Source organism: Astatotilapia calliptera, chromosome 15, assembly GCF_900246225.1.
Source record: "Astatotilapia calliptera chromosome 15, fAstCal1.2, whole genome shotgun sequence".
Lineage (NCBI taxonomy): Eukaryota > Metazoa > Chordata > Actinopteri > Cichliformes > Cichlidae > Astatotilapia > Astatotilapia calliptera.
In genome coordinates, this window is record NC_039316.1 from 37,509,663 (window position 1) to 37,653,841 (window position 144,179).

At 42.2% G+C, this 144,179-nt stretch overlaps 1 protein-coding gene and 1 long non-coding RNA gene across 33 annotated transcripts; one reads left to right on the forward strand and one right to left on the reverse strand.

Moving 5' to 3' along the window:
* The first annotated feature begins 3,972 nt into the window (after nucleotides 1-3,972).
* On the forward strand, nucleotides 3,973-95,761 carry adgrl2a (adhesion G protein-coupled receptor L2a). 32 transcript variants are annotated; one of them, XM_026194670.1, is made up of 28 exons: nucleotides 3,974-5,411; nucleotides 23,908-24,092; nucleotides 39,424-39,637; nucleotides 51,516-51,625; nucleotides 53,152-53,211; nucleotides 57,895-57,909; nucleotides 59,232-60,032; nucleotides 71,074-71,367; nucleotides 71,922-72,025; nucleotides 72,893-73,078; nucleotides 73,529-73,567; nucleotides 75,406-75,589; nucleotides 76,271-76,393; nucleotides 76,792-76,997; nucleotides 77,648-77,821; nucleotides 78,359-78,568; nucleotides 79,223-79,443; nucleotides 80,075-80,141; nucleotides 83,988-84,079; nucleotides 85,334-85,378; nucleotides 85,667-85,693; nucleotides 86,414-86,582; nucleotides 86,781-86,909; nucleotides 87,669-87,765; nucleotides 89,333-89,461; nucleotides 90,160-90,177; nucleotides 91,302-91,354; nucleotides 91,941-92,002. In XM_026194670.1, the coding sequence occupies exons 2-27, from the start codon at nucleotides 24,017-24,019 to the stop codon at nucleotides 91,337-91,339; spliced, it is 3,828 nt and encodes a 1,275-aa protein (XP_026050455.1). In that variant the 5' UTR covers nucleotides 3,974-5,411; nucleotides 23,908-24,016; the 3' UTR covers nucleotides 91,340-91,354; nucleotides 91,941-92,002. The 32 variants fall into 32 exon arrangements, with proteins under 32 accessions (XP_026050459.1, XP_026050455.1, XP_026050456.1 ...); XM_026194671.1 differs by having other exon boundaries at nucleotides 91,302-91,340; XM_026194674.1 differs by lacking the exon at nucleotides 89,333-89,461 and having other exon boundaries at nucleotides 3,973-5,411.
* A 7,174-nt stretch (nucleotides 95,762-102,935) lies between these two features.
* Nucleotides 102,936-121,336, reverse strand: LOC113007047 (uncharacterized). Its single transcript, XR_003269842.1, has 3 exons — nucleotides 121,306-121,336; nucleotides 105,505-105,663; nucleotides 102,936-102,971 (listed from the first exon to the last, which is right to left on the reverse strand). It is a non-coding gene; the product is annotated as an uncharacterized LOC113007047 (long non-coding RNA).
* Nucleotides 121,337-144,179: the final 22,843 nt, after the last annotated feature.

Below are 144,179 nucleotides of genomic sequence, written 5' to 3' on the forward strand. Positions count from 1 at the left end.
CAACCTCGGTTGCCAGTTGACCTTGCATTCAACCTGCCAGTGCAAGAGGAACAACACTCATCTCACTCTGAATATGTGCAAAAACTCAAGTCACGTCTCAAAGAAAGCTACAAGTTAGCTATGGACAAGGCTGCAAAGATGGCTCACAAGAACAAAATGAGGTTTGACAGACATGTAACTGCATCAGACTTGGAAGCTGGAGATCGGGTATTGGTCAGGAATGTCCGTATCCGGGGCAAACATAAGATTTCAGACAAGTGGGAACACACTGTGCATGTAGTGGTGAGAAGGGCAGGCAACCTCCCAGTATATACAGTTAAGCCTGAAAACAAAGATGGTCCCCTAAGGACACTACACCGGGATCTGTTGCTACCATGTGGCTACCTACCTGTGGAGGAAAGCAGTGAGCATGTACAGAAGCCAGTGTCACGCAGGCCAAGAACCCGTGCAAATCCAGCGCTAGAGGAAGAGAACTCCTCAGACGAAGAAGATGATTTGCTCATTCCTGTTTGGTTGAGTTCCCCTGTCCACACAGTGAGTGAGAGTCCTGTAAATGTTCCTGATATTGACAACCCACCTGTTTTTGACAGCCAATCTGATTTTGGCAACATACCTGATATGCCTAACAGTACTACAGATGATACTGAGTACTTATCTACCAATGGAGTCACACCGACCGAACAAGTGGATGAAATAACCTTAACTGAAACTGACTCACCTGTTGATGACCCAGACGTCCAAGAAAGGCAACTTCCATTTCAGGAGGCTGGCACCAGAGGTGCGAATTCTGAGGAGAGAGTGGAGGAGATAGTCCCAGTGGATACAAGGGAAAACATGGATACAAATGATTCTGTAAGGAGATCTGAGAGAAACCGTCGTCCGCCACGACGGCTTGACTATATGGAGCTAGGCAATCCTCTGATCACTGCAGCAAAATCATTCTTGCAAGGACTGTCTTCAGCTTGGGCCGATGTCATCAGTGATGGTGAAGAGCCTGCTTCGCCCTCTTCCTTGACCCGTCAAATAATCATCATTTAACTGTCTACCATGCACAGGGACGTGCATGAGTTCAGGAGGGGAGGGTGTAGCCCAGATGAAAAATATCATACTTATTCTCTTTATATTAACTGTCCACATCAACAAGCGTCGTATTTCCTATGACCATTGAATGCACCTCTCAGTTCACCCCACGTGAGGGCACCTAGCTCAGCAACCAATCAGAGCCTACCCAGGCCGCATTGACCCTGTCAGCCAGGAAGTGAAGTGGAGGTGCATGGTGTCCCGGGTTTTTCTTATCTCAGCAAGAGGAGTGGAGGCATCTGCTACTCAAACCGAGAAATCCACGGACAAAAGAGAGGAAAACTCAGGATTGAGAGGAAGGAAAGCCAGCCTACTTACCTGCTGGAAGTCCGGAGTCGAGTGGCTGGATGAAGGAGAGAGGCAACGTCGGTAAGACGAGTGTTGTTCTGATGGAAAAAACTTGTAGAGACTTACCGTCGCGATCATGCTAATGCTAGCTCGGTGTCTCACAGGCTAACCACTCACCTTTCATCCGGAGAGCTGCTGCAATTCCAACGCCAGTGTGTGTTGGGCTTTTGTGAAACAGAGCAACGGTGAGCAACATGTTCTTAGCTGCTCTAAAGCTAAATTTTGTCAGTTCACTGTGAGTTTAAAGTAATCTAGAGGGTAATTTTTAGTGCATTTCTCTCTCACGAATAGGCCTATAGTGTGGAGAAATTAAGCACACTGCTTTAATGCCTCTGAACTGAACTCACATGTATATTTTGTTGCTTATTTGCACATAGTTCTGAATTTGTTATGGTGTATTGTATTTTGAGTGTCAATGGTTACTTACCATAAGTATTGTTTAATTAATGTTTACATGAATGGAGAAATATTTGAGCAACTTAGATGTTTAGTTCTCATATTTGATATGCTTGAAAATTGAATGTTGTACAACAGAACTGTGAGATTTGATAAGATTTAAGATGTTGATGCAATGAATATGAGGTGATGCAATATTTTGATTTTGTATTTTAACCTTAAACAATGCATCTGAAACAGACTGATTAGAATGTACATTTTATGACCTGGATTATAGGTCAGGTTTTTTGGAGAGGACGGAAAAGTCCAAGGACCAGGACGATATTCTGGTTGTGATAGATGGCGAGCCAACCACTTTGAGGACGATCTACCCCAAAGAAGATACACACCACACACTCATACATTCCAGTTACACTCACAAGGACCTTTGAAGTTGGCTATCGCCAGCTTAACTCTAAATTCTTAAAGGGCCCCAACGAGTACTTTTATTTTGTTGAGTGTGCACACTATTTATTTTATTTTATACTTTATCTGTACAAATTGGACAAATACCTGTTATACTTTGTAACAATACAAGAGTGGCTACTCAAAAGTTAACATTGTGTCCAGGTCATTATTGCTGCTCAATACTTTGGCTCCACACGAATTTGGTGTCTTCTGATTCTGGCCAGGGTCTTATTACGAGCCCAAGTAATTATTGTGCTGTAATTCACCTTTATACCTTAAAGTTGGTTACACTTGCTTCTTCTTTGTTTTGGAGAGGTTATTAATAAAGCTGTTGTTTATGAAAAGATTCCCATGTGGAAGTCAGTCGGTGTCAAACAAATAGATTTCCATTAGGGATTTCTCAGGTATTTCAAACAAGTGTCCCAGCGACCGACTTAACCTGTTGCCTTATTTGATCGGGGAATACTTTAAATGCTTACATTTTGTGCTGTTATTTAGTATATAATTCAATATTAATATCTTCCCTAATCCCACTTTACATTCAGCAAAAGGACTAAAAACATGAGGACTGACATTACGAGTTGCCCTGTTTTCAAACCCAGGAGGGAATGAAATTCCTGCCACGTGCCAAAGGGACTCCAAAGGTTTTTCCATTATCTCAGAAAGTTTATTCCTCCAGGCCAGGAAAAGAACCGGTAGTTACTTATTTACTATGCTGCAAACACACATTAACATTTTCAGTTTTGGTTGATTAACAGTATATACTTGATATTTGAAAAGGCTTTGATAATTATGATGTTGTTTTTCACCTCGGCGTGTCTGGGTTGAGTAAGAGCCAGCAGGTATCATGCGCCATTTGGTGAGTGATTACGTGCAATAGTCTGCTACCTTTGCAGGATATGATTACATCACAGTTATTCATTAACAATTGCACATGAACAGTTTATGCGCTGGTCAAGAAACTGACTGGGGATCATACGCCAGCAAGACTGTCATTAACAAACAAACAGAAAAATCCTATCTTTGCCTGTTTGTAATCTATAGTGCTGTGCATTTTACAATTCAGTGAACTGAGTACATTCATAATAATAATAATACAAGTCTAATGCCCTCTGTTGACAATCCGAGGAAACATATTCAAATGACTCCAAATGCAAAATGGCAGTTTAAGCTGTTGCAGCCAGAGAGACCACATGTGTTTTTAGTCCCAGCTTATGAATAAACATCTCTCCCAGATATGGATGCCTGTCACTGGATGACCTTTTATTACATCTGTTTTCTCTTTTTTTGTCCCTTGCAAAAACGGCCTGTATTATTATGTAAAATTATGCTTATGAAAACATAAGTCTGCCCCTCTCCTGCGTTCACCTTCACCTGGCAAGCATGACTCAACTTCACATTTCCCCATAGTGGGTGAAAGACAGCGGGCTTTTTTTTATATTGAAGCCAGGTGTGTGCCTGCGCTCTACCTGATGTTTAACGGCATTCCTTAACCAGATTACAGCACGCTCCAAGTATTAGCAAGACTCAAATATAAACATAAAACAGCTGTGTTTATTTTTAGATATTGTGAAACCAAAAAGTGGCCCTAATAAAAAACACCAAATAACAGCTGTGCCGATAATTAGATTTTCAAACTTTCATAAATATATATATTTGTTTGTTTTAATAGGAAAAAAAACATATATCAGAGCTCAGCTTCATTACAGAAAGAAATGCTGTGCACGATGAAGTATAATAATCTGCATTTCACCCACAGTGGAGTATAATGTAGAAAACCAATATAACATACTGCATGCAGTAAGGAGTGCCAGGGTCAAAGTCCCAGAAGCCTGAAAAGAAATCCATTGACTGCTGAATGGTGTCATGAATCATGTAAAGGAAAAGAGGAGCGATGAAAAAAAAGAAGGGGGGAAAAATACATTCACGACTCTGAAGAGGTTCTTGATTTGAAAAACTGCTTGGCTCCGCACACGCTTGGCTCTACACACCAGCGGCAGCTTGACCACTGCTGCATGGGCCAGAGTGCTGTCCAAATGGGGCTGGTTTGAGCGAGGGAGAAAAAGGTCTGTGTGCACGTCCGTGTTCTTTTGATGCTTGGTAGTATTACAGTAGAATGACTCCACTGTCATTGGTTGAATAGGCCGGACTGCCTACTGTGACAGAATATGGGCCTCTCATACCCAAAAGGAAGGCAGTGTCGCTTCTTTAAGCAGAAAAAAAGTGGGGCCAAAAATGAAGGCGCTGCACTCGTAATAAAGCTTTACTTTCTGTATGATGCAGTGGAATAGCCCCTCTGTAGGAAAATAAGCTGAGCACAGTCCTGCCGGGCATGATGATAAGTTGATGAGGACAGTCTGTGATGCGTCTAGACTCCGAGCCGTGGTGGATCTAGAATCCATGTCAGGTTTTAGTGTAGACCTGCGCTCAGACAGCTCCTGCAGTCGGCAGCCTGGTATCAACTGCACTGGCGCTGTTCACTGGAAGCCCGCTCAGCGCTGCTTCCTCCAAGTGTCTCAACACTGTGAGCGGGATCTTTACCAGAGGCTAGCCGCTGAAACTTGCCCAGTCCCCACACAGTATCATTCAGGGGAGCCAGGAGAGCAGCACCGGCGGCGGCTACAGTAGCGGAGAGAGATCTTCGTCTTCTCCCCTCCACCAGACACTGAAAAGCCCCACTCTTGTCTGTCCCTCTCAGTCACTCAAGTCCTTGTTTTTTTGGTCCCCGAGCTTCGCTTCTCTTTGACTCTTGTTGTTACCGCTGCTGCTGCGTCGGGGAGTGAGGGCGCACGCACAGGGAGAGCCGAGACTGTATGAGCCGCTCAGAGGTGTGCATGAGGTGGCTGATGAGTTAGGACTGAGCTCAGAGCAACACCTTGCGTGCCATGGAAGTGTGCGCTCGGTGCAGGGGAATGTACGGGCAGAAAAGGAGACCTGCCGCTTGAAAGCCAGCCTCTGTCCCAGACAAGGCGAGCATGCCTGAGACCTGCAGACTCACTCTCTTCGCTGCAGAGGAGTTCACATCAGACTGCCTTTCCACAATCTGACATTTTTTAAACGAATCTTTTTTATACAGCTCACAGTTTCCTACTCACTGTCTTCAATCAAGCCCCGCGTGGCTACACTGCTTTTCGAGAAAGGTAAGAGTAGATTTTATTTTACCCCCCTCCTTCTGCGCATTAATACCATCAAAACTTATGAAACATCCAAACTGCAAACTAAGGTATAGTAACTTTTACCTTCTGCCTCGGTCACTTCTGAACCTCGCGTTTCGAAACTTGTTTAGAAAACGACAGATGGCGAGTCAGATTTTGTGTCTGAGTCAGTTGTTTTAGGAAATTCGCATTATAATAGAGGCGCCATAAGTTTAACGAGACTAAAATAATAATAATGATGAATTTAAAAAAAAAAACAGAGCAACACAGTCTGCAGTGGAGTACCGACGGGTGCCGTGGTTAATTGAAAAGTGCTTAATCAAAACATAAGCAGATGTGGATTGATTTGTTCGGCTGCCGAGTCTGAACGTCTGAATTGAAACAAATTTAAAGTGCGTGTGTGTGTTTGTGAACGTGTGTGTGTGGTAGGGGGGCTCGGCAGCGCAATTTCTATGAACCAGAACACGTAAAGCGTCATTTAATTGGGATTTATGCCTCCAAAGTTGAGGTGGAGTTTTGCTGGTGGTATTGGCCACTGAGGGTTTTTTAAATCCACTGATGGGTCTTGTTGCTTTGAATGGGGATTTACGCTGGAAGCTGTGACCTGAGAAGTGTTGTCTGCCTGTTTCTGGAGAGCATTCACGGGCTAATCCATTATAATTGGGGTTAGGCTATTTGTCCCAAAAAAAAAAAAACGAAAGAAAGAAAGAAACAGACAGACAGAAAATAATTCGAGCCTCAACTAGAGATGTAATAATTAGTTTTGCCTCAGAGCTAGCCTGTGAGGCAGTTGGCTCCGAGGGTGGAAGGTGACGTTGGAATGAAATGGTGAAATAAAAATAAAAAGACGGGAGCATAAAAAATAGGAACTGATTTGGCTTGCTTACACTTAACTCAAACCCAGTGGGCGCAGAGTGGCAGTAAAAATTAGATCCTTTTACTGCGCATTTATTATTTAGGCCCACCGATTCCGAACGTGTCTTGTCAACCATGTGTTAAAGAGGAGGCGGGAGACGCGCACATGCGGTGCGGTGCGTGCCTCTCCTTTTGCTGGAGAAACACACAGCGGTCACCGCTGATGCATGGCTGCCTGGAGCGGAGCAGCAATCTTCAGTGATCGATCAGAGGATTGGGTTAAATTTAGCTCCAGCAGACTTCACATGCCCACAGTTTTTTTTCTTCTTCATCTTCTTCTCTTTTGGGGGGTTCAGGACTAACCTTAGGAAGGCGAGAGACTGACCTTCGAATTCCTGCCTGGAGTACTGTCCATAGATGTCCCTCATGTCTGTCTTTAATATATCTGCACAACACATTCTCACGTATACGTACTTGTCCATAGCGGGTTATAGAGTTAGAGTAAAAGAGGATTTTTTCCCCCCTTTTGCCTCATATATTCTTAGATAATTTTTCAAATGAGAAACAAAATAAACCTAATTGCAAAGTTATTGTTCATCTTCTCATATTCTCCACAAATCCATACTCTCAATAAAAAAGTGTTGAAATTTAAGGAATTTATAAGAAGCATGGCTGCTGCTCCCTGAATACTTTGTTTTTTAGTATTGTGATGATGATTCCATTGCCTTGTACTTGTATTAAAAAAAGGTAAAATTAGGCTAATGTGAGTGCAAATTCCAGCTGTTTGGAAGGAACATATTAGCATATCAAAGTGGTCCTTGCACAATTGAAGGAGTCATATATTCTGCCACTGGTTTTGGCTGATCCTGAAAGGCTTCAGAATGAGTGTGTGAGCTAGTAAAACTCAAGTTTCTTTCTCCATTCTTCTTGTGCACACGTCCCTCTGACATCTTGCATATAACATACGTGCCATGGCATCCTCACAGTGAGTCAGTTATAGTAAACAATGGGGGATGAAAATGACACGAAATTCAAAATGTATAAATGCTGGCGATGTTTGATTCTTGGTTAAAGTAGTAATAAAATTGTGTGATTTTGTGTGGGAGTCTGAAAAGAAATACAGGTCTATCTACACTCAGTGGAAATAATGTAATCTACCTGTGAATGCGTCCTAAAGAAGGAGACTGTCTTCTCAGATGTCGTTGCTTGATATCTTAAGCCCGGCTATTATGAGTAGTTTACCAGTATGAGAGCACCTTTTTCAGTCTGTAGCCTCGTTTGAATGGAAGTGCGTCCGGTTTCAAAGAACTGAAGCTGCTCTTGATGTGCCAGAGCCCCACATTGCCTCTATTCGCTTGCATGTTCGTCTCCACTGGCGGATCAATAGAGCCCGGCACACTCCTGTATGGGTCTGAGGGAGACATATCACTCCTTAGTAAACTTTGGTATACCACGCTGTCATAGAACGCAAGGCTCTCGAGCGAGTGTGAAAGGGCGAGTGGGTGTGAACACATCCAAATTTGCCACATTATGGACTCTAGCTCCATTTTCTGCTGGGATGGTCCCCTCCTCAGAACAGCAGCTGAGCTTTTTGGATATTTGACGTGTGGATTAAACAGAAATGACGCAGCCTTCATTGCCTGTCCAGATTTTTTCTAATATCCCAACAAGCCAGACTTGTTCCACTCTGGTTTTATTAAGGTAATTTGTTATCGATTTTATTCACTGTGAGCTTGCACATGCTGACCGGTGGTGGCATTTGCTCACTTTGCTTTGTGTCTCTCTGTCATGAGTGTGGATGTGAGCCTGCGATTGGCGAGCCACTACGACTGATTTAAAGGTTGCTTTGTGGCTGCATGGATAGCTTGTGCCAGCCTCGCACTGTCAGGATGCTCTTCGTTCGTGTGAGCCCATCTTTGCTGTCCTTCCTGCGCATCAGAGTCTTTAGCTAAGGAACAATGACCAATTTAAAAGTGTAGTTGTTGTTGCAAATGATGTGCTAGCTGCTCCACAGCATAATCCACCCCCCAAATAATAAAAGAAATGATGGAGGCTTTGAGTGTGTCAGCAGAAGAGGATTGCAGGGAGTTAGATTTACATCCCATTGCTTATTTGGCGTGTGAATTGTGGGTTTGTGTTTTCAGATGCAATCTTTTCTTTTGCCTTAACCACCTACATGGAGTCATACTGTGCGGATAACTGCTTGCCATTAAAGGGAATAAACAAGGCTGTAAAAGAAAGCTATGGCAAATTTGATGTAATGTGCAGGGCTTTGGTGGGCCAGTGTACCTCCCCTTTCATGACTGATTTTATTTTACGATTGGCAATCAGTAAAACGCTAGTGCGCTAGTGTGTTCCCCTCCCTGCCATTTTGTGAAACATTTGTTTCCACTTGCCAAAGGCCTCTGGTGCAGCGGGGGGATTCGGTGCCCCTGAAATGGCAGGTGAAACTTTCTGCTTGCCTAAATAATTTCCTAGCAGAACATTACTCTGGGAGTGGAAAGTAGGGCTCCATTCAAAGTCTGATGACAAGAAACAGCATGAGCGTTAGCCGATAGATGTCACGATGGTTTGTCTGCACTGGCTAAGTGGCAGTCTCCCTTAGCTTATCTGGCATCTCTTTTTATGAAAGGTATTTGGAGATAAGGCCGTGCAAAGTGCAAAACTGGGTCATAAAATCTCCTTTTTTGTGTGTCCTCTGGTCACAAGATGACTGGGCGTAGCACGCCGTTCTGTTTGCCTTTTTTTACAATGTGTTCAAAACACTGCTCGTATTAGCAACGTGTGTTTAGGTCACTCAGAGAAGTGAAAGAAAATTCTGCCAAGAGATCACTGGGTGGAAATTTGATCAACAAATTGTGATTAAAAAAAAAAACATTTTTATATTAATCTCTAGAGGTATAAAAAGCGAGATTGCAAATAAATTATGTTTTTTTTTATTATTTAAAAATATTTTTTCTTAATTTTCAGACCTGACATTGTGGTTATTTTTGATGCTTTTATATATAAGTTGTTACATTTATTCCTATTGTAATTTGAAGAAGGTTGAAACACACACACACACTCACACACACTCACACACACACACACACTCACACACACACTCACACACAGTCTCATTTTTGTGCTATGTGAACAGGACTTGTCCTTATCTGTGCACAGCTGCAACACTATTTGGGAAAATATTCAATTTCAGTGTGACAGAGGAGAACTTGGGAGGCAAGGCTCTAAGCAAACAGCAGTTATTGCGGCTCTGCCATAGCAGCGGAGAGCAAGGCCTGGCTGGGAGAGAGGGGGGATCTGCGGACGTCTGCCAGGGGAAGGAGTAATGTCTCGGCTGGATTATAGGCGAGCGAAGCACATCCACATTTAAAAGCCCCTTTTCCAACAAGACAGGGCTCTTATTTAGGGATGGTGTGGGTAAACACAGCAGAGCAATATATTTCCTCCATATAGGCTGCTGTCCTTGACAATTGTGACTCATTGCAAGTAAGAAAAGTTGCTTCTTTATTTTTTTAACAATGGGATATGGATGTTCTCCAGTATATTCAAGCCGACATTCTTGCAGCGAACAAAAATGGTAAGTCGAGTTTGACATTTCAATATAATTTTACTCGTTTGAGTGGCAGCGCTTTTATTTGCGTTTGCTTCTGGGGCTGTATTTTAAATATACCAAATTATTTACGTACCTGTTTGTTGTTGACTGTTTAGCAGTCTAGTGAACCGGGACCCTCTTAAAGAAATCTGTAGGGAACAGAAACACTGAACTAAAACTAATACATATATATGTATATCTAAAAAAGCAGTAGTTGTTTCTCCAGTGGATGAAAAATGAGCGAAAAAGATGTGAGAATATTTGGTTTTAGAGTTCTTCTTAAGTGTTTGGATATTGATCTACTGGGAGATGATTCAGAAAACGATACACTGAAGCATTTTGGAATCCATCAAAAACACACAGCAGTGTTTCCAGTGTTAAAATACTCTAAAAAGTCAAAGTGACCTGCAGGTAGATCCACTCCCATAAACGGTGCACTTCCTTATTTGCAGCTAAAGTCCTGCCAAATACATGTTTTGTTCTGCTTTTTTTTTTACCGCCCCCATCGTTGCATATTTTATTCTATACGTTTATTTGTTTAGGCGGTGGTTTTCTTTCATGATATTTTATTTTACAGTATGTAGTTAGGGAGTGCAGAAGCTTTGTTCTTGTAACGTAGCTGCCAAGTCAGATGGAGTTGAGCGTCTGGTCTGGGAGTTTCAGAGGAATATCACAGGCATGGTAAGTTGCTAAAAACTAAGCTAATCAACAAAATAATTGTCTGCTCAATTGCTACCATGCCAGAGACATCAAACACAGCCGAGGTTGAAAAAACAATCAAATTATCTCTTAATGATTGCTCACGCTGACAGATGAGTGCTCGTGAGTCGGTTTTTGTTTGTAGGCGACATATGCGAGGAAGAAGGAAATTCTGCGGTCTCTCTCGCGCTCATAAATTCTGTGTACATTTTAATAATCTACATAGATATCCATCATCACCTGTAATGAAAACAATTTTATCTTATTATGTGGTTTTTGGCAGTGAAACAGAGAACTGTATTAGTCTATTAATTTCCTGCAGTGAATCATGAATCCTGCTGCTTTTATCCTCGCAGCACCCTCCATGTGTGGTCCACAAAAATGTTTCTATTTCCTCTCCAAACTAAAGTTTGGCCCCTATGCCGGCTCTCCCCTCCTCCTCACCCCCCCTCCCCGCCACACACCCTCCCTCTCTTTCTCTGTCTTTCTCTCTCTGCGTAGATAATGTCTCTGCAAATGATTTAACCGCCCTCGTTGAGGCTCCTTCCAGTAATTGAACAAGCAGAGACTGGGTGCTTTACAGGAAAACAATAGTCATATTATCTCAGATCTCTACTACTCTCAGATTCAACAAAACACAAGGTTGGACTGGACTTTGTGGACTGCTTCACATCTGAATTGAAGAAAAGAATCAGGTTTGCTTTCTCTTGTCCAACGGGAGAAAAAAAAAATGAAAAGGGCCGCGGGAAAATGGGTGCCATTACTTTACTCAGTGCATGTGGGCTAAAGTGCAGCCTCAGGTAGCGCTGCTAATAATTAGTCACAAATATGCTTTGATAAATGGTGATAATAAATCTCAAGGTGCCACTGGAATTATTATTGATATTTTTATTGTTATATTTATTATTATGCACATGGCTGAATATGAAAATGTGGCTGAAACCTCCACGTTTGAGCGTGATTGCTCCGGGTTGGTATTTGTTTTGCTTTTTGGCACAGCGAGGGGAGCTTTGATTGTGTTGCTGTGGAGCTGAATTGACCTTGTGTGTCAGAATGAGCTTTTTCTACGCCTTGTTTCATACGCAGCACTGTTAGGCTGAAATGGCCTTAGGAGGAGTTGTTCTTGACAGAGATGCATTGTTTCAGGCAGCCAATAAACCACTGCACTGAGTGGCTACATCTGTGAACCTCATCTTGACTACAGTGTGGGGCTAGCAACAACACGGCAACTGTCACGGCTGCACCTGCTGCTGTCTCAGTACAGAGCCTCCCTCTCTGTTACCCATAGAACCGCATCACTCTTTTCCCTGTGACAAGCCAGAGGCAATGGTCTCTGCGTAGGTCAACTGAGGAGAAGCTTCTTGGGAAAACATTTTGAAGGCAGAGGACAAAATGTCAGTCCTCCCCCCCAAAAAAGAGAGATGTTAAAATAAAGTTTCTGCCCCGAAGGCCGGGATTTGGTTCCGCTGGAGCTCGGCTATAAAATTCTGTAAGTCTATAAAACATAGAGGGGCTTGTTTAGTAAAACGTGCCCAACACTTGAGGGTCCATTTTTCAGCGCATTTGTCCAGCCACAGGAACGGTCTGGGATATGACAGCAAGCTGTCCCTCCATGATAATGTGAAGGATGAATGCAGATAAATGGAGCCGACTCTTCTGTACACACACGCCGCATGTTTGTGTATCAAGGCCATTCAGAAGATGATCTGATCAGCTACGAAGAGATTCAGGGGCATTAAAGGCTTTTAAATCTCATATGTACACATATTTGCCGCGCCGCTGTTAAAAGTCACAAAGCCGGGCTCTGGTGTGGAAATGCACGAGTAAAACTCAGGTTTGTGCGTTCACATTGCACGCTTCAGTGAGTACCTGAAAGAGAACGCAAGAAGCAAGAAAATATTTTGCAGAAAATGACTAGCGAATCGATTGTACATGATAACACAGCCATCATGCTGTCTCAGAAACAAGATTATTGGAGGGGAACAATGCCGAGAGAATTTTCAGCCAGGAGAAGTGATGCAACGTGTCCACTTTCCTGCCAAATTGAACTTAGGGGTGTGAAAAGCAATGCAAGGATGTGTGGAATGGGTCTGACGTGCATGCAGACAGTGTGGGATTAACACAGGGAAAGATTGAGCGACAGTGGCCGGTGACTTCTCTTTACAGCTTTGCTTGTACAGCTGTGCCAGGCCTGGCATTCACTGCTGCCTGTTGGATCCAACTCCTCCTCTACTGCCGTGGGGGTGAGGTAATGAACATCTTAAATACTGCAGAGAAGTTGCTCCTGAATGTGTGTGTGTGTCGATGGAGACGTCAAATTATTCATGTATTTATAATGAAATTTGGAGTGCTTAATATTGACACCTCACTGCGTCTCTGTACTGATTTGATCTTTTTGGCATTTGCACAGGAAAAAGACATATACAGGCTGCCCTAATAATTCATCGTGCCTCCTTCTAAATGAGGTGTGAGGCAGCTCTGCTGGTGTGAATTCTGTTATAAATCACACATACCCTGACTGCTTTATCCATTAGAGCCACCGGTTTGTCTAATTCAGTCCACAGCAAACCGGTTTAAGTAATTAAGATGAGTGTGAGAACTGCAGCTTATACTTCACATCTGTTATGTTGTGACTGAGCAGGACGTGCAGAAGCAGAAGAAATGCTATTAGTTGCACAACTGCAATAAAACTGAGGATGCTCACCGTATAGATTCCTTGCAATAAGCGCAAACAATAACAGCATGTAATAAATATTTAAGGCTAAAATTTCATTACTGGCCAAATGTCCAGTATCTCCGTAGGTGGCAAAAATGTTCTTCTTTGTTGTGTTATAATGCATTTTTTTAAGCTGCTACATTTTTACATATATTATTTTTGATTATTTCAGAAATTAAAATTGAACGATATTTGGATTTCTCTTTGTAGTTTAAGAGTTTTATCGCTTTGCTTATTTCTTAAATAACTTTAAAAATTAACAATAATTTGAGGTGTGTAAAAAGCAGCCTCGCAATGCTGTAACATATTTATTGCTCGATAAACAAAAAATTTTAAAGGTGTAATTTTAGTTTGTTCAAGAAAAAAAAAATAGGTCAGGTTTTGTGTTTGGTGGATATTTCGTGTGTGTGTGTGTGTGTGTGTGTGTGTGTGTGTGGCATGAAAAGAGATAAATGAGGCCAAAAAATGCCATGACCTGCTAAGAAATAAACAGATAAGCCAAAGCAGGGAAAAAAGTAGTTTTATCTACTTTATAGCTGTGTCTTTGTACTGGGACCATTAAAGCGAACATGTGTTCACGTCCTTATAAATCACCCAGTGATAAAATGAAAGCAAGGTTAAATGATGACCAGACAGAAAGCTCTGAGCAAGCTCTACAAATTCTCAAGTACTGCATCTGTGCCCGGCAACACATGTTTCATTTTTAGCTTCAGCATCAGCAGCTGAACCAATGTGATGAGTGCTATTTTGTAGTAGTTGATGGAAATGGGGAAAAAAAGCTGTGTAAAGAGGACAGTCAAATGGGTGGGTGGGGGGGCAGAAACTGGTGCTTTTTTTTTTTTTTTTTTTTTTTTGTCGTTGCAAAAAGTGGAGCCAGTGGCATTTCTGTCATTCATCAGCTCGAGCTGATTACTAGTGAGTCTGGAGTGAGCTGACAGGAAGTGGCTCCTGCAGCCATTACCATCAGCCCGGCCCGGGGGTAGGCAAGAAGCTTCAACTCCAAGGAGGCAGAGACGTGTCTAAAGAATGGAAAAGTTTCTCTGTGCTCCCTGAAAACATCTCTCTGGGTATCAGGGTGAGGTAGTAAATTTTGCCTAAATGTTTAGCTTGTTTTTATTTATGTTTTAAAGGTCTACCTAAGACGAACATTTGCTCTGTAAACGGTGGTGTTGAAATGTGGGTTCCAGACACCAAAGCTGAGCCTTAACAATCAGCGAGAGATGGTGAATGTTGCAGACGCTGCAACGCCTACTCGTTTTACAGTTTACTGCAAGGGCCAAAAAATAGAGACGAAAAAAAGGGATCTTTTATTCTCTCACCTGAAAAGGCTCGAGGCTCCCGTGGAAGCAGCGTGGAAAAAGCAGGATTGTGCAAGCATTACTTGGAGACGTTTTCTGAAAGTCACTGCCCATAAGACTTTCTCAGGTGCATGCTTGATATTTAAATGATAAGTGAATTCAGACACAATTCATACAACTGGAGCAGCAGCAGGCTCAAAAAATGCCAAATGTTGCTGCAGATGTTTTGGTGTAAAAAAACCCAGGAGGATGACATGTTAAATGTATTGATTTTATTCTGTAGTTACCTTTCATAACATTAAGTCCTCCATATACCCATTTGTTTTCAGTGTTAAAAAACATATACGAGTTACCCACAGTCAGTATTAGGTTGCACCTTCCAGTCTTTTCAAGCTTCCTGGATTTTCATGTTTTTGCAAAGAGCGATATTTAAAGAAAACACACAGAGCAAAAGGTTGCAAGCAGCATCTCTTATATTTAATGTGGAAATTCCAGAAAGTTTGCATGCTACACATTCGGCTGCATTTTAATTAATTTCATAAATACGTAACTGTTTCCTCTTTTGTAAATTCACCTCTTTCTCACCTCTCTTTCACATCCTTGGTATCCATGAAGATGAATTGCTGTTGCTAACAGGAACGGGTTCATCTTAGCTAGCCGCTTTAGTCGCATAAATCCTAACATTTCATCTGCGCGGCTCGCTTCATTATGTTTCTCCGAATGGTGCGTCTTGTTAAAAAAAAAAAAGAAAAAAGAAAAACAGCGTCCATATTGGCGCTTGTTGTTCTTCAGAGGATAGTTTTCCTCCCCAGCAAGAGTCCTTGTCAAAGTGTTTTGCTCCTCTGCCACTGTGGGGACTTTGTGTTCTCACTCACTTCATATTCATAGTGAGTCTCATTCTTCTGTCATTATTCTGTATAACTTAGAACTGTAGCAATTACACTTCAATGGATTACCTATGCAGACATGCAGAGATTAAAATCTTGGCTTCCTGCTACCTCAAACCGCGGTGGTTCAAAGCTACAACCTGCCCTGCAATCCGCTATCGTTTAGCAGAGCACAAAATTGGTCAACCTCTCATAGTTTGTTTGGGAATTTGAATCCCTTTGGTATTCAAAACAGGAGGACCTTATGACAGGGAGATAATTTCACAGTGAATGTTTTATCGCAGTCTGCTTGACAGTCTCCTGTATTTGTCTGCTCTCTCTCTCCTTGTGTCTTTGGATTCCCTGACTTTGGTCCAGTTATTCGAAGGAGAAAAAAAACAACAACAAAAGAAAGCCCTGTTTATCCCCCCCCCCTTTTTTTTTTTTGTTATCACAAAGGAGCAAACACATATTAAACATACACAAGGTGCAGAAGCAGTGATTGCTGTATCTGCTGTCCTACTGTGGGTGGCAGGGGACGATAACATAAGCCACCGATTCATTTACATATTTTTTCTTTATTCATGTCAAGCCCAAATCATGGTCAGTTGGGAAATGAGGAACATTGGTGAAAAGAGATGTTTTCGCCCATAATGAAGATTTTTTTATCCTCCTGTGGCCTGCCACGTGTTTAAATTCGGGCAAAGTGCAACAGCAGCAGCGCCGCTCTTACGTCAACTGCACGCAAGTTTTCTTTAATCATCCAAACTGCAGTTGAAACTTTTCCACCTATTTTTAAAAAAATCGAATCTCTCTCTCAGTCTCAAAGAAGGCTGATCCATTGTACAGTGAGCAGGCGGGAGCGAGAACCTATAACACCTTAGTTATTAAAATTGGGGGAGATGGAACGAGCCAATCTTGGCTTGTTTGCATCACAATCCCCCTCGCGCTGCTGATGTTATGCAAATGAGGACGGTAGAGAAAGCTCAGCCCCAAAACTGTCCTCTCCCTTTCACAGCTGAAGGTGGGCAGAGGGCAAGGAGTAGTGACACTGGAACGGCACGAGGAAATCTAATGAAGCAGCCTCCCCAAAAATTCAAAGCAACCCAAATTACTCGCTTATGTCGTGCTGCTGTGTATAAATGCCATATTAGATGCTTTTTTTCTTTAAAAAAACTAACTATGTAGTCTCACCCCTTTTTCACTCTTTTAATGAAAATATGTTTCATGTTATTGTGCAGCAGAGTGTGTAAAACATTCATTTGTGAGCGGCAGCAAAATGCCTTTTAGACATTTTCTGTATCTTTAAAAAAAAGGCCAATATACATTCATCGGTTTAAAAAGCACCGTTACCTGTCACGGCAGTACTGAGTGAAGATTTAGGGCTGACAAGTGATTGCATTCAGGAAAGACTACACCCACTTCTTTTGTCTAAGCTTCCTGACGAGACACAGCGCTATACCTTGTTTAGCTTGACATACGCCGCTCCCCCTGTCTGACAAAGGCATTCATGCCATCTTTTAGATTGGAAATAGATTCGGCAGTAGTGGGATAGAAATGCGCTCGGATGAAGTACGCTACTGTACATCCACTGCTGAAATCATTCGTACAGTATTGCTTCTCTTCCTGTTTAGCTGATGACTGAGATGATGCAGTGGCCCTTTTGGCTTTGGCTTTGTCCTTCCCCTGAGCCACAGAAAGGTTAAAAGCATTAATTAGACATTAAGCATAGTGCCTCTAATCTGAAAGAATTAACATTCTTCAAAAATATATACATTTCCACAGTAACACAATAACTCGTTTTACAGGATTTGATGCAATTTTTGCCAATTTTTGCCTCTGATGCATCAACAAATACAGAGAAATTGTATTAGGGGCACTGCAGTGAGCTGAGTCTAGGTAAAAGCTCCTATTAAGACATTGTTAAACATAAAAGCCACAAAGGAGAAGATGATGCAGACTGTCCGGAATGTAAATTCAGCGTATGCCAAGTATTTACTTAATGACATATCTGTCAGTCGAGGTGCACTGAAAACATTCCTTCGTTTTTCAGTTTCTCTGCTTCTCGTCGCCTAGACGAAAAAAAGTCGCAAATAAGTGTCTTATTTTCACGCTCACGCTGCTCCATTGAAAACGCGTCTCTCACAAGTCGTCGTCTCTGTTACTTTCTTCGTGTTTTGTGTTGCTGCCCACTGCCTTAAAAATTAATCATCCTGCTTAATAACGCCTCACGATCACAGTGCATTATTGATGGTGAGTCCTTAGTAGAAGGATGAAGCGAAGGTTTTACCCATTCAGCTGCTCCGTTTGGAGGGGGGCAGCGGATCACAAAAGCTGCTTACTGGTGCATATCCGTGTAAATACGGCGCATTATTATCATAGACTAAAAACCAGGCCTTGCGCTTCCAAAAGGTCTTGGTCCCTCTTTTGCAAACAGCCATGTTGTTTTAGATGAGAGGTGACTCATATGTAGAAAAAAAGGTTGTGTGTAGCGGACGTTAACCCAACTTTTATGCTGTCCTGATGTGCTCCCGGGGCGTCAACCCTGCAAAGTATTTATGCGCACACACTAATTGGATCGGGTTTCTCAACAGGGGACTATATACTACATATTGCATGCATTCTCTGTATTTCAAGGTGAATCACACCTTGTCAAGGACTTATTGGACTTGATTGGCAGGTACTATCACCATGAGATGCCCATATAATGGCAGGGCTCACTTACCTGACCTGCCTATTTATCTTGCTGTATTAATGTCAGCCTATTAATTCCTAAGCGGAGGAACATTTGGCAAAGACACCGTTTAACAGCCCTGGCTGAATCATTCTTATCTCTGCAGACCTGAAAGGAATAGTTTTGTGCTATCAGCAAGTGGAAATGACATTTTGAAATTTCATTCGAGATAATCCACTTCACTTCCCAGTAAAACATCAAAATTAGAACAAAAAAAATGTATGGGACCCGTATTAAAACTTTGTTACCGTGGCAAATCACCTGCCTATAATCCATGTGGACAGACAGGTGTAGGTATCTTTCAGCGCTAATAGGATTTTTCTTGCATTGCTAAAGTGATTATGAGGCTATGGATTTAATATATATTCAAGCAGAGGGGGCGATAACACTAAGTGCCTAGAAATGCAGAGGAAAAGTGCCACGTTGAAACATATCGTATGTTGACATTCTTAAATCAGGAAATCTTTCCTGATAAACGCGGCGCTTCTCGACATGTAAAACTACGGCAGACCAGAAATACTTTTTTGTTTTGTTTTTCATATTGTCAAGTAAAACATCGAAGGAGGGAAATGAAAATAAAACAATGCTGTCTTTTCTTTCTCCTAGACAATCCATTTATTTTTGAATGTATTGAAGTGCTGGAGTGTTTCAGGGCTTAGCTCATGATTGCTTTATTTAGTAGCCATATGTCCTAACCAGTGGGGAGTACCCTAATCGATTAATTGAGTGGCTCATAAAAATGATGAATGGTGCAAACACTAAGAGCAGTGAGCATGACAAGTGCCACGCTTATGTCACGCTCTGCTCCTCTTGCATGCTGCTGCCTTTTCCGTGCAGTGTGGCTTGCATCAGAGCCGGCTAATGATTCGTTTAATCCAAATGTTGTGATCAACAAATTCAAAAAACAGTTGGTTTTATGTGCTCTCAGATGATGAAATGCACAAGATAATACATGAAAGTTTCAAGTAAGCTAGCCTCCCACAGACAGTGTGACTAAAAGTCCTAGCAGTCCTAATCACGACATCTCCAGCTATGTTACTATGCAGAGTAATAATAAAATGAAAATAATCTTCCATGCAATTTTTCTCCGCCCTTATCCTTTGCGCTCCCTGCTCCATTAACCATCTCTGCTGCTGAGGAGTCCTGTCGCGCAGCATGCGTGTTTGACCCGGTATTTCACTGGCTCGGCTCGTGTCAGGGTCGGGTCTCGTGTTCGTGGCACCAGCAGTCGCACGGCGTTTGGTCGGGTGTCGCTCGGCTCCTCTGGTCCTGTTCTGCTCTCAATCATTCCCTCAGCAGAGAGGTCAGCCTTGATTCCTTCCTGGCCTATATCCGACTCAGTGGGGGGCTCCAGACTCATCTGCTCACCAGCCCAATCTCTACGCTTGCAAAATGTACATTTCAGCAGTGTCAAAGCAGGGACACAGTCACTTTTGAGAAGACATTTCTTCCAGATTTGAGACTTGAGTATTTTCTGACTGAGCCCCATGTTTCAGGTTTTTTGGAGAAACAGATAACAGGGTTCTTATAGTGCGTATGAATTAATGTATGAGGATAGTTTTGGGAAAGCCCAATAGAAACCAAATGTGTTTCCCTGCATTCAACATGTGGTGGTCTGTTGATTCTGATTTCCATTTCAGTGAATATCTGGCCCTGCGTTTCCCTTCTTTTGCATCCCTGTGATGTTCGGTGACAATTAACATCCCAACTCTTTCTCGAGGTTTGTTGAAAGCTCAGGGGCTAATTCAAGGGTCAAGCAAGACTTGCAAGCTGTCAGTCTCTCATTGTAACTCGTGTCCCACTCCCCCACTCAGGTTCTTTATTCCGGCTCCCCCTCCATTCTCCCAGACCTCGTTTTGTAGAATGGCCCAACTCTTCTTCTATTCTCCTGTGGCCCTCTAACAGCTATAGAGGGACAACCAGGAGCTTTGTCTAAGAAGCCCAGCATTCTTTCACATCTGCCTCTTGTTTTCAGACCCCCACTGCATTTAAATTTCAAACTGTCCTTTTCAATCAATCCTCTCTCCCTCCCTTCTAATAACCCCCTTCCTCCCAGTCACTAAGCCCTTTTATTTCTTTTTTTCCTAAGAGGACCAACTGCTCCTGCAATTTCTAATTTTGTCACACAGTTGTTGATTATAAAGCATTCTGTTGTATTGCCCGTATATCAAGCACACATATGTTTAAAGCCTCTGGGCTCACGCCCCTGTGGCTTCTACATTTTTCAGAGTACTTAAACATCTGTCTGCAGTGGCTTCACGTTTAGCCCAAGCACTGCGATGCTTGTTGACATTTTAGCAATCTGTGCTTAAAAATCACAGAAGACCGCTACGGTCATGCGTTTCGTGAAGTCGAAGGACCCGCGTCGACAGCGGCGCTCGTCATCTGTGCATCTCTGCGTATCGAGTCCAAACTTCAAGCACGACGCAGCGGCGGCGTTATAGAGATGCTCAAACCTGCTCTGAGATCACACCGGAGTCGAGGGCTATTTGAGAAAATGGTCAAAATGAGATCACCGGCAGTTTCCGTTACAAGGCGAAGAGAGGGAAAAGAAACCCCCAGCTGAGAGGGGAGACCTCAGCCTGTTTAATGAGGAGAACGGCAGTCTGCAGTCTTCCTGCAGCCTGCGCCTTTGGTGTCTCAGCATGTTAAGCACTCACAGCATGATACAAAATATATTAAAGTATAGGACTGTTATCGTCGATTTACAGAACATCCGTCCCCGTGTACCGCGGATCTACAGTCGTCCTTTTTTTTCTTTTCCTTTTGTGGCAGGGGGTCTACGCTGCCTTCAAGGCAAAGTGTTTAAAGGCATCCCGTCTTTGTCTTAGCATTCTGACACAGGGCGTGTGAGCGCGCTGCCTCCCTTTTTTTACACTAAGCAATGATGACAAGGAAGGAAGAATAAATCATATTGAGACCAGCCTGTTTACATACACAAACAGCCTCAGCCATGAAGAAGACACGCATCCACCAGCATGTTTTAACCTATTTTGACCATAACGTTTGGCATAAAGTGTCGACTCGAGCTATAACAGTTTAGTTAGACCTGATTTGGCTTAAACGATCACTCGATACGTTTGTTGGTGCATCAGCTAATAAAGCAACTGTAAAGGGGAAAAATGACTACTTCACCATGGGAAGCCAATAGACCGGTTATCGAAACGAACACGTTAAGTAGGTCACAGCGTCTTGTCAAGGATGTAAGCTGAGCAGGACTAGTGCACATACATCCAGTAGCTTCTGTTTCCCCAGTCTGGTGCGCACACAGAGTGAACCTGGTGCAAAGTGAGGCTACATTTGTTGACAATGGCATGTGATGACAAGAGCGGAAGCTAATTTTTAATAGATTTCGTTTTTTCCAGCTAACGCCTCCAGGGTTAGAGCCTGAATGAATGCCGCCTTCTCCATGTGCAGATATTCCTCTTGAACTATATTTTGCTGTTAAACGCTAAAACACAAGAGTAAATAATGAATGATCCTGTTAAGGAGCCTAATTTTGTTAAACTGTTCATTTCATCTGAGTGTTCATACTGTATTAGTTTTAAGGACTGATTACCATCATCCACCGCTCAACACACGTAGATGTCTTTTGGCAAAAGTGGACAAACCAGTAGCCGATGAGGCTAAGATGAAGCTAATATGGTCACTATCCACCAGCTTTATTGTTAGACGATCAGCTCAAGAGCTGATTACGCCGTACGTTTGGACCTTGACTTTACAGGCTGATTATGTGTCGCCACTCACCTGATAAATTGAATTGGTGCCACGTGGACTGAAGAAAAAAAAGGGTCAGAGTTTTATTGGAATCCAACATGTTTGATCAACTTTCATTTGTTAAGCCTCATGACTGCATATTATTCCATTGAAACTAAATACCCGGTGGCTGTGTGTGTTCTGCTCCTGTTAACCTCTTTTAAATGGCTCTAAAATTAGAGGTCTCAGGTGAGGCACAATGTCATACTAGATGAGCTGATTATGGCAGGTTTAATTATAACTTTGTTGGCTAATGTGTGTGCTCTGCATGTTTTCTCGGTGATAAATTATTACACTGTCTGAGAACTCAGACAAAATAGATCAAAGACCTTTCGGGCCGCGGATATTCTCCAGTGTGGAGGAGGCAGCTGAAGACGAGTTTTGCAGCTCTGACTGTACATGACAAACAAAATTCCTCACGGTCTTTTCTTGTTAGCTGCAAGTATAACGGATAACATCCAGTCCTTTGAATCTTAACTAACAATTGCAGGCTGAAGACTCGGAAAGAAAAAAATGGAACTGTGTTTTTGAATGTGCTAAAAAAGAAAAAAACTGTTTCTAATGGGGTCCTATGAGCCTTGTTGCCAGAGTGATGCCATATCCCATGGTGAATGTGCTAATGGTCCATGGGAGTGAGAGGATTGAGCTTAGCCCAGCAGTGTAAACACACAGACAAAAGGGAGCCGTTAGTTCTGTGAAACGCATGCCTGGGCGCGCAGGTAGGCATTAGGTTTCACCCTACACAGCTTCAACGCTGTATCTGTGGCGGGGAGGAGGCCATTTGCTTTTGTAGCGAAAGAGAGCAAAACAAACATTCAGACTCGTACAACAGAGACAGGTATGGATGGGCTGGGGAGACAGGAATTTTGGTTTGGAGAGATGTAAGGGACTGGGGGGGGGACTGGAGAGATAAGGTGGTTTGTGGTCAGTCACAACACAGAGAAGTGACCATTTGCTTGGTAGTGTTTGTTTGTTTGTCTGGGGGTCATAAAATATCACTCAAACAGAAGTAGAGCTCCGCTTGGATACAAGTGAGATTCCAGTAGTGCATCCCCGGCCAAAAGTAGCTTCATTACTGCTACATTTTTACGTAAAATGCGTGTTGCTGATCGTTTCGTTACGTGTGCAACCTTCCTAAAAATAACCGGATGTGAAAACAGCTCCCATATGTAAGAAAACCACCTCTGAAATGGACAATAACAACAATGACAATGCAAAGCAAGCTGCACGGAAAGCTTTTTGGCTGATGCTATCCGGGCTATTATCATTAATATTTCTAGCACTAAATGTTACTGTCATTTACTTTAGCATTTCCACCACGTGGCTGTAGCGTTTTACTCCGTGTCAGGACGCGCTGCAGCTCTTACAACAGAGCTTTTACTCGGTCGGCGAGATGCTTTTGGTGTTATAAAGGTGCTACGTTTTAGCACATCAAAGTGATGTCACGTGAGACAGTGGCCCAAAAAAAAGGGATTTTAAAGGGGTTTAAACAATGTTCAAAAGGCATAAATGTGTTCTGTGGAACAGGAACAGAAAATACAAGTTGACACAGTTTTGATAAGGTTAGCATCGCTAAAGGTCTTGAGAAGGTAGAAGGTGGACAGGGCGGGATCCGTCTTTTTGATCACGGTGCTGATCCCACTCAGCCCCCCCTCGGCTTACACACACACAACGATTCACCCCCACCCCTCCCTGCTGGGGAAATAGTTAGCATTGAGCTGCCATCAAGGGATTTCCCTTTGCAGGATTATTGAACTTCTGGGCTTATTTTAGTGGCTTGCATGGGGTTTGTGGCATTTCACAGTTGTCACATTTCTGCAGCGGGATGTATATGCAGCATCAAGTGCCTTGTGACATGAGTGTTACAGGATGAATTCCACTGTGAAATCACACAAGGACAGAGCTCGCACGTTGAATTATTATCACTGCTGAAGGGAATGTCTTTTTTTGTGTTCTCTGCAGGTTAGAGGATCAATGATGAGCATCTCTGAGACCACTTGGCTTGGACTTTTCTAATCAGAACCTGTTAGTCACAACACAAATCTGCCACACAACATCAACACCTGGCACCATGTCTTGCTCCCTGTGGAAACTACCCACTTTCTGCTGGTTTCTCATCACTCTAGCCCAAGTACACTCCACAGAGGGTAAGTAGCTCCTCTTGCTTTCGTCAAAAACATACTGCTAGTTTTTTTTTTGATAGCGTCTTTTGAAAAAGTGTGTTGTTGTTTTTTTTCAGGCTCACATAAAAAACTTATTTTTTTAATGCTATTGTTTTCTACTGCATATAGCATAAGCAGTTACATTGTGGCTGAAGCCAAATCTGCTCTCTGGGTGCAGCCACTGCTTATGTAAGTAATGCAGCTTGGAGGACAGTGGGCACAGGCGGATGGGGGATAATCTTGAGTGGTTTCATTAGTTGGTAAATTGTGATTTGTCTGAGATTTTCTGCTTGAAAGCGTCAGTTGTTCCCAGTGGCATCAGAGCTGGATCCATTTTTAAATTCCTCACTAAAATGTTCTGTCTCATGGCAGGCAGGCACACAGATTTCACACCTCAAAAAATATAAAGCTTGAATGTGTTTTAATCATACTGCATTAAGTTTTGATTAAATCACTCTCAGCTGTATCGTAATTACAAGATTTATGCGTCCAAGCCTTATCTCATAAACTGTATCCTCTACTTATTAGTGTTTAATCGCAAGACTAGAGGTGCTTTACTTTAGACGTTTGATTATTGGATTTAAAATAAAGCGAGGTTGGCATCTTTTTCGTGCAGTATAAGATGAGTCTTTACAGATTTTGCTTCACTGCTGCCAACTGTTTTAAGATCTCGCCAACTGTTCGCTATACCTGCTTTATTACTTCTTAAAAAACTTAATAATGTAGGATTACTCATTCAAGTTTTCAAGGTAATGATTTCTCAAGATTCATTTACACTGTAGCAGGTCACACTGGCACGATGTGCTTTACCATATGGTCTTCTCATGTATCACCTGGGTTCAATTTGATCTTTCATGTAAGAAATGTGAAACCGTATGGGAAACAGTCGGGGAAACGATTGCACTGTCTTTACATGCACGCACATACAAATCTATATGTTTTCCACAAATATTGGCACTTTACTAAACCCCAATTCTGAACCTCGGGCAAAGAGCAATTACGAGACTCGTGTATATACACGTTAATCTATTTAGGAAAACCTCAGAGGTTTTCCTATCCATGTTGCGTTGCCTCTGGTGTTTACCGGGTGCTCCACAAAATTCAGTCAGCAGGGTTTGCAATAAATCTTGTCGATAGACTAATGGTTTTTTAAGACACATCTGCTGCAACAGTGCGAAGGAGTGAACTGCATGTGCTGCGTGAGTCCACTCTGGCAGAAGAGACAGACATGACGATGTGTCCAGAATCGGGGAGGAGAACGGGTTCAAAAACACATAAATAGCCCCGTTTATTAATAACATGGCACTTGTCATTCACCTTTTTCCTCTTGCTGGATAGCCTCCTCCCCGAGCCCCCCACCCACCTTCTCCTTTTTCCCATCTCAGCCCAGAAACAGTTCATTACAAACAATATCCTCAAGTAAACATGCTTCATTAAACTGCGTCTACCCCTAATATCTTTTTAATGCATTTTTATAATTGAATTAAATGGGTTAGTGCAGTGCTGTAAATAGTTTAAAGTTAGTTTTCCAGTTTTTCTTTTTTGTTGTATCTAAAGAAAGACTCATACACACAGCCAATACCGATACTGACCATCTGTCTCATGCCTTCACTTTTTCTTCATGAATATCTGTATTTGCTGGGCTCATTTCTTCCCCGTATTTTCTTTTCCCTTCACATCCTCATCTCTCAAAATTGCACCCTCCTCAGCCTATTCTGCAGCATTAATTTCCAAAATTGATTTGTTACATACGTTTCAGACAGTACTGCACAAAAGGCCACACGGGCGTCGTTACGACATAGATACTACGATCACTCACGATGATATGAGACCAGTGCTGGTTACAGTATAGACTTACTTTTTTATTTTCTGCTCTCCGTCTATAATTTAGCTTCACCTTTGTTAAAGAGACATCAGGTGAAAATAATTTAGCATAAGAACTACTCAATCCATTAAGACAGTTCTAAAGGAGAGCGACTGGAAAAAGTGGGAAAAGAATTAAGAAGGAAAGACTTGACAAAAATATCTTGGCCTCTGGTGAATCAATTTTGACCTTTTGAATTCCCCCTAAATTCATGGAAGTGAAATACTGAAGTGTGGGAATGCCCTTTTAAAACAGAAAGAGCCCACAGACACCAGCAGCACCGGTTTCAGCTTGTAGGTGAGCGTCAGGCTTCACACATTAATATTCACAATGCTCTACGCATGTTTTGCCTTCCACTAATTAATTATGTTTACAGTCTTTAATTTACCTTGTGAAACAGAGCGAGGGCGATCTAAACACAGTGATTAATAGCGTTCATTTCATCTGTCTACCTATGTTTCTGTCTGTCTGTGCATCAGCACAACAATCACGCTCACAGTGGTCTTCTGTAAAGTAGTGGGTTTATTTCCTTTTGTCCCATTGGCTTTCCCTGTGGATATCACCATGACAACCAACCTAAAATGAGGCGAAGGTGTAATTTACAAAGTAATAATATTTTTTTGCAAAAACAGTCGTGATTTACCCCTGCAATACATGATTAAATTGGCTCACATATCTTTCAAAATAATTTAGTGAATTCTGGTGGGGTTGAAAGGATTTGTATGTATCAGCGACAGAATAACAATTCCCACCCAGCTCAGCCACACGCTCTCGTCGAAGTTTTCCCGATGATTGTTGGAATTAAGCGGGGCCGAACCGAAGAGCAGGGATTCAGTTTTAGAAATGCGATATTAGGGTGAAAGTTGCGACACACTCGCCTGTCCCTACGCTGCTCTTCCTGCACCATTGTTAGTTTGAAATTATTATCAACACTTAATCAGGAAATTCCCTATCCTGGGAGCTTTTTGGGAAGTTTGTTTAATTTAATTGTCACAGTTTCACAGTGTACGGATGTTACTGTGTGAGTGATCATGTTTTGCAGATGTATAAGCAAACATAAGAAAAACTATCCCGAGTAGGTCATGTCGACCTTATGCAACAAAAATTAAACTTCAGTTATTTTCTCTTCCATTGCACTATAATAAAAGCTGCTTGTTCAGTGGCAAAAGTGGCAAACAAGCTTGAGAATTCCCGTTTCTGTCACAGACCCTGAAACCACACTAGTTTCTCCTCGATGCTTAAAATGTTCAAAGTACTTGAGATTTCTCAAGGGCAGCAAGAAAGGGCCTGTTATTGTACCACGTGAAATGAAAAGAGAAGGGTTTTAAAAGCTGTCACACCAAAGTCTGTGGAGAGAAATAATCAAGGTGTTTTGAAAATATAAAGGCTAGAAGTAAAAGCCTGCAGCATAATGTGAACCAGGACCTGCAAGGGCAGGACCCGGCTCCTCCCAGTGCTCTGGCACCACCTATTTGACCCATTTAGCCTTTTCTTGTAACCATAAAAGCCTGTTTTATAACTTCATTAAGATGGCAGGCTGCTATCTTGTTATTTTCCACGTTGTTCTCTTTTTTTGTTCTCTATTTTCTGCTCCAGTGTCTTACTGACCAGCATTAGGGCAAGAAGATAAGAAGATAACTATCTAACAGGTAAATCCAATCAGGTAAACTATAAATCCTGTTATCATAAGCCCGGTCTTTAAAGGCACACACACTGTATCTCAGACTAATCGTTAGCCGTTCATTCTGCCCAGCGCCAGGTGCCTCTTTCTTAGTTGTCTTAAAAATAAAAAGAGAACACTGTTAGATGAGTAAACCATTTTTTTCCCTTTTTGAATACTCGTTTGTGTCGGTTGTGTCCGTGGAAAAAGAATAGCACCCCGCTGCGTCGCCATGCTCCAGTCCCCTGATCACTTAATTTGGCATTTAGCTATGAGCCAGCCTTTGAAAACATTGGCCCATACCTAATTTGTTAACAGAGACAAATCAGTTGTTGCATAATTACTTTCTGAAATGCTAAGTTTTCATACTTTCCAATTTGCTTATTGTTGAAGCAAAACAGTAAAGGCTAAAGGGCTGGATTTTTAAAATTCCCTTTTATCTCGTGTGTCTAAACCAACCTCTGTTGGTTTTGTCTTTCTACCTCCTGTGTGATGTCATCCTGGTTGTTTGTGGAATCTGGCTCCCCGCGGAGCCAGGCAGGCGTGGGGCCTGTGTACGAAGGCCCACCATGCTGTCATGTCTCTTTCATCGCCAGCCAGGCTTGGCCAATAAGGAGATAAGGAGACAATGACTGGGAGAGCAAGCAGTGGCAAGGTGTAACCTCAGCCCCCGGGTCTCCTCCCTGCCGAGTACTTCAAATCCTCATTAGGATTTTCAGCAAAGGAAGGAGGGATTTTCTGGATTAGGGCTTTGTCACAGCTGGCTCCAGGTTGGTGTTTGTCATGCACAAGCATGGTGAAGCGCTGACATCTTGGCACTCTCCTTTCTCCCACCCAAACACTGATATTCCCTTCACCTGGCTACTGAGGCAGTTTAAGGATGTTCCACTAACCCAAAATCTATGACTGCTAACTCGTTGCCCTTGCTAAAGGTTTTTAACAGCTTCCTAGTAGCCTGCGCTCGTGGATTTGGACTGCCGCGTCAGCATTCTTCTTAATGGCTATTTATGTGGAGATAACCTTGGAAAGCATCATTAGTTTGTTGTTTGCTGTCACCATCCATAAGTCGTGCCCAGATCTGGGGCCGCGACACAGATGCGGCAGCTCAAACAGCAGATACGATACCGTGTCAGTCATGGCGGAGATGCTAAAGTGTCTTTCATAAAGCATTTTGCCCCCAGATTTCTCACGCATTTCCACAAGGTTTCTATGGTCATTTTTTCTTTCTTTCTAAACCGAAGCAAAGAGTTTCCTGTTGCAAATACGGTTACTGCTTTAATTAAGCCACGAGTGTTCCAGTCCTGTGCTACAAAACAACAAGACTGTGTTTCCTCATGTGTTGCTCAACCTCTAACATGGTCTTTAATTGGGTTTCAGGCCTGTCTGAGAGAGTGGTTCAGCATGACAGAGCCTCAGACTTAGTGTGAAACCTACCTTGTCCCATCATTCTCCAGGCTGATCTGTCTGGATAACGGGAATTCACACGGGTCCCACGAGCCCTCTGCTCGGTCGTATCTCAGGCACCCTTAGATTAGTCATTTACCCACATGTCCCTGTCTGTCTTCAGTTTTACCGTCATGCTTTGTCTCGCTTTGTTCTTGCCCTGCTAGAATCATACGGGTATATCCCAAACAATCTACAAAACATGTTCTGATAACCTTATCAAGTCTTTTCTCTAAATCCCAAATATGGGAAAACAAATCTATCTTATCACTCTCCAGTGCAGTGGTCTATAACCAGAGACTGTTGTTCATGGAAAATTTATTGTTTTGTGCTTTTGTTGGTAGTCTCTAATGTGACCGTGGCAGATGTGAGCATCTTGGTATAAGCAGGCTTCAATTTGTCACAGATATGCTTCCGTTTTAAAAGTTGTGTCTGTGTTTGCCCTCGTGTTCCATATTTGCTACTTGCTGTGCCTGAAACCCGGGTTAGCTGCAAGATTTGATGTTAAAGGTTTCGGTATATCCAGCAGATACAAAAGTGTTCAGAAAAGACCTGAACCTCCTCGCATGATGGCAGAAATAGCACAGGCTCTAAGAGCCTGTGTAGTGGACATCAAGGACTACAGACAGACCTCATGCAAGGACTACTGCTGAAGTGTTGTCTGCAAGGGGAGGATGAGTCGAATGTTTTTGATTATCCGGTGTCGACAGTATTTCAAACAAGAACCAGCGTGAACACCTTGTGCCGCACAAATGAACTAGCTCAGCTGGTCAAAAGGCAAATGTCGGTTTTTTTTCTTTTGCTGTAATGATGTGGAATATTAAGGTGATTAAACTGCAGAGTTTAGGTCACATGGGTCGCAGCGTGTCCATGTTCGCTTTTCAGCTCCTTCTGCAAAATCAGAGATGGAGGAAATCCTCATGAATGGATTTAACTGTGTGCTCTTTGCCGTTTTCCTTCGTAGGGTGAATTACACGTATTTATCAGCGCGAGCAGTTTAGCTCTGCCGCACCTTCTGATTTCAACAACAAGAGCAACTAAGGCAGTGAAGTGGTCCTGAACTGCTGTTTATGAAACCATCGACTCGTTTCAACAGCTGAAATACGTAAACAGCAACAATCTGCAGGTGTTTAAAGAGGACGTAATCACATTTTCATTGTGAGGGCCACTGCCGAAAGACGCGCTCGCAGAAAAGCGCAGGTACGGTTTGAATGTCATGCAAAGGAAAACTGATTGCAGGACATGTAATGACAGCTTCTGTTAAGAGAGCGTAATATATCTAGAGCCTTATGATTTCACAGATTTTACAGTTCGCTCTCAAGAGTCACATGTAATATATCCCTGCTTGCCCTTACTGGAGTCCTGTTCTTCATTGCTGATTTAGAGCAGCTATAAATCCTGAAGAGGCTCCTGTATTTGAGGGGTGGTGAAACTACACCCATAAATATACTGAATTTAGAGCCACGACCTTTTGAAGTCAGTCTGAATGCCCTTTCATGAAGCTTTGTTAACTTACAGCTTTCCTCTCTAGTTAGTATTTGTACTTTCTTCTGTGTTTTTGTGCTTCTTGGCTACGTGACCAAATGGTGCCAAAGCAGGTTGCAGTAAATAAAGAAGCTGTTTAGTTAGAAGGAAGATGTCACGACCTGCTGGTTTAGTTGCTGGCAGGCTTCACACATGCTAGCTCAGGGCGTTTATGCGCTTGTAAAAACGCTATGACTTGACCTCGTGTGACTTTGTGAGCCAGAATGACCCCTGAGTGTGATTGCACGTCAGGGGCTTTGGCTCCTGCTTTTAAGCCCCACTCTTGGGTAAATGATGGGCGGAAGGAAAACTGTAATAAAAGACATCTTATAAAGGACTATAAAATTAAATTAGTGATATCAACTCAACCCCAACCCCCTTCTTGGTGCATTTATATATTACTTACCCATGCCTTATATTCGGTTTGTACCTTAATTTCAAGACAACCCCCTCCAAACACGCCAGTACCACCACCATTATTTAAAATAGCCAGCATGCAGTAAATAAGGTTGATAACCATGAGCGACATCTGAAACTCTTAAATGAGAACTTCCTGCTGTGACATGTGTGAGGGCTGCAGACAGATGGAGGAGTGAGAATTTTGGGCATCAGACGTGATTCAGACGAGGTTATTCCAGAAGTCAAAGTTTCAAACAGACACACACATACAAATGTTGGTGCGGACCTTCTTTTTAAAGGTAAGATGATTCACTGGGGGGAAAAACACATGTAACATGGAAGGCCATCAAGGTAAGCCTTAGCCTGTGGATTATAATGAATAACGCCAAATAAATCCCTGATAAACTGAGTTAAATTCAATTTCAACTTTCTATTCAAGAATCATGAGCTGGAATCCTTGAACCAAAGGGAATCTTAAGATAAGTGTCCCATGATTTAAAAAAAGAAGAAGAAAAAAGTAAAAAAAATCAAATCAAACCAAACAACTGTTGCTCTGTCTTTGTCAGATAAGTACTCTGGAGTTGTGCATAACCTTGGATGAGGCCATTGTATCAGAGTAAAACGGTGTTTTGTCACATAACAATCTGCCGAACCTAGAAGGCAGCAAGTCTGCAGTCTAGTCTGAGCAAGAGCTGCATAAAGAATTCAGTTGGAGCAGTAGTCGTGTCATCAGGGCATGACTAGCGTGTTGGTCAGGGAATTTAAATGCCAGGTGGGGGTCAGTTGAAGCACTAGCTGAATAATGTGGCACAAATGCATACACATGAGGGCTGAGTCTCGGGGAAAGGAACCACTGCTGTGGCCTGCTTGAAGAAGTGCACTTTGGGAAGGCAAACATGCAGCAGATGGATCCTTCTCATTTGTGTGTACTGCCACTGCTGGTGACCCATTGGGAAATGCTTCTTTACTGAATTGAGGAGCATCAAACGCTTCATTGGAGCAGAGAAGGAAGTCTGTGCTACCCAATGCATCTCAGTCCAATTTTTACATTCTTTGTAATGGAAACTGTGAAAATGGTATCGATGTGACGAACACAAACTAATTCAAGTCTGACTGGTGTTCTGCAAAAAACTCATCGCATTTAAAAACATGCTAAATATTTTCAGTGTTCTGACAGACCTGCTGTCACTAAGATGCTTTCCTCTTGTTTGGAGGGGCTGGTAATCAGATTTTTACTTAACATTTATTGGAACTAGATAGTCTAGACAAAGCAAATATTGTGTTGCTGTGAGCCTCACGCTCACGTTCTGGGTTTGTGCACTTTTAAAAAATTCAGCTCCCTCTTTTCCTTTACACCGATACTCTTTGCTCCCACCTTTAAACGTGCTTGGTGGCTACTGGAGGTTTATTTCTGGTGTATTCAGCTGTTTGGATTCAGAGAGTTAGCAGAGTTTGAGCAAATGCCACAGAAGTCAGTGAGCCGTCACGTTAAATACTCATGATCACAGAATTATGACTGTGCCACGCAGCCCTAACAGGGACTGCCCCACATCAAGCTCTTTAGGACGACTCGTGGGATCAGGACACTGCTAATCAAACAAAGCATGCAGCATGTTCACTTTAAAGTTAAATAATAATCAGTTTACTTTGCTAAAACAACTGAAGCTGTGTCACGATTTGGAATATTTTACCTTTTGGATCCTTGCAGTAAAGCCTCCACACTGTGCCGGGTATCACACCGTGATAACACGAGGCGAGAAGCCTTGACCTCTCGTTGATAATCTCTAAATGTATAGCAATTTAAAATTCAAGTCTGGCAGTGACCATTTGTTAGGGACCATGAAACAAAATTTACTATTTGATGGTCATCGCAGCCATTTCATTACCGGAAGATGTCCTTGCTTTTTTGTGTGTGACCTAAAAAGCACTCCCCATTTCTCTCTCCCACAAATACAAACACACACAGCAACGCACACACACTGCCTGGCCTCAGGGCTATCCGATATTAGACAGTGAGATGACACTGTGTGCTTGTGCGAGTGCAGTCAGCCGACATGTGCAGATAATGTGAAGTCAATAATGCTTTATGAAAAAATGGGATTTATGACCTTGATGAGCCCCATAGAGCTTAATTAGGCCTAAAGGTTGATTTACATACAAGTGCACATGGAACTTGATGAGGTTGTGTTTTCCTGCCGTTGTTGTGCATTCTGATTCTGTCTGGCATTAAGACTCGATGCATTTGTTCAAACTCTTACGGATCAGAAAGAAAATACAATAAATACTCGGACCCTGCTCGGGTGCTTGGTTTCCACAGGATTATATTTCCTTCCTATGCAATGATGGTATTTCTAGTGCAGACATATGTCTACAGGTGCTGGTTGGAGGAAAAAACTAAACGGGGGGGGGGGGGGAGTCTGTGACAGGTTAAAATCCTGTTTAAGGAGGCCCACCCAAACCAAAAGGATGGAAAATGAGTTTTTTTCTCACAGTACCTATTCAGAGGAAAATGACAAGATCTTTTTCAGAGTCATGTACCTATATCAAAGATGCTCCTGATAGCCCCCCTGCTGTTGCTATGGAAGTAGCAGAGATGTAAATGAACTGGAGTGAACTGGATGGTGGAGAATACAAATGAGGTTGGAATGCTCATTCTCCTGCTGCTCTTTGCCTCTTGTTCTTCTCCCAATATCTTTCTCTGATCCTGTCTCCCTCTCTATGTGCGAGTAGGTTTTAAAGACTAAATTATATTCTGCATATATATAGAATTTCAAACACCTTAATTATATACAGATGTTTTGGGCTGAATTACAGATGAAACGTCTGCACGTGTAACTGCTGTTTGCTGTTAGCTACAAAATAAGCTAAAGTTAATATGAAGGAATTCCAAAGAACGTTAATATCTGTCGAGCCCGTGCAATTCTTCTTTACAATGGCCACACAGAGTCTGCAGTCGACCATATCCTGCTGTTTGCAGGATATATGCAATATTTTCTTTCTTCTCCTCCCCTGCATGGACCTGACTTCTTAAGAATACATGCTGTTGTAAAGGATATCTCTGGATTATAGAATCAGCACTGTGGGAAGAGTTTTGACTTAAAGGTTTCTTTTCCTTCGCAGACTCGAAGGAAAAAGGGAGGGGGCTCGGGGGTGCCGGAACCTGGGGGACTCAAGCTGTGGTTCCTGTGGCTCCAAGCTAATGCTATAGGCCACACTTTCCTTTCACCCAAAATCCCCCCAGCAAGCGACCTTGTCGGCTCAGGAGTGCAGAATAATGGCTGGCCGAGCAGCGAAGCTAGCTCATTTACAAGCAGCTGTTTAGCTCTCATCAGAGCAGCGAGGAAAATCAAAGGGCTGCGTTAACGGCAGACGACAAGCATCGGGAGCGTCCCCGTCACACTTCTCATTGGCTCTCGACAGAAAAATTATCTGGTGTGACATCAAAATAATCTCGAGTCCTCTTTTGTGCTCGGAGCACAATGATGACTGAATAGACCTTTTGATCAGCCTCTGCCTAGCCCCTGGACTAACTCTGGAAAAAGTATAACTGGAGTTGCAGAGAGTCATTTTGATTTAAAAACCATTTGCTGGATGCAATATAGCTGTGATGAAAAGCAGACTACTCTCAATTATGCATTACGGTTGGAGCAAAGAAATACTGAAAAAAAACTATTTCATAGAAAGATAGTAAGTTTGGTGTTCTGATTAAATGCAGCCGTTTTGACTGCATGTTCTTTATGTCTGTTATCCGGCTTGATGAGACTACACAGTCTCTACATGGCTGAAAAAGACCCTAATGTCTCCTCATTTCTGTGAAATAGGAAGACATTTTCGTCATTACCTCTGCTTCAATGACACTCATATCCTAACAGATGGTCACTTTCCGATTGATTTGGCTCATCTGTGAGAAAAATGAATTAAAACATTACGGCAACGAGACGGCGCTTAATCGGCCGCCCTTACATATGGGAGGTTTCTCACAGTTCTTCAGCCTCAGCTTTTGTACGTGCTTAAAGTCATCGCAAAGGTTAGTCTGGGTAATAAAAGCCAGAGTGGAAAGCCTTAAATAGAGGCTTGTCACTGGCTTAATAAAGTGCTATAACCCATGGAAATAGAGGTGCTATGCACCAATCAGAGTCAATTACTAGCATGTTCCAACACCATTTACAGCGTTTACAAGCACATGTCAAAAGGTTAAGTGCTCAGATTTCTTTTAAAGCAAACAGATGTTTTATAATGTTCACTTGTTGACTGGGAAATGCACGACATTTTTAAGGTTTACTGTCGAATTGCATCACATTAAAGACAGAGCCCTGACTGAATGCTTTACGGGAGGATGATGTCAGTAATCCTCGCTCTGCTCCGTGACAGCCGATGGCGATGAGCCGGACTGGTCTTCTTGTGGTCGTGGTGGTGGGGCTGACGGCTGACCAGAATTTCTGATTAGAAAGTGTCAACAGGGCCACGATAAGGGCCTGGCCAATAATGTCTCTGCTCCCATCATGTTGCCATGGTGACAGGACTGAGCTTTCCATATTATATATTTTATTTTGTCTATGTCTTAAACTTTCACCCCCTGCTGTTTAATTAATGGCGAGAATGCTTCAAAAATTCTCCTTCTTCGTGTTTGATTGATATAAATCTATATTTTAAGAGCTTGTATACATCGTGCACTATCTTAAAGTGAAAGCACATCAAAGCGAGTAAAATAGCATCTCGTATTTTAAGATCTCTGAAGTGCGTGCTATCAGTGACGATGGGGCAGCCGGGCTTCTTTTATGAGCACGTGGCCGCATAGCTCGGAAAAGACACGAGAAAACGAGCACGTCTAAAAACTCTTTCCAGGCGCAGACTTGTGATTATGTTTTTCTGTCCGTGAACCATCAGCGTACACTTGGGTGGCGCCATTTTGTCTGCTCAGCAGCCTCTTTGTAGAAAGCTCCGAGGTAAAGAGGTTCCTGAAACATAATATAGCAACAAGTGCCCTCAGCTCCCCCAATTAACTGCTGAGCTCTGTTTGGATGGGTTTTTAGAACATCAGCAAGAGTGCGCAGGAAAACCAAAATAGATGGTTTACGTCGTCAATATTTTAGCATCCGCCGCGTATTGATATTCTTGACATGTTTTACTGTCACCGTATGGAAAGTAAATAATTTTCATATCATGCATTCGCTGAATAGTTATGCTAATGGCCCCATGAGCAAAATAATGATTACTTTTCTGGCTCATTTGAATAATGAAATCATTTAGTTAAGTGAGACAGTAAGCATTGGATTTGTTTATGTTAGATTCAGTGTGATCATATTATTCTCGTGTAATTGCGACGTGTGATCGATGGTGTTTTGGTTCCTTCATACTATCTATATGAAAACAGACAAAGAGGATTTATTTTCAGGAGTGGCACAAAGCCTCTATTATACAGTAGAAAAGAACCTAAGAAAACATTATTTAAAGTGCACATTTTAGTCTCCCAGCATAGCAGAGAAATGATTTTTTGTGGGGCTGATCTTGGTCAATACTTATTTAAGTGAAACAGTGACAAATGCGTATGTGAGGAGGACAGATTTTCTGAGGATCTCATCCAAAACTGAATAAATGAAATGAAATACTTGTACAAACAGTACAACATTACTAACTTAATTGAGAAATAAGGACACCCATCTATTCCATTGGCATTTGTTTACAGAACTATTGTTTGTCCCCCCATATTGATTTATCTTTGTCACCCATCTCCCCATGAACTAAAAATACCATCTGACACCAGAGCGAGGGAAAAAAATCAGCCTCAGGCCTAATCAATTGAGAGGCTTTTTGAGGTTGTTTACGATGCTGCTTTTGGTTCATGATGCACAAGCCCAGCTGGTGAATGAAATGAGTTTAGAGGACAGCAATTTTGTCTGAGAACCAGTAATATGAACAAGAAAATAATTTCACAGCGTGTTTTTGTAGAAGTCGTACGGTACTCTTGAGCCTACATTTATCTCCTCGTTGCTCCGGCCGCTGTTTTCCTACTTAAGCGCAGAGACTGCATCAGCTCTAAATCATAAAAAACCAGAAGATTGTAAAGGCAGAGTGATTTAAGTGTTTTAACAGTGATCCAGAAACGCAGAGCATCAGTGGGTTTGGCTGTGGATTTGGAGATCAAACTCAGAGGTCTTACACATGGCCAAAAAAGCAGAACACTTGGCCAAGTTTACCGTCTCCCACCCAGTCACGCTGATCTGCTGCCCGGTCACCTTTATATTAAGGCAGGGTAGCAAAAATGTGTTAGCTTCAGTTATTGAAATCACGTTTTAAAATGATTTTTATTCCTCATATGCAGAAAAAAGTGAAAGCTGTCAATTCTTCATTTGATGTGACAACAGCTGACGGAAAAGCAATAGATGAGTTTCCATTACACATCCACCACTTTTGTGACATGATTTAAGCGTAAAATTGCGATACGGGTTTGAGTGATGTTTTACATAGGCTCTTGTAGTTACTACACATCATATTTCAGTCTTTTGACAAAGCTGGAGTACATTGACACGAACTCAAGATTGGCTGTCAAGTCCTGTTCTTAACATGCTGTGTTTCAGGGGTTTTTTCTCTCAAGCCAACATCTCTGATATATTGTTTATCACCTTAAGCGTTCTTTTTGACTCGAGAGAGAAAGGGGCTGCAAAAATGAAATACGGCCGCAACCTATCATATTTGAAAGCCTTTACTTTTTCATGTCTATTGGTCACATGAGAAAGTTTGCTGTCAAAAAGTGCAAGTGGAGGAAAAAAGATCCTTCCCTGATGATTTTATGCTCCCAAACAAATAAAAGTCTTTTAGTGATAGGCCAGGGCAGCTGCCCTCATCCATACAGATATATCCTTTGTTTACCCCGAGCTCCTCACCGAGCACCTTCAGAAACAGGCCTTTCACCTGATTGGCTCACAAACGGTGGATCTGGCAATACAAGCTGACATTTATCTTACTTTGTAAAATACCACAGGAGCATTACGAGGCAAAGCAGAAAAAGCAGAATGCTAATCCCCTGCCACTGTAGCTTTGCCTTTAAATCACACTAAGATAATTGTTTTGGTAATTAATTGATGAATCATTCAGCAGGGTACAATGAACTTAGCCTTTCTTGACCAATTTACTCGGTGGCTTTAAGTAAACAGCTGCCACAATGCCATGTCACACAATGCCTCATGAAGTAATAAAGTGCTTCATAATTCCAAACAACTGCACATATGGATCGCCCGGACTTGTCCAGGAGCCAAACGAATTAGTGCATTAGAAGTGGCGGCGGCGGCGTGCTTTATTTTCTTTTGCAACTGTGAATAAAGCTCATTAAGGAAACGCGTTCTTCGGAAACAAAGCCATCAACCAAGTTGCATTAACAGCGATGTTTAAAGCACTATAAAGGTGACTGAAACTGTAGTTTTTATTCAGCCGTGATTCAGAGTCTGCAGAGAAGCATCTGAAAATCATTTTTAGCTCCGCGCCAGGTTTCTTTGATATCTGACATGACATAGCTGCAGGAAGCTGCTCTCGCCAAAAAGACACGCAGTATGTAGAGCGCTATAGTTTATGCAGGTAGTTCACTTTTAGTTTAAATATGGCTTTTGGCATTGTTCGTATTCGCCGAGCCACAATATTGATTTCTTTTCTATTTTTCCTCCCCCCTCCCCCTCCCCGACACACACACACACACACACACACTGAACACACTCACATTCATAAACCTTTTTTTCAGCCTCCCAATAGCCTTGCCTTCGATTGTCAGCACTGGAAAGTGGATTAAATTACACTCATGTTGTCATGCTTGTTGTTCTTTTTCATTTTGGATAGAAAAATGAGCATTGCAAGTAAACCGCAAGTCTCCAGTGATAGACTCTGCAGTGTCAGTCAGGCCCTGTATTGAAGTGAAACACGCGACAACAGCAGAGAAGAAAACAGATGGTTAAAAATGTATTTATTTAATTGTTTATGTTAACGTGACATCAGCCTCTAAAGGTTGTTCTTGTGTCGGCATGCTTATGTAGATGGTCACAGGGGGAAACAAGGCTCCAGACATTTAAGCTGACAAACTAGACTTTAATGACAAATATTGATTTCTCTTTTTTTTAGTAGCAGTTAAGGCACGTGGATGACATACTAACACTATTAGCTCCCTGGTGCGGTTTAGATCTGAAATGGTCACTCGGCATACAGATGTATGTCAGAGTTGCAGTCTAGTCTGGGCTTTTACTCTTTAGATTTCTTATTTATATTGATGAAAAGTTACATCTTCTGAATAAAATAAGAGAAAGCGATGTTTGAAGATGCTTCCTTTGTGTATATCCACCTCTGATCTCTTTTGTCTCCTGCCTCCCTCTTCCTCTAAGTCGCTGTAGTTCCATGCTTCGATCCGCACTGATAGAGCTCCTTCTCCTTCTCTTCTCCCTCAGGGTTTAGTCGAGCTGCCCTGCCATTTGGTTTAGTGCGGCGAGAGCTGTCTTGTGAGGGTTACCCCATTGATTTGCGGTGTCCAGGAAGTGATGTCATTATGATCGAAAGTGCCAACTATGGCCGAACGGACGACAAGATCTGCGATGCCGACCCTTTCCAGATGGAGAACATAAACTGCTATCTTCCAGACGCCTACAAGATCATGTCACAAAGGTAACACTGCAGACACCTCCAAATAATAACAGTAATAATAACTAATAAATCTAAAGGTATTTTCCGCTGTCACAGAAGTGAAATGATTGATAAGCATGATAACATTTTCTTTGTCGTGGTCCGCTGTTGTTCATTTTGCATGGTTGCCCCTGTTGGCATCCTGTGTTGAGAACAAAAACCCTCCGTATCCCTCGGCTTTGGAGTAAAAGTCACCCAGAACAATAACAGTGTTGCTGTCAGTTGCATAAAAACAGAAAAACGGAATATGAGTGTGTAATAAGATTGCACTACTGAGACAGCCGAAACCGAGCAGAAAAGAATTAGAAATTTCATCAGAACTTGGAATTTTAAATCAATTTGGGCAAACAGCCCAGAGAGAGCAGATTAAAACAGAAACACAGCCAAAGTCACAGAGTGCAGTAACAAAGCTTCCCATCCAAACTGCTGCCCATTGTCATTTCTGCTCTTATATACATACATTTAATATCTGCATTTATGTGATAAAATAAATAAATATTTAAAAATAAATAAAAATGAAAAAAATGTACATGATAAATATTGATTATGATGAAGAGTATTTCTACAGTATAATGTGTATTACTTTTCTAAATGTTCTACTTCTACTGTCTGAATTTCCTAAACTTCCTAAATCATACTGATCTCATGTGTAAATTCCTTCTGGTAAGTTTAAGAGCAGGCTGTTAGCACGATTCAAAGATGCTCCATAGCTGATATTCGCACTCTGGTTGATAGTGTTAACTTTGGCACCCAGTATTGCTTTAGATTGGCACCAAAAAATTGTGTCAGAATTGAATAAATGCACTCAATGAAAAGTGCATGGATACAGTTATTTTTCTGCAGCTGACCCTATTGCACATGTATCTGAATTGAGTTTTCCATTCAGACCACAAAATTTGGGGTTGACACTTTTAAGATGAAATATACAACTCAACTCACTAAGTTTTGCATTTGTCAATTCACCACCAACTGCCAAAGTCTAATGGCATAAAGTCATGTGTTAACTATTTTGCAGTTCCAAGAACAACAGCGCTGTGGTATGAGGGAGAGAAGTTTCTCCACTCCTGTTCATTTATCTGCAATACTAGAAGAACACGAGAACATCTGAGGGCAGTCGTTAATGTTTCTAAGGAAACGAAAGGCAACACGCACCAAAGCTGTTTTGAGCCGGGGCTTTAAAAAGTCAACGTGAAACACATAACATATGCATTTTAATGATATGCACTTTTTTCATATTGCAGGTTTGCTGAGGTGCTATAACAAACACTAACACACCAACAATACAGTGAGACGAGTTCATTACCAGTCTGACTTCAGCCTTTAGTCCAATCTGAATTTTAGGCTTTTATGAGACAACAAACACTAAAAAGATTTAATTCCAATTTTGCAGATTATTCATTATTTGCAGTGTCACAATGCTAACACTGCAGACCAAGTCAGTAATTCCAGTTCATCTTATTATTACGTAACTCTGACCGCGTTATGTCACCAGGGATAAAAGGACATTTCTCAAGGAATTTAGCTCATAAATGTATTTCTGTCCAAGAAGTCAGATAAAATGAGATGATGCTACTCATCACAGACTGTAAGCAAATGAATACAACTTTACATTGAAAAAATAAGCATGTTTTTGTGAGCCTTGCACATTTTCATTTAGTTATTATTTGCATTTATAGAAAAATGTTCAGTTTCCTTCACAACGCTCTCATGGAAACAAAGGTTGCTAATGGACAGTTGAATAAATGAATACCACAATGCAAGCTTGAAACCATCTCTGTAGCTGTCATTAGATGCAAAGCTATCGACACGTTCGCTGACGCGCACACACACTTGCAAACTTGGCTCAAGCAGGAACGCTGCATACATGAGACCTAATACACGAGGCCAGTTGTCACACAGGGATGCCATCGGAGCCAAAGTGCACAGGATGGAATGACATATGACTGCCACAGAGAGAGATATTGGACGGTATGAGAGCGTCAGCAACTCTGGCACGCCGCCTTGGGAAATAAAAAAAATAATGAAATAAAAAAGTAGAGCCCTTGTATTCAGGGGGGTTATTGTCAAGTCCTATTTGATGAAGTCAGATAGCTGACTCACATTGTCTGTCCTGAAAGGCTGCAGGCTGCCTTCTCTCCGCTTGTGGCCATATGTATTACGCTGGCCTCAGCCTCGCTCGTACACAACAGTAAACAGTAAACTGAAGCACAAATACCGACCCAGCAGGAGGCTGACAACAAATCCCAAAAACGCTCTCTACCAGTGTCTCCAGTTCAGACACTGATGTCTGTAGGACTGGGGTTCATTCCTCACATCCTGAGAGTGCCAGAGGCTGAACTTCAGATGTTGTTTTAAATGTGTTTTTAGCACCGTGATGTCGATGCTGTAGTGTTCAAAGAGAGCGAGAGAGAACTGTCATAAAAGAGGTCTCTGCGAGGGACACAAGTTCAAAATGCACAAAACAGGTACTTTACAAGAACAACGTCTGACAAAACACATAAAGTTCTTTTGAGATCACCATGGAAATGTGAGAACAGATGAGTGAGTCATTATTTATACGAGTGGAAAGCGTGGATTGGAGTTTTTATGTAGTCAGTATCATAAAAAGCAAAAGGAGTTCACCGACATGAAAATAGATTCAAGGACAGCTTGACAAATGTCCAAGACTGCATATGGGACTAATTACACATTCTTTTTCTCTTGCCCGTTTATTTACAGCAATAGACTGAAATAGGAAGCAAATGTCATGAAAGATTGCCCCTGCTGCCAAAAATAATTATCTTCAAATGGGGAAAAAGGAACGTGGTGATTGTTTTGCCTGTTTGGAATGCAGTGTTTGTTTCATTGGCATGAGGTCTGAGCCCTCGGTTCCTCCCCGAGTCTAAACTCCGAGGCTAGCTCAGCTGAAAACGGTCCCTTTGTTGAACACTCCCCTGCACACACACTGTATGTGGAAAAAAAACAGGAAAATAGTATTTCCTACTGTACAGCCTACATCAATAAAGGGATTCGAGAATCAAAAATATTTGTTGCCATAATTACTCTGGTCTACTAATTTAAGTGTGTGGGGGGAAATCACATTAGTACTCGTGTGTGGAAAACTGTGTTCACTTTTAAACATCCGAAATTGATGTGGCCCCGAAGTGTGGAGAATTGGATTGAGGCTTCACTGAGTTTGATAGATCCTGTTGGCACTCCAAGTTGTTTTTATATCTAGCTGGCATATTATATTCATGAGCACAATGATTTTATGAAAATAGCCTTAGGACTGTTGTGGCTCAATTAGAACATTCAGCTGCAAGCAATTAGTCGACTCAAGTGGGTGATAATCTGTACAGGAATTTTTCATGTGGACACCTCCCCAGCAGATGTGAAACTGCATGGCAGTACAGTTTGAAATAATTAATTCATTGGTAATAATATTCAGTGATGTGTTTTTTTTTCTTTCTTTTCAGGATTTTAGTTGTTAATGATTACATTTCCTCATCTACGCTGATGATAATGATAATGACTACAAACACATTCTCGCCACACAGATAACATCTACTAAATTAAAACTGTAATTTAGGTGCATTTGAATATTATTTTGTAGTGCGTTTACTTGTGCATGCAACAACCATCTGGTGCTTAGATGTTACTGATCTAAATCTGTCCATCAGTCTCCATCACAGTTCAAGGAATAAGAAAACATGACAGTGAAGCACCTCGACTGATCATCTCAAAAAAAAAAGGATATACAATATGAGCAGCTTACATCTATTGATTTCTCTTTGACTAATGAGGTTCACTGTAAGTATTAGATAACAAGGTCATTGATTGCTGTAACATAACATGATTGGTGTCTGTGCATCATGGTTTTTTTTTTAAAGAGCGTATCATTGATGAAAATGATCAGTGCAGATACGTCTCTAACAGAGAAGATTAAATTCATCAGCAGGATTAGGGGACAGCATGAGTTGATTATTAATTAATAATTATCGTGACAATTATTATTATTACCAGTCAACAACCGTGTATTTGAAATGTTATATTTCATAATGACATATTAAGTGCAGCAGGTTTTTACAAATATAACATGTTGTAAAAACATTAACATGCAATTAGCTGCATCTTTGAAGTTGTTGTCAATGAATGTGAAGCAGTTCTGGAGAACAAATGATGCCGCTTACACTATTTATATCAATGTCAGGGGCGGCTCGCGAGGCTCTCCGAGGAGCTCCATTGTTGCCGCCTGACAGCACAGCGCCTTGTTCTTCCTCTCTGTATGTACGACGTTAGTGTTTATTTAAAGCGCAGCCGATTAAGATTTCATAAAGATCCAGATTCCGCTTGGACGTTTCACAGGGATGTTCAAAAGTTCATGAGGCATGAAACTGCTCTCCACTCGAAAAATTAAGGGTAGGAACAGTCACCTCATTAGGCTAACAACTGCTAATACCAGTGTTGAATTACATGAAATGTAAGTAGAGAAATAGATTTACCAACACACGTGTCACATCATGTTAGACGGGTGGGGCAGCACGCTGGTTTCCCACGTATGAAGTCTGGAGTATGTATTGGAGAATCTGGGCAATGCAGCAAGTGAGGCCTACTACTGTTGATATTAATAGTACTAAAGTACATATGATATGCACTTAGATTCACCAGAGTTTTTAAATTGATATATTTTCTTACAGTTTGGAAATGTTTCCAGTTTTTCAGATAAATTTGATCATTAACACAATAACACTTCTGTAAAAAAACAAAAAAAACAATTAACACAGAAACACTGAACTACTCTCTAGGAGGAATTTTAAGCAGTCAGGAAAGCTCCGAAGTATTAAACAGTTATGACCTGCACACACATTAAAAACAGCCACACTAGCGGTCTGTGAAGTTATCATCAAGGTGGTGGATCGTAACTATGGCTAATATTAAAATGATAACATTAGTGTTGGGAGTGGGTAGCAAATTATATCAGTATGACGGGATGACACAATTATTTGTGTGTAAAAAGTACAATCATCCTTCTGAAGGTTGGAGCTGAAAAAAGTCTATTAAAACTAGACAGAAACAGAAGCAGCCTACCTTACCGACTGCATTCGATCAATAACAGAAGTCACCAGAAGCCCAACGCTACCTCAGAAAATCTAAAAATGTTGAAGTTTTTTTGTGATTTTGCTCTGCAAACAAAATCTTAAAGTATTGGTCACACAGTCATACTTCCAGTTATATTAACTGGATTTTTTTTTTTTTTTTGCACGATGTCAGAGAACTTAAAAACAGTTTTGTCACAGAAATATTCTTTTATATTGTTTGTAATTTTTATATATATAAAATATGATCCCCTGTTATATTAAAAATGTATTATTTTCCTGGGTATCAGTTTGAAATTCAACGACAAAAGAAGCAGCAGCTTTTCCTTTTTAGTAAAGCTTTGAGTTCCCATCTCTTCTTTACAAAACTGATCAAGCTTGAGAATGAACACAGTTAAATTCCTTTCATTTACTAGAAGTCAGAGCTGCACTGAGATCTCATATTTGGCCAAAGGAGAACATTCATATTGTTGTTTCTGAAGCTTTCCTGAATTGTTGTCTTTGTACTTGGGTGTTCTAGCTTCGCGTCGTGTCATCTTGTAAAGGTCACATTTTGACCAGCAGAATGTCACCGTAGTATTTCTATTGACTTGAGTGGCATGGCGATATACCTTTTCTGGTTTAAAAATCAATAGATGGATGGATGTGAGTCAGACAGCCTTCCCCCTGACTCTTTAAGAGCCTGGAATCTCCCGGGTGAGCTCCATAAATATGGCACAAGCATATGACAGTAATTATAAGTTTCTGGGATGTCTCACCCGGATATTGGGCTGGATTGTGAGTTGAAAGCGATGCTAATGGTTAATTTCTAACAACCTATTTCCTGCAGCATTATTGGGCCACCCCCTTATAAACTGGTCTATATATACTGATACTGGAGCTGGTTATACTTATAAAGACTATACTGTACACACGTGTGTGTGTGTGTGTGTGTGTGTTGTGTCCTGTTCGCACCAGATTTTTTTCCCTTTGCTGCTATTCTCTGGCCTTGGAAATGATTTAATTTTTCAATGGCCTGTCTGCTATCAACAGGCTTGCCTCTTGAGAGAGATGTCTGCCTTGATAATTGTGCCATGAACCTCATCAGCATTTCAGATGAAATGGAGCTAGACGGGTCACTTTGAGTTTAAGAGATGCTAATTTGATTGAAATTCAAACTGGGAGCACCAGGAAGTAGATTGTGCCTTTTTCTGTAATGTGCTCCCCTCACTCATGTCGCTTTTCTCCTCCAGTTACACAGCGATTGTTTTGCTACTGCTGCTGGTGCTACTGTATTTTTTTATTTTTTTTATTATGAATTACAAATAGCTGCTTTGGCTTTCAGTGAGTTGAAGGATAGAAAATCGAGAAGTGGGTGCAAAATGATCTGAGATTAAGCAATTAAGGGACATCTTACCGGTAGTCTAAAATAAACCAGTCACGTGACCGGCACTTGATGTGACACATGCAAAAATGGTAATAAAAGATTTACTTTCTACACTGCTTTAAAAGTTTTTAATTTAGTTTCGTTTTCCTTTAAATCAGTTTGCAATTGTTCTGATTCAAAATTGAATATAATTAAAATATTTCAACATTTCAGGGCTTTTTCTCCGGTCATCTATTTTTCTCTCTTTTAAAGCAAATTTCTTCACTCACACACAGTCTAAATACACATTTTTTGTAGTTTCTTTTATTATTATTAAATATTTAAAGGTTTATCTTCGGTATTACCTCGTGGTTTCACCCCCATGTCATACTGTGTATGGTTGTGTGTGTGTGACAAATAAAATTTGAATTTGAATTTGAATTTGAATTTTGTGGTTGTGATTAATCTGATGATGAAATGTGTGACGACCAAATCCCCAAATTTCTAATTATGCAGTATATTTCCACATATTTGTCATAAAAGTAAAACTGGAATATAAACGTATAAACTGAAAGCTTGACATGATACAAAGCATAGTTTATTAAAATAACACAGTTATAAAAAACAGGCATGTTAGGATTTCAGAAGGCTGTAGACCTCCCACTATGTTTGTTTTTGTATGTTATCATGATTTATTATTAAATGAACATATTATCCTCAAGGCCCATCATTCCTCTGACATGCTTTATGATGTCATAGCAAAAGGTTAAATATGGTGGATACATGGTATCAGCGAGTACTAGCAGTTCACCTTGTTGGTATCTTATTGCGTTCTTTCCCACTGCCCTGAGACGGAGCTCATATTTAAAAGAGATTTACATGAAATCCAAGCAGCACACTCTAATTGTACTGATGTCTGCCTCTCCCAAAAGGTCAGAGATGTGATGGGATTACATTTGGAACACTTCAGTGTGATTAAAAGGCCGGTGGGAGAAATGGAGGCAATCAAAGCAGAATCATGCTCTCTCCTGCAGTCGCTTTAGTTTTACGTCAAGAAAATTGGTGATCTGATTTTACATTCTGAGACTAATTTAAATACATATTTTCGAGACATTTTCAAATTCAAATTATTTGTAAGAAAATACCACAAATAAGTAGAGAAAGATATAACCTTTTGATTTAAGCTTCTGACCTCTACTTCTTTTATCTCTTCAGACTTGGCTTTGCTTTGAAATGTATTCATTCATTCATTCTGGAACAAATTTAGATATATGTGTATATATTCTAGATATTTTCCCATTCAAAGTATCTGTGAGCAACACCCTGAAGAGGAAGAGAAAGAGCTAGTTTTTATTGGAGTCTGTGACCTCTAAGACTTTTTATCTCTTCAGTCTTTTATACACTTTGAAATGTATTATTTACTAATTACTTCCTTACTAATTTAATTATGTACTTACTTATTCTCAGCCAACCTATGTTTGATGTAAAAGTTTCCTAAAATATGACTGCATCACATACACTCGTCTGTATAGGCACAGCAGGAACAAACAACCCCCAAAAATGAGTAATAATAATAATTATAATTTTGCCTCCGAAATAGTATATTTACTATTAACTTCTTTAAGTCTTTTTAAAAGCTAAAACATAAATTGGTAGTCTCTTCACTTTTGCTTCAGTGAAATCCTGCTGAGCAATCAAGATAGTCATAGAAAGTTTCAAAATCTCAAAGAAAGCGGAGGAATGCTTCCTTTGACTTAATAATCATTATGTACATGATTAATTACTATATAGCCTAAGAGTAGTAAAAGATCATACTGTACATGCATTTAATTAGTGTGCACTTTGAGACCTGCGCCCTACCAAATCCAAAATGCTGAACTTTTTTATGGGAGGAATTTCTATTACGTGCTCTCTCTCAAAATGAGGGTTAGAACTACGCACAGCACAAGTCATTAGGGTTTTTTTTTTTTCTCAATTGGTCTCAGGGGATGCCTGAGGTTTCACTGAGGAGACAGGCATCACAGTCACACAATCCCACAGACGAGGGAGCCCCCTGCTCCGCTGCTCTAAAATTAGGGCAATATATCAGAAAGAGCCATCAACACTTATGTCAACATTGTTTCATGAGAAATATGAGAATTTTTTGTGTTTATGTCCTGTCGTTTCACGCATTTGCCTGAGTGATGATGGCAGGCCGGTGTCTCATTAGTGTCACAAATTTTATTTTTGAATTAATTCTTTTTCATACCCGTAACATAAAGTATGCATTCATTTCCCAGTCTCGTTGGTATCTGATAGATAAAGCACGGTGATTTATATTGCTCCTGCATGAGATGCTTATGCATGAGCAAAGGAAAAACAATCATCAAAGTGACCATATAATATATGGAAACTGCTACAGACTCGAGAAATATTAGCCACAAAAACAAGCAGCGTATTATGGTCCCAGCATGAAGTGCATGTTTTAATTTCAAAACAGTCATTCATTTCCATAAATACAACTATAATATGCTGATATTTTCATCTGTTATCACTCACGGAGGTCATTAATAAAGTGAAATGCCCCTTGAAATCTGCACTAAACACAGATGCACACAGATGTGGAAACAAATGTGTGTTTATGCTGATTTGCTCTGTAATAAAATGTGCTGTATTAAAATTGCCAAAAGGAAAAAGAAGGAAAAAAAAACCCATTTGTGCTTCTCAGTCAAAATAAGAAGGTGTTCTCTATCAAAAACATTTATGAACATTTATGAACTCTTTCAGTCAGCATGATTTGTAGAAATGCAGAGGAACATGAATGAGCGATGTCTAATTATGTTCCCTTCTGTTGTTCCGACTTTGTTCTGGACACAGTTGTGTGTTGTAAATCTCAGTCCCAGCGCCCTGCATGCATTCCTGATACTCAGCTAAAACTCTGTAGGTTTGTTTTTAAGCAAAAACTAAAGCGGCACCAGTGTCCAGCCCCTACGTCAATTCATCACTGTGCCCCTCAACAGGAACCAACTCTGTTCCACTGAGATACCTAATAATATATTAATAACATTTGGACACAGAGCAGCGATTACGTCTCCAGCCCAAAACAAAAGCAAAACCCAAAGCACAATACAGTGCAACCAGTAATACATTTTCCAATGATCTGCTGTAAATGGGCGCACTGGTCTGTGATAAGAAGAAACAAATATTATCTCTGGTCTCTGCTAAATCAGCAGAACAGGGTTATCGATCCGGCTCCTCACATTGCCAATAGAATTTCAAGTCCCCTTGGAAGCAAAGACGGCTAGCTCAGGGTATTGATGTCATTATCATGATTTCAGTGTAGCGAGATGGTGGTCTCCTACAACTCCCTGAACCTCAGAAGATCCTCTCCAGATGTTAAAGGCAGTGACTGAAATGTACTTCTGACACTACTGTAAGGGCTGTTGAAATTATAAACAAGATATCTAATATTATTATTCTTATTTTTAAGAAATGACACATTTCATATTGTCTGGTCTTGTGGGATCTGCAATTTCAGATGCTCCAGTTATTATTAATGAGACCTTTGATGGCATTTTGGGTGCCTCATAAAGCTACTCAGCATGTAGGCCCATTCAGAGGAAGCTCAATCAATAAGTCAGGACATTTGAGTGAAACACACAGAGACTGTTTATCCTGTGCAAAACTCACCCCACCAAAGACCAGTGTGGGGGGTAAAGATCACATGAGGTTCCTGTGCAGTAGTCCAGTACTGCATTTACAGTGAGCCACAGTCAGCTGCAACATTAAAACTAGTGCCACATAATGTGCGGTTCCCTCTTCTGCTAACAAAACAAAATGGAATCACAGGGCTACCCTGCGGGATCCGGGTCTTAGGATCCCGGGGGTTCTAGAATGGGACGTCCTTGGATTGGGCTTGTTGTGGTGCACTGGATTGGGGTCTGGAGGATATGAAGGCAGTGCTGCTCCCATGGGTCATGTTCCCAGAGCCATTACTGAGCATTCAAGGTGACTTTATTTATACCCATAGGTAAATATGCTTTACAGCAAAATGATAGCATTTGGCATCCGTTCACAAAACACCCACAGCTATTTAAACCTGACAGACACATATTAGGTAATTAGACAAGATGAATCCAATCAAAAAACAGTTGTTATTAAGTAAGCATGTTCCCCGTTACCGGGGACTTCTGTGGTCCAATGATCCCCGAGGGTCGTTGTCATGTTCCTCGAGCTGCGACGGAGCAATTTTACGGTGTGATTTAGCACATTTTTTCTAAGGGAGTTCTGTTGCTATGGTGACATCCTAACAACGTCTTATGTCTGGTACGTGTCAAAGTCAGTCCGTGCATTGCATTGCTGGTGTGTGTCATGGATATTGACTTTGACACATACCAGCGATGCAATGCAAGGACTGTAAAGTTGATCATTGTATTGTTAATTTTATTTACCCACCGTTTAGTTTTTACATTTTTTTTGGCTGCATCTGACAGTGTTAGAATAATTTGTTGCTTTTTTTTTTCCTCCCACAAAGTTTCAACTGCATGCAAGCAGCTTGACATTTAACAAACCACAACACATGCAGAAGTTAGTTTGAATTTAAGCATGATGACAACTCCCTCCAAACTGCACTCTATTAACAACAACAGAGGAGTTCAGATGACTTCAAGTTGGCAGACAGCACGGCTAACAAGCTGTCGCTAGCTAGAGGTGTTTATAAAAAGGTGTGCATGTGCAGACGGGGCCTCGCGTGTGTTATCATAGGTCATCTGCCTTAAAGCTGCAAAGAGAGATGTCTTCAACCAGGACATGTGATGCGGGGCATGATATCTCACACTGTATGTGTTGTACTGAGTCCGAAGGGGAACTCTGTATTTAGTTCAGTGCTGACCAGCTTTTTACCAGACAGGTGATGCTGTGTTATGTTAAGGGACTAAAAATATAAGAGAGGCTTCTGGATTTTTCCTTGACATATACACATTCAGACAGATTATCCACTATCTAAAAGAAATACAACACAAAAGACCTCTTTTATATGAACCTGATGGCAAAGATCCAACAGGCATGTACAGAGTGAAAAGCACTGGAACTGGTCATATCTTTAGTGCTCGCAGATTCAATAGCATGGCTACATCTTGCTGAGCGTTACTCTTTTTATTTCTTTGTTGATAGAATTTGAATATTTCCCAGCCTGAACATGAGTTAAGAGCCGTTGAAAAGAACCGGCACACAGCGCTTTAATATTTATGCTTTTATGTCCTTCGGTTTGTCTCGATACACGCTTAATCACCCAGGGAAGGAAATCCCAGACAGCTGATTCTGTCCCTGTCAAACTGAGAACACTACATCCAGATGAACACAGTCAACTTTCTGGGATTTCCTTCAGTTGCCGAGTTTGCTTGAGACTGGATGAATTTGAACAAAGCAGTGAATGTTTCTTTCCTGTGTTTTCTCTCGTCAGATGCAACAATCGGACCCAGTGCATTGTAATCACGGGTTCAGATGTCTTCCCCGACCCCTGCCCAGGGACCTACAAATACCTGGAGGTCCAGTATGAGTGTGTTCCCTACAGTAAGTATGGCCCTTCTGTCATGAATTGTAAACTCTCCCTTTTCTCTCTCCCGACACCCCTTCCCCATCGTTTCCCCCCTTCCTCCTTGCCCTCTGTCTCTCCTCCTGTTGTACCATATTCTGTCCCATTTCTTCCAGACAGTCTCCTTTCTTTGTCTGCAACACCTTCCAACACCCTATTTCTCCTTCTCTTCTTCCATCTGTGTCACTGTGAACTTTTCATGAAATATGACCTGTAAAACCCTTTGGTCCTCTTCCACACGGCCCTTATTATTGATGTGCTCACTGTGTTTCCAGCAGATCGACAAGCCTGGTTATGAGGTAGCAGACTAGAGGGAGGGCAGAGGAAGTCATGCTGACTCTCCTTAATAGCAAGACAGTGTTTCATTACTCAAGTCTTGTACGGAGAAGTCTATCAGGCATAAGCACAGCTCACCTTGATGGCTTAATATACATTCGCACAACAGGTGTTGAAATATGTTAGCAGATGTTTCATTATGTAACAGAACAAAATAGCTCCACTCATAAGTCAACAAGCTAATATTTCATGTAAAGAGATAGCGTTAACATTTTGTCTGTTCCTCTGGTGTTAAAATATTCATTGCCATTCAGCTTCCAAACAATCTTTAGATTGCCCTTTGTATTAAAATTCTCCTTTGTCCTTTAAGCTGCCATGTTCATTTGCAATTCGTGAAGGAAATTCCCCCGTGTAACCTTTACAAACTGATTAATGACAAAGATTTAGATGAATTGCCAGAATCACTAATCAGGTGGAACTGAAATAATTAGAGTCGGGGTGATGGGACAATAGTATTTGGCAGCTCTTGTAGATCCAAATGAGTATTTTGCACTCTGATGTCTTTGGATGTGTTGCAGTCTTGATTCAGCTCAAAACAGAAATGAAATAGAAGTAGAAATAAAACACCTGTATTCTGTTTCTCCTTAACACATCTGTTCAACGCTGCTCATTACCAGTAAACCTGCTTAAGCTGTTCCCCTTAGTGTTGAATTGGAATGCATTAGTGAACATCATTAGATGGTGAAACTCATTACAACTTAAAGGTTAACCTCTCTGAGGCTTTGAGGACCTGTAATTAAACATGGAATAAGCAGTAATGGGCATTCGAGTCCAACTTACTGAGGAAAGACGAATCCTGGAGGTCCTACCTCAGACTGCACTCAACTGCTACCTTCTTTCTTTTTTGGGGGGGTTAGAGAGGCTAGGGGGAGCTCACCTTATAGTCAAGCAACGTATTGATTCTACGTCTTGCTGTGATGCCGCAAACTTTAATAGTAGGATTAACCTCAAGGTGCACTCGTGTCCACCCGCTGTTATGATTGTCTTTTGCCTTCACATCTCGCAGAGGAAACAGTCTAGGCTGCTAGTGTGGTGGTGAAAAATAAACTTCTGACCAAGGACTCTCAGCCCTAGAAAAGTCTGTCTAACCAATGAAAATAAAAACAAGTCCTCACTCTAAACAGTTTCAAACATGCATGTCTGTAGCCCCATCTTTTTGCTTCTCAAGGTCCATGCCCAACCAGAATAGGACCAAGAACACAGAATGTATCCTATCGCAACTGCCCTGGTAAGTGTATAGTGTTCTCCCAGTCTGATTCAGTCCACACAAGCCCAGTCCAGCCTTTCCTATTCAACCCCTACTGTAAACAGTGATAGACTTTGATTTATAGGAAAGTTGCCTGTTTTGTTGTTCTCCTGTAACCAATCCTCTGTCTCCTCAGCCGTCAGCAAAAAAATAATATTAATCCATGCATCTCATTTTGTAGAGTCAGACTAATGCAGATTGAATAGATCATATGCCAAATAGAAAGGTTCATGATTAACAACATTTCAGCAGTCCAGAAGCTTAGGAACCCCCGGATTTGCAGACTTGAGTAGATGTTTTTCAAAAGAACACTTGAAATCCCCATTAAGCTGATCAGCAAGGGGACCAAAGACAGTGTCCTCGTTTAGCCCGGTAACTACCACCCCTCAAAATCTCACTGTCCCCAAGAAACACAAGTAGCAGTTACACAACAGAAGACTTAAAATGTTGTTTTTTTTCTCACCAGCTGAATGTATTTAATCCATTCGGTCTATTTTCCAAGTCTTTGCATAATTACACTTCTGTGCAAGCAGCGTGTGCAATGACTTACCTACATTCCAACCATTTTCCTCCTTTGGCTTTATAATTTGGTTCTTGTCATGAACTGCCCTCATTAGTAGCATTAGCTTCATATTCCAGCCAAGGATGTAAATTTTGTCTTCACCTGGCACTGAGTCACCCTTTGAATTGGCTCCAGTAATTGCTTGAATCAGGCAACATAAAAGCCTCGATGTTTCTTTATTAAGATTGTTCTATGCAAGCAATTTCGAATTGGTGGGAAAAAAAGAGGATGATTCCTTCTCTATTCTTACTTGTAAAACTGCAGAGTCGTGCCAGTTGGCATAAGCAGGCCTCATTGCTAATATTTTCATTTTCATCACCTGTTAGTACAGGTAAACCCCTCAGCTCCGAGTGACAGTGTTGGCCAGAACAGGAAAAATAGGATAAAAAATACAGCATGAGCATCGAGTCCTCTTTGATGGCTTTGTTTAGCCCCCTCACACCTCCCACCCCTTCCTTTTTCTTGAGTATATTTAATTTAATGCTTCAATTCAACACCAGGATACCTAACTGAGTTGACAGCAGACATGTGTTCACAAAATAATAGAAAGCCAGATTATTAACCGGGGTTATTTAATTACAAGTACTTCTTAAAAAGCAAGAATTCCCTAGAAAAGAAAAGAATGTAGTTTCCTGGGTTAAATGTGGATTCGAATGTGTCTCATGCTTGTTGTAATGTTGCTGTATATAAACTGACTTAATTTCTTCCCTTCCCCTGTGCAATCTGCAGGAAACCTCCTGGGTATCTGACTCACTCTCTTCATCCACTGACCGATTTCTGATCACACTGATTGCTGTTTCTATTTTTACATTTCTACTTACATCATCAGGTCTTCGGTCATGTGTTCTCCCTTTCTTTCCAGATTTCCTTCACCCGTGTCTCTCCGTCTGCTTCTCACCTCTTCTATTTTGTGTGGCTGAGGCAGCTTCTGAGAACTGTTGTTAGTTTGTTTGATTCCTATCCATGTGAGATCTCTTAGTTAGGTGCAGCACACTTGAATTTCTTCTGCAGAATGGAGTGCATTCATTTGTGGATCCTTTTGAATCGCAAGCTTCATAGATTTTTTTTTTCTTTTTTGCCACAGAAGCCAAGATCAGACTCAACAGTTTGTGACGGATTCAAATTTTAATGTGAACATGTATACAAAAGGAGTGTTGCAGGCCTCGGATAAAAATGTATGATCACGTTAACGCTTTTTGTGAAAAACAGACAGTCACAAACACATAGGAATGTAGACTGAAGGGCACAAGATCAGAGGTGTGCAGAAATAATCGTTGAATCAGTGAAGTAAAGTACGAGTGCACTTCAAACACTCCGCACATAGATATTACTTTGTTGTTGACGCTTCATAAAAGTTCAAATTAAAAGAAATAAAACTCACTTAAATAAGAGTACCATTTGATAAATACCAGGTTCCTTAACTCCACCCAAAAAAGCCAAAGACACACCTAATTTAAATTTTTGCTGATTTCCACTTCAAGGTTTTCTCATTGTTCTCGTTGAAGTTTTGAGGTCTCATTCTAACTACTTGACACATCAGGACATAATAGTGAGCGCTGAATTTGAAGTTTGATCTTGGAGGATAAATTAAGGTCCAAAACACAATTTAAAAAAACAAAACGACACTGAAACCGTGTGCTCGAACACTATAAGCTGCTCGGTCTCTTGGTCACAGCTCATGATGTGAAGAAGCAGTTAAAATAAAATCTAATTTTCTTTACCTTGAATTTCAGATCAGCCAAATTTAAATCAGGTTTTTGCCTTTTAAGGGCAGAGTGACAGAATTGTTTTGATATCTCACTCACAGTTTTTCTCTCGTTCATGTACAAATACCACTGACTGGATTTCCCTTTCTGTAACACTGTTACCTCTTAAACAGTGTACATTCAACACAAACAGATTACTGCTGTACTGTCTTGAATTGTCCAGTCTGATCTAGGCTTTAGATGTACCTTGCTTATATACTGCTCTCTCTCTCTATATATATTTTCCATTATTGTATTGTTGCAGTTCAGAATTAGAAGCCACTCACTTGCAATGCATATGGAATTCTTTTTTTTTTTTTTTAAGTTTTAGTGAAATGTGAAATGTTTTATCGGCTATTGACATCTCAGTTTAATGGACTGAATAATGCTTATTAGCACAAGTGCATTCAGAGTGCCTTGTTTGAATGCGCTCATGATGGCTAATTTATAGCAGACTCATATGGACACAAAAACATCTATTCAGATTGCACACGCTCTTATGGAACATAAAATTAAATACATTTTTCCACAGTGAGTGCACGAGAGGTATATTCATGCATTTTGCTCCAACAATTTACAGTGATTACCTGCTCCCTTGGTCTGCAATGAACTTATTTGTGCATGGCTTCATCTTTTTAAAAGTGAAAATAATGATAAAAATGTTACATGGAGACTTTTGCATTGTATTTTTCCCACAAAATTGAAATTGGATCTTTATTATATTAAAACCTGCTTTAATTGAATAACACGATGTAATCAATTACACTGCTCAAAAACCCCCCACTTAAATCACACATAGAAAAGCTTTTTTGATATAAAATGTGTAATTCATAAACCCTTTGCAGGCAAGGTTCAAAATTATACCACCAATCAAAGTTTAAAATTGAAATTAGAGGCTGCTTCAACTGGTGTCATAGTGTGGCTCTGGGTGAGATAGCAGACGGTGACCTGGCAGATCTCCTTCTAGACCTGGATCATTTCATCAGTGACATCCGAGACAGTCTGGGTGCTCCCAGAGGTTCTCAGTTGGATTCAGGTCTGGGGAAATGAAGGCCAGTCAATGGCATCGATGCCTCTGTCCAGGAATTACCTATACACTAGAAGAACCCACAGCAACAGCATAAGGTCTGACAGTGGGTCTGAGGATTTCATCCTGGTACCTAACAGTGATCAGCTGTTTAGCATGTGGAGGTCTGTGCAGCTGTCCAAGGAAATGCCTCCCCAGTCCATCACTGACCCACTGCTAAGCACTCATGCTCAGTGCTACTGCAGGCAGCATAACACTGACCAAGGCATCTCCAGATTCTTTCACGTCTGTCACTTGTACTCAGTGTGAAGCTGCTCTCAGAACACGCCAATTCTGATGTTCACTGGTGAATGCCAATCAAGCTGCACTGTGCTAAAGGCCACACCAAAGGACGTCAGCCCCTAGTCCCGTCTTCATGGCGTGTGACCGTTTGGTATTCGTATTAATAGCCTACTGGGGTCATTTTGTAGGGCTGGGATTGGGGAGGCCCTGTCCAGTTCTCATAACATACGCTCCTACAGGAACCTGAATGTGCTGCATGGAGCGTCTCGTGATAACAGTGTTGACAAGGACGCTAGCAAAAAGCAAAAGCAGAGAAACGTGGTGCAGGAAGGACATGGAGAGTAATGGTCTGTGGCCACCACCTGCTAAACTGTTGTCATGTTGTTGCCTCTCCGGTGTGCCTGTTGTAGCTTTCATTGCACCAAAGCAGGTGAAATGGATTGCTCCCTAAATTTTACCTTTTTTTGAGCAGTGTATTTGTACAACTTTCCACTTAGAAAAAGGAAATAATCAATCTTGATTGAGTTTTGGTGGTGAGTGGATTTAAGGGAATGAAAAGTCACACTCTAGAAAGTATCGTGTGATCTGTCCAACTGTAAGACAGGGTTTCAGTTTCTTTGAGAGACAAAAATGTGACTTTTACTTTATGCAAATTTTTACCATATTTCTAACTAAAGAGAGATTTTTCTGAAATGGTTAGAGTCGTGGATATAAAACTGAACGTATGTTAATAACAATTTTCTCACTTGCCAATGAAAAAAAAAATCCACCCACCACTTTGCTACAAAACTACTTTGACAATTAGTCATGACGCCAAATGTGACCACACAGTTTTTGGTGCTCTAATCTAACCCTTTTTCTGAGACAGGACTTTGACGTCTGTGTGTCATCTTTCTCACAACTTTCCTGTTTCTAATAGGTGTACCCGTCTTGTTCCATGTCTCATAACGTGTTTCTGCATATGTAATCGTGGCGATGACACTTAATTCATATTAATCTGTTTTTTTCCCTTGCACCCCTTTCATTCTCTCTTCCAACGCTTAAAATAGAAGTGGAGCAAAAAGGTAAATAACAGACACGACCCAAACCCTAGCTCCTTGTTTTGTGGCATCTAGTTGTCAGTTACCTATTTTCCGATGGTGGCCTCTAGAAACCCATTGCAGACGTTATCGTCAGAACCTCCGCACCCCCCAACTGTAACGTTAGCAGCCAGTGTAGTGCTACAAGGGAAGTAAAGCTGGCCATATAAAGACGGTACACAAGCAGCCAAAAGATGTAAATGGGGGAATATTGGCTGCAGTCCATAGGGGCATCCTCTTCTCATTCTCCCTGGGTGCTTTGCTACTCAGCAGAATCTCATATTGCTTGGCTTCTAAACCCTTTTCCATAGCATGCCATGGTAACAGTGTTTCCTGGCCTTCTTTTCAAGCTTTTGCTATCAACTGTCCCTTTTCTCTTCAAGATCCCTACCCTTCTCACTGTTTTCCCCATTATTCTCACCAGACCACTTGCTGCTCTTTTCTCCGTTGATTCTTATGGTAAATGGTAAATGGCCTGCATTTGTATAGCGCTTTTCTAGTCCATAGGACCCCAAAGCGCTTTACACTACATTCAGTCATTCACCCATTCACACACTGGCGATAGCAAGCTACATTGTAGCCACAGCTGCCCTGGGGCGCACTGACAGAGGGGAGGCTGCCGGACACAGGCGCCACCGGGCCCTCTGACCACCACCAGTGCCTCCTTTACCTCAGACAACAACCAAAAACACCTCAAGAGACCCTTTCAAAGAAAAGAAACCAAACATTTTTTATTACTTTTCAATTTGAATGATTGTGATATTTGCACCACTTCGTAATGACGAGCCTCTCAGGTATATACCATTAGAATAGGTGGTGTAACTGAGACATCAGAGTATACACATTTTGCAGACTCCGTTGACTCCTGCTCTGTCATAACCTCTCCCGTCTGTTGCCAAGTGACTTTAGTTGGCTGCATACTTTTATTTACAGGACCAATTGTTATGTTAAGTTTTGTTTCTGTTATGTTTTCCCCTCATTTGTGTTTTACTCAACAGTTAATGTCTATGAGGCCAGTCTTCTTTTCGTTTCCGACTACTACATATTTAAACATTATGCTTAATAACTTTTCTATTTCTTTGTATTTTTTCTTTCTATGCACAAAACGTCCTCATATTGGCTATAGATGTTAGTTGTGTTTTGGCCACTCGTTGATATGTGTTTGTCCCCACTCTTATTGGACAACCTGTAAAACAAAATGAAGAAATTAGCTATTAAATCGGCTATTTAAGCGTGTATATATATATGTATATGCTTTTCACATTTTAACCTTTCTGCTTCTCATTCTACTCTTTCTCCATTGCTAGTTTTTCTTTGTCCTGGGACTCTGAAAGCTGTCGGTGAACCTTCCTTTATATTTGAAGCGGAGCAGCAAGCTGGAGCCTGGTGCAAAGACCCACTGCAAGCCGGCGACAAAATCTACTTCATGCCTTGGACTCCGTACCGAACAGACACTCTAATCGAGTACTCCTCCTTGGATGACTTTCAAAATGCCCGTCAAACCATCACCTACAAGCTGCCGCACCGGGTGGATGGGACTGGATTTGTGGTCTACGACGGGGCGGTGTTTTTCAACAAGGAGCGTACCCGAAACATCGTGAAGTTTGACCTGCGGACTCGAATCAAAAGCGGTGAGGCGATCATCAACAACGCCAACTACCACGACACGTCGCCCTACAAGTGGGGAGGAAAAACAGACATTGACCTGGCGGTGGATGAGAACGGGCTGTGGGTGATTTATGCCACAGAGCAGAACAATGGTATGATGGTGATCAGCCAGCTGAACCCCTACACGCTACGATTTGAAGCTACCTGGGAAACGACCTATGACAAGCGCTCAGCCTCCAATGCCTTCATGGTCTGTGGAGTACTCTATGTGGTCCGCTCCACCTACGAAGACAATGAAAGTGAAGTCAGCAAGAGCCTGATTGATTATATTTACAATACCAAACAGAACCGTGGGGAATACGTTGATATCCACTTTCCCAACCAGTACCAGTACATTGCAGCTGTGGATTATAATCCGCGAGATAACCAGCTCTATGTGTGGAATAACTTTTACATCCTGAGGTACAACTTGGAGTTTGGCCTGCCTGATCCGGCACATGGTAAGAAACCGTCGCCCCGATCATTTCTCCTGCAGACAATAGTGTTAAATTGCATTGCTGAGATTGTGATTTTAGTTCCTGTCAAGTGCACTTTTATATTCCTCTGCTATCCCCATCTATGTATCAAGTGTCACAGCTGACTGATTTTTAATTTAGAATCTAATATGTGCTAGATATGTTATGGGAAGCTTTGGAGTGTAGGAAAGCATTGAAGTGAGCGGGGCTCTGTGGTAAACAACACCTCGAAGCCAGTTACCATATCATAAGGGATCAGTATCATGGGGATTTGGGAGGTTTACCATCCGGGCGTTCCCTGAGTCCCTGGTGCTAAGGCTCCAGGGACCCCTGCTAGCATATTCCTTTTTTTTTTTTTTGAGAGTGAGTAAGACAGGAAGAGAGAGAGATACTCTCACCTCTGGAAACATACATGTCTGGACAGGTGCAAAGTCTGGCCTGGGGCAAGGTTAGATAATTCCCCCAGTGATGCTGAAACTTGAAATCTCTGTTGGCCATTAAAAAGTGAAAAAAAGCGAGAGAACCCCCCCACTTCATTTTACAGTCTCTAGCTGAAGTGTAAGGATTCAAGGTTCTCCTTAAGACAGAAAGAGATGCAGACAAAAAAGAGACGGATCAATCATCCAGGGTCACATCGGCAGCATGTGTTTTTAATTTAGCTGTCAAGAGCTGAGCGGAGACCAGCCAAGGCTTGCAATCGTCCTTACGCTGAGAATATAATAACGGTAATTATCTTAATCCCTCCACACCCAGAATCCTAAGTCCACGTAATGCTCAGCATAGTTAATGATGAGCCACAGAGGTCAAGCAACTTTTTCACAGATTATCCAAGAGCTTAATATTTATTAATGCGTTGGCTCGTCCACTTTGGTATTGATAGGGCACGGCCTAGGGCTGCTAGACTGGGTTCAGCAAGTGGAACAGCATCAGCCTAGGCAATGCAAACCAGGTCTGAGGTAAAATGCACAGGGTTCACTGGCCAAATAAAATTAAAAAATGATCTTTATAACTTGCGTGAAGTTCTTCCACTAAATACTTTATCAATATATCGAGTTTTACCTACAAATTTTGAACAATTGAGGCGTATTCTGCAGTCAGAATCCGTTACCTTATTTTAGTCATGCCTGAACATACATTCACGTACTCATTTGAAGAAATCAAAAATAAGCTGGTTTTGGGCCATTCCCTTAAATTTCCCGACAGTCACTGTAAAAGCGGTCGTGTTATTTTTTTCTCCTAACAAATGAGAATCAATTAGTGCATTATGTGTTTATAACCAGCAAACTGACTATGAAGCAGTCAGCATTGTCTTTCCAGATTAACTGATATGGCTTCCCGTATTAAGCTGTTTATACACACACTGCATGCTCAATCAACTTTTTCATTTGTTAAATGGACACTGATCACCGATAGCAAAATAAGAGGCTTTAAAAGGATCTGCCCTGATATAAGAATACACTCCAGTTGTCTGTGTGTCTTAAATCACACTGTGCTAGCTTGTTTATTCACACAGATACCTCTCAAGCATCAAAAAGAGCCCACTTCACTTCCTGTCTAGTACGTTAAGAAATATACAGTCTCTGACATCCTGCATTTCCTTCTCCTTAGGGTTTCCTTATTCTCTCATCTTTATTTTAATGTCTACAAGGACTCAGTTCTCTCCCCTTGACAAATGAGACATGAGCCTGGCCCTGTTGCTGACTAATGTATGTTGAGTTGCAGTCGATGAGAGCAAGGGAGAATGGTCCAGGATGATCATCAAGATGTCAATAAACTTGTCCTCCCACATGGCTGATGTTGACACATAAATGATGGCAATTTTTTCTGGCTGTCACAGGACGCCCTCTCTTTGATATCTTTATGCTCGTTTCAGTGGCTGCATCACTGGCCCCTGAAACAAGCCATCAGAATGCTTTTGTGGTGTTAAAAGTTGAACCTATACGTTTTTAGCAGCAGCGACAAAGAAAAAAGAAGGAAACTAAAAGAACATTCTCATGCACTAAAGCCTAGACTACATGCACACGCACAAAGGTGTGTTTGTGTATGAGTGTAGCAGTAACTGGCCCAAACTTGCAAAATTCTGCTGCTGAATGATGAGTTTGGCCCATTATCAGTCAGACAAACATCCAGTAGTTACTTACCGTGTAACAAGAGGATTTAAGCAGCAAAGTAATAGTTTCTTACTTTTTCTATTTGTTGAATCACCATATGGTGCACAGTGTTTTAGCCCTAAGAATCCAACATGCAAAATAGTTCCACGCTTTCAGTATTTATAGGGCTGTGTTAAACTTTTGACTAATATCTGCAGGTCGTTCTACTTTTAAAGGGAATCTCAGAGAATGAATAGAAGCTGATGGAATTGGTAGGGGCAAGACCAAAACTTTACTTTTACTGCACTTTCTGCTCTATTGCCATTTCTCAATGCACAAACAACTCAGTCACTTGATTTGATCCGTCATGGAACGCTAAGCATCAAAGTGATGCTGAGGCTTTATGCGACAGACATTTGGGTTCTTGTCAAGTCCAATAGCATTGCTCGTGTAGAGACAAGATCATCTCTTGTAGGATTATGTGGGAGTGGATGGGCTCCGATTCAACAATCAGCTCCACTGGAAGTGGACGCTATATGGGTCAGCAAGTCCCTCTTGTGGCTTTGACCAACGTCAATATAATAAAGTGGTTTTGCTCCTTGCATGTTTCCCTTCTTGCATATAGCAGCCAATGCAAAAGGCACATTCCTTTGTTGCATTTTTTAAGTGAGATGATTACATGGATTTGAATGAGGTATTCCCAAAGAGAACTCATTATGCACCCATTTCTGTGGAGAATGTATTCATGCCAAGCTCTGATATGTGGCCTCAAACCACCGCGTAAGCATCTCCAAAGCCTTTTATACCCAAAGTGGGTAAAAACAAGCTGTGACATTTCCAGGATGGGACACAGGTGAGCCTTGGAAATCTTTTATTTTATCCCGCACTGCAAAATACTACTGTATAAAAGCCCCCAGTGCTGCAGTTAACACCCACGCAAATCAAAACCGCCTCTTTAATTGTTCAAATGTCAATACATTTGCATACAGTTTCAATCTTTGCGCTGCACAGTCAAATTACAACATTCGCAAGTAGGGATCGTAAGAAAGAAAATGACCCAATTTGTCTAAAATTATAAGGTACGGCTCACCGACGCGAGTTGCCAATTAGCTTACAAAAGTCTGCATGTGGTCAAAACAATGCCCTGTAGTTGGTGTGTTATGAAAGTGCTTTACAGTGCAAAAATGTTCAGCTGTTAACAGATGCTTGTGACTCATATGCATTAGCATCACCCTAGAGAGCTTACCTCTTATAGTCTGATAAATATACAGCTCTCTAATAAGCACCACTATGATTCATTTCTGTCTTCTGTGGTGCTTACATGGAGGTCAACTTGTGCGTGGCAACATTTAGAGAGAAAACAAGGAAGGGGGGTAAAAAGATGGACACTGTCAACATCATCATTAAGCTTTCGCAGCCATCTAAGCTGCTCCGCTAAAATGTATAGAGCATGGATGTTTATGTGTCCTCGAGTTTGAATTTGTTCTTTATTATTTTTTAAGGTGTTGCGATTGTCGAGTAGCCGGCTTGGATAAGGAGGTGCCACTTCCCAGGCTCATTAAAAGGGATGCTACTTTTAGCTAGTTACAACATATGCAGTCCTGACAGTTTCGTTTAGTACGACACTGAAAAACATCTCGAAGCAGCCACACCCTTAAAAAATGTATAAATTAGCCACAATGATCAAAACCATCTTTTTTTTATTCTTTGTTTAGCCAGGCTGTGCAGTTTTGAAAATGTGTGTGAGCTATTTCTGGTCAGGTGGTAAGAACTTTGTGTCTGCTCACTGTGGTGCAGGATCACGGTTCAGGATGGGTTAAAAACATGTTTGCCTTGACAACAATCAAGTGTGGACACAGCGGTGTGGATGGGGAGGGTATCGATGTGGAAAATCACCCTTTCTGTTTTTGTCTTCATGTTTTCTTTTCTGTCCGTTTCAGTCACATGGTTTCTCGCCGTCGTTGTTTCTGTTGCATTCAGTTGTGCTGCTTTACTCTTTCTTTTATTTCTTTATTTCTGAGTTGCAGACACTCATTGTCTCGGTTGGTGCCTGATGCCATCGGACCAAACCCACTCTAACTCTGACAACCAAATCCACATATCTCTCCTAAAGCATGTTTTACCCTTTTCACGTCCGTGAATATACGATAGTCACCTTTGGTCACAGCGATGCCAATTTTGTCATCAGTGAAACCGAAGCTACACGCTGCCATGGCGTGCCTTCAAATTTGTCGTCACAGGCTTGCCTGTGTAGATTTACAAGCACGCGTCGTCCCAGAAGACCGTTTTAATAAGAACAACTACTCATCCATGGTGTCCACAGCTGTCCGTCGGCGCCTCCGCAAGCAAGTGCAATCACGGTGTAACATTAAGCACCGATCACATCAGTGCCTCGTTTCTGCTTTGCCCTCCAGCTGATCCAAACTAGCAATTTTTTTTCTTTTAAGTCCTCCTTCTCTGTGAATGTACACGAGCTGCGACTTAGATCCACATGTTTGCATTTTGCAAGCATGTCGTCACCCATAGGCATCTGTTTGACTTCTCTGCTGAAGTCGGGCTAAAGCCTAAGTCAGACTGCTCAAATAATGCCTAGTGAGAGCAGTGCACACTAAATGAGTGGATTTGAGCAAATCCTTAGCTCTGCCTCATGGGGAACTGCACACACACAACAGGGCAAAGATGGCCATCATAACATGAGCACGCGGCTCACACACTGCTGGCTGTCATTAAGAAGTCATTTCCACTGTTTTGTTTTTTTTAAGGATCAATATTTTCATTATAAAAAAAAAAAGTAAAATCCAATATTTCCCATCTGTTCGTAGTTGGATTTTCTACTGATAAATTCTTGGTAAGTAACTATTCGCCTCTGTCAAGGTGACTCTAATTCTGACCGCACAAGCCCGGCCAGCCAAGGCTCAACCAAATGAAACACCTCACTGCAGCAAGTCTGTATAAAAATCCCCCCACAGCGAGCTGACCTCTTGGCAGGCCTGCTTCTTGGTCGGAACAGGTAAATTCAGCAAGTTTCATATTTTGTTGAGCGGCTTAAATACGTCCCTAAATCTCATATTTTTCTGCCCAGGTGCATGATATTTCCAATTTTGTCAGCTAAATGTCTCCATTGTTGCTTTTAGAATGCAAAACTCTCTAATATCTGTCCGCCTGCTTCAGCTCTTTATTCCTCCCCCGTATCTTTTTAAACACAATTTAGTTATTCTGTCTACATCATAACACCGCTGTTCTCCTTTTTGGTTATGATATAGGAGTGAATTTAACTAGGCTGATGAAAAAGGGAAATTCCACAATGGGGATTTGGACTATTATTCACAGCGTCTCAGATATTACTTTTGTGGGATAATAACGAACCATCCAGTATCTGGTGGCAATAAAGGCTATTACACATCAGGTTAGGAGGTCACCTGTTTCCTCTGAAATATGATCACGATCTTTGCTGTTACTCCAGCACTGAGCACTGGCCACTGGATAAAGAATACCATTTCAGAGCTTATCCCACAGTCCCGACCTGCTAGTTGGAACTTCACTTGGAATGCAGCCTTACAAGCTGATGTTACGTTAGTATAAACAACATGGCCAAATAATCTCCACTGACAGCACACAAGATGTGGGCAATAGCAAACCCGGGGTTATGATTTAGAATGTCACAAAGAGTTGTTTTACATAAAGGGGAGGAGGGGTGATTATAGTTACACTGAGTCCTATAGCCAAGGGGATCCACAGTCTCTTGTTTGATTACAGTCTGACTGTGAAACAAGGCGTATTAAAAGAATTATTACTCAGACATCACAATGGTCCCCCATCACTCCCTGACACACGCCTTTGAGGAGATTTATTTCACACAGGCGTGATTATTGTGTCTATGGGAGTCTGTGTTTCTCTAATCTGCGGGTTTGCATGGATTTCTGCGTTTTGCAGCTCCCGTGCTCACACATGCACACGCAGCCGCTTGGGTGTGCATCTCCGTGCGCTCGTGCACGTGCATGTGACTGCCCCAAAATAGATACCCTCTCCTGTGCACAGCGTTGCATATCAGTCTGCCTGGCACACTTTGAGTTAACGCTTGAAATTTGAGGCACGTACGGTTCAGAAAGCTGCAAGGAAAAAAAAAAAGAAAACAGGCGGCAGTCTGGCAGCTGCTAAGTCTGTTCTCCATACATTTTGTGTGTGAGAGTGTATATGAATGTGTAAATGTGTATATGTATGTCTCTGCTTCCTTCAAAGTGTGTGTGTGTGTGTGTGTGTGTTGCCTCCAGTGCTGCTGTGTGAAACAGAAACACTGGAGACAACAGAAAATAACATAATCCAACTATTAGGTTCCCTAAGACATAGATGTGTACTGTACACACCTCACAAGGACATGACTCATGGGAAATTATATGAATTTTCACTCGCCTTTCTTAATATTTACTGCTGATACACAAGCAATCATACGCTGTGTTCCCTCCACAGCTACAAACGCGGCGTAGAGTGAAAGATGTGTAATCCAATTTCCTTTGTGTATTATTGTTATTATTGGTAGATATCAAAATGCATCACAAACATATTATAAATCATCACGCTGTTTCGTACTCAAGAACAGCTCCATTTCCATATGAACTTCGATGCAAGGCGGGACCCGGAGACAACGAGCGCCGTGCGCGCTGGAAACAGGGACGCATCAGCAGTATTAGCACAGAGAATTATTTACAGTTTTTCTCACACTTCAGCGCCTTATTTCAATTAGCCTGCGCTCAGTGTCGAGCGGCTCTAAAGCCGATGGGTTGTTCGTTGGTCCCCTTCCCAAAAGCCTATCACGGGTCGCTATTGATGGCAGAAACAGGCCTGGATCTGTTTTGTGGTTTCATGGGCTCGTTAACTTTTTCCCCTTTCATGGGCGTGTGATTACCACAAGCCTTTCACTGTAGCACAAAAAGGTTGTTTTTTTCCCTCTCTCAAAAATGGTACAGTAGGTACAAGCGGTACAGTAAATCTCTTAAGCAGCTTCACTTCCCATCATGTGATTATTCCATGACAAAGCAGGGGATAGAGGAGGTGATAAGTGACATCCAATAATTATTTTAGCTTTTAATGTGGCAAATTAGCTGAAACGAATGCTAAACCACTTTCCCTTCCCTCACAAGATAAACAGCACCTGATAATGTGTATGAAACATTACCCTGATGAACAACCATGCGGTGCCTACTGAAAGTGAAGCCATTAAACATAATATAAAAGACACACACGCTGTCGGTTTTCATTTGTCACCTCGCCGTGAATACCGAGTCCTGGTAAAGTCTCATCTGGCCTCTGTGTGTGTGTGTGTGTGTGTGTGTGTGTGTGTGTGTGTTGCGTCCATGCATATGCTTTGCACTGGCTCAAAACTTGACATGCTCCTCTCCTCGATTTCCCATCTTATTGTCTGTCATCAATCCGAGGCCTGTAACCCCTGTGGTAATAACCGAACCACCGAGATACATTCAAGTGCAACAATGTGTGGGTGTTGAATCTCACAAAGAGGTTATGAATAAGTCTGCCCTGACTAGTGGCAGTGCTTTGGAGAATATCACTCTGTGCACTCCCACTGTATGACAGCTAATTGAAGCTTCCCCTTGGGCTAAGTGCAGCACAGACATAATAATCAAGGATCCTGTCCTGGATTCGATATATAGCCCGAACGTGGGATTTGCTTCTTTTGTCATAATCAAAGGAACGTCGCACAGGGAAAGTTCAGGAGTGTCAAGGCATGTGTTGCCACAATGGAAAACAGAACTATTTGCTTAATGTTATGAATCTGAAAAGGTCTGGAAAGGCCTGCTGCAGCACCGCCAACAGATCGATAGCCATCCCTCACTCGGCTCTGCTTGCTCTGCTTATAAAAACCATCCACTTAGACATCTCTGTGAAGAAGTGACTACCTGAGAAGAGTGTCCATTTTAATGCCTTTGGGTTAATTCCTCCTAGCGTTCATTGGATTAAATTAAACCAGTCTATGGCATAACGGTAATGAGATTATTGTGTTTCTGGTAGGATTACGGGATGACAAGCTACGTACACGGGAGCAGCAGTGGTCAGAGGGGCTGCATTGTTTATGCACGGATCTCTGTGGGAAGTGTAGCCTACATCCACATTAGCCTCGTTTTCACACTGGAAAGCGGATTAGTTTGCATCATAAACATGACATGAAACCTCCAAACTGGATTAATTGAGCCATTTTAAATAATGCGTTTTCTTCCCAGTACTGCTCATTAACGAAGCTCTGATGGCGTCCAATCAGAGCAGCAAGAGTTTTATTGGGGGTTTTTTCGTAGCTAACTGATTCTTTGGTTTTTTTCAATCCACCCCGCAGCCCTTTCCGTAAGCCACAGGGTCGTCCCTCTCAAACGGAAACCCCTCAGTTCAAGCTCAATATCAACAAGAGTCCAACATTAATTATATTCCCAGCTTTGCTGTTGACAGCAGGCACCATCAGAGAATAAAAAGATTGCGGTCGTTTTAACTAGCGCGTAAACCCCAACATCACAGCAATTTTTTTTTGTTTTTGCATGTAGTCCTGTTGAATGAGAGTATAGACAAGATACAGTTGTTAGTTGACATGCAAAAGGAATGTGCTTGGATTACAGCAGATGCCTCTTTGATTTATTGGCTGTAGTGGTGAGCCCTTTATCTCGAATCACGCTGCCGAACAGCAATTCATTTTCATTTCATTTCTGTCTGGATCCTAAACCTCCCACCCACAGAGACTGGGATTTTTAGCCTTATCATCTTTCATACTTTGGAAATGAGAAACCCATAAAGGGGCCCCACAGTTTCTTGGGAGCCTTGTGGAAGTTTGCCAAGCAACTCTGACCCAGACATTTATGAAGAAACAACGATAATCATTTTAACACTGCGTTGACACACATTCGTTTCCTTTAGACCGAGCCGCAGCATTGATTGCCACAGCTTGTAAAGTCAACCAGGAATCTGCAAAGCTTGCTTTCACGTCTCTGATTCTTCTCAGTGAGTCTTAAAAAAGAGAAAGAAAGAAAAAAAAGGGCTATAGCAATAAAAGGATATTGGTGCAGAATAGAGACAAACATTTCTCCCAGCCAGCTAAATGCTGGTGCTGAAAGGACACTAAGCACAGGTTGTCTCTCAACTGCTGTGACAGGCTGTGCAGCCAAGAATTTCACTGTGTTGAGTAAAAGGATACAGGTAGGGGAGAAGGGACAAGAGAAGGGGGGATGCTGAGGTGAAGCCAGCCGACCAGCCAGCCAAATCTGCCTTCAGCTCAGTGTCAAAACAGCCAGTCAGCTGTGTACACCTTCATGTCACCTGCTTGTGCGTGTGTGTGTGTTTGTGTGTATGCCGTCCTATAGCCTCCCTCAACAGGAGGGAGCACAGAGAGTCATCTCCTCTGGTCAATAGAGCCTAATTCTCCACAGGTGGCAGCCAGCCTCAAAGACGATTCCCTTCAGCTCCACTGTGCTGAAGCTTCTGATCCACACGATGGGGCCTTTGGTGATGGAAGAATTGGTGTGTGTGTGTGTGTGTGTGTGTGTGTGTGTGTGTGTGTGTGTGTGTGTGTGTGAGGGTTGAGTCAGATAAGAGGCGATAGATATGGAACCAGGGGTTCACCAGAACGCCGAAAATGTCTTCTTATTGACCCCACTCTTATTGAATTTTCCCATCGTCGCCCTCTGTTTCTCCGCTTCTCTTGCCTCACCCCTTCCACCTCAGATTATCTCCTCGTTCTCACTTTCTGCCTCGTCTCTACCTTCACCTGTTATTTCACAAGGTGTTGCAGCACCGACAGCAACTGTGCTCAACCCCGGCAGTGTAACAGCACCTCTTCGCATTTTCTGCATGCTCTATAGGCAGCCTAATGGAGGAAATCAAAGTACTCAAATGCGATTAGATCGCATAACGTTCAGAGCTCCTTTTGATTGATTCGGCTTTTTTCTGTTAAATTCAACCAACAAATATGTTTTTTCCGAGGTGGTTGTTCTGCTTTCTTTTTGCACTTGCAGATTTATATCAAATAGTCAGTGTTTATCAACATTTCATCTATAAAGCTCCCTTATGTTCAACTTTTATGAAATGTAATTACAGCGTTACTCTCACTCCTCCGGTGTATCACATGAAAAATGTCTTCATAGTTTTTCCTTAGTGGCTCATGTTAAATGTAAGGACTGCACTATTTTTCTCCTTTCCTGGGACTGAAACATATTGTTTTTGCCCGGGGCATTGGAAGAGTTACTGCACACCTGTTTTATCAGAGTATGAGTTGTAGGGAGAAACAACTGTAAAATGAATGTTCTGGCACCATGGCTGCACATACAGGTTCCGTGTTGCTCTAGTGAAATTTAATCAGCCATGCCACAAAATCTTCCAGGCAAGAATGATTGCCAGGCAGGAGGATGTTACTGTAATTATTGTCTTGTTCGCTTCAGACTGAGTGCCTTGGATAAGCCATAGTCAACGGGAAAGCAAATACGCTTGTTGCACAAAGCACTTAGTGGCAATTTACACAACAGGGTACTTGGATGTATAAGCATTACAGCGTCGAACGTGTTGAGGAAAAAAATGGGAATGTTGCTTACAGGGGGCGCCGTTAAGGTTTAGTTGTACATGAAGACTTCTGCCCACCAGAAGGTCAAGCTTTGAAAAGCTGCCAGGTTGAATATTCTTAGCAAATCCTCGGTATTATGTGTTTTGCACAACAGGGGTGCCACACTAATGAGCTGACCTCACACAGCAACCGCAGGTCAACTTACCATTTGGTTATTATTTTTATTCACAGCACTGCATCGTGTTTTCGGAGGCTGAGAAACACTAAATGTATCCCAGTGAGATCCAGACTCGTCGTGTTCTCCCCCAACCCCATCCAACCCAGCGCAGATCACACAGCGGCGCTCCACCCAAATATTGACTTCTGTTTTTTCTCTCCCGTTGCACAGCACCGCCGTTTTCAGAAGTCACCACGACTCCGCCTACAAAAACGACAACCACCACAACAACAACCACGGTGCACTGGGGTGTGGACAACAATACCACCACAACAGGGTACAAGGAGCGCAGCAGGGGAGCGCCCAGGCCACGTCCTGTAATCCCACAGACTCCTTCCCCTCCGCCCCTGGAGTCTTTCCCTTTACCTGAACGCTTCTGCAAGGCAATTGAGAAAAGAGACATAATGTGGCCTCAGACCCAGAGGGGCATGCTTGTTGAGCGACCTTGTCCCAAGGGAACACGAGGTAAACAGGGCCGTCTTTCCTTCTCTCTCTCTCATCTCAGGGCCGACTGCTCGCTGCGTTCAATATGACCCGACAGCTCTCGAGAGAACATCCCCGTGTTTGTTAGATATTTCTTTTTTCTCTAATTATAAAAGATTTAACTTAAAGGAATCAGCAGTGGCTGTTAGCGTAAGCAGTCTCTGACTGACTGAGGCTCAGCTGTTTGTTTGTTCCTCATTTGATTGTATATGAACTCATGTCACTTTGTAGCAATAACAGGCTAACAAAATTAGTTTTCTGTACATTGTCTCGATAGACAAAGTGGGGAAAACTAAGAAGAAACATCTGCTCAGGCTTATGTTGTCATGTGCACAAAAATGTTTTGGATTCATATATGTTCTACATATAAATACTCAATTTGCATGATTGTGTTGCTTGTGTGCAATTTCTTCCTTTGATCTCTGTTTCTGCCTTTGTTGTTCAGCGAGCAGCCTCATAAAAAATATGTATTTGATTTGAGTTGATTCAACTTGACTGTTCTCTTCTTGTTTGTTTTCTTGGTTTTTTTCTGTCAGGCACAGCATCTTATTTATGTGTCCTTTCCACCGGGGACTGGCACCCAAAGGGCCCTGATCTCAGCAACTGCACCTCCCACTGGGTCAACCAAGTAGCCCAGAAGGTTTGTATGAGCTCTGCCTCGCTGTTTTCCATCTAAGTGTTTTTCTTAAAATAAGGAGTAGACAAAAATAATGTGTTCCTGTAAAGGACGTCAATTGCAAAAGTAAACTATTCACTGGAAAAAAAATATAAACATGGAAGCAAATCTGGGTCAGAATCACTCGAAAGCAGGATGACAAAAAGGGCTGATGTGTCCTATATTTTTGGTTTTATAGAAGATGACTACAAAAAAAGAAAAAAGTGAAATATCGGAGTTAAAACGATCCAAATTTTGTGTTAACAAAATAAAATGACACAAACTGCATTATACAGAGGGACAGTAGGAAAGGCACCATGAAGCTGCAGTGTGTATAATTGTGTATTTACATTTTAGTGATTTTGATTTTACACTTTGGTTAGTGGTGTAGTGGTTAACACCTTCACCCAGTTTGAAACTGGGAGGTCAGAAGCTGGCCCATAAATAGGACGGTTGTATTAGGAAGAGCATCCGACATGTAATCTGTTCCAAATCCACCACGTGGACTCGTTTGCTTTGGCACCCGACTCGGAAATAAGGGACAAAAGTACCTGACATTGTGCCCTTTGATTAAAAGCCTTTTACCTTCTGTATAATCTGCACCATAGTCTTATTTTGCAAACCACTCTTTGTAGACTTTTTTTCTTTTGCCTTAGCACACAATAAAAAAAGAAAAAACTGCCACTATAGCAGCTTCTGCTGTGTGAAGAAAACATTAAACCCTCTTTTCATAACCAATATTTCAAGGACTCATTCAAGTGTGATTTTTATGTTAGAAACAGAGCCGCAAAGAGCCCTCCAAGTCTGTCTTTTCGTATTCTCATTCGCATTACTCACTCTCTCCCCATGCAGATCCGCAGCGGTGAAAACGCGGCTAACTTGGCCAATGAATTAGCCAAGCACACCAAAGGACCCATCTTTGCCGGGGACGTCAGCTCCTCAGTGCGCCTGATGGAGCAGCTGGTGGACATCCTGGATGCGCAGCTGCAGGAGCTCAGACCCAGCGAGAAGGATTCTGCAGGACGGAGCTTCAACAAGGTAACCAGATCCTCCACATATTAGCAGGGTATTAAAAAATATTACCTCAAGTTTCTCCCCAGTTCCCTCTTACTGAATGACTCTGCATAACTTACATCGCTTTTATGCTTTACTGATAACTTAATACTTCTTTAATACAATAGCTGCGTTTTATTAGATTTTTTTTCACCAGATTACGTCAGCAGTCTGCTTTTCTGTGCTTTTCACTTCAAGTTCAGCCGAGCTGGGAAACAAACAGAAAAGCAGTTCTGATTTTTGAGCAGATGTGTATTCAGTGTCATGAGTGTGATCCACCGGTGCCATTTGAGACTGGTCGTTTTATCAGTTGGTTTTTCCATCCAGCGCTCACCCCTTTATTATTTCTACCAATTCTTTACTCAAGCTCGTGAACTTGTGCAAATTACATGTCTCTATTTTGTATCTGTTCTTTTCCTTCTCAAACAAAAAAAGCTCCAAAAGCGAGAAAGGACATGCAGGGCATACATGAAGGTACTGAAGCAAAGCTTCTGCCCACTCTGCTTGCAGCTGCTGTCCCCTCTATTCCTGTACTACCGTACTGTATATGCCCTAGCCCAAGTTCAGCAGCATGCACCCTCTCCACTGTCGTGTACACCCTCCTCCCTGTGCTTCCTGCTTTTTTGAGTAATTGCTTCACACAAAAACACAGTTGTATTCAAAGTGCTTCCTAAGTCAAAGAGAAGTCATCTCCAGTTACTTAGGTGGCTTCTTTTTGTAACTGTGTACGTGTCTTCTTTTTTTTCTCTCCTGTATGCATTGACAGCTATGGTGTATTTTGTTGTTTCTTCCGTTTGTCCCTGTTATTATTTTCTGTGTTTCCTCAAGACTGCACGCCTACATGAATAACAGCACAACTCAAGCAGACATCCTCTTCTTACATCCCCCTCATTATTCATTTGATGAAGGATTTGCTGCTTTGTAGTGATGTATCAAAACTCTTTCTACGGATCGTTTCCTGACCATTCACAGCCTGCAAAGGGAAAATCCACAAGGGCGCAGGTTTGAGGTCATTAAATGAATGCGTTTCATAAATTAAAGGTACAAATCTATAGCTCGAGCTGGTTAATAGGGTTAGTGCAGGTCAAACGCTTTTTTTTTTCTTTCCCTTTCTTCCCCAAATGCTTTCACAGCGTTGGGTTCGCACATCAAAGTATTTTGGCTGTATATATATCCCCCCACCATCAGGGACATCAGTGTCCTCCACCTGCCACCAAAGTCACCCCCCTCAATCCATCTCTCCTTCGGGAGGGTGTTAAAATGGATCAAGCTAATTAGCCAGTCAACGGCCGTGCGCTCGTAAAGGAGGCAGGGAAACTGGAAAAAAGCAAAAAGCACATACGTAGTCATATCGCCGCCGCCGCCGCGTCGCATCATCGTTTCGCTTTTTAAAGTCAAAACATTTCGATTTGACTTCCGAGAGGTTATGTCGATGTAAATTACAGCAGCATGAGAGAGGATCAGGGACAGGGATTGTTGAGTCATCAGTATCTGACATCTGACGCAACTTCACATTAGCCCCCCCCCCACACACACCCCACCCTCTCCTCCAGCCGTCGCCAGCATTGATTACCTGATTAGACGCATTGATTTTATTATTTCCTGAAGAAAACCCTGCATCATTTATGCCCAATTTATCCTCCGTGTTTCCTGAGCTTTTAGATGGCAAAAAAGATGTAAGGGAAAAAAAAACAAGGTTTGCATTCACGGGACAAACAACAGTTTAGCAAACTGCACACTTTTGGTTGACTTTTCGAGTGCCTTTGCAGGGCGGCTTAATTACTTGTTCTACAGTAAAGTGTTTGAAGAAAAGGAAAGTTGCTGCCCACTGAACTTTCCAATTAGAGAGCTTTAATTGAGATCAGCCACGGAGACTTTGGCTTTCACCAGGCCGTCTCTTAATATCCTGTTATCAGACAGACGTGATAGGCTCAGTGCACTGTGACCCAGAGCATCGACGCAACATCCTTGGAAAAGAGGCCGAGCATCGCTGAAGCGCCTCGTCTCCTCCGCTCTTTTAGCAGTTCTTCTTTCATTAACATCACATTAAAAACATTTTTTATTGTTTTTATTTTGAAATGTGTTGCAAATATATGTTTACATTACATATACACCTGAGAAACAGACGTCCTTTCAGCTTCCTCACTTTTGTCCATTTCACTCCTAACGACGTGACACTCCAGCACAGCGTTTCACTAACTCACATCAGCGTCTGCATGTCACAGCTCATCCACAGAAAATGTCACTTGTTTCCAGACACTCAAGAACCTTTGTTTTCTGTGGATTTGTTTCGGTTATCTGCTTTAATACAGGCCATCGTGGACACGGTGGATAACCTTCTGCGACCAGAGGCGCTCAAATCCTGGCAGGACATGAACAGCACCGAGCAAACTCACGCAGCCACCATGTTACTGGATACTTTGGAGGAAGGGGCCTTCGTCCTCGCCGACAACCTCATGGAACCGGCTATTGTCAAAGTCCCAGCAGATAATATAAGTGAGTAAAGCCGAGTTTGCGGTAAGCAAATGACAAGCGTCCGTGATTGATGTGCGCCTCGGCTAATTTGATTACGCTCAGTTCATTGAAAGAGTAACTCCTGTGATAGCAACACAAGGCCGCCTCATAAAAAAGGACTTTGTTTTCATAATAAGGGTTTAAACCTCGGGGGAAGTGAAAAACAAGGCGTATTAGGTTTAACAAGTCGCTTACTGACAAAGTGATGAATATCAGACAATTAAATAGACTGGATTCTCTGATTGCGCACGCTTACTTTATAAATGTGTGCGTCTAGACCTTGTAACTCTATACACTAATGTGAACATTAGCCTGCTGTGCAGGCAGAAAAAAGGACATTGTTTATCCAAAGCTCCTCTTCCTTCGCTCATTTTCTTCAGCTGATAGACCGAACGAGAGAGTCCTTTGGTTTCTCTCAGCACCGTTTTATTCATATTAGTGGGAGCACCACTGGGATGAAACGATCACTGTGTGAGTGACGCTTTTATTGCGTGGCGCACTGTCACTAACATTTAGAAATGTTTAAACAGCTCGTGTAGAAATGTCAGGAAGAAATCGTCTTCCCTTCTGCTTTTTTTCTTTTTTGTCTCTTCTGAATTGACCGATTTTCGTTTTTTTTGTTGTCGTTCTCTAACTCATCCCCTGCCTCTCTGCTCTTGGCAGTCCTGGAAGTGTATGTTCTCAGCACGGATGGCCAGGTCCAGGATTTCAAATTTCCACAGATCGGCAAAAGCGGCATCTCAATCCAGCTCTCAGCCAATACTGTTAAGCTCAACAGTCGGAATGGTGAGTTAAAAAAGCAACGATAGCGAGAGGAGCTCGGTCAAAGTTAACTCTGGTAACTCAGAGACAAACAAAAGTGATTCTTTAGCGTAGGAGAAACTGTGAAATGGATTCATTTTCAAGAGACTGAGTGCAGTTTATCTCAAAAACTCCAAAGCTCTGCGATTTTAAACCTACAAATAAGGCCATTTGTAGCAAATATATCTCACTTCTCTCATCCATGCAGATAATTGCTTGAATAATTTAAATTCAGCTACATTGAAAAAGATGCAGTCAGTTTTAGAGCTTTCTCGTCCTCTGGTCTTCTGCATATTTTGTCTTCACTTCTTTTAGGCCCCTGTTGTTTTAATTGCGTCGCTCTTTCCCTAATCTGGTGTTTCTTTAAATCTTTCGCTCCGCAGGAGTTGCCAAACTGGTTTTCATGCTCTACAAAAACCTGAGCCAGTTCCTCAGCACAGAAAACGCCACCATCAAGATGGACAATGACGCCTACGCCCGCAACGTCTCGGTAGCCGTCAACTCGGACATCATCGCCGCCTCAATCAACAAAGAGTCTAGCCGCGTGTTCATTAATGACCCCGTGATTTTTACCCTGGAGCACATTGATGTAAGTCCGCCTGCAGGAACAAATGGACGGGCCATATTAAAAACACCAGGAGGGAAGATCTAGAGTAGACGGAGATGTGCAATTTGAATTGTAAATGTCTGGCTAGGTCAGTCGGCAGTTTATTTAAGTCATTGAACATCAAATTAAAGGAGTCTTTAGAACCTAAGTGAATTCTTAATGAAAACTAATTCTTTAATCAACATTGGGATATAAATGATACCCATTTTCTTTTATAGTGAGGGAAATTAACTCCTAGATTAGCCCTACAATCTAGGATGAAATTACTGGAGCACCAATTATCTTTCGTCTTTTAAAGTTGTCACTAGAGTTCCCAGAGGGCCGCGCGTGACTCCATTCTTTATCAGAGAAATTGTGCAATTCCAAAGACATGCCGTCAAACAATTATGCTTCTCTGTTATTAAGGCCTCGTATACGCGACCATGCTTCGGTTGATTTGGCAAGCATGTGCCAAATGAGATACAACATATGAATTGCTTCATAAGAGCTGTGAAGTGAAAAATCCTCATCCATATCAGTGCAGAAAAATACTTTCTGTGAGTGGGGGGTAAATGGCCTCTGTGTTCTACATGTGCTTCAATTTCAGGAAGTCAATTATTTGGACACTTAACCATATCTCTTGTTATCTGCAGATGGAGCACTACTTCAACTCCAATTGCTCCTTCTGGAATTACTCTGAGAGAAGCATGATGGGCTACTGGTCCACCCAAGGCTGCAAACTCCTGGACTCCAATAAAACACACACCACCTGCTCATGCAGCCATCTCACCAACTTTGCCATCCTCATGGCACACCGTGAAACCTCGGTATGTCCAGTCTTCTTTCGTGCCCACCCGTAGCATTGGAGGATTTTTGATTAAATCAAGATCAGACCCTTAACATTTTAGTTTCTAGGCTTGAATATTAAAGCAGCTAAAGATTGCAGCTATCACGGTGCGGTTTAATGAGTCGATCTGTGCGTACTGGGTTGTTTTTGCCAGACTTTTTTCATCTTTCAGCTTGATTTGAGTGCATCTTCTCCAACACGTAATGCTAATTTTACACCCAGAAGCAAACGATAATGAAATAACCACAATTATTGAAAGAGAAAGATTTTTTTAATCAATATCATCACCATGGGCGCCCGCAGATATGTCATGGGATAGGGATGTAGTCCCAAAATATGAAATTGGTTACTCTGTGTCCTTTTGTTGCTCCTGATTTATCTCATTATGCTGGAATGTAAATGTAAGCAGTCATTTCTTCGTTTTAGTCCTCAATTATCAAATCTAAAAGGGGAGGCTACCATTATTTCCCTCAGAGCTTCACACGACCCTCTTTGTCATTTCGCCCTTTCGCTTCAGGCCAGCAGTGAAGTGCACGAGCTGCTCCTGACCGTCATCACTCGCGTCGGCATCGTGGTGTCCCTCGTCTGCCTCATGATCAGCATCTTCACCTTCTGTTTCTTCCGGGGCCTGCAGAGCGATCGCAACACCATCCACAAGAACTTGTGCATTAATCTCTTCATTGCAGAGTTAATATTCCTAATTGGTATCGATATGACGGAACCCAGGGTAAGCCGGAATGATTTCACCCTATTGATTTGGTTTTGATTCATCCTCTCTCTCCTTATCGCCTCTCAGCCCTCACACAAAAGACCCTTCCAGAGTAAAATGGATAAGACTTTAAGCATTGTTTGTTTCTAGCCTTCCCCACTTGTCCCTGACATGACACGAGTGGAACAGCACCATTAATATAGCTTACTAAAGGGACATGTCTTCCGCTTGATGGGTCTTTTTCCCTCTTTCCTTTGAAGCTGCAGCGACGATTGCTGAGCAACGGCAGCTTTTTTCTGTCTTTTTTCACAGCTCCAAATAATTAAATCTCCTAACTCTAACCCCACAATACTAATGGCATTTAAATTTGTACTGTGCTGATGGAAAGCTAAACCTGTGCTTAGTCAGAGCCCATGTGGTGAATGAATATTCATTGTTTTTCTCTGCTGTTGAACGAGACGCCCTGAAACGACGATCTTTTCAGGGAGCTTCAATAAAAGATGGGGTACACGATGTACAATTTTCACTAAAAAAACAGCAACAACAACAAAAGTCAGATGGAAACGACATGTGTCATCTTGATGTCGAAAGATTATTTAATAAATTTCACTGTGTCTCCTTTGCATCTTGTTCTTTGATTGTCTGAATCTGTTGTTCTTCTGTCGTTCTCAGATTGGCTGTGCCATCATTGCGGGGATCCTGCACTTCTTCTTCCTAGCTTCCTTCTCCTGGATGTGTCTTGAGGGAGTCCAGCTGTACCTCATGCTTGTAGAAGTCTTTGAGAGCGAATACTCGCGGAAAAAGTATTACTACGTGTCTGGTTACCTCTTCCCTGCCATCGTTGTCGGCGTCTCAGCAGCTATTGACTACAGGAGCTACGGGACCAAGAAAGCGTGAGTGCAGCTTCTTTTTTTCTCTCTCTCTGAAAACATTCTTGGAAATGCAGAGCAGACATGCTGGATGCTGCACTGTGTGGGCTTACCTGCTGTGGCTGCGTGTGGCAGATTTTGAAAAGAAATCCGCTCGTCATTTCTTCCAGCACCTTATGTGCATCCCTGGAGACTACACCAAAACATTTGAGCGCCTTTTGCCAGGGATGGGCAGCTGTTCAATTTTTTATGTCATTTGAAAGTGGCTGACAGACTCAACACTGTGGTTTCAGGGGAGGCTGCAGCTACATTAATGCCTTTCTGTTCAAAGACCCTCCTGTGACCTCTTGTTTGTAAATGCTGTCTTAAAGAGGAGAGCGCAGTGCAGGGGAAAAAAGCCTTTTACATAGATTAATGGCTATATCACAGCTAAGACGACGCTATTAAGAGGGGCTGCTCGGTTTGCTTCTTCTCCTGTTGTGTCCGGCCGTCTTCCTGCTCGTTTTGTGAAAGAGCTTTGAGTTAAACACTGATAATAAAAGACATCAGCCCAAGTAACCAAAAATGATTTCTTTCCATTTTTAGCCACAGGAGCACGATGTCGTTTTTGTGGTGTTCACTGCCTGGAGCTGATTTGTGTGTTTCTCTGACATAGGTGCTGGCTAAGTGTGGATAATCATTTCATATGGAGTTTTATAGGACCTGTCACCTGTATCATCATGGTAAGCTGTTTTCTTTTCTTTGAATACTCATACTGACAGAGTGAGGAAGGGACCAAGAGGGTGAGATGAAAGAGATGCAGGAGGAAGATAAAGGGAGCAAGATGGTTGAACTGAAGGGAAAAGTCAGCAGGATTTTTGCTCCAAGCCTTCCCGGTGATGACAGGTTAATTTTGCGCCACAGACAGATTACGAGGCGTCCGACGTTCCCCTCTGCCTCTCACTGCCTGACAAGCATCAGCCTTGATATTGTACTTTAACCTCACTTTTACACAATTTCAGGAAGTCTCATATCACAGATATTACCTGATGACCTTCAAAGGTATGTGATGAGGGAAAGTTAACAATTGGCTGAAATGGTCCATTTTACAGCACACATTGCAAGCCGGGGTAATGTTCATAGCTCTTTTTTGTATTTGTCTGCCTGTAAATAGCGCACGACTTTGTCAGGAAGACGGAGAGCAAAGGCATCCCTTCTGTTTGGTCAGGGTCCGCCAAGGGTGAAGGACATATAGCATATAATATTGACATATGTCCCATTGAGGCATGCAATTATTTACTGGTCATGACATTATTATCTCTCGCTCCATCAGAGAGGCTCAGAAGAATAAGACCTTCGGGAGTCTTACTTCCCTGCGCAGGACCAAAAAAAAGAAATAGCAGGTGGTGAGCCTCACATATATCCTCTCAGCTTCCCACATCATGTATTGCTTTGCCCTCGTGCACACCGAGGGATAAGGAAGCTCTGCAGGCTCGTCTTGCTGCTGTGTAGGGAGGATGGGTGGTATTTGTTCAGTACTGTGTTCATTATCCAAGCTAATGGTTGGTACTGTATCTACAGATGCAGTGACCTCTGCTGAACATCAAGCTGACACTGAAAATATACTAGAGAAAAGGGTCAGCCGTGTCAAATTCCATCGAGTCCCTGCACACTATTGGCAGACTGCTCCGAGTTTTCAAAGTAAAGATGCAGTGGCCGTACTCTTTGTCTGTGTGGCAGCAGAATAAGTAAAAGGCAAATCTGCACACTGGATTGCATTTCACAGCTTTCTCACAAACAGGCGTTGGCTTAGGAATGGAAGAAATGGTGCTCACTCGAAAAGGGTCTGCGCTGGATTGAAATGTCTCGGAGTAAATGCTGAAATGACTTTTTCTTGTTTTCAGTGATTTTCCTGTCTTTTTTCTTTCCTCCTCTCTGCCTCCCTGCTTTGAATGTGTGAGCTTATAATTGAGGAAAAGCTAACATTGTATTAAAGCAAACATACATTTCTCCCTGTCTCAGCAAATGCTCTGTCAGCCACACTGGAATATGTTTCCTTTCCCTAAATTGGACCCTCATTGTTTTCCAATCGAGTGTTGCTCTCATAATGATTTGCATGAAAAATATTTCTGCAGTGGAAATGATGATCGGGATCCCGGTGGTGATGACCGCAGAGATAGAATCATGACCCTGTGAGGAGCTAATGTATTGTAGCAGAGCTAATATGTGACAGGAATGAGGTTTTGCTGCACTGGGCCGGGCCTCGCACACCGCTCCTCTGATTCTGTGCAACAATTGACTCAAAAAGACAAAGTACTGTGGAAAGGGGCATCTCGGGGGAGCGTGCAGGAGCAAGGTTTGTCTGCACCATCCGTGACCCTGGTTTCTCTACAAATTGGCTTTGTCCTTGTCAATGAAAGACAGAGTTAGAAGGCGAAAAGGCACATGAACAGGAGAAAAGGAGAGAAAACAGTGCTGCTTTGGCTTATGTCTGGATCCCCACTTGTCACCCAGACCATGTTTGTGCCAAGTAACACCAGTTTTGACCTAGGGTGGTCATGTTTTGTTTTGTTTTTTCTCAGCCTTGTGCTTTCCCCCCTCATTTTTCCTGTTGTTTTTGCTGCCGGATGAAACGCTTCCTAAATACTGACTGAAAACAAAAGCTGAGAGCAGGCATTTAGATCCTTGTTCTTAGGCAGAGGTTGCCCTGCTTCTGGGCACAGGGGGTATTAGCTCCATGAAAGGAGGAACATGGAAGTAATGAGTGGTGGGGGGAGCCATTAGCATGCTTGAGATAACTTCAACACAAGGCCTTTTGGATCATGACACGTCGCGAGCAGTTCTTATCATCTGGACAGCTCCATCTGCACCTTTAATATTTTATCCCCAGCAGTTCATTTGGAGTTCAGTGTGTACACACACAGTCCGCTTCAGAAAAAGCTTTCTCCTCAGTCCCAGTGTGGCAAGGTGCTTCTGCATGGCTTGCAGTGATGATTCAGAGACAGAGTGAAGGATAGAGGCAAGACAGCTCCGCTCTAGCAAGAGGGATCCCCCGGGAGGGGCTGCGAAAGCATGTCGGTGGGGGTGGGAACATGTGCCATGCTGCTAGGTTACTTTAAAGTACCGTGTCCCTCTCCTCTGTCTCATTGGATCCATGTCACCACTCCAGGCTGTGTGAAAGGGTTTTTCAAAAGTCCTCGTCCTCGTGTCCCCCCACACCCACACGCCTCCCCTCCCCCACACCCACACCCACTGTCTGACTCATGCAGACAGGAATAATGGCTGATCACGGTGAAACAAAACATAGTTTCAGTGCCGTCTGTGATATGAAAGAAGGTTTGCATTTTTTTCCTCTTCCTCTCTCGCCCCTTTTTCTTTTTTTTACAGTCGGGCTTATTGTGAGTGGCTCCATGAGTTGATTGCATGTGGAGGGGTGATGTATTGACCACAGGTAGTCTTTTGATAGCAGCGTGTGTGCACCAGAACACTGAGAAAGACTGAATGGCTGTGGTCTGAGTCCAGCTCACAAAGGTCCCTTGCATTGGCAGTCCGTCTCCATTTTTCTTTTGCCAGTGCTGCAGTGCTCTAAAGACAGCGTGCTAACGCCAAAATGCACTGTTTGGTTTTCGTCCCTACAAATGTTTTACTTGCATGGAGCTTCTTTGTTACGCACATGGCACTGACGCCGCGTACACATAAATTTGTCTGCCGTGTTTCTGGTGTTTGATCCTCTTATTTGCTCTATTGGAGACTCACATCTCAATTTCCCTTTGTAAGATATTCCTTGACATCATTTATACATGCCTGGCTTTCAGCACAAATGCACTTGGGTTTGTCTGAGTGAGTACATGTACATGCTGCGTCAGGTGCTAGTTTGCTCCAGAATAAATGTTTTTGAGGTAAATTATTTGGAAGGGCTCCTTGCTGGAACATGCAGCCTTTGTGTCTCTAAATCACAGTATTGATTTTTTTTTAAAGGTAGCAAATAAATGTGCTCAGAAACACAGCGCATAGTATCCCTGTCTCAACCTGATATGTGCCACTGGTTCTCTAAAGATTTAATACATTAAAACAAGCAAGCAACAGCCTCCACACGTCTCCCCTTCCTTCTCTCTCTCTCTTTTCATCTGGCCACAAACAGGAATCGAACAAAATACACCACGTTCCCTCAAGCCTTCTGTAGCTGGTTATACCTTATAATATTTCACTATGTGCATAAAATGATATGCAGTTGTTTTGTACACCAAGAGGCTCTCATTTCTTCTGCTACTTTTCATTCCCTTCTGACATTCCCAGAATGGTGCTGTGTGGCTGCCCCCCTCTTTTCTTTTTTTCCCTTACAGTGATGGATTTTAATGCATTTCCATGCTCTTATTGATATAGAATGACACTAAATTTGGCGCCAGTCGGCCCCGTCTGAGACTAGCTGGAACGATAGATGTTTATTGGATTAGTCTGTGGACATGCAGAGTTGAAGGCTCTCCTCTTTTAATACTTATGGGCAAATTAACAGTTTTTTTTTCTGTGTGTGCTATATCTTCAGTCATACATCTTCATGTATTAACACTGCCATTACTCTGTTTTGACAGCTCAATCTCATCTTCCTGGTGATCACAATGTACAAAATGGTGAAGCACTCCACCACCCTGAAACCAGACTCTAGCCGACTGGAGAATATAAAGTAAGTGAAGCGTCATCATATGCAGAACGCCCGCACACTCCTCCCACTTATGAGCAATCTAACACCGGTGCCACTTCCCCCGGAAAAACCACAAAGCCTCTTTTAGTGTTAAGTTGTTGTTTTTTCTCCACCTCTACATGAATTCTTTTTATTATTTATTTATTTTAGGCCCAATTTTAAAATGATTCATAGAGACTTTACTATTTTCACTGAAATTACTTTTTTTTTTGCATCACCATGTTGTGTATAATCTGTGATGATGACTACACATATTCTGTGACTCATATTTTTCATGCTTTGGTGTTTTACTGCAAACCTGCAGCCACAGAACTGCTCTGGCATGACACGCATCACTGTAAGGATGCTGCGTAACCGTTCAGCGTCGGCTCTGGCAGGGTGGGGCGCAGCCGAACAGCTACCATGTGTGCTTGAGACTGGAAAATGTCAAAGTTTTTTCATATTTATATAAATATATATAGAGAGAGAGATGCCAGCTTCTAATCCTAAAAAGAAAAAAAATCTGCCACCATCTCAACACCGCCACACTCCGCCTTTCCTCTTGTAGCCGCTGCTGAGTCACCGCAGCGTGTAGCTCAGCGTTTTCCAAAGCACTAATTACAACTGCTGTTGTTTTTGCACATTGTATGAAGAAAACTGATATAAATATATATTTATTGCTGTTTACTCCAGGGCCTTGTTGGTTACAGTCCTGCAGTCTCATGCCATTTTGCATTATTTACATTATATTAGTTTGTGTTTCAACCTCCACCACGCTGTGCGGGAGCGGCGCTTGCTGCTTTCTTTTTTCCCCCCGTCCAGTGTTTGTTATTCTTCATCTTTGCTTAATGAATGCGTGCAACAACACAGCTCTGTGGTAAAACCGCAATCAGAGAGAACAGTCACAAAAACGCCTCACTTAGTATTCTAGGTCCATTTGAGATGGACTCCTCCCTGTTTAAGGAAACCACAGCAGAAAGCATTCACTGAACTTCAGATTGTTGCGCATTTTGATGTCGGATGTTAGAAATGATTTCTTTCAAGCTTGTTTGTACTGAAATGCACCGTTTGCCTAATCGCTGTTTCCTCTGTGATCATTTGTTTCCTGTTGTCGCTGTTTTTCGTGCCAAAGTTTGATGCTGAAGTCAGACAATGGTCGCTGCATGTTGCATGTGAAGCCAAAGTTAACGCACACCCTCTCCTTTCTTTTTCTTCTGTCATTCCTCTCTCCTGTCTCTGTTCTGCAATCCACACCAGTAATTATCGCGTTTGTGACGGCTACTATAATACAGATTTGCCTGGGTAAGCTTCTACTACGCACCTCAGATAATTTTACCCACACAACACCACCCACGAGTAAAGGAGCATAAATGCATATTCAGCTACAGACAGCGAATGTTCTACGTGTAATTGAATCATCAACAGCAAAATATACAAGTCTCAGTTCTTGTTAGATCCTTTATTTCACTGCCTCCCGTGATTTCCCCTGAATCAAAGTTGACGATATCTTACTCAAATGCCGACTAACCCAAGCTGTTATGCGCTCTAATCTAATTGTGTTTCTCTCTTCCTGCCTGTCATGCTCTCTAGCTATGAAGATAATAAACGGTTTATCAAGTAAGAACATGCTGCCCAGAAGTCGTCTCCTCAGCTTCTAGTTTATTCTCTCTATCCCACGTTATTTTTTCGTGCCTTTTTGTTCCTCTTTCTATCATTTCCTTTCACAAACTGCAGCTTCTAAGCTTCTCATCCACTGTCTTTGTGACCGGTCACTGCCACCACGTCCATCATTTTTGATCCAGTTTTGTTGTCGTTGCTGTTGTGTGTTTGATCATCGAACCGTGACCACTGTTGGTGTGCGAAGGCTCCGCAGGACCTTCGCACACGAAGCAGGGAGTTTTCCTTGAACTCTTTCCACGTCTGCGTAGCTTCTCCGGTTCTGGTAGCGCACTCAGTAGATGAATATGATAGTGTTTGTTGCTTTATTTTTAAGTTATTTTTAAACATGTCGTGCTGTCTTGTGATAGCGGTTGGTGTGTTTTAATAAATAGAGAGGTATAAAGAGAAAAGCGGGTCAAGCTTTTGCTTGTTTCTTGTCTTGTCTGAGGGCAGAATCTGCACGTGTGAGGATGGAGGGGTGGGGACAGCGGGGAAGGGTTGTGAGGACGTGTGTGTGTGTGTTTTCTTTTTCATTTTATTTCATTTTCCTCCCACCTGGTTTTTAGCCTTTTCTACATATTTCATAGTGGAACCGGGTGATTAATATTCCAATCACCGTTCTGTCACAGAACCTCCCTCATGCTGGATTCGTCCTGTGTCTCGTTTGTCGTCCCTCAGATCCTGGGTCATGGGTGCTTTTGCTCTGCTGTGTCTGCTCGGTCTCACCTGGTCTTTTGGGCTCTTCTTCATCAGCGAGGCCTCGATTGTTATGGCGTACCTCTTCACCATATTCAACACCTTCCAAGGAATGTTTATCTTCATTTTCCACTGCCTTCTCCAGAAAAAAGTAAGTAGTCACTCTGCACTGCGTACGGTTTTTCTCTGTCAAGGTGAAAAGCAGAAGGCTTTTGAGCAGTCAAGGCCAAACCTTCAGCTGAATTCACAGATGCTGATATAAAGAACAAACACTGCCTCATTCTGCTTCTTGTAAAGTCATATGTAAAGTCAACATTGTATTTAAACACTTGGCTGTTTGCCTGCGTAGGTCCGCAAAGAGTACAGCAAGTGCTTCCGCCACACGTACTGCTGCGGAGGGCTGCCGACTGAGAGCTCGCACGGTTCTGCGAAGACTTCCACCACACGGACCAGCGCACGCTACTCCTCTGGCACACAGGTACACCGGCACTTTTGCACAGTGAGAGTCTCGCCACGTGCCAGGATAAGATGAGAGCGCGACGTATCCTGGACTCGTCCTGCAGCTCTGTTACGTTGTTAATAACCCCACTGTTTAAACGACTCCTCAGGAAAATGTACTTTTACTGTGAGCACAGAGAAAAAGCACATTCTGCATCTTAACCTCAGAGGTAGATGAGAAGACACAAACATTATCCCACTTTTTTACAAGCAGCATCTGCTGTACTGCATGAGTACCTTTCTTCTGTTCTGGCCCCTTTAGCTCTTGCTTTTATCCTTTTTCACTAACGCCATGTGCATGGGGAAGAAATACATATTGCACTGTTTAAAGAGCATTGCAGGCACTTTTTACTACAGGGAGAGCCAAAATTACAAAGAAGAAAACAACAACTTTGTCCTCGCCTTATCCGGTTCTTATTAAAGGCTAATAGACCTTAGCAGACAATACCTCCAGATGTAATGTGCTTATAGAGAAGCATCCCCGTCTCAGTATAACCTCCAGCCTATTGTAAAGAGTCATAACTGGAGCTGAAGTTGTTCAGAAGTTGACTTACATAAAATTAGTTTTTGAAAAACTCATCCAGAGGGATTGAGCAGTTACTACTGCCCTTGCCTCACTGCAGATTAGTAGGTTTGTTTTATAGTGTGTAGCACGTAGAGGGAAATCGAATGAAAGTTGATCTGAAAGGTGAACGGGCTTGTTTAAAGTCCTAATGGCTGTCCCTTGTTGACCTGACAGAGTCGTATCAGGAGAATGTGGAATGACACCGTAAGAAAGCAATCTGAGTCCTCCTTTATCTCAGGTGACATCAACAGCACCTCCACCCTTAACCAAGGTCAGTTCACACCTCATTTCTCTGCACATGCACACCTATGCACACATTTCATCATCCAGCTAAAAATACCTCCTTCAAGTTCCAATGATCTCACCAACACCGTCTAGGGTCCTACTCTGGTAATCGTAATAAATGATTCAGCTTGAAAAGACAGAGCAGTACGGTTTAAAAAAAAGATTTAGGTCTTTAGTGTGGTCTCCCTGTTCTGCCAGCAAAGGATTACAACAATCCATCCTCAAATACTCTGTGAGCTGTCATTCTGGCCAGTCATGTCAGTCTTAAATTGGGGCAAGGCTGGAAGAACTTTTTTCTAATTTAAGTGCTGGCTGTCCAAAGTTTATACCAAAGCTCAGGGGAAACATAGACAAAACTTAAAAGGCGGGGAAGGGGTGGGGTGCAAAGTTTTATTTTCGGAAAATCTTAACATTGCTTTAAAAAGGCGGTTTGTAGCCTGGCATGTAAGGTGACCTCTCTTACTTTACAGTGGGAGGGAGAAAAAAAACTGTCATTTATTATTTAGCTTGAGCACAAATATGATGATGAGAAGATGATGTTCAACTCTGGCTGACCTGGAGTGCTTAGTGTGCTGTTAGGCTTTCTGCTGCTCTCTGAAATGGCTTTCCAAGCATGCGAAGGGAAAGAGGGTTTACACCGAGGTAGCTTAACTCCATTCCCTCCTCTCCCCTCCTCTTGACTCCTGTCTCTGCTTCTCTTTGCGGTCACTTTTTTTTTAAATTTTGCTGTCACTTGTCACAAACTACAACATTACACCTAGCGCTTTAAAACACATTTTGGCTTGCTGATACATCAGCATCAAAATAGAAGTCTTTTTGGGGGGGCGATCAGTATAATTTCCTGGAGATGTTAATGTAAAGGTTGGATATTGATCACTCTGGGGTGTAGCTGCCTCGTTACCCTGGAGAGACAGTGCACTGAAGGATGGCTCTATCTCCTAGAAGCACTTCCCTGTCATTAAAAACATCCCTGGAGACTTCTCAACATGACAGATGGCATTTAACACAGGTGATAAATGGCAGCCGAAATACCTCAGATCCTTAAAACACACTGCAAGCTGAGGGGGGGGGGGATGGAAAGAAGATGAGCTTTTGGAAGAAAGTGGCAAAAAATTAAGACTTAATAATAACTTTGACTTGGACGTGTTCGCCTTGGTCTCTTGGGAGCACTTATGTTTGGACCTGGTCCAACAGCAAAACCTCTGCACAATAACAGGGTGCTGTTTTTGGGAGGAAAATAATACTAATAACCGAGCTTGACTTAAAAAATGCGAGAAGTGTGAAAAATTGCAGTAATGAGCACAGCTGTTTCAAATGTTAGTTGGTAAATAAATGGGTTATAAATGCTTTTCAACACACGTAATGAACTAAATAACTGAAGAAGGACAGCACAAAGTTGAATATTTTTGCTCCTCAAACTTTTCTCTGTACGATCACTACGTTTCAGATTTCGCGTAAAAAGAGAAGTGACGCCACACGCCTCTCTACACAAACTGCTGCTAATTTCCTTGATCTCTTTTTCTCAATGCTCCTCTTCTGTCCTGCTGCTCCAGGAATGACCGGGAACTATCTACTAACAAATCCTCTCCTGCGACCACAAGGCACTAACAACCCTTATAACACCTTACTGGCTGAGACAGTCGTATGTAACACTCCCACAGCTCCAGTGTTTAATTCACCAGGTGTGCTTACTTGATACTTTCACCTGCATTCTGCCTGTTCTTCTGTCTTTACCTGCTCTCTCCCTCTTTTGTATCTCACTTCAGTGTACGGCACGCTAAAAGAAAAGCAGGATGTTCGGCAGTATCACCTTTCCTTCTGAATCACTGTCTCCCAAATGCTTGACACACTACATAGTGAGAGAATGTGTGTGTGTGTCTGTGTGAAAATGCACACATTTTCATGCACGCCAGAGATTTTTGTGGTTCGCCTCAATAGAGTCTCATATGTGTTCTCGTATTTCTAATATCCATACTCTGCATGGGACGTGATGATTAAGATGGGAAAGAGATACTACACGTTCTGCCTTAAAATAATGCAAACTGTGCAGCCGCAGTATAATCTGCATGATTATTATGATGAATTCTCCTGAATTGAACAGGTCGTTTGTTAGTTTTGGTTTGCTTCAGAGGGAATTTTCCCCTTCAAAACACATTAAACTGCAAGAAAAAATCATGCAGCGTTGCATTAGTAGCTGCATACACATGCAGACTTTCACAGATTGCTTTACTGTACAGTTGGTGGTGACTTTTGAGCATACACCACACTGTAAAGACTGTGCTGTGATTATTTTTATATATATCTATATATGTATTCTATTTTGAAACTGAAATGGCCTCCTTTGTCATGTTTTGTGCTTTTCCCTTGTGCTTCCTTCTAGTGACCTACAGAGAGACAAGTATGGGAGTAAAACTTAACTTTGCCTATCAAATGTAAATTTTTTTCAGCATGCTTATTAAAAAAAACCCAACAAAACCCCGGCACAATCACTGGTTCACTTTAGGCCATTAACACACACTCAGTGAGCAAGCGGTTCACAAAATTATCTACCCAAATTTGAAAGACAATAAAATATCAAATATTCTTCCAGAGCTTCTAAATGCTTATTACTCTGCTATTGTCTCTTTTGCTTAATTTGAGATTTAACCAAAACAACATGTGTTGCTTTTTTTCTCCCCGTCAGAACAGCTTTTGTCAGGTTTCTTTTTTCTTTTCTTTCTACCTTTTTTTTTTCATGTCTTTTCTTTTCTCTCCAGTTGCTTGTCCTTGTGTGGCATACAGCAGTTTCAGTGTCCAGTAGTGTCCCCGCACTGTTTTTCCCCAGAAACACCCGTCTGGACACTAAATTGCCGTCTAGCGGGCATAAACACGTGGATGTCATGGCTGCAGCTGTTCAGCTTTAGTTTTCCTTCTTCATACTTTTTTTTTGAAATTTCCACAGAATCTCTGTAAAATCTTTCCCTTTAGTCACAATCGGTCCACCCCTCCTGGACAGAGACATAATGAATTGCCATGGACATTGAATTAATGTTATAATTAAAGTGGTAGCAGAGTTCCTTTATCTCCTTTCTCAGTCGTGGTATTACAAATACATTTTTCTGCTGCTTTCCATGACCTCCATGCTTTGAGAAATTCCTAACATGACTGAGTCTGACCTCAGCAGCAGCTGTTTTTTTTCTTGAGCTGTTCTGCTAGTGACCGGGGTCTCACTGGGAACTGTTACTGTGACGGATGCCAAGTGCCGAATTGCGGGCAGGCTTTGACCTTTGCCAGCTTTGGGTACACAAGCTGCCAACTAATGGACAGCAAGTGTACCGACACAAACTCAACTTAAAAAAAAAAACGACAACAAAGCGGCTGCTGGCAGTTAGCTCGGAAAACTAAAAGCTAGCCGATGCTTAATTATTTCATTTGCTGAACCCTTGCTCTTGCTAAGTTGCAGTTAAGACCGTTACATTTTGTTGTTCTTTTGAGTGATTCTTCATGTTACAATAAATCATTTTACTTTCTTTTGTACATCAGCTGCTCTTAGACCAGATAGCCTGAGCAGACAGACATGATGTGAGTTGTCTAAAGTGAGTCCTTTCACCTGCTGTGTGTGGTGATGGTGGAGTGCTGCTTGTGGGCTCCCCTTGTAGTGGGAACAAAGATGGCTGTCCCATGACCACTTTCCCTTTTCTGTCTTATGTCATCGTTTGCCATCTCCTTCCTTTTCTTTAGTTCAGCACATCCAACCTATTAGTTGCTAGAAAACCTTTAAGTGTCGTAGCTTGCCCGTCTGTGGCTTCATACATGTGGACATCCACTTTTTGCCCGGTGTGTTGTGATGGTGATTACTGTCTGTTTCTTAATGTTGTTTGGGATCTTTTTCACATTTGTGGCAGAACTAAGCGCACAAACCCCTTCCTGTTTGTTCTTAAAGCAGCTTTTTAAAAGGGAAAGTGAAAATGTATATGTGAGAAAGTAAAATGATTTCTCGACGCAAGTGATGCATGCCTGCGTATGCTGAGGATTGTGCCTAACTAACAGGTTTACGGCATGGCTTTATTTGACCTCCATGTGAAACTGCATCCTAAACAGCATTAATGCTCTGTTTTATTCCCCCTGCTGTTATTGGTGTTTGACTAATGTAAAATCCCCTCTATTTGCCTTTCCTTCCAGGGCACTCACTGAACAATGCGGTGAGGGACACAAGTGCAATGGATACTCTACCGCTAAATGGTAACTTTAATAATAGCTACTCGCTCCGTAATGGGGACTTTGGCGACAGTGTGCAGGTAGTAGACTGCGGCCTGAGTCTGGACGATGCTGCCTTTGAGAAAATGATAATCTCCGAGCTAGTACACAACAACCTGCGTGCCTGTAATAAAAGCCACCAACAGCAACAGCAGCAGCACCACAGTTTACATCATCCACCCCACCACCAGCAGCCACCGCAGTACCACCATCACCACCACACGGAGCGGGCTCCGCCCAAGGTGACGGTGGTAGGTGGAAGCAGCAGCGAAGATGACGCTATTGTGGCCGACGCTTCGTCTCTGGTCCACGTGGGTGACACGGTGGGCCTCGAGCTGCACCAGGAGCTGGAGGCACCTCTCATCCCCCAGCGGACTCACTCGCTTCTGTATGCACCCCAGAAGAAGGTGAGGACCGATGGGGGAGTCGATACGTTTGTCAGCGAGCTGACACCCACCAATCCCGATGATAGTCTGCAGTCCCCAAACAGGGACTCCCTGTACACTAGTATGCCTAATCTGAAAGACTCTCCGTACCCCGAGAGCAGCCCTGATGTTGTGGAGGACCTGTCCCCCTCCAAAAGGAGCGAGAATGAGGACGTTTACTACAAGAGTATGCCTAACTTGGGGGGTGGCCAGCAGCTCCAAGCCTATTACCAGATAGGCCGAGGGAGCAGTGATGGTTACATTATTCCCATTACTAAAGAGGACAGCATCCCTGAAGGCGACGTACGAGAAGGACAGATGCAGTTAGTGACAAGCCTTTAAATGTATTTAAATCATCCCCAGACCGTTCCCAGCCTTCCTGCAGCCCTGAACTCTTGGAGGACATTATAAAAGGGAAGGGAGGCATTTTTCTTTGTTTTTTTTAATGGGGTTTTTTTGTTTGTTTGTTTGGGGTTTGTTTGCTTTTTTGACGAGAGCTTAAAAGCCCCGCCATTTACACTTAGCCATTTGCAAACCTACATCTCCATTGCCATCTTCTTTTCATGCCACCCTTCCGAACTTCCCTGCAGACCAATAGACTTGGAGCACAGCTATGGCAGTGCAGAGTTTTAATGAGACTGTACATAAAATGCAGAGTTAAATTTCAATTTTAAGAGACAAGCCAACTATGTATTTAAATGTGCTGCTGCTGTTGATTAATTGAGAAAATTTTAAGGTACGAAAATTTAAAAAAAAATGTAAAAAAAAAAGGAAAAAAAAAAAAAGGAAAAAAAGAGAGAGCGAGAAAGAATCAATACTGGCTACATCCAATCAGCAACCTCCCAGTCAAAAGGCTGTACATACACTCCCCAACAACCTAGCTGAAGCCTGTTTTTTTCTTTTTTGTTATTTTTTTTTTAAATATTGTATACAGAACAGTACCCCTGGACCAGGACATGGACATGTTTGCAAAATGTTCCTGATCAAACTGTTAGAAAAGGAATATAAGGTCCTGATCGGTCTCCATCACCATCAAGTTTGGATTGTATAACCACTAGCAATCAAGCCCCTGGCCTTATATTTTCTCAACTGTAACTTGAACTGTTGTCAAGGAAAAATGGCTAAAATATATATTTTGTTGTATTGCTAGTGTAAAATAAAAAAATTCAATGGGAAACCATAAATATGAAGAAACCTTATAATTGCAAAATCTAACGTTTGAGAGACTATTGTGTAGAAGTTGCACATATGTTATACAGTGTGTTTATGGTTCCAACACTTCATTCATGGTAGTGCGTTTGAACGTTAAGGCTTATAAAAAGAGAGATCGAGTCAACTAATTACAAAGATGCATTATCACCTTTTCCATTTGTGAACAGTGTTTTTTTCTTCCATCGATATCGCCCATGTTTAAATATGTTTATTTGACTTTGCCATTTACTTTGGTAGAATGGGAATGCAAAAACCCCAGTTAAGGTGACTTATGCATTGCACAGTTTTTTGTGTAATTCTGGCAGATATAGATCTTTTTAAGTAACGGCAGAGTGGTGGGCAAGCGCAAATGAAACGAGCGACTTTGAACAATAAAGTTCCTATCATAAATGTAGTTCTTCCGCTTGGGTTTGGATATTTTATTTATTAAAATCTTTCCAAAAAAAAAAAAGAATAAATAAATGGGAAATGTGTGAATATTTTCCAGCACTGGTATACATGCTGTACTGTAGCTCATGTTTTTTATGTAAACATGTTACCAAGGGGCTCTTCACTTAAGACTGATGTAAAGTTCAACACTTGTTTAACAAATAAAATAAATGTGAGATTTTTTGTCAAATGCCAGTTGCTTTTTAATGGTTTGTGGTTTTGGTACTATTTGAGAAAAAAGCTTTTATTATTTTGCTATGGACAAAATACACTTTTGACTCAGGTTACAAGTTAAGTCCCGAGCACCTTGACAGGTAAATTAGTGAATTTATTTTCTAGAGCGTTTATTTGCTTTCTTTTCCTGCTATTTCTTTGCTAACTGCAGAGTTTAGAGAGCGCGTATGTGTTATAGAGAAGCCAAATCTTTCCATGTGATTCAAAGATGAGAAACTCAGGTAGGAAAACTGCATTGTAAATGTTCCTCTGTGTGGTTGTGACACTAATAAAGGCTAAAAAAAAACAAACACAAAAAACCCGACACTGGTTCAAAGCATTGTCCACTAAGTATATTTTTAAATGAGCACTAGACTGAGCGCCATTAAAGGGTCTGGCAGTACAGAAGTCTTGTAGTAAGATTTTGGCTTAAAATGCCGTGTGGGAGTGGAAATGTGTCCACAGACCTAACAAGGGGTCAATGTAACACTTGGCTCCGGCTGTAGAAATATATTATACATAATGTGTCCAGCTATGACACATATTTGCTCTAATTAATGTCTGCTTCTGCTGGAGCCCACAGTCAGTTCTTGGGTGGTTTATGCCTCAGGTAGTGCTAATTTCTGAAGCATTTTAATATAACACCAGTTGAGGCAGAGTGACAGCTCTCAGCAGGGTTGCTGGAAATTGCACTGTTTACCATTTGGCATTGAAGGAAATGACTCAGAACTTAGCAAAAATGCACTTTATGTCAGTGCACATAAGGCTGTGTGGGCTGTGTGTTGTTTTGACTTTTTCAACAATTACGTGACATTTTGTGCAATTATCTGAGGCTTCAAATTGTCATAGAAGAATTATGTTCCTTTTTTTGTGATCTCTTGTACAGACCCCTTGAATGTCAGTTTGGAATCAAGTGTTGTGGTGATTGTTGACTGTTGAAATGGCAGGCATAATGACATGCATAATAATGAGAAAAAAAGCATATTGATTTCCTGCATTGTAAAACATGCAGCGCCATTTTATCTGTTTAACATCCCTTAACGTTTGATAGCGTACACGTAATTTGAAAGCATAAAATTAGTCTTAAGAATGACAAATATAAATATTATAATGAATTGATAGTATTTTTTGACAGCAGAATGACAAAATATGTCCTGTAAAAGTCAAAAGTAATGCTAAACTGACAATGCATATTAAAAAGAAGTGGCTAACCCACACTTACAGAGGGAAAAAATGCGTTTTTGAGTGCAGAACAATGTGTTAAACCTCAAAACTACCACCACAGTTAACACTGAAAGCAATGCTCCATTGTCAGATCTGCAGGTTTGTCTTTGCTCATTGTTTTTGTCAGGATAAATCTCACTCAGAAGCACCATTCACCCGATTTATCTGTTTACCTGAAACAAAAAAAAACTCTCCAGTGCAAGATTATGTACAAATTGTAAAATAAAGTTCATTTTAACAGCAGAAGCTCACGTTTCAGTGGTGTCAGTAGTCAGGTCTTCATAAAATACAGGCAAACAAATATTTGCCAACCCTTTCCTCACCCCTCTCTCTAACTGCGGTTTGTTTATCCCGACACGGTGACCTTCGACGTGGATAAACTTGGTGTGTAAGCAGGTTTATTTTCATTATTGAGGACAGGGAAATATGATCTCACACTGACTGTTTGTCTCTGTTAGAGAATGTGGACTATACAGCCTCTAGCTTTGCGTGTGGCCTTCTCACCATTCAAGATCTTCTCTAATTCCCTGCCTTTTGCTGAGGGAGAGACTCGCCCTTTGTCAAACATTGATTCAGAAGTAGGCCAGGAGCCGAGGGGCTGAGAGCTTGGTTCCTCCCACGGAGGAACAAGCCAGCCTCTGGAAACAGAAGCAGAGAATACTGTCAGCAGAATCAGAGTGAAACTATTTAAGACGAATGGGTTATTGACTGAAAGAAGCATGTGAGTCACATCTGACCAAACATAGCTGTGACTGTCTGATTGTCAAGTCTGAGATCATTTTCAGGATCTAAGGATTTCTGTAGGATATGATGAAATGGCATGAAAGACATTTTGCTGTCGATGAAAAGATTTAATGTGCGTTTCCAGAGTGCACCGAACGTCTCCAGCATCATTTTCCGTCTCCAGGAAACGTGAAACAATGAATCTTTTGCAGAAAGCAGATTTAAAAGAGACATTTAAAAAGCTATTTGTTTAACTAATCCTCTGTTTAAGATCGACTGAGATGTTATAATCATTTTTAAAATAAATTCACACCAATTCTTTTACTTTAATCAAGTGCTTAAATGCATTTTATGAGCCATCCATCCATTTTCTTCAGTAAATTCAGGGTAGTTGTCGGGTTGAAGCTCGTCACTGCTGTCACGGGGCAAGCTGTGGGCTGGCTCGCAGAGTACGAGTATTTCCAATCTGTGCTCTGTGGTGTGTATGTGGGTGTGTTTTATTGCAGATCTCTGTTTTTCTTTTAATTAATTTTTTTAGTATATAGAGAGCCTGTTTATGTCCCATGTTTTTATCAGAGGCACAGGTCACCAGTCTATCACAGGGCTGAGACAGAGAGGCAGACAACCATTCACAATCATACCTACGAACCAATTTAGAATCACAAATTCACCTAACATGCATGTCTTTGCACCAGGAGGAAGCCAGAGTACCGGGAAAGAATCCCAGCAGGCTTGGGCAGAACATGTAATTTCCACACATCAAAGGCAGCCGGAGGATTCAAACTCAGGACCTTGTTGCTGTGACACTGTTAACCACTGCACCACCGGTGATCAAGCCAGTCAATTTGGTATTTCTTTCAAAAACAGAGCACAGTGTGACTGTTCTTGCAAGTAGTATGCATTCATGTATTTGTTGAAAGTTTGTTTAAGAAGTTCATTTTCAAACCCTCTGGTTATTTCTCTGAGGTTATCAATAGCTGCTGCAATAGCTTCTGCAGCAGTCACTCCTGTGAACGGAAAACACTGCCAATTATAGATGCCATCAGCGTGAATGAAGGCGATTGTGTACAAGCAAAGGAAAACCTCTGAAACCACAAACAGTAACTGGCAGCACAAAAGTAACTTCCCATACTCTTGAAGTCAAAGGGGACCCTTTAACTGCTTACTCTTTTCTTCCCCCAGCCTCCTTTGTCCTGTCCCCAACTTCAAATGTGCAGATTTGCGGCCCATGGGCGACTCAGATCCGGTCCCGTTGAGGTGAAAAATCCAATTAACCTGCAGCTCCAGCTGCCTTCGTTATAATCCCCTCCCATAATTATGAAATTACTAGATGCAGGATTTCAAATGAAAAAAGGATGAGAGCGACTGGCTCAGGAAAAAAAAGATGAAATAAGCCATTCCCTGCCAGTATACAGAGTTCCCATTTACCTCAAGGAGGAACAGCTATTTCCTATGACTGAATTTGAAGGTGAAGCCCACAAAGTCCTTGTAATCAGAATAAGACAAATCCTAAGCACAAACATGAGGACAGTAAGGATCGCGAACTAGTCGTTGAGATTAATGGATAGACTGGCCAGACAATTATGCATTTAGACATCAATGTCTAGCTTATTGAAATATATCAAAACCGTGCCAGTGTGAGCGCTTTGGAGTCTCCAGTGGTGTAAATGTGTACTTCTGAAGGGCTTTAAGTCTTAAAACATCCCTCAGCTTCCTTCTGACTTGCCTGGCGTCTCCTGACGAAACAACTAAACAACAGACTGCAGTGAGGTGCGATACATGGCGATTAACTTATTTGTATGAAGTTTCTTGATTGCATTTAAACTGTGAAAAAAAATTAAAGCGGTTTCATAAATGTTCTTGCGATCTCATTAAATGGTAAATGGCCTGTATTTGTATAGCGCTTTTCTAGTCCCTAAGGACCCCAAAGCGCTTTACACAACCTGTCATCCACCCATTCACACACTGGTGATGGCAGCTACGTTGTAGCCACAGCCACCCTGGGGCGCACTGACAGAGGCGAGGCTGCCGGACACTGGCGCCACCGGGCCCTCTGACCACCACCAGTAGGCAACGGGTGAAGCGTCTCACCCAAGGACACAACGACCGAGACTGTCCAAGCCGGGGCTCGAACCGGCAACCTTCCGATTACAAGGCGAACCCCCAACTCTTGAGCCACGATCATTAAAAGTCATTGTAGATGCTGTTCCAGCCTTTCACAAACAGAGAGCAAAATAAACCATTCATCCCCAGACTTTTGAATTTGTCAAAGATCTGCTGTCTTTCCTCACTCTTAGTGCAGGTCCTTCCATCTCAATACGCCTGCCTCCAGGTCTGCGAACATTAAAAACTGTGAGCCTCGCAAAGCAACCGTGTTGGATTAGTGCGCCCTTAACATTGACATAAACAATCGAAAGGAGTTCAAATAAAATTGTCATATTATAAACATGCAATGATGGAACCAGTGTACTGTTAACCAGAAATAAGAGAAAACACACAAGTAATTAAAGTGAAGCAGAAAAACTGAAGGCAATTAGCTGATAACACACCTACGAAGAAAAAGGAAATAAAATATAATATTTGTACTGGCAGGTGTAGCAGTACCAGTACTGTATCATTTCATCTGGACTGTTTCTGACTAATATATGCAGTGCATCACACACTGCACATGTCCAGTTCCCACAGAGTTTAATAAATTGTATAATACAATTTTCTTATGTAATTACATGAGTTATCACATAGTTTTTAGTAATCAGGAATGATGCATTCTTTAAATCTTGTGTTCAGGTCCTTCACAACAGAGAGACTCCGTCCTATCAGTAAATCTAATATTCGTCTGATAAACTCATTGGCACTTGCCGGAGGGAAGCCTCAAGCAATAACTACAGGATCTCCTGCTGTGTACAAGCTTCTGCAGGCCAATACAGATAACTCCCACTCACAAGACACCTACTGTATGCCGTGTCTCATGTAAAATAATCCATTATAGTGCTGTATTCACACAGCAGTAACATCTTTATTCATCATTTGACAAGAGGAGAAGGAATATGTAACCAGTTAATGTCCACTCGCCTAGCCTGCTTGTTTCTAAAGGACATTTAAGAAGGAAATATGATACGGCTGGAAAGCTACTGCAATCTTTGCATTGCTTTCATTCTAACCAGGATATTCACAGAGACAAAACAAAGCACATTTTCCCGTAACTTAAATCAGAGTGAGTAAGACAACTCGGATATCTAAAGCAAAAAAATGATAACACTTAAAAACACTGCCGCCATAAAGTACTCGTGTTTGCACAGAGAAATATTCAATGCCATCATAATCAAAGGTCTGAGCAGATAATAATAATAATAGCAATAATAACTACATTCCTAACTGCATGGTAATGTAATGCAGTACTGATGAAAACATTACATACGTGTTAATATAAAATTGTAACTGTTGGAATCTTTTTGTAAAATATGCATTACATTTTTGAGGCTCATTACTATATTTATAATTGGTAAACAGAAGTGGGGGGGTAACCTTGGTGTGCATTCCAGCTGAATATTGATTTTGAGTTTCCTTGCTGGTGGCAAATGTGCAAGGAGGCTATGAAGAGAAGATATAAAATATATTATGAATGTCTCTGTTGGATTGTAGTTTCTCATTAAGATTCAGAGGGGCCTTTGCAATGGAACCTTGTCATGCTAATCCTGGGCAAGTGGTCCACAGGGTCCCAGGAACTGTGCGCGAGCATAACCTCGAAGAACATTTTTTTTTGTTCGTCTGTGATCTTTGTCATATTACTCGGATTGCCTTTGTGTTGTCATTGTCCTATTTGTGTAGTAGTTTGTCTTAGTCAAATATCTGGTTATAAGAGCAAAACGCACAGCTTGCTCCACTTCTCTTTGCTGTGAAAGAGAACAGAAAGAGAAAGGATTTTCCATACAAGCAAAGCAGCCTGTATTTTTCAGAGTATGCCCAACAAGTGTTGAAAAAGCAAAGAAATTTAGTTGTTTATGAAATGATTTGGGTTCAGGTCACTTGTTTTATTAATGAATAATCAGTTAGTTCATGTGTTCAAATGCAGAATAGTCTGACCTAAAGCAATAAAACAAGAACAAATAAAGCCATCAGAGAAAATGAATATACAGTATGCTCTATAATTTAATGTCGACTGAACTGTAGGTCAGTTTCAATATAGCATGAGTGAAGTGTTGTGAGATCTAATCTGATTTCATTTTATTAAAATGAGAATGCAGTTCTAGGAATCCATCGCACTTCTCTGATTCATATCAACATCTTTTGTTTTCTCGTTTTACTCTTGGCCAATAACGGCACACGGAGCTACTTTGTTGCCTGACTATGTGCAAATACACCTTAAAGTAAAGGGCCACAGTTTAGAATGGCACTGGTGAAATGTTTCAATTGTCATCATTGTACAAGAATATAAATAAAGGGTGTCCGAGTCGTTTCTGTACTTTAAACCAAGCCCAACACATTACTTTTGCTAGTGGCTGGATGGTGCTATTATATGCAGTGCCATTGTTGCATCCTTAGAGGAAAGCCCTGAAATCTACCCACAGTACATTTCTTAGCTGATGAAATTACTGGCATGACCTTTAAAGCCTCTCTTTAAACTTCTTATGTCTGAAACGACAATAAAATGTCTTGTCAATCATGTAAATTACATCTCAGATTCAATGGATCACATTGCAGATAGGAACAGAGAAAAGCATTATGTTGACTGAAAAAGGGAGGACAAGCAATTAATGATACCTGAGCTGGGGTTTCAGATCCCCAACAATCATAAATGATCAGATGGTCTAATGTCAGGCACGCTTCCGCCTTCCAAGTCATTTCTCCGTTAATTCAGAAGGATAAATTACTTTGCGCTTATTTGTGATAATCATAGTATTGACACTCAGCTCTATGAATGGTGCCTATTACATGTTCTAGCAAAAGCCCTGGAAATAGACTTTTATTATGAATGTATTTCAATAAGTGTAATGGAATACGCTCGTGCCTCCACCTGATTGATTAGTTTTACCCTTTGTGTACAGCCTGGCTGCAAAGGTCCTCGCTTTCATATCATTTTAATAAGCGACTCAGGCCTGATGTTGTAATTAAATGCATAAGCCTACACTGTAATGCAATCATTATGGCAAATGTTCATTTTGCTGTCTGGCTTTTGGGGAAATGCAATATTTCCTCGCTGCACATGTACTCTTCAACTAAGTTAAAGCAGAGCCTGGGGGATTCCAACAGATGCTCGATGGTTGTGTTGTCTTGAGTACATCAGGGCTTTTCAGCTTGAAGGTGACATCAAGTATGAACCACATTACGACTCACTTCGACGTTATGGCTCACAGCTGTGACTGGGTAGCTCGGTGAAGTCAGTTCTTCGGCTGATAAAGGAAGAACAGCTGGATGGCTGAATTTTTTGTGCTTTAAATGCAGTCAGGCTGGTGCAACTTGAACGAAACGTTAAAAAAATCAAATATTTATGTATGTCAGCAGTGCAATATTGAGATTAAGATCAGGAAGAAGAAATCATGTGGAAAAGTGTAAAGGCATGTTCATACTACATAGCTCTGACACCAGTTATCTAAAACAGTGGTGTGGGCATGGCATACAGGAAATTTAGGTAATCGAATGCATAAAAGCTTACTGGTATAGGTATATACTCTTTAACACATCTGCACTTTGGGCGCAACCTTTGATGTCCCTTTTCAGGAATTGCGGGAAATGTCTCTGTTTGTTTTGTGTCCAACAGTAAAATGAGTCTCTGCCCTTGTACGTTAGCTTGGCCACTGGAGATCGGATACTGTGTGGCTGTGAAGTCATGTGGACTAGTGGACATAGCAGCCATGCAAACAACCATGTTTTGACTTTGATACCCAGTGTTCTCAATGGCTCAACTGGAATAGGGGGAAGAAGGTGAGATGAATCTATTTATACCTTCTTGTTTCATTGATGGCTAATGTCGCCACTGAAACCACCTACAACAGGACACAATTTGCTTCCACACAAAACCTGCAGTTTAAAAAATAGACACCATCACGTAGATGTAGTCTAACAAACAGATTTTCTTTTTGGTTCAGTAGGCAGACAAGATTAAGCACTTAAATTCCAGAACCCCCCCCCCCCCCCCCCAGGCTAAAATAACAGATACCATCACTGCCCACACAAGCTAACTGCAACCCCTGCATTCAGTGATTTTAAATGGGGTCATTTAGTAGCACAAATGCCAATCCTATTTTCACATTGAGTTTCAAGTTGCTGATGCCATATTGAGATTTGTTTTTGGATGCAAAAAATAAAAAAAAGACTAAGCCACTTACATTTGTATTCACAGGGCGGCTCCAGTATCTGCAGGGCCTGTCTTTATGTGGCCAGTGTGCCAGCAGTATTGGAGGAGAACCAGATGCAGAGACTCACAAGTGAAACTGAGGCCACAGCCACAGTATCAACATGTGTCATCTGGATAGACGTGTCAATTTAAGTGTGCCGCATGCAATGCGCTGTGCCTTGAGCGGCGCTCCATGCATTAATTTCCTGTTGTCTGAGTTCAAAGTGTTTGTCACCCTGTGTCAGTCACATTGCCGGCTCCTCTCTCGCTGCTCGGGGACCCCTCTGCAGTTGCAGGAAATGTTGTTTTCCCTCAGCAGTACACTGGGTCACTTGGTCGATAGCGGCAGAGGTCCGCTGGGGTCAGGTCAGCTGACAGGAGTACCCACTGTCACCACTGCATGATAAAATGCTCCGAGGATTAGTGGCTAGTCTCCGAACAGAGGAGGGAGGAAACATACAGACAGATGAGTAAGGGAAGAGGTAAAGGGTGATGTTACAGAGGAGAGTGGGTGGAAGTAGAAAGCAGTCAAGCCAAACAAAAATTTTACTCTGCAGAAATTCTGTGCTGTGAGCGATACGTAACGACCGTGTGAGAGCCTACGTCTGCTGGACAAACTAGACGGCTGGACAAAAACAAAGGTCCACTTGATTAAAACAGTGCTGCAGATTAACCAGGCCCTCTGTACATATTTGCTCAGAAGCATTAATCAACACTGGATAGACTACTCTGAATAATAAGCAAGGTGATTATACAGCCCTGAAATGCTGCTCGCGTGCATGATTTGGGCATGAGCTGGTTTACAAGCCACTTGATGGTTGAAAGTGATATAACAACACCAATTGTGAAACACAATAGTAAATCAGTGAGCAATCAGCGTGTGTTTTATTTATTTTAAAATTCCCACCTCCACCAGAAACATATCTGATTAATGGCTTAATTTAACATCTGCGAGGAATCAGAGATGCTTAAAGAAAAAGAAAAAGCTACAGAAATAAAGTATCGCCGTTTTATTTACTGCATGATGAATATAATCAAATCTTAAACAAATACGTCGAAATGCTGACTAAAATGTTAATCTTGTATTTATTTACTTACAATTAAATCACTTCACAAAATGTGATATCCGTGATATTAATACACCGTTTTAGCAGCAACGCTGTGCTCTGCGAGCTATGATTAGGCTTTCGTGATGGTTAAAATGTGCTTTGTTTTCCTCCAAGTACTCATTATGTGAACAATTTACTAACAGAAATGAACTCTTTCTATTGTTATTATGCTTTTTTTCATGAAAACTTCTTTGTCTTGGTCGCCGCCGGAAAGAGATCCACAACTGACAGCCAACATTATGAATTTGTGCATATTTACCCAAAAGCTGCCACCACGACTCATGTTATCTTTAATTCACAGCAGTTCAGCAACATCACAAACCAACCAAAAAATATTATTGACTCATAATATATTGATATAATTGGCATTGATTTGCAATCTGACACTTTTTAGTGCCAGTTTCCATTTGACAAAGAACCCAATAACAAAAAGGCATCATTATAGCACATCCTCTAATTAACCTCATGAATATATATTGGTTTGTTAGTTTTTCCACCATCTTAGATTTTCACCTTTGCATCTAATCATCACCCTCAGCCACAGCAGCTCAACGTTATTAAGCCACAGCACAGTGAAAGAAAATGCTGACTTATCCTTTCGCACTAACACCACATTTTATTCCGATGCATTTTTCCCCCCATATCTCTTACAGCTAAAGTTGACCGACTGATGGGCAGGAGACAGCGTCACTTTTCAACTTCCCTCAAACTGACTGACAATGATCGTTTTAAATCCTCCTCACAGGATTGCAGTGCTCAAAGTAATGGTGATAAGTACTAATTGGGATCATATACATCATGGTTAATTCCCCAGCCTTTACAATATAGTTTACATGGCATCACGAGTCTGCTCACAGTCAATCTGGAGAATCCATTACATCAATGAGAAAAAGTTGTCAGCAGTCAATTAATATTGGAACAGCCATGCAGTGGGCAAGCCACTTGCCTGTCTTAAAAATGCCTGCAAGTGAAAGTATTAGGAAGGATTAAGAAATTAATCTTGTAACAGTGCAAGCAGGTGACAGGAAGCTGAAACAACTCAGTGCAAGAAATTTAAAACTGGTCATAGTGGATTAAAAGAAAATTTACATTTGCAGGTCTAGTTTGATGTTTTTCAGTGTAATTCTCATATAACCTTTTCTCCAAGTTATTTATCCTGTGATGGAAACTGTTTCTATTTCATTTCTCATTTCCTTTTATGCTTTCCAATACCTCCAGCAGGTGTGCAGTTGGGAATATTTGGCATTTTAAATGCATTCCGGTCACCAGGATGAGTCGAACGCTCAGGCTGGTGAAGACCAATGCTAAGGATGACTAATATCCTGTTTTAAACCAAGGTTTGAATTTTTCAACCGGGAATGCGTTTTTGTGTTTTCTGTCCTAAATTCAGAAGGGCTAATGGCTTATAGATCAAAAGAGAAAGACCATTTTTCTGCTACATTTGCTACAAGTTTAAAGGCTTTCATGGCTGAAAACTTCAATTTAATAAAGTGGGATCGATTGAATCTCAGTGATTTAGATGTCACTCATAGGGAGTTCCCTGTTTTGTTTGTCTAGTGCACGAGGACGCACTCATGCAAACAAGTGAGGCATTTCACATTATTCCACTGAGCTATAGGCTATAGGTGGGGGAAATGCACTCTGACAAAGTCAGTCATGGGCACGGGTGCCGTGCCCATATATATATATACACATATATATATATATATACACATATATATATTTATATGCCTAACAATCATTGGCAGTGTGCAAAATATATCCAGAGCAATACACACTGGCTTATAGTGTGTAGAAAAAAAACATTACCCTGAACTCACCTATTTCTTCGGATATCAGTGGGGCTGGTTCACTGTCATGAGTGTGAGTTTGGGGAGATGCGTGGGACAGCTGAGCCAGAGGTTTGCCGTGGCACCAGGTCGTCAGATTAGTGATTAAACATATGTGCGGAGGATCTGCCTGCACCAATTACACGTTGGCTAAAGGAACACAAACACATTATTTTCTGTTAGAAATGAAGTAAGCTAACTAATACTAGGAAAGTCAAGCAGTTTCTTTCATATGGACTTTGTTATGAGTTTAATTTCCACCTATCTTAATTTCTTTTTTGAAACTGGACATAAGTTTTCAATGGAGAGACTCTTCCGTCTGGTGCACCTGGACCAACCCAAATCATGAAATAAGGAGGGGGGGGCGGCTGGGTCAGAGGGTGACTGGATTTTATTTTTTATTGCCAAAAATAAAGCAACCTGATTATTGTGACGGTTAATTATTGTAATAATTTTAATACTAAAAAAAGACTAGTTGACTAGTCTACTGTTTACTAGTTAGACATCACTTTTCTCCCCCTTACGGCGCCCCTGACCGTGAGGTCCATGCAAGCGTAAAAACTGTAAGTATGCCAGATAGGTATGCTAGTAGTGATGGGATTTCCGGGTCTTTTTAGTGAGCCGAGCTGAAAGAGCCGAATCTTTCGGCTCCGAACCAGATCTTCAGGTTGTTTGGTTGCTTTAATTAATTTATTATTAACAATAATATAAAATTATGCACAAAAGGAATTACTAATGTAAAAAAAAGTTGTTTTACTTATATATGTTTATATATAAATGTATACGGTGGCCCCTAGAGACAAGACACGTACAAATTCCAAAACACATTTCTAACGTTAACTGAACTTCCAAAACAGAGCTACCTAGATCACTTAAATTACACAATTGAAAGCATATGTGTATTATTTGTGTATTTATACACAAGCATTCATATATATTCAAATAATTTAAAAAAAATGTTCATTTACCTGTTACTACCACACACCAAATCCGGTTGTTGGTACTTGCTGGCACTAGGGTAACAAAAGTTCAACACTGCGCCTAGCATCCTGGAGCATACTGTTGTCTTTTGTACGTGTTTTGAGTTTTTATGTGCTTCTGAGTTTTTACGTGTTTGAAGTTTGTACGTGCTTTGTCTCTAGGGGCCACCATAAATATACTTTTATTTATTCACATAAAATGTAATAAATAAATCATATAATACAAAAACCAACTATTCACATTTCAACTTTTAACTATTTAAATTTTCAGCTTTTTCCTTTTAAATATAAATTAAAATATGAAAACAAAAAGAAGATGCACATTCTCTGTCATATGGGCCTGCATGAATAAACTTTCTGAATCCTTAAACTATTTCTGAAAATAGTTGTGGATGATTACTATCCGGTCGTTAAGTCTGACGTCACCAGCCGTGTCTGGGCCTAAACTCTGCTGCAGCTCCATATATCAAACGATTACTATGGTATTACTGAGAGTTGAAAAACTATCTAAAGTCTTACATCTTTAATAAAATGATCAGCGTTCTGCTCTACCAGGTGTAACAATTGAGTTTAACATCCAAGCATCCATGAAAACGGAATTTATGACATTTAATGGAGTTAGAAGTTAGCAGGAAGTTAGCTCGCTAGCTTCTATCTAAATACAATATAGCATGTCCTGACGGCGGGGTTTTGGAAACAATTCAAACGTACAGCTCTGCTATCACTTCCAACATAAATGAAGACAGAAAACGAAACAGCAGTGACGTTTGTAGGGTTACTGAAGTTTAGCTAGCTGGTATATAATGATGTGCTACGTGACCGCTAGCGACACAGCTATGTTAGCATAATATAAACAAGCTAACTTTTTTTCCACTCGATAAAAGTTAACGTGAGTGTTCTCGGTGGTCAGGAACAAATGTAATTGCATGGCAGGATGCTTCAGCCAGGAGAACAACTGAGATAATCCATCCACAATACGAGGTTAGTCATTCATATACTGCTGCATATTCATATACTGCTGCCATACATGAGCGCCTACAAAGCGGCCTCATACGGCGTGCGGCGCGCGGTGAGAGATGCCAAACGCCGGTACCGGGAACGTGTGGAGTCCCGCTTCCACCAGGGCGACACACGGAGTATGTGGCACGGACTACGCACCATTACGGACTACAAAGCCAGGGACACTGCGCCGATCAACGCCAACTCTGCATTCACCAACGAGCTGAATCAGTTCTACGCCCGTTTCGAGGTTAGCCAGGCGGCTAATGCTATCTACCGCCTGACTACCGAGGACAGTGACGTCATCAGCGAGAGACCGGTGACCAGCATCACGGAGCATGACGTCCGAGCGGCATTGAGGAGAGTGAACACAAGGAAAGCGGCGGGGCCAGACGGCATCACCGGCCGTCTGCTGCGCTGCTGTGCTGACCAGCTAGCAGGTGTGTTCACTTACATCTTCAACGAGTCCCTGGCGAAGTCTGTGGTCCCCACATGCTTAAAAAAAGTTCCACCATCATCCCTGTGCCCAAGAACAGCAAACCCTCATCCCTGAACGATTACCGGCCAGTTGCACTGACCTCGGTAGTAATGAAGGTGTTTGAGAGGCTGCTGAAGAACATCTCCTCCTCCATCCCAGACACCACAGATCCGCTGCAGTTCGCCTACCGATCCAACAGATCCACAGAGGATGCCATCGCCCGCGTCCTACACACCACTCTCAGCCACGTGGACAAGAAACAGGGTAACTATGTGCGAATGCTTTTTGTTGATTACAGTTCAGCATTTAACACAATAGTGCCCTGCAGACTGTTCACAAAGCTCAGGGATCTGGGACTTAACAGCTGTCTATGTGCATGGGTGTTGGACTTCCTCACTGGCAGAACTCAGGTGGTGAGGGTGGGCAGGTGCTTCTCCAAAAGCATCACCATCAACACAGGAGCACCTCAGGGATGTGTCCTCTCGCCACTGCTCTACTCCCTCTACACTTCAGACTGTGTGGCCACCCATGGCTCCAACATCATTGTGAAGTTTGCTGACGACACAGTGGTGTTGGGTGCCATCTCCAACAACGATGACGCAGTCTACATGGATAAAGTGAGGAATCTGGCATCATGGTGCCAGGACAACCACCTCCAGCTGAACGTCGGCAAGACCAAGGAGCTGGTGGTGGACTTCAGAAGGGGTCAGCACAGAGACTACAAGCCCATTATCATCAATGGAGCTCCAGTGGAGAGGGTGCAGTCCTTCAAGTATCTTGGTGTCCACATCTCCTCAGACCTGACATGGGCTGCCCACATTCAGGTCCAGACCAAAAAGGCTAGGCAGTGCCTGTATCACCTACGACAACTGAGGAAGTTCAGGGTCTCTCCAAAGATCCTCAGGATTTTCTATGCAGGCGCTGTGGAGAGCATCCTCACACAGAACATGACATCGTGACTCAAGAGACTCAAGAGGAGCTTCTATCCCCAAGCCATCCGGGCCCTAAACACACACACCCGCCCTCTCACATCATCTATAATTGACTGAGACAGGACTCTCTTCCAGACACTCTAAACCCAGGCACAATGTACATTCCAAATTCCTTTAATTTTAAATAGGTTTAAATTGTCTATCCTGTAAAATAGTCAGATGTCTATTCATATTAATGTACAGAATTCACCTGCTTGCTGCTACTACTGCACATTCAGCCAATGTATATACTAATTATATATATATATATATATATATAAAATATATATATATTTTTGCACATGTCCAGGAGCGTGTGTGTTATACTTGTATAACTATGCATGTGACAAATAAAGGACCTTGAACCTTGAATGGGCTGGGCTGTAGTTACATCCTAAGGTTTTAAAAACTGAGCTTAAATAAATGATTATCGGTAATAAAAGCCGAGGGAGGGCAACAGTGATCACTGACTTTTTTAGGAACTTTTTGAGATTAAATAGAAGAAAATATAAAACATTAAACATGTTAACAACACAAAAGCCATATTAAACGCAGACTACTTTAGGCCCGGAAGTAAGATTCGTCACGTCATCACTTAACGACCGAATACCTTTCTATTGTGACATTGGCTGTGTCCCAATTCAGGGTCTGCACGTTTGAAGTATGCGCACTACGCGTACTATGTACAGTGCGTACTACAAGTACAAGAAGTGCGGAAGTGAGAGGCTTGTGAAATGGGACGGTCTAGCCTCCGTCGCACTGTTCAGGTTGCCTAGCAACCATGATACTAACCGCGAGAAACGTTATATTCAGCTTTATTTGACAGAAATGAAGGAGAAAAAATGTTTTGTTGGTCATTCATTGTTGTCATGACTAGAGATGGCACGATACCACTTTTTTATGTCCGATACCGATTCCGATATCATAAATTTGGATATCTGCCGATACCGATATGAATCCGATATAGTGTTTTTTAATCAACAAAACTGTTTTTTTAAATATCTTGCTGCATTTTGTATAAGTTCATACTCAAGTTTAAAACAACAACTACACTAAAGCTATTCTGTTATACCTGTATACAAAAAAAAAAAAATTCATAGTTCAGCAATACTGATCAATCTAATAAACTTAAACCTACACCATCCTCCCTATTCTGGTATTTAGTACTTAGCGTAAATATTAAGCAACCTAACTAATAGGGTTCCAACTCCCAGCAACAACAAAAATAAATAAATAAAAAATAAGTAACCACCCCTCACGCTCCACCTCATGATGCTTAATCGACGTAATCAACCTTAATTTGATGCAGTGTGAAAAAAATGCACAGAAATCAATTATTTTTCAAGAAATATTAAATAGATTCAACATCTTTCTTCAACAAAATTGCAGACTGCACAGATGGTACCTTCCCAAAGGAAAAAGTACTATAGCTTACTAGGGTATATATATTAGACTTAATAGTCACTATATACAGTAATTGACTTCTATTCGTTTTACATCAAATTAAAACTTTGGGTGTAAGATTTGGATAATTATTTATTAAAAGCTAGACATTTTAAATGAGAATAAGAAAGAAAAGTATGTCTTTGTGCCCCCTTTTCCCTGTTAATGCCCTATCGGCCCCCCTGGCTAAACTTTGCTAGATCCGCCCCTGCACAGTTACCAGCCGTCAGCTACGTAGAAAAAGATCCTGGTGTAGAAAGTAATATTAAATAAATTCTAACAACAGCTTATCAAGCTTAAACGTGCTGCTGTTGTTCAGCCGCTGGTTTCCTCTTTCTGGTGCAAAGTGGGCCAAAAACAAACAAGAGAGATGGACTCGCGACAGAAAAGCCGATCAGCTGATCATTAAGCAGTTTCATGATTGAAGTAGCAGCAAGAAGAGGCAGTCACTCCATATATCGCTTGTTAAGCTTAAGGCAGGAATGCTTTACAAACATTCAGAGATGGACTTACACACTTGCTTTACTTCTCTCGGGGATAACTTTGTCGGAGATGAAATGCCGGGTTGCTAGCGAAGCTCCAAATGCTATCCAGACCACCGACAGGTCCCGCATGCCACAGCCGCTCTATCACGTGATGCATACTGCTCCAACGTGCTAACGTTCTGAGGTGAGTTACGGCGTGTTGCAAGTTTTGTGAGGTGCTTTCGTGATATTCAATGGATCGGATTACATTTTATTTATTTATTTTTTTTTTTGCCTGTCCCGTTTGGCTCTTTTGCCATCAGAATTATTGTCTAAAGGCAAAGAAAGATGCCCAATGGATTTACTTTACCAAATTGACCATCCCAGCCTTGCCGTAATGGTCCATTTGATTCACCTTTTATTGTTTATTTTATTTTCACTTACTGAATACGGGACAGACTTGACTGGGGGAAAGAAGGGGAGAAAGAAAGAGGGAAAGAGAAACAGCTGAGAAGAGGGACGGGGGAGAAGGGCAAAAAACAAAAACCAATAGAATGAGCAGAGGAAAAAAAAAGAAATAAAAAATGCATATATCAATCACCTGGATCACCTGCTGAGAAAGAAAAAAGAAAACAAGCAGAAGAGAACAAGAGTAATAGAATAAACAGCATCACAATGATATATGGGAATATGACAGTAAATACTAAATATTAAACATTATTGTGCAGCACATAAGATCAACAGAACACAGTGTGCTGTTGAGGTAGGAGCCAAAAAGGGTGTAGTTTGTGGGTGTGATCACCCGTGTGTACACCTGTGAGCATGGACGCGCTTGTTTTTTTAAAAGGTTCCTTCATGTAATGATCTGCTAGAGGGTGTGGGGGGGCCACAGCCCCTTCCTCCAGGGCACGAAGCAGGTATGGAGGAGATCAAAACTCCAGACATCCAGAGGCCCCCAGAACACAAGAGACCAAGGAAGACCAACAGAGGGGCAGCCGCGCCACTGTCCCAGAAAGAGCTGAGGAGAGTCCCAGATGAGGGCTCACTCAGCAGCCGCGGAGCAGAAGCCAGGGGGAGTTGCAGTGACGCACCCGTGAGCTCCGCCGGCAGCCAGCCGTGCCTGAGTGACCGAGCCCCAGGCCGAGAGGCCGGGGGCACCCCACCTCCGAAGTGGCCCGAGCGAGCCCCATGCTCCAGGCCCCGATAAGCGGCCGCCAAGGAGTGAGCCGGTGTGTACCCGGACGCCCATCCCCGGACACAAAGAACCACCAACGCACCGATGTCTGAGGGAGTCCGCCACTGGCAGGGGAAGTGGTGGTAGGGGGAGATAGGCCTCCAAACCTTGGAGGGCCTGAGATGTCCCCAGAGAGGTGGCGCCTGACACCCAACCTGACATATAGACACAGAAATACAGGCACACACATATACAAACATCCATTCCCACTCTCATGCTCTCATATGCACTTACTCCACACTCAACCAACGTGGAGACAGACATAAAGAGACGCTGTACACACGATCACACTCCCCAAGCGTACTCTACAAACCGGGTCTAGGTACCCTTGCCCCTGGAGGGGGAACTGCAGCCAGACCCAGGTGGTGTTACCCTTTTCCCTGCGGTGGGGGGAGGCAGACCGCCCCGACTCCGTAGCAGCAACATTTTTTATTTTTCTCCGATATCCGATCCAGTAATTTAGGTCAGTATCGGACCGATACCGATACGTAATATCGGATCGGTCCATCTCCAGTCATGACATCACATTGATTAGTTGAGTATCTGAGGCTGAGACCACGGGACTGTAAAACTGATTGTTGGGTTTCATTTCTGTGCTGAACAGCCTTTTCAAGATTAGTTAGTAAATAACAATTAGCTAATGTTGTTCATGAGACTAAAATCATCTCACTGTGGTAATGTAAATATAATATGGCCAATAATATATGTATTGTCAGATTATTATGAGATATATATATATATATATATATATATATATATATATATACACATACATACATACATACATATAACACCCAGCACGCCCCTGCGGGCGGTTTATCCTTCAAGCTCGGGTCCTCTACCAGAGGCCTGGGAGCTTGAGGGTCCTGCGCAGTATCTTAGCTGTTCCCAGGACTGCGCTCTTCTGGACAGAGATCTCCGATGTTGTTCCCGGGATCTGCTGGAGCCACTCGCCTAGCTTGGGAGTCACCGCACCTAGTGCTCCGATTACCACGGGGACCACCGTTACCTTCACCCTCCACATCCTCTCGAGCTCTTCTCTGAGCCCTTGGTATTTCTCCAGCTTCTCGTGTTCCTTCTTCCTGATATTGCTGTCATTCGGAACCGCTACATCGATCACTACGGCCGTCTTCTTCTGTTTATCTACCACCACTATGTCCGGTTGGTTAGCCACCACCATTTTGTCCGTCTGTATCTGGAAGTCCCACAGGATCTTAGCTCGGTCATTCTCCACCACCCTTGGGGGCATCTCCCATTTTGACCTCGGGACTTCCAGGTTATACTCGGCACAGATGTTCCTGTACACTATGCCGGCCACTTGGTTATGGCGTTCCATGTATGCCTTGCCTGCTAGCATCTTGCACCCTGCTGTTATGTGCTGGATTGTCTCTGGGGCATCTTTACACAGCCTGCACCTGGGGTCTTGCCTGGTGTGATAGACCCCAGCCTCTATGGATCTTGTGCTCAGAGCTTGTTCTTGTGCTGCCATGATTAGTGCCTCTGTGCTGTCTTTCAGTCCAGCTTTGTCCAGCCACTGGTAGGATTTCTGGATATCAGCCACCTCCTCTATCTGCCGGTGGTACATACCGTGCAGGGGCCTGTCCTTCCATGATGGTTCCTCGTCTCCCTCCTCTTTCTTGGGTTTCTGCTGCCTCAGGTATTCACTGAGCACTCGGTCAGTTGGGGCCATCTTCCCAATGTATTCTTGGATGTTCGTTGTCTCATCCTGGACTGTGGTGCTGACACTCACCAGTCCCCGGCCCCCTTCCTTCCGCTTAGCGTACAGCCTCAGGGTGCTGGACTTGGGGTGAAACCCTCCATGCATGGTAAGGAGCTTTCTTGTCTTTATGTCAGTGGCTTCTATCTCCTCCTTTGGCCAGCCTATTACCCCAGCAGGGTACCTGATCACGGGCAGGGCATAGGTGTTGATATATATATATATATATATATATATATATATATATATATATATATATGTATATATATATATATGTATGTGTGTGTGTGTGTGTGTGTGTGTGTGTGTGTGTGTGTGTGTGTGTGTGTGTGTGTGTGTGTGTGTGTGTGTTTTTTCGTCTCTTGCCCACCGATGCCTTCTTGTTCCAGTAGCCCACTTTTCGTCAGGGTGTCCTGGTTCCTCAACACCTGACGCAGACCTTGTTGATCCGGGCGACGTCCGAGCCGGCATGCCTTCATATTTCTTCCTGTCAGGCATCATATCGGCTAAGATGAACAGGCACATGGGTCAATACATGAGCGGGACACAGAAAGGAATTGGCAAGAACACCAGAGGCGCAAAACACCAGCTACTGGTAGACAGAACAATCAGCCGAGACCGCAAGACCAGACTGACCAACCTGTGCACTGCCTGGATTGATTACAAGAAGGCCTATGACTCAATGCCCCACAGCTGGATACTGGAATGCCTAGACTTGTACAATCAATGGGCCCCTAAGAGCCTTCATCAGGAACTCAATGGGGATGTGGCGCACAACACTAGAGGCCAACTCCAAGCCCATAGCACAAGTCACCATCAAGTGCGGGATCTACCAAGGAGATGCTCTGTCCCCACTTCTGTTCTGCATAGGCCTGAACCCCCTCAGTGAGATCATTAACAAGACTGGCTACGGATACCGACTACGGAACGGAGCAGTTGTCAGCCACCTCCTGTACATGGATGACATCAAGCTGTATGCCAAGAGTGAACGAGACATCGATTCACTGATCCACACTACCAGGCTATACAGCAATGACATTGGAATGTCGTTCGGACTGGAGAAGTGTAGTCGGGTGGTAACAAAAGGTAGAGGGAAGGTAGTCAGAACTGAGGGGATTGAGGGGTAGGGACAGGCTTAGGGCGTCGGGGGGTTCCCCGGAGGCATCTTCCTTGGGGGGCTCAACCCGGGGTAGCGGTCATGTCCGGTTAGGGGCTCTGTTGGCTCTCAGGTGACTGTTTCCTCGCGGCTGCGTGCAGCGGGGCTAGGGGAGGGTCTGTGCTGACGGACGTGGGTTACTGACCTGGTAGCCTGGCTGCCCCTGGGTGGGTCCGGGATGGGCGTGAGGTTCTGGGGGCGCTCCGTCTCTGGGCTGGGACCCGGACCGGGCCTCGGGGGCTTGGGTCCTGGTTGGTGTGTTGCCGGGGTTGTGGGCGGGTGGGTGCATGGGGGCCCAGCCCTGGAGCAGGGTGCCGCCGGTGCGTCGAGCCACCTGGGGGGCTCTTCAACTGGTGGGGGAGATTGTCACATCTTGCAGGAGCTTTCCTCTCCTCAGGAGCTCCCTCTGCAGGAGGGGGAGATACAGGAGAGGTGGAGGAAGATCTCAGCCTGGGTGTTTATTGTCTTATGTAGTCTGGAAGATGAGTGGATGGTGGGGTGGGTGCAGTTTTCTCTGTGGTGGGGTTGGGTGGACTGTCCCGGGCTCTGTGGGGCCGGGCGGCGCTGCTGCACTGGGCCCTGGTCTGGATGGGCCTGGGCCCCCTTTCCCTGGCGGGTCGCGGAGTATGGGGGTGCCTACTGGGGTGAGCGGGGGAGCTGGCCCCAGGGAGGGGTCACTTGCCCCTCCCTTCCTTCCCTCCCCATCTCCAGCTGCCTCCCTCTTCCCGCTCCACCACAACCACCCACACATGCAGGGCCTTGGAGTAGGGGTATGTCACCAGGGTGCAGAGGAGGCTCCCCCCCCCCTCTGTCCCCTTCTGGCTGCCTCTGCCTCAATTTTATCCCACAACTTAGACATTCACATTACTCACACTCTCATTACACATACATATAGGATCTTGGGGGTGGGCACGATACACGGAGTCCAAAGTACCATCAGGGTGTACACCCCACCCCTGGCATCGTTGCCCACCTCTCAATTTTAAATACACGTAGACATTGAGGGCTAGCAGGAGGGACCATGCGCTTACCTGCTGCTCTCTGGCAGGTAGCTCCAAGCCCTCCTGGGTTTTAAATGCACCTTAGAACACACATGCATCAACACTACAATGAGCGGGTGGAGGGAGGTTTGGAGTCTTCTCTCACCCCCATTCTCTGCGACCTGCTGGAGCAGGGGGGCTAGGACTAGGAGGAGGAGTTGGCCGTCCGACTGCGGTCTGGAGTGTGGAGCATTCCTGCTGCTGCGGAGTCGGGGCGGTCTGCCTCCCCCCACCGAAGGGAAAAGGGTAACACCACCTGGGTCTGGGTGCAGTTCCCCCCTCCAGGGGCGGGGGCACCTAGACCCGGTTTGTAGAGTACGCTTGGGGAGTGTGATCGTGTGTACAACGTCTCTTTATGTCTGTCTCCACGTTGGTTGAGTGTGGAGTAAGTGCATATGAGAGCATGAGGGTGGGAATGGATGTTTGTATCTGTGTGTGCCTGTATGTCTGTGTCTATATGTCAGGTTGGGTGTCAGGCGCCACCTCTCTGGGGACATCTCAGGCCCTCCAAGGTTTGGAGGCCTATCTCCCCCTACCACCACTTCCCCTGCCAGTGGCGGACCCCCTCAGACATCGGTGCGTTGGTGGTTCTTTGTGTCCGGGGATGGGCGTCCAGGTACACACCGGCTCACTCCTTGGCGGCCGCTTATCGGGGCCTGGAGCCTGGGGCTCGCTCGGGCTACTTCGGAGGTGGGGTGCCCCCGGCCTCTCGGCCTGGGGCTCGGTCACTCAGGCGCAGCTGGCTGCCGGCGGAGCTCACGGGTGCGTCACTGCAACTCCCCCTGGCTTCTGCTCCGCGGCTGCTGAGTGAGCCCTCATCTGGGACTCTCCTCAGCTCTTTCCGGGACAGTGGCGCAGCTGCCCCTCTGTTGGTCTTCCTTGGTCTCTTGTGTTCTGGGGGCCTCTGGATGTCTGGAGTTTTGATCTCCTCCACACCTGCTTCATGCCCTGGAGGACGGGGCTGTGGCCCCCCACACCCTCTAGCAGATCATTACATGAAGGAACCTTTTAAAAAACAAAAAACAAGCGCGTCCTTTTTGGCTCCTACCTCAAAGCACACTGTGTTCTGTTGATCTTATGTGCTGCACAATAATGTTTAACATTTAGTATTTACTGTCATATTCCCATATATCATTGTGATGTTGTTTATTCTATTACTCTTGTTCTCTTCTGCTTGCTTTCTTTTTTCTTTCTCAGCAGGTGATCCAGGTGATTGATATATGCATTTTTTTTTCTCTGCCCGTTCTGTTGGTTTTTGTTTTTTGCCCTTCTCCCCCGTCCCTCTTCTCAGCTGTTTCTCTTTCCCTCTTTCTTTCTCCCCTTCTTTCCCCCAGTCAAGTCTGTCCCGTATTCAGTAAGTGAAAATAAAATAAACAATAAAAGGTGAATCAAATGGACCATTACGGCAAGGCTGGGATGGTCAGTTTGGTAAAGTAAATCTGTTGGGCATCTTTCTTTGCCTTTAGACAACAATTCTGATGGCAAAAGAGCCAAACGGGACAGGCCAAAAAAAAAAAAAAAAAAAAAAAAAAAAAAGAACTGAGGGGATTGAACTACCAGAAGGCAACATTGCAGACATAGAGGACAGTTACAAGTACTTGGGGATCCCGCAGGCGAATGGGAACCATGAAGAGGCCGCTAGAAAAGCTGCAACCACCAAGTACCTGCAGAGGGTCAGGCAAGTCCTGAGGAGTCAGCTGAACGGTAAGAACAAGATCCAGGCCATCAACACGTACGCCCTGCCCGTGATCAGGTACCCTGCTGGGGTAATAGGCTGGCCAAAGGAGGAGATAGAAGCCACTGACATAAAGACAAGAAAGCTCCTTACCATGCATGGAGGGTTTCACCCCAAGTCCAGCACCCTGAGGCTGTACGCTAAGCGGAAGGAAGGGGGCCGGGGACTGGTGAGTGTCAGCACCACAGTCCAGGATGAGACAACGAACATCCAAGAATACATTGGGAAGATGGCCCCAACTGACCGAGTGCTCAGTGAATACCTGAGGCAGCAGAAACCCAAGAAAGAGGAGGGAGACGAGGAACCATCATGGAAGGACAGGCCCCTGCATGGTATGTACCACCGGCAGATAGAGGAGGTGGCTGATATCCAGAAATCCTACCAGTGGCTGGACAAAGCTGGACTGAAAGACAGCACAGAGGCACTAATCATGGCAGCACAAGAACAAGCTCTGAGCACAAGATCCATAGAGGCTGGGGTCTATCACACCAGGCAAGACCCCAGGTGCAGGCTGTGTAAAGATGCCCCAGAGACAATCCAGCACATAACAGCAGGGTGCAAGATGCTAGCAGGCAAGGCATACATGGAACGCCATAACCAAGTGGCCGGCATAGTGTACAGTAGGGCTGCTCGATTATGGCAAAAATGATAATCACGATTATTTTCACTGAAATTGAGATCACGATTATTTGACGATATTTATTTAACCCTTTAAGACCTACTATAGAACCAAGTCCACCAGAGCTTATATTATTTTTTTTACATGCTGTAGTGCCATTTGTGGGAGCATTTCAAGTTGCTATACATCAATACAACTGTTATAGCCCATATTTTAATAATATGTATGCATTAAGTGCATAGTAATTACATAAATTGCAAAAAAGTGCAATAAACTACAAAAAAAATTGAAAATCGCTTTTGTTTTGTTTACATATATTTCTACTTGGAGAAATTTAAGAGGCTTATCCCTCAAAACTTTAAATACAATAAAGTTGCAAAAAATAGTTTACAACAACAGGAAATTTATTTTGAGTGTCTTCATAGTTTTATTTTGGAGATACAGCAATTTTTATATACTGCAGGAAAAACAAAAAACAATCCTATGATGCAAATTTGCAAAGAAAACAGCATGTGCATCATTTCACTGTGGGAAGTGTTACGAACAGCTGATAGGAACGGCAAAACGTGTTTCTGGAATATTATGTTTTTGTTCCTGCAAGCGCTTTTTATGCAATTTTTGCAAAGCTATATGTGGAACGAAACCGTGACCGAGGACAAGCTGATGGCATCAGATGTAAGTACAACTCCTCCGGTTTCATATGCAAAACAAATTATTGCGCTAGCTTACACGGTTCAGATTCTACAGGGATTTAAAAATAGTTACGCAAAACGGAGCGTGCTGCTCTGACCGGATTTAAAGGGTTAACAATGACTTTAAAAAAATAATATAAAATAGTGTGCAACACCACTGAAGTTTTTTTTTTTTTTTTTAACTCTCTTTTCAACCAACGGCAGTCACTCTCCAAATAACTTCTGCTTAGCTTTCCGAGCTTCCCTCGGGTCCTCTTAATCAGCGGTCTCCAACCTTTTTTGCGCCACGGACCGGTTTATGCCCGACAATATTTTCACGGACCGGCCTTTAAGGTGTCGCGGATAAATTAGGGAGGGGCTAATAATCGGCTCAGTCATTTTTAATGATCGTTGAAAGCCCAGATCGTAATCGTGATTAAAATTCGATTAATTGAGCAGCCCTAGTGTACAGGAACATCTGTGCCGAGTATAACCTGGAAGTCCTGAGGTCAAAATGGGAGATGCCACCTAGGGTGGTGGAGAATGACCGAGCTAAGATCCTGTGGGACTTCCAGATACAGACGGACAAAATGGTGGTGGCTAACCAACCGGACATAGTGGTGGTAGATAAACAGAAGAAGACGGCCGTAGTGATCGATGTAGCGGTTCCGAATGACAGCAATATCAGGAAGAAGGAACACGAGAAGCTGGAGAAATACCAAGGGCTCAGAGAAGAGCTCGAGAGGATGTGGAGGGTGAAGGTAACGGTGGTCCCCGTGGTAATCGGAGCACTAGGTGCGGTGACTCCCAAGCTAGGCGAGTGGCTCCAGAAGATCCCGGGAATAACATAGGAGATCTCTGTCCAGAAGAGCGCAGTCCTGGGAACAGCTAAGATACTGCGCAGGACCCTCAAGCTCCCAGGCCTCTGGTAGAGGACCCGAGCTTGAGGGATAAACCGCCCGCAGGGGCGTGCTGGGTGTTTTATATATATATATATATATGTATATATTAGGGGTGCAGCGATACACAAAATTCACGGTTCGGTTCGATACTTTGGTGTCACGGTTCGATATTTTTTCGATACAAAAAAAAATGTTCATGCCTTTTTAATTTGTCATTTATTAAAATTATAAATATATATTTTAACACAAAAGTACAGTTTTTAAATTTAGCCCTAACCCTTGTGCGTGTTGTTTTTTAGCTCGTCATATTGCAGCCACAGAAATTCTTTTGTCCATGAAACCATAAAGCTGCACTTTCTTTTTGCCTTATAGTCTCATTTGTCATAACTTCTCCGTTTTGTGGTAAGCTTTTCTTTGGCTGTCACTTCTTCACCCTGACCTGTCTTATTTGGCTCAGCAGAACTAAAATATATATCTGTCTGTGAAGGTTCTCAATCATCCAGGTCATCGTAGTGAAATATATATCCTGCCGCACTCACATAAGCTCAGCGATTCTCTGCGCGATCAACCTCTCACATGTTTAAGCTGCGGGAGATTTCACTTGTCATGTTTGCATAGTAAGCTAACAATTAATAAGACGATGTCAGAGGAATTGGTGCACAAATTATCATCACTCACAGATCAGTGCTGTCGCTCTCTATACACAGTTCGCGCGATTGCAAAAAAACAAGCGCAAATTCAAACACGATTTCAATATGTCACATATTGACAGTGGCTCACCCAATGACATAATTACCCAGCTACATTTCTGAAAGAATGCAAAAGCATTGACATATATTTTTCCTTCCTACAATAGCCCGACAGGCAGGGGAGAGATAGCCCCGGGACGTCGGGCTAGCGATATTGCGAGCCCTGTATCTGATTGAGGAATCACTCATCTTTGGAAAAGAGAGTTTATTACAGAGAAATGTCTCTTTCCAAAATAAAAGCTATACTATCCGTTTCTTCTGGGCTATATTCTCAGCAGCATATTAAACATATCAGGTCTCCATAAGGAGAATCCTGTGCTAACAGCTGTCTAAATGACTCGGCTAAAGTTTGTAGCATGCATGCTTGTTTTTGTCTTTGCACTAGGATGATGTCGGTGTAAATGTGCAGTCATATTTGTTGTGTTCCCACTAGTGCTTTCAGGTTAATCTCGTTGAAATAACCTTAACGCCACAACACGGCAAATCTCCGTTAACGAGCTACCCTATACAGAGGGGCTAGACGGCCAACACGTTAACGAGCTAACTGCGCTAACACACTAGCTCCCACCCATGTAATTGAGCATTGCATGGCACATCCAACATACTGTTTTACTTTAGTCCATGACTCGCTTACCTTCAGGGTCATACGTCACATGAAAACCAAAATAATTCCAAACGCCAGATCTGAATGAGGGTGGGGAGGTCCACTTCTGTCTCGCTAGCTTGCCCTGCGCTCTTCCTTCTGACCATCCTGTGTTGAGTGCTCAGTGAATCTGCGTTCGACTACTCCGCCTAGGCTGCACTCTCGAGCCTAGGCGGAGTAGTCAAATGCAGATTCACTGAGCGCTCAACACAGACAGCATCGTCAGAAGGAAAGTTGATAAAATAAATTACAAATTTTGTATTGTTCTTTTTTTTTCTCCCCTTTGGTTTTCTTTCTTTCTCTCCCCCTCTTTCTTTCATTCTTTCCCCCTGTCCTATCCCACAGTCATGTCTGTCCCGTTTGCAACTGAAAATAAAATAAATTCATAATTATAATAAAGGTCAATCAAATGGACCAATATGATGATCCACTTAAAATAAATCCTCTTGGCATCTTTCTTGGCCTCAAGACAACAATTCTGATGGCTATAGATCCAAACGGGACACAAAAAAAAAAATTGAAAAAAAAATTGAAAAAAAAAAAATTTGAAAAAAAATTATGTTGTTCATACATATGCGTACCGAACCGAAAGCACTGTATCGAACGGTTCAATATCGATACGAATATATATGTATATATATATATATATATATATATATATATATATATATATATATATATATATATGTATATATATATGTATATATATATATATATATGTATATATATATATATATATATATATATATATATATATATATATATATATATATATATATATATATATATATATATGTATATATTTCAGGATATATAGGGAGTGCAGAATTATTAGGCAACTTAACAAAAAACAAATATATACCCATTTCAATTATTTATTTTTACCAGTGACACCAATATAACATCTCCACATTCACAAATATACATTTCTGACATTCAAAAACAAAACAAAAACAAATCAGCGACCAATATAGCCACCTTTCTTTGCAAGGACACTCAAAAGCCTGCCATCCATGGATTCTGTCAGAGTTTTGATCTGTTCACCATCAACATTGCGTGCAGCAGCAACCACAGCCTCCCAGACACTGTTCAGAGAGGTGTACTGTTTTCCCTCCTTGTAAATCTCACATTTGATGATGGACCACAAGTTCTCAATGGGGTTCAGATCAGGTGAACAAGGAGGCCATGTCATTAGTTTTTCTTTTTTTATATCCTTTCTTGCCAGCCACGCTGTGGAGTACTTGGATGTGTGTGATGGAGCATTGTCCTGCATGAAAATCATGTTTTTCTTGAAGGATGCAGACTTCTTCCTGTACCACTGCTTGAAGAAGGTGTCTTCCAGAAACTGGCAGTAGGACTGGGAGTTGAGCTTGACTCCATCCTCAACCCGAAAAGGCCCCACAAGCTCATCTTTGATGATACCAGCCCAAACCAGTACTCCACCTCCACCTTGCTGGCGTCTGAGTCGGACTGGAGCTCTCTACCCTTTACCAATCCAGCCACGGGCCCATCCATCTGGCCCATCAAGACTCACTCTCATTTCATCAGTCCATAAAACCTTAGGAAAACCAGTCTTGAGATATTTCTTGGCCCAGTCTTGACGTTTCAGCTTGTGTGTCTTGTTCAGTGGTGGTCGTCTTTCAGCCTTTCTTACCTTGGCCATGTCTCTGAGTATTGCACACCTTGTGCTTTTGGGCACTCCAGTGATGTTGCAGCTCTGAAATATGGCCAAACTGGTGGCAAGTGGCATCTTGGCAGCTGCACGCTTGACTTTTCTCAGTTCATGGGCAGTTATTTTGCGCCTTGGTTTTTCCACACGCTTCTTGCGACCCTGTTGACTATTTTGAATGAAACGCTTGATTGTTCGATGATCACGCTTCAGAAGCTTTGCAATTTTGAGACTGCTGCATCCCTCTGCAAGATATCTCACTGTTTTTGACTTTTCTGAGCTGTCAAAAACTTCTTTTGACCCATTTTGCCAAAGGAAAGGACGTTGCCTAATAATTATGCACACCTGATATAGGGTGTTGATGTCATTAGACCACACCCCTTCTCATTACAGAGTTGCACATCACCTAATATGCTTAATTGGTAATAGGCTTTCGAGCCTATACAGCTTGGAGTAAGACAACATGCATGAAGAGGATGATGTGGACAAAATACTCATTTGCCTAATAATTCTGCACTCCCTGTATTACAGCAGTGAGCTTGAACTCTGGGTCAAAGATTCAAGTTGCAGTTATTTATATTTCCTATCACCTTAAATCTTCAGTCAAAGACAAGTATCTTTGACAGTGTGTATACGGATGTATTATATATAAGAGAAATATTGTTCGTTTAATATGTTGGCAACATTAGATTTGGCTCAATGCTTACATATATGTGTAAAAAGAAAATGTACGAGCTGTGAAAACTGTTTCTGATAGAATGAAGAGTAGACTGATATATGAAATATTCCTTTATTGGATGAGAAAATCAGACCATGTCATAACTGCTTTAAGTCATACAGAATAGACATCAGAGCCTTAAACAGGCTGACATCTGCTAAATGGGTCAAACTGGGCAGAAAGTCTACAAACACATAACATCCTTATAGAATATGATGTAACACTATAGATCAACTTAGCTCAGAATATATAAAGCATATAAACAGTTACAGCAATATGATGTAACAAACACAGCAGCTACTGATCCAAAATACTCAAAGCTTCATAGAACTGAAACCAACATTTATTTTTAGCTCCATTCTGCTGCTGATACAGACTTTAGGTTTCTGAACATTAAACTTGTTGCTGCCTTTCATAGTGTGTAGCTTGAAGGCCCTGAGTACTTTCTCCCACACTGAAAACACTGGAATGATAACATTATTTGAACATTACCTAATAAGACTGATTCAGGACAGACAGTTATGTTAAACTTTCCTAGCAGTCCTTCACAAACAGGGAACAGTCTGTCTATTCTCTCCATCTGTCAGCTGCTGCTGGCTCTTCCTCCTCCTCTTCCTCACACACTGTTGAGTTTGTCCTGGTGGATCATCAGGGCTGCAAAGCCTCACAGATGATGTGCAGCAGTGGGTCCCTCAATCTGTCCTCACTCTGGACACTTGCAGTTGTCACACATGGAAATCAAATGTGTGATAAGCTGCAGGATTCAAACACAAGTGTAACTTATAAACACACGTTCATACTTTTATTCCACAATCAGAGAGAAAGAAACAGAGAGAGAGTGCAGGACAGACATACAGGTGACAGTCTCAGGTGTATGCACTGCTACACAACAGCACCAGAGAAGCAGGATTTAGTGTTTGTGTTATTACGAGTGCTAAACAAGAAGAGTTCCAGATGGTACAGTGGACACATGTGTGACTGCTGTGATTAAAGCATCTTTCTTTCAGCTTAACGAGTGAACCGTCAGCTCGTTCAAACACACGTTAAAGTCCGTTTGGCTCGACACCACCGAACAGAGGCAGCAATATAACATAGCTCACATTAACAGTGCAGTGAATCCTGCTTGTGCCGTGATATTCAGGACTGCAAACCGAGCAGCATCACTGACTTTCAGCTTGTTGTGTTTGTGGATATATGACTGACTTTAATTATCCATAAAATCATCACATTCTCTGTAAGATTAAGGTCGACTATATATATATTTAGAAGTAGAGGCTTTAAAACCAAGCTGACGCTGAAAGTACAAACATTACTAATGTCACATAACTTTGCCGACATGTGGCCAACAGTAACGTTTTGATGTTCTTCATTATTAAACATTCGCACATAAATAAGTTACATAATATTCAGTACTTACTTTTGACAGTTCACTCTTCGGCCGCTCCCTTCTGCCGTATTTTGCGGCAAAATTATCCACACCCACTGCCGCGCTATGAATTGTGGGATATATGGGACCACGAAGCGTGGTCGGGACCACGCTTGATATTTGGGGAAATTGACGGCGCATTTGGAGTATGCATTTGAAGTACACTTCGAATTGGGACAGCCGTCGTCGCGTGGCGGTGACGTAATCGCACTTGAAATGCGTACTTCAAGCGTGCAGACCCTGAATTGGGACACAGCCATAGTTGTCCCTGGCTCTCTTTCTCTGTCTCTCCCTCCCGCTCTGTTCCTGTGCTACTCAGAGTGTAACTACTCTGCCCAGCGCAAAGCACAAGACTCACGTGCGGAGTGAAGCGGGAAAAAAGTGCGAGAGAGAGGGTGAGAGTAAGAAAAAAAACCCACAAGCTGGCTCGCATCGTTCATGTCAAAGATCCGGCTCTAAGAGCCATTTCGTTTGCGACCGGCACATCACTATATGCTAGACCTTGGTAGCTGACATAAGTAAAACCAGGCAAGCAGCTGAAAGCTGACCAAATTTAAACACCCCATTACATTTAACAAAATTAGGGATTTCTTTACTTAAGGATTTAGTCATGGCAGTTTTAGACATTTTTATGCAGAAATGTTATATATTGTACTTTTGAGGCTGGTAATATTACACTGAGCAGAGCTGCTGCTTAAACTAGCTTCCAGCCACAGGGGAAAGTTATAATGCAGTTTAATGCAGCACACTTTCTAAATGTAAGCATGAGAGACATGCAGGAATCAGTCCGAAATTCCTTTCTTGTTGAGGCGACTATTGTTGTGAGCTGGTGTTAAATAAATCTGTCTGCTATGTTATTTTAATGGGAAAAACATGTCCCATTAAAATAACATAGCGTCGCTCCCAGAACATGACATTTTGTTTTTGTTTTCCTTTGTCTTGTTTATTGGATGGATGAAACCAGGCCACAAATGTTAACAAAGTTCAAGTGTGATTCATAGATCGCTGAAATATTTGTCTGTTTTAGTCGAGTCCTGTCAGCCATCTTTGTGTGATGCCAAAGAAAGAAAGGAGACAGTCCTCATAAGTATATTAGTAAAAGACATGAGCATGTGTTTGTCAGCCTGTTTTTGGAGCAGTCACAAGACACAGATGAGCGGGGAGGATCAGGTCCCCGTGAACCCACAGAGAAAAGTAAAAAGGGGAAAAGGGGAGACTAATGTGGAAATGGAGTGTCATTGTGTTTCACCTTCATTAGCCAGAGACTCACCCGGACTCGGTGTAGTTAACCACCTCAGCTCCTGCCTTGCATAATGACAAAGTGAAGTAAAACAAGGGGAGAAACGGGGTTACACTTGCCTTAGGAGGGAGTCTCTGCCAGAGAATATAATCGCCGTCAGGCATTTATTAGCAAAGTTGTCACTGCTGCCACAGACAAAAAAAGTTAAATAATTTTTATGTTATGATTTATCCTGATATCTGGGAGGAAAAAATGGGAGGTTGTTTGGTACAAACCATGCACCTAAGAGTGGCCGCGCTGTTTCTGGCAGATCGGTGTCCCTGTTTGAATGCTGCAAAGCTCAGTGACTCTGTGGTTAGGATGCATACAGCTCCAACATCCCCGGTCTAATTTGTTAATTATGTTGTACTCGGTTTTAAAAGTAGTCTATAAACAAAACAGGCCATGAACTCCAGATAAAGAGGTTCATTAGCTGCATTATCACCCTGTTGCCATCAGCTAATTAAATTATTGCTATCTTTAATACAAAATTCAGGAAACTGGCATCCTGGCATGATGCTAAAATGGATGTTAAACATACAAATTGGAAGTCATCTATGTACTGTTAGGTTAACATTAAAGTGAGGCTGCAGAGGGTGAAATTATAGGCTGTGTACCAGTTGATGTATGCTTTCAAATTTGGCTATGTTCTTTTTGAACAGGTGTTCAACTTTTTAAATACTGCCTTTGTTCTCCAATCATGTTTGTCTAAAATATCCAGCCAATATGTAAAGTAAGCCTTAAAAAATGCACTCACTATTAAAACTGTGTCACATCTAGGTGCTTTATAAATATGCATGTAGATGTCACGTTGATCAACCCAAGGTAAAGAACATTTCTCAAGGGTTTAAAAGCAACAACAACAATAACGATTAAAATCCATTAAAAAAAATGTAAAAAAAGGACATGAGTGAGATAAATGAATTAGGCAAGACTGAAACAAGCAACTATGAGAACAATAAAACAGGCACTGACATCAGACAGTCATTGAGTTGACATTGAGAAATGCCGACATGTTTAATGATGAGCCCCGGCTTTTCCCTTTTGTACATTTATTTATCCTTCTTTATGGCAGAGCGTTTTATTGCTGCAGCTGTTGTTTTCCATGTCATTTGTATTAAGGAATGAGGAAGCATCCTCTCCAATCATTGGAAACTCTGACACCAGTGTGATTTATAATCCCTGTGAATAATTTGCAAAACATTCAATCTCTCTCTGCGCATATCAGTGTTTCTCTGAAAGATACACTGATATAAACCTCCTCATTTAAGACGGCCCGTGGGATGGTTAGGACAGAATCTCTTTCAGCAGATTCGGAGGAGGCTGTAGGCATGCTCGACTGCACTCGACTGTTAGAGCGTTGTCACTAGTTGTTAACTTACTCAGAAAAAGTCTCTTTTATGGCGGCAAAGTTAGATTTTCCACCGTAATACAAGTAAGGTTTTTGACTTGCATCGGTGCTGTGAGTCATAAAACTGAAACAGGTGGCGTAATTTCAAAATGACATGAAAATGTTTGCGTGGACAGATATGCAGACCTCATCCTAAAGCTGCTGGGTGTGTTTTTCTTTATTTATATTGCTGCATAGATAAATCACAAGGTACTTTTATAGTGTGTGCTATGGACTACAGAGAATTGCTTTTTCTGGAGGAATGCAGTACCTTTGTGTACATAACCATGTGCTAGTCTATTTATCATTAGGCAGTAATTGAAGTAATTAGGGCAGTGATAAATCAATTTCCCCCCCCCCCCAAAAAAGTCCGGGGACAATTGTGCTATTGAACTGTAATTCAAACGGTGTTTACTAAGAAATACAGCCGTATCCGTGGAGCATAGGTGCCATTTGTTTCTAACCTTTTAGGGTTTTTTCAGGTCCGTCTCATCGACACTTCTTTATGTCTCTCTACGAGTTTCCTTTCATTCAGGCAAATGAATACACGTTTTGTATTTCTTACTTAAGCACAATAGCACAGCAACAGTAGAGCTCTGTCAAATGTTCGCTTTTTTTCCTACCCTAGATTTTGGAGGCAATTCATAGATACAACTCTACAGAATCTCCTCTGAGGCGTGCCCCACATGAAACAAAGCATACACCTCAATAGGTTTCCGTGGGACTGGTGGCTATCTGACTGGGTCTTGAAAGATTGACAAGTGAGCATTATTTTTCACAGGAAAGTGGCAGGCAGTCCCTTATGCGATATGGAGGCATGTGAAGGGTTGCTCTCTATCCTTTTCTCTGTGTGTCTTTGGGTTTTTTAACACCTCTGCTATTCAAGCAGGCCTCTGAGCATTTAAATGATCAGAATTCTGCAGCATGGCTGTCTGCCCCCATGCTGTCAAATTTGGACGGATATGTTTCAGCAAGTGAGAGAGGTAGACATGGACGATACACGTATACTACACAGAGCAGTACACACGCGCATACACACACACTCGCGCTCGCCCACATGTCCAGTGTCGCTTCTGCAGACAGGCAAACGCCTGTCGGCATACCCGGCAGTTGAGCCGGGCAGAAAAGTGGAAAAATGTGCTCCTCAGTGGAAATGCAGTCAATCATACAACTGTCCAAAAGCAGCAGCTATCTGTTCAGTTAGAGACTAGAGGGCAAAAGGCCAGAATCTTTTTGTTGAACTTTCAGTCATTCGTCAAACATAAATCTGTAGCGAATAGCTTTTTAGCGTTTATTGTTTTATAGGAAAAAACAGGAAATGAGAGTTTCATTCGATATGTCAAAATTTCAAGATGACTACGTCGATCGGTATATGTTTTCAAATGTTGCTTTATTGGTTTGAGGGCAGGAGTCCAAAGCAATAAAGTTAAAAGAAAAAAGAACCTGGAAAAGTTTTATAGGCAAACATTTGTCTGTTCGGAGGCTTAGAGAGATTTGTGATTTGCGATGCTCAGTGGGTCAAGACAGACGCCTTAAAACATACTCTCCTGTATGCAGCTCTTCAAGAACATGTGTGACTATACACAAAATTAGATGGTCAATTGTATCTTCAAACACAAATGTCCAATTATACATCGCAGCCATATGACGCGAAACAATACAAATATGTACACGGATCTTAACTGGTAGCATTTGGATGTTGCTGAGCGCAGATGTCATTGTCAACACAGACTGATTAAAGCTGATAAGAAAATAAATAAGCCACAGGCAGTCATTGTTATTGACAACACCATAGTGTGCCTCTAGTGAGCCAGAGCTTGCCAATTTTCGGGGAAAAAAGCACAATTTAGTCAGTGAGGCTAGATCCGTCTACGTGCCTGCCTGCTGGCACTAAGGGGAATATGGCTTCCTCCTGTGCTCTTATTGCTTGTCATTTGAATAAAACATGTTTATGTTACTGTTCAAAAAAATACCATTTTAAGTGGTAATAATCCGTCTAGGTTTAGAGTAAATAAGAGACTTGTAAAAAAATAAAATTAATATTGACAGAAAGCTAAGCCGTGATAATGGCTCAGGTGTCACCTTTCAACATTTAATCATGTCACGTGGTGGATTTAAACCGTGCACACTGTCCCTTTTTTTTTTTTTAAATTTGATTAAATTAAACTTTATCCAAAAAGCAAATAACAAATTCTGGGAGCCCCATTTCTGTCTCATGGAGCTGTAACTTCTAGAACAATACAAGTCAGAATGAGGAACAGAGGATGACACAAAGAAGCCAAGAATGACTGCATCTGCCTGCCTGCTCCTGCTTATATCAGTCTTAACAGAAATGCCTTGTGAAAAGCAGATACGCTCGCCGAGCGCTGGGCCGCTGCCAGAACTGATCGATCTGGAAATGTTATCATTCGGGTGATTTGTCTGGAGGCAGCTATTTTTGTCTGTAGTTTTTAAATGATTATTCTAATACCTTAATGAAATCGGGGACATTTTCCATATCTCTCCAGAATGAATTGGATTTTGGCAAATATAACACTGACCTGAGATAGTGGAGTGCCTTTCAGTTCATTAGTAAGCCATTTCAAATTGTATCTCACACATAATAACCTCAATCAGCATATTATCTAAAATACTGTAGTGGAGTTTAGGTGCCAATCTGATGGCAGAAGGGAGCAGTGCCACGCTTAAATTTTCTTCAATTTGCTCTTAAGCCGACCCTGTCAGCTGCACAGGATGTTAATAAATGGCCACAGAGCAATCTCTCCACATCAAGATATGAAGCTTTTGCTGGTCAGCAGAACATGTGTCTGCTCAGGCTGCGAGATGTCAGAACCTGCCCTCGCAAACACGCTGGAAAAAATTGACATATCGGTCACAAATAGTTTCATCTGCCGGGTAAATCCAATATACCCGGATATCTCTGGGAATCATCCGTTTCACAGTGTGCACAGGATTCTGAAGAGACCTCAGAGTCCTGGAGCAGGATATGTGAGCATTATCATGGCTATGATACACAACATTGACATTCTGAAACCGGCCTGTTCTTTGGCTTTTCACAAGGGTGAAATTGAACAAATCAAATATACTGTATCTTGACAGCGATCTAAATCCTTAGAGCCCTTTTCAAACTATTTGGATATGAGATGCATCACTAAAAATCTGCAGAAGTGGCTCCACATGTCACGCTGTTCACTTTGACTCACTGAAAACTGTCTAAGGGGATAGATTGAGTTTCATTTGGTGGAAAAGTTTGATTTTGTGGGCGAGTCGCGTTTTCTTCTGAAGTTGGGAAGTTAAAATCACACCAATGGCTCCGTATCTGTTAGACAAAGAACACATTTTCTTGCATAAGCCTAATGCAATCAAGTGTTAGATTTGAGATCCATTGTAATGATTGTTGGCAGAGTTTAGGGTGAGGAACAGCTGTAGCCTCCCCATGTGTGCCCAACTAGCAAGCGAAGTATGTGTGTGGGAAATAAATACAAAAATGAACCATCCTTTAACTGCTGGCTGGGAAAAATGTCCTTCACAGAGTGTAATTCACAGATAGCCCACAAAGGAAGCGAGGTCTAACATGACTAATCTCCTAATACTCTGACAAATAGATAATGTGTTGCACATAGAGAGGGAAGGGGATAGTGTGCAAAGGCATTCTAATAGCTTCAGTGTTTCAAAGATGAGGACTATAATTGTCTCTTTTTTTCTGTATTGAAAGGCTAAATACCATCCAAGGCCACACTGGTCCATCCAGGATGCAACAAAAACCTCACTGGGCAAGGATGCCTAGACTAACACCATATATGGACCTTTTTGGACTCAACACTGAGTGAAACAGGCAGTGCGATGAGATTTTATTTGATGAAAATAGGAAATAGCATAATGCATAATTAGCAGGGGGTTTTACACCTTATATACAACACTCTGCACTCGGAAAAAGATCAAAGACTTGCTGCTAATTAATATTGTGTCCAGAGGTGTAGCTTACCTGGGTCAAAGGTTAATTTGAAAATTATCCTTGTTTAATGTGGCTGAAGGGATTGAGATGTGTCCAGAGCACGTTGCATGTTTACTGTAGTAAAACACACATATTTTAAAGGTGTTGCTTTAAAAGATTTAGTCCCGTGTGCAACTGCTTTGCTTAAATTTTGCAGACACTTAGGATCCTCTGAACTGGACTATTATGACATTTTGTGCTGCTTAAACTGATTTTTAACAAAAAAATTTTGATCTTAAAGCATCAGGTTAATTTCCATATCCATTCATTCATCTAGCCATCAATCGTGGAGGCTGGAAGCTATACCAGCTGTCAAAGAGCAAAAGGCACCATAGATTGCACGATACGAAGGTCTGCTGCTGTGTTTAAATACAATCATCATGAATGTCATGTTGTGCTTCAAATTATTTCTTTGAACTGTTCCTTTTCCAGGGTGGAAAGATTGCAAAACACAGAATTGGGTGAATGAGTTTGTGTTGGATTTTCTCTACCCCACACAGGCTCAAATATATGCATGCACCCACTGATATTTAGTCCAATGCCCCTTAGCAAGTTGCACCTCGACAAACAGCTTTCATGTTGGCGTGGAGAAACTGTCAGCTGTAATCAACCAGACGTTAACCGGCCTAAAAAACGTCAGGCTAAAGGACATTGTAGAACCTTCAGCGTCACTTATTAATAGATCTGGGTGATTGTATGTATATGTTTGAGCCTTTATGAATTAGACAAAATCCAAAGTAAATGCACCCAATTCTTGCTTTTTTCATTAAGAAACAGGATGTATGTGCAATCAATCCACCCTGGAAAAGAACAGTTCAAAGAAATCATTAAAAGTCCCAAATTACCATGGCATTCATACCCATGTTGAGTATATGGAAACCTTTTACAACAAATTATTATTACTTATTTTAATGTATTCAATAATTTTTCTTGAGGAGGAGAGTCAAGAGATTATACATCTACAAAAAAAACCTCACACAGAGGAAAAAAGAGAAAAAAATAAAAGACTGCACAGTCCATGAAAACCAGGTGAGTTTTCTACACATCATTAGGCCGTGGGAAAATGTCTTCACACAAGAAATGAGGATATTCATCACCTTGGTTGCATTATGTTTTGCGTCACGTGCTCATACGTTATAAGACTATAAAGTAAAGAAGCAACCAAAAGGGAAAAAAAGCATCTTCAATTTACAGCGGCACATCTCTCCCGCTGGGTTTGCATACAACATCAATCCATTCATAGTGGGAAAATATAATACAGTTAACACAACAGGAAGCACAGAAGCAAACGTGTGCAATATACATATCAAAGATTTCAACCAGTTGCTAATAGAGCTGCAGCTTCCGAGCTCTTTTTCTTCCTCTTTTCTTGCTCATCTTTCCATTCTTTCTGTGTGTCTTTGTTCACATGTGTGATATGTCAAAGTCTTATTTCCATGTCCTGGCGCCACTTACACTCAAGGCAAACACAGGGCGGTATGTGTTGATGATTGTCAGCAGTGGCCATTTATCATCTGTCAAGCTTCTGTCCTCTGAGGAGGTAAATACACCCAGTGAATTATGGTTGTTTTAGTCTGCAGGCGGAATCCCACATGACAGCCAGCAGAAGGCCGTGACAAAATCATTTATGAGGAAATAGTTTATCATGGCCATGGTAAACATTGTCCATCACACATGAGAAGAGCAATGGATTTAGCACTTTGATGGCAAGGAACTTGCATCGCAGACAACGAGGAGTTGAGTCATGAACGATGTAATTCAGTGTTATGGAGGTGGCAACAATACTGCGATCGATGTGTTTTTGTCGTTTCTCATTAGTGTTTATCTTTCTAGAAAGTAGGAGAACAATCCAGTAAGGATTTCAGTTTATATCTGTACAGTAGAAACTCAAAACTGTAAACTGAGAGATTTTTATTGTCTCAATTATTCTGTTTTTATCCAGTTTCCAATTATCCACTCTTCTTTTTTTTACAGTTTAAGGCATATTAAAAAGGCATATTAGAATGACTATATTTTAATAAATAATGCCACAGGTTCGACATAAGATCGAGGATGTATTTTATACAGGGAGTGCAGAATTATTAGGCAAATGAGTATTTTGTCCACATCATCCTCTTCATGCATGTTGTCTTACTCCAAGCTGTATAGGCTCGAAAGCCTACTACCAATTAAGCATATTAGGTGATGTGCATCTCTGTAATGAGAAGGGGTGTGGTCTAATGACATCAACACCCTATATCAGGTGTGCATAATTATTAGGCAACGTCCTTTCCTTTGGCAAAACGGGTCAAAAGAAGGACTTGACAGGCTCAGAAAAGTCAAAAACAGTGAGATATCTTGCAGAGGGATGCAGCAGTCTCAAAATTGCAAAGCTTCTGAAGCGTGATCATCGAACAATCAAGCGTTTCATTCAAAATAGTCAACAGGGTCGCAAGAAGCGTGTGGAAAAACCAAGGCGCAAAATAACTGCCCATGAACTGAGAAAAGTCAAGCGTGCAGCTGCCAAGATGCCACTTGCCACCAGTTTGGCCATATTTCAGAGCTGCAACATCACTGGAGTGCCCAAAAGCACAAGGTGTGCAATACTCAGAGACATGGCCAAGGTAAGAAAGGCTGAAAGACGACCACCACTGAACAAGACACACAAGCTGAAACGTCAAGACTGGGCCAAGAAATATCTCAAGACTGGTTTTTCTAAGGTTTTATGGACTGATGAAATGAGAGTGAGTCTTGATGGGCCAGATGGATGGGCCCGTGGCTGGATTGGTAAAGGGCAGAGAGCTCCAGTCCCACTCAGACGCCAGCAAGGTGGAGGTGGAGTACTGGTTTGGGCTGGTATCATCAAAGATGAGCTTGTGGGGCCTTTTCGGGTTGAGGATGGAGTCAAGCTCAACTCCCAGTCCTACTGCCAGTTTCTGGAAGACACCTTCAAGCAGTGGTACAGGAAGAAGTCTGCATCCTTCAAGAAAAACATGATTTCCATGCAGGACAATGCTCCATCACACGCGTCCAAGTACTCCACAGCGTGGCTGCAAGAAAGGGTATAAAAGAAGAAAAACTAATGACATGGCCTCCTTGTTCACCTGATCTGAACCCCATTGAGAACCTGTGGTCCATCATCAAATGTGAGATTTACAAGGAGGGAAAACAGTACACCTCTCTGAACAGTGTCTGGGAGGCTGTGGTTGCTGCTGCACGCAATGTTGATGGTGAACAGATCAAAACACTGACAGAATCCATGGATGGCAGGCTTTTGAGTGTCCTTGCAAAGAAAGGTGGCTATATTGGTCGCTGATTTATTTTTGTTTTGTTTTTGAATGTCAGAAATGTATATTTGTGAATGTGGAGATGTTATATTGGTGTCACTGGTAAAAATAAATCATTGAAATGGGTATATATTTGTTTTTTGTTAAGTTGCCTAATAATTATGCACAGTAATAGTCACCTGCACACACAGATATCCCCCTAAAATAGCTAAAACTAAAAACAAACTAAAAACTACTTCCAAAAACATTCAGCTTTGATATTAATGAGTTTTTTGGGTTCATTGAGAACATGGTTGTTGTTCAATAATAAAATTATTCCTCAAAAATACAACTTGCCTAATAATTCTGCACTCCCTGTATAGAGAAATGTACACATGCAGCACAATGTGCAAATATGTGTTAGAATAATATACAGATTATGTGTGCTTTTACCTGACGTTTAGAGTGGTTTTCAATTTTATATAAAAATGTTACATAAAATCTGACTTACTCGAGTAAATGTGCACATGCATTTGATACTTTAAATTTAATACCACTTGCTAATTGTGTAAGCGAACTGTCCTCTACATACAATATGTAACCAAATGTTAAAAACTGCACGGTATACACTGTGTCTGTCATAGCGTTGTTTACATGAGAAAAACAATATCTTTATCAGCTTACAATATGTCGTGTAAATAGAAGAAAGAAGGATTATTTCCAGCTGAGGTTTGTGACATGGAGACATGAACAATGATCCCCTCTGTTTCTCACACATGTATAAGCCACATTCCTATTGGAAAGTCTTTGATCCGTTCAGCCAGATGGACGATGTATTGAAAAACAGGGGAGTGTGGGGGCTGCAGGACTCACAGTTCCACACCTCATCCAGCAAAGTGGGCCAATCATTACCAGATTTGACCCTGCTTTCCCTGACTGCAAAGAAGAGTTCTGGCCAGTGCTGCATTTTCTCTAAGAGCCCCCAGGCAATCCCAGCAAATGGCCCCAAACATATGGAGAGATGTGTGTGCCTGACTTTTTTAAAGGCATTAAATGCTGTGGGGCGCATCATGCTTGTGGCTTGGGATATGGCATTAGGAATTTGCAGCTGTCAGACCAAGTAATCTGTTTGGTCAAATAGCCAGGTCTGATGTTGGCACCTGAAACTGTTGCCAGTAACATCTTTATGTATCAAAGTGTTTCGTGCTAATACACGATATGGCCCGGTCTGGCAGACTCGCAGTAAAAGTTTCTCATCACTCACTGTGCAGGATCTCATAAAAAAGTTGTGTGAAATGACAAGACCTTGATAGGTTTTGTCCTAATCTCCTGTTAGGCATCAATTCAAAATACCTGGGCTCAGATCCAGCGGCTTAAAAGTAATGACTCCTACAGTCCATCCTTCACTCACCCAGTCATTTTGGCCTCAAAACATGACTTGCAGTACCATTTACTTTGGGAAAGCCGTGGAAGTTGTCCGTTTCGACAGTCCCCCTAATAATGTGTTGGAAATCGGTGCACACGCTGTCAAAGCCATAAAATGATATTTTAGATGAAGGAATCATTAATGATGATGGAAACCAATCAGGAGATGACCCGTAAATGTCCAGGTATTGGTAGGCGTGTCTGTTTTGGCTAACAGCAAATGGTGTGTTCAGGCAGTTGAACCACTTTATATTCCATTTGGAGAAAGGGACCACTCATCCATTAAACAATATATTGTTCCAGTTGCTGTCCAAGTGTCTCCACTGAGAAATGCAACTGTCTAAATTGAAAATTAAAAATGATTTCACAACCTACTTCACTCAATTTAAGACATTTTCATAATTATTTTGTCACATTAATTATTTCTAATCCATGCAATATCTGGAAAGATAAACTTTTCTTGCGCTCCTGTCTTTGGCCATAATGAACCCTAATACGCAATCTAAAAACCACTTAGCCAAGAGCTGCATTTTCTTCTCAGTATTTACTAGTGCAATACACGCTGTCACAAACATATTAGCATCTGCAAAGGTAAATGCTGGACTCAGACTCATTAATCAAACTTGTCACTGCACTTCCTCTCGTAGCAGCAATTGAAATTCCAAGTCTTAACTAGATAAAAGGAACAACTGTTGCGCAATGAGAAGAAAAGGCAGGCATCCACAGACATACAGTCGTGTTGTAAAACCCACTGACAGCATTATGAGGCCACGGGGGAGTGTGGCCTCATCTGTGAAGTCTCACATTAAGCTTACGAGCCTAAATACCATCGAACTGTTGAGATAATCTATGCAGCAGGCGCAGAACAGGACACACTCAAAGTTAAGCCAAAAATGACCTCTCATCTAGACAATTTGTTGCACTTCCTACACGTCCCACTTGCCAGGTAGGATGTATAGATGAACTGAAATCTGTCAAGAATATCACAGAGCGGACAGCCACAGAGGTTGTCCATTTGGTCGTAGTTAGAGGCAAGCAGCAGTACCATACTTCTTCTTTTTTTTTACTTCAAACAAATTTGCTTGCGGTTGTATCTGTACTGACCCAAGTGCAAACTCGAGCCAGAGCAGCAGCTGTCAGTGCTCATGGTCGGTGGCAACCACTGAACTCTTTCATGTGGATTTTTGGCCTTTTCAATCTGATCTTACTTTTTACTAGTGAAGACAGAAATGCACATCCAAAAACACGTAGTCTCTCATTACAGCGTATAGTGTACCTTTATAAATAAATGCATGCTCATTACAAACAGAGAAGAAAGGAGTCGTTCTTTGGAACTAAAAGTGCATCTATCCTACGAGAAATATGTCCTGGTTCCCAAATGGCAGCCTGATATTAGCCATCATAGGATCCTGTCCTAAATCAACCTGGTGATGTGATATTCCTTTTCTTGTTATTTTCATTTTCTGTGTGCTTTCCCCCCTTCTTGGTGTTAAGGTAAAAAAAAAATCACTATGTGTGAATTTCCAGTCCATGCACATTGTATAATTTAATTTAGACATTTCATAATTTCTCAGTTTTTGAAAAAATACATTTTTATTGACTGCAGTACGAAACAGGAGTGAGACAAAGAAATACCTGAATAGATTTTATAACCAGGAAAACATCAAACACACTTAAATACTAAAGAGCTTCACAATCCTTCATTAATTTACTTACTTAGACAAGCTGTAATATTCACTTTCCATGTCTTTTGCAATCTGTTGACATATGGGCACTGAGTAAATTCGATTTTCTTTTACACTCACTTGTTTGTCTTCTGTGCTGCTCGACACTCAGGGACATACAGTACAGGAGCCAGCTAGCTAGTTAATATATGAGGTGTTTTAGCCATGCAGACTGCTTCTCCTCACGAGATTTGTCACAAGCAGGTAATTCTTCAGCTTTTGTTAATGCTGATTTTATCTGTTAGGCAACTGAATTGTTTATTGGCATGTTGGCAATCCAGCCAATAGAGAACAAAGGGCAACTAGCTTACAAGTGAGGTAGACCAATGAAACCCATTAGTGTCACCAGTTAATTAACACAGGAGTCAAATGTGTCTTTATCTTCTCTCTCGAGTTTGATTGGATCATTAGCAACAATATACAAAATTAAACAAGAAAATGAAGATGTGAATAAAAACAAATCTGTGAGTGTGCAGTGTGAGTTTGCCGTTCACAATCGTTAAAAACAATTACAACAAATTAAGAGGTCTGCCTGACAACCTGTTTCCTCCTTTATTGACTGTTATGGGAAATCTGTCACAGAATAAGCACAGACTTGGTTTGTCTTTTGTTTTCCTTGATTCAACCAGCCCTGAGGGGCAGCAGCTTTTTTAATTGTGTAGCTACCTTTTTGTGTTTTTTTTTTTTACTTAATCTGTGTGTTCATCTGTACGTAAAGAATTTACGATCAAGGCGCTGTGTAACAGATGAAGTATGGATGCTGTGCATCACCTTTGGTAGAAGATGTTATTATTGTAAAGAAAACAGGACTATGTTGTGCTATTATACACTATTTAACATATCTTTCCCTGACATAAAAAAGTGCAGGTTTTGACAAATACATGCAAGCATCTCCTCTAGAGATGTAATAGCACAAAAGGAAATACAAGATAAACAACCTGCCAACCCAGCGCAGCACGATTTTCATTTCACCAAAGGTGATGTTAGGTTTAAGCTCTTAGGCTTGTCAGCTACTAACAGGACAGGAATCCTGCATGGTTTAGGGTTTATTTTTGGACGTTTGCTTGATGATATGAAGTCGCAGATATAGTGTACGATGGCAAAACATCAACAGAGCGAGTATGTGGATGCTCCTCGTGCAATCAAAGGTTTTTCATCAGACTCCTCTCTGTAAACATTGGCATCCCTAAGCAAACCACACAGTGATTAAGAGGAGTCCACAGTTTTCACAAAGACTTTCAACTTCTGCCAAAAGTTTCAGAATGATCAAGAGAGGCATGTTGTTTTCTTTCTCTATCTTGATAGATATTCATCAGACGATGACTGAAATTAGCCCATAACCCCTCGTGATCAACTTTTGACTTGCTTTGTAATCCTTTCTTAATTATATTGTAGTCATGAGATGACAACACCAAAGTCTTTCTGATTTTGAAGTTTCTCCATTTCCCAAATGAGCTCATGCTATGGATTTGTGACCTGTATGACTTTTTATGCTTTAAATCTTTTTTTCTCTTTTACACTTTTGCACATGAGCAGTGGGCTGCGAACTCACCTTGGTATTACAGAAAAGGGATGTTGTACCTAAAACCTTTGGATGCTTGAGAGACAAAGCCGAGCTGAATGATGATTTAGATTTGTGCGCAGGTCAAACGACTAGTCATGGCTGAACATGACCACAGCCTGCGCTTTGATTAAAATTTGACAAAAATCCTTTCCTGCTCCAGAAGCCAACAACTTAATGTGACTCTCTGACCTGACTTTGTTGGCCTTACTCCTCCCGCAGACATTCAATAAGATTAATGTTGGGATTAGCCTTAATCTGTTTTGTCTTGATGAGAGCGGATTCAATTGTGCAGAAAGAGCTACAAAAATAAAAATAGTATGTTGGAAGTTTAGCATCTTAAAGTGAGACAAAAATGCCATCTAGGTGAGAAAAAAAGCCACGATTTATTTATTTTTTCTCGTCAACAGGAAGTAATGGAATATGGACGCTGGTTTTTACACCTTCTTGTTGTTTCTGCACTGTGTAAATAGTTTAAAGAGGAAACATCTTGACTGTTTTCTAAATGGTCTCTTTTGTTCCCGAGCTTCATTGGTGCAGAGCTGTTTAAATATATTTAAATATGTGTAGATTTTAAAGGATGATTTATTTAATCATTAAGGTTGAGTGTTGTTATCTGTCAGGTTTAGTCAAAACAGATGATTTCACTACTCTCTCAGGGTGTGTGATCTCACTTAGAGGATTATTTGCAAGTTCACCAGTTGTTTCTGTGTGTGTGTGTGTGTGTGTGCGTGTTTGTGTGTGTGTGTGTGTGTGTGTGTGTGTGTGTGTGTGTGTGTGTGTGTGTGTGTGTGTGTGTGTGTGTGTACGTATGAAAACACAAACCATAATTCTACAAAATGCAGGTCTTTACAGGAAAAAATAAATCACATCGTATTCCACTTATGCTCCCTAACCTGAAATGATGTGTCTTCATCAGTCAGCCTCTTGTTGATGAAAGCTTAAGGCTCTGCTAAGAACTTAGCCATGACATTGCAACTGCCATCTGTCTGGTAAGGCTGATCGAACCCCTAGGACAGGGGCCCCTGCCAGCACTGCTCTGGGGAGGCCTCTGAACAAACGGGTGAAGAATAGCCGCGCAGGATTTATGGTTAGCAACGAAGGAGCTTTGACAGATTTTCATCCATTTATGAAGAGGTGGTGCTAAAGTTGTGTTGTCAGCAGGAAGAGGTGAAGTGCTGGCAAGCTGCTCTTCTTGGCTGAAAAATGTCCACACAAAGCAATCAATAGATCTGTAATAAGGTCTAACATGTCCTTGCATGTGGTTTTCCTTTTAAGCCGTGCTTTAGACTCCCCCCGTGTCATCAGGGCTACTCATCAGAGAGATTTATGTCAATGCACATTAATGGGAGCAAGGAAGACATCGCTTAAAGATTACTTTTCTTAATCTGCTTCTTGCTGTGATCAGTCGGGTCCTACACACTCTTCTCCAAAAGTTTGAACACTTGAGGTCAACAAAGATTTCAGTTTTATGCTTCTGTCTGTGTTATTACTGTATCACATGTTTCACTTGAAAAAGGTGTCTCATTAGCAGAGACCAGTGATAAATTAAAGGGAACCTCTTGAACCCTTGACTTCTACACCGGAGTCCGCTTTGTGTTGGCTGACATGGTGTGGGTCCATTTGTGCCATTACACAGTAGGGTCACTCAAAATCATTACAATGTTGCTTTGAGTGATCACAGTTCTATCCTGATGGGAGCGGACTTTTCCTGCATAATAGTGCTCCCATCCATAGTGCATGAAGCGTCACTAAATCTTTGATTGACTGATTTTAGCTTGTTAACCCTTTATAATATGACCTGTGACTAAGAGCTGAATTTCCATGTATGTTACATGAAATTACAATGTAATTATATTTTTCTACTGATACTAGAATAAGATGCTAATAATACAGGTTTTTACAGGAAGGAAGACATTTTGGACTGCCAGTAATTGTAGTTTGTGTGTAACTTCAGGTATTTTACAGGAAAGGAAAAACAAATTATAAGTAATTTTAGGTTGTCATGATCCTGGGTCTTTTGACCCAGTGTTTTGTGTTTTCTATTATTGTGATTTTGGTTCTGTTCTTCCTCAGTTTAGTGTTTATTCTTTTCTGCCCGTGTATTCCTGTGTCAAGTCCGTGTTTCCTAGTCTGTGTCCTTGCATGTGTAAGTTCCTGTTTTATTGTGAAGGTCTGTGTCTCATGTGAGTGTTTTCAGTTTGCCTCCCTTGTCTCGTCACGTTTATCACTCCCAGCTGTGTCCCCCACTTGTGTGTAATCTCCCTGTGTTTCTATGAGTGTATTTAAGTTGTGTCTCCTGTCATAGTAGTTGCTGGTTCGTCTGCGTCTCTCCGTCCGTTATCCCGTGTACTTCCCTGTGCCTCCCTGCATCTTTGTTTATGGTTAGTTTTGTTAGTTTGCCCAGTTTAGGTTTTCTTGTTTCACGTTCACCCTCGCCATTTCTACATTTGTTTATTAAACTCACTTGCACCAGAGCTGCCGCTTCCTGGGTCCTAAATCATTCACACACAGCTTGCTCATGGCAAGCCGTGACAGTACGAACCAGCCACCATGGAACCAGCGGCACTGAATCCATCCGAGGAGCTCCAGGACATCATTTACAATGTGGAGATTCTCCTCGGGCTGTGGTTGGAAGGGCCTCCGGAAGAGCTTCGCCGCGCAGTTGAAAGCCGGCTACAACGGCTCTTTTCCGGCCTTCCATGGTTATTGGAATCACTTCCTCCGACCATGCAGGCCTTTCTCCAGCACACACCACACCTTCTCCCAGCCACTATTGCCTCGCTGCCCGACCCACCGGATGTGGTTTTGCCTGGCCCGTCGGAGCCGTCTGTGGGGAGGAAACGACGATCGCACCGCCGGCGCATCACCCCACAGCCAGACGTTGGGACTTCTGAATTGCCGGCTGTGTTGAGTTCGCGCCGACAGAAATGCAGCTCTGTGCGGTAAGACTCGCAGTGGCGGCTTGTGTGTTTACATCAATGCGAAATGGTGCAAGAACTCTGTGCTAGTTTCTAGTTATTGCTCATCGCTGGTGGAGTTTGTGACTGTTAGATGCAGACCTTTTTATTTACCACGGGAATTCATCACTGTTTTCATTATCGGAGTGTACATTCCACCTAGCGCTAATGCTAAGGAAGCGCTAGGGGAACTGTATACAAAGATCAGTGAACTGCAAAATACACACCCGGATGGACTGTTTATTGTTGCTGGAGATTTCAACCATGCAAATCTCAAGTCAGTGCTTCCTAGATTCCATCAGTATGTGGACTTTGCAACGAGAGGGGAAAACACGCTGGATCTTGTTTACACAAACATCCCCGGCGCATATCGGGCAGAGCCTCGACCCCCCCCCCCCGGCTACTCAGACCACATCTCTGTTATGCTAATTCCAGCATACAGACCACTCATCAGGCGATCAAAACCGGTTCTGAAGCAGGTGAAAACCTGGCCATCAGGAGCCATCTCTGCTCTTCAGGACTGTTTTGAGAGCACTGACTGGAACATGTTTAGAGAGGCTGCAACTTACGGCGACTTCACTGACTTGGAGGAGTACACATCATCAGTGTCCAGCTACATCAACAAGTACACCGATGACGTCACTGTCTCCAAGACCATCATCTCACGACCCAACCAGAAACCGTGGATTACTGCGGAAGTGCGTGCACTTCTGAGGACCCGAGACTCTGCCTTCAAAGCGGGAGATAAGGTGGCGCTTAGAAGAGCTAGGGTCGAACTTTCTCGGGCCATCAGAGAGGTGAAGCGCGCACACACCCAGAGAATCCACAACCACTTCAAGGACAGCGGCGACACACGGCGCATGTGGCAGGGCTTACAAGCATTCAACACGATCATCCCCCAACAACTGATCGGAAAGCTGAGCCTGTTGGGCCTGAACACCTCCCTCTGCAACTGGATCCTGGACTTTCTGACCAGAAGGCCTCAGTCAGTACGGATCGGGAACTGCACTTCCAGCACCACCACACTGAGCACTGGGGCCCCACAAGGCTGTGTACTCAGTCCTCTGCTGTTCACACTGCTGACTCATGACTGTGTAGCAACACACAGTTCAAATCACATCATTAAGTTCGCTGATGACACGACCGTGGTGGGTCTCATTGGCAAGAACGACGAGTCAGCGTACAGAGAGGAAGTGCAGAGGCTAACGGACTGGTGTAAAGACAACAACCTGTCTCTGAATGTTGACAAGACAAAAGAGATGGTTGTTGACTTTAGGAGGACACGAGGCGACCACTCACCGCTGAGCATCAACGGCTCCTCTGTGGAGATCGTCGACAGCACCAAATTCCTGGGCGTCCACCTGGAGAAGGACCTCGGCTGGTCCCTCAACACCAGCTCCCTGCACAAGAAAGCCCAACAGCGTCTCTTCTTTCTGAGAAGACTGAGAAAGGCCCAGCTTCCACCACCGATCCT

Excerpts from the sequence above, each read along its gene's own strand:
- adgrl2a (XM_026194653.1), top strand. The coding sequence starts at position 24,017 with ATGTCTTGCTCCCTGTGGAAACTACCCACTTTCTGCTGGTTTCTCATC. Across the intron at positions 76,998-77,647 it reads TTACCCTGGAGCACATTGAT|ATGGAGCACTACTTCAACTC; the intron begins GTAAGTCCGCCT and ends TGTTATCTGCAG. Across the intron at positions 85,694-86,413 it reads GATAATAAACGGTTTATCAA|ATCCTGGGTCATGGGTGCTT; the intron begins GTAAGAACATGC and ends GTCGTCCCTCAG.